This window comes from Sceloporus occidentalis, unplaced genomic scaffold (assembly GCF_023333645.1).
Source record: "Sceloporus occidentalis isolate IW3139 unplaced genomic scaffold, rSceOcc1.0.p SCAF_5, whole genome shotgun sequence".
Taxonomy (NCBI): Eukaryota; Metazoa; Chordata; class Lepidosauria; order Squamata; family Phrynosomatidae; genus Sceloporus; species Sceloporus occidentalis.
Genome location: NW_028316985.1, coordinates 38,127,290 through 38,241,334, shown reverse-complemented (window position 1 = coordinate 38,241,334; position 114,045 = coordinate 38,127,290). Strand labels below are relative to the sequence as shown.

At 40.9% G+C, this 114,045-nt stretch overlaps 5 protein-coding genes across 6 annotated transcripts; 1 reads left to right on the top strand and 4 right to left on the bottom strand.

The window, feature by feature from the left end:
• Positions 1-1,288: 1,288 nt before the first annotated feature.
• SMDT1 (single-pass membrane protein with aspartate rich tail 1) lies at positions 1,289-6,391 on the bottom strand. The gene is made up of 3 exons (XM_089523746.1): positions 6,156-6,391; positions 3,808-3,948; positions 1,289-1,573 (listed from the first exon to the last, which is right to left on the bottom strand). The coding sequence occupies exons 1-2, from the start codon at positions 6,303-6,305 to the stop codon at positions 3,811-3,813; spliced, it is 288 nt and encodes a 95-aa protein (XP_089379872.1). The 5' UTR covers positions 6,306-6,391; the 3' UTR covers positions 1,289-1,573; positions 3,808-3,810.
• An 8,153-nt stretch (positions 6,392-14,544) lies between these two features.
• On the bottom strand, positions 14,545-15,362 carry PHETA2 (PH domain containing endocytic trafficking adaptor 2). Its single transcript, XM_089526770.1, has one exon. The coding sequence runs from the start codon at positions 15,360-15,362 to the stop codon at positions 14,559-14,561; it is 804 nt and encodes a 267-aa protein (XP_089382896.1). The 3' UTR covers positions 14,545-14,558.
• Positions 15,363-21,457: 6,095 nt separating this feature from the next.
• NAGA (alpha-N-acetylgalactosaminidase) lies at positions 21,458-44,121 on the top strand. Its single transcript, XM_089523743.1, has 9 exons — positions 21,458-21,542; positions 25,614-25,790; positions 30,482-30,656; positions 32,205-32,382; positions 35,285-35,379; positions 37,129-37,290; positions 37,421-37,618; positions 38,520-38,663; positions 40,393-44,121. The coding sequence occupies exons 2-9, from the start codon at positions 25,636-25,638 to the stop codon at positions 40,573-40,575; spliced, it is 1,290 nt and encodes a 429-aa protein (XP_089379869.1). The 5' UTR covers positions 21,458-21,542; positions 25,614-25,635; the 3' UTR covers positions 40,576-44,121.
• A 3,236-nt stretch (positions 44,122-47,357) lies between these two features.
• Positions 47,358-63,550, bottom strand: WBP2NL (WBP2 N-terminal like). Its single transcript, XM_089523744.1, has 8 exons — positions 63,357-63,550; positions 57,744-57,852; positions 55,928-56,063; positions 54,741-54,833; positions 54,201-54,407; positions 53,314-53,457; positions 50,645-50,721; positions 47,358-48,990 (listed from the first exon to the last, which is right to left on the bottom strand). The coding sequence occupies exons 1-8, from the start codon at positions 63,413-63,415 to the stop codon at positions 48,943-48,945; spliced, it is 873 nt and encodes a 290-aa protein (XP_089379870.1). The 5' UTR covers positions 63,416-63,550; the 3' UTR covers positions 47,358-48,942.
• Positions 63,551-69,183: 5,633 nt separating this feature from the next.
• Positions 69,184-103,663, bottom strand: SEPTIN3 (septin 3). Of its 2 annotated transcripts, none has more exons than XM_089523740.1 (10): positions 102,751-103,663; positions 85,130-85,321; positions 84,733-84,861; positions 82,609-82,690; positions 81,288-81,425; positions 79,275-79,392; positions 79,058-79,153; positions 78,397-78,496; positions 76,257-76,308; positions 69,184-75,141 (listed from the first exon to the last, which is right to left on the bottom strand). In XM_089523740.1, the coding sequence occupies exons 1-10, from the start codon at positions 103,661-103,663 to the stop codon at positions 75,006-75,008; spliced, it is 1,956 nt and encodes a 651-aa protein (XP_089379866.1). In that variant the 3' UTR covers positions 69,184-75,005. The 2 variants fall into 2 exon arrangements, with proteins under 2 accessions (XP_089379866.1, XP_089379868.1); XM_089523742.1 differs by lacking the exon at positions 102,751-103,663 and adding an exon at positions 97,877-98,131.
• Between the last annotated feature and the right edge of the window lie 10,382 nt (positions 103,664-114,045).

Below are 114,045 nucleotides of genomic sequence, written 5' to 3'. Positions count from 1 at the left end.
CAATAGATTTGTTCTCTTATTGGAAACTAGTGTAGACCTTGTTCACATACACCTTCCCTTGTCTGGAAAGCTAAATCATGTTGCAAACATCACAGTTACAGATCATGATAAATGGTCCTATATTGTGTATATTACTTGCATGCCACTTTCTGAAGCAAAAGAGTTGCTGCCCCCCCTCCTTGAACAATGTTCAGATGTCCCAAATCTTATCGTACAGAAGCTAATACTGAAGAAGGAGGCTGGGTGGGAGTACTCTAAAATTCTCGTATGTGGTTACATATTAAATGTATATGCTTGAACCTACCTGTATACTTAAGAATTTTACAAGCAGGTTCAAGCATGTACATTTAATATGTAACCACATACGAGAATTTTAGGGTACCACCCAGGCTTCTTTGGCAAGCATCCTATGAGTCAAATCCACAGACTGATAAATGCACGTCTGGAAACTGTATATCCATATTTCTAATAGCAGAGCCATTTGGTTACATCTTATTCTTTTAGCAGGGATTCTAGGTCAACCACTGCCTTTACAGCTATTTGAGAGGCATAGGAGACAGATAAGTACAGTAAAACACATTTCTAGGTAAGTGATACATCATGAAAACTGATATACAATAAGCAGCTAGTTAGCAAAGCAGTTTCCTTTGTGGAAACATTAAATATAACTTCTTCAAAACCTAAAAGTGTGTTATGTCTTCACTTCTGTAGTTTCCAAACAAACAAATCCTCTATCCCACTACATCTTAACTTTAGTTGTTGCTATGGTGTACTTTCACGTTGTTTCCAACTTACAGCAACTTATGGCAGCTCTAAGGTGAACTTATCAGGGAGACTTTCCTGGCAAGATTTGTTCAGAAGGTGGTATCTGCTTTGACTTGTTAGCAAAGAACAAATCCAGTAAGTATAATGCATGAAATTCAAAAGAGGGCTGATTGGATGATTGAAGGAGGGGAAGATGTTAGCTTTTCTTTAAGCTGAAAACTACAGAATTTTTCTGTAAATAGAATTTCCAGTGTCTTAAAGGTGTATAAATTCAGTGTCCTTTTACTATGATTTTCCCTCAGCAGAATATCCAACAGTAGTAATATTGACACAAGTTTGCATTAGAGTATTGCTTCTTCACTAGGAAAGAACAGGTCAGATGCTTGGCTTAAATGGTGAAGTACCAAGACTAGCATCACAATCTTAAACCACCCCCTCACTCACCCACTTGTATTGTGTCCCTGTTTCCAGGTAGGTGTGGATAGGACTGCAGTCTAAAACAGTTAAAGGAGACATGAAAATATTGGTATATAATTTATTTGCAATCTAAACCATTTTCCATACTCTAAAACAGACCCTCACACAGTTGCAGAAGATGTATGATGCAGCATATAATGGTTGCTTAATCAACAAACAAACATATATGCATACCCACGTATCTAGGTCATCCTCATTTAGACATGCAGAGAACATTCACTAGTATGGTGGACATCCAGCAGCTCTAAAACACCTTCTTTACAAACTAGAGGGGGTCTTGTAAGAATATTTCGTCTCTTGTGTTTCTCTCTTGCAATCGAACACTGCAACACTGTAAGAAAAAACACGAAAAAGTTATTCCACACAAAGAAGTCTTCTTTTATTCAGTTCTGAGTATTAGTTTTTCACTCTATAGGTCAAGAAACAAATCACAAAATAAGTTTTGTGTTGTACTATGTGCTGCTTTCTATCTCAGAAATTGATCAGAAAACAAGTTAACTGTGGCTTTGGTAAGTGTATCGTATTTTCATTGGTTTGCTACAGAAACAATTGCCAAGTCATTGTACAAGTCTTATTATTAATATTATATTTCAATTGTCTTATATATATTTATATTTATTTGTACCCCTCTTTTCCCAGAACTGGGACTCAGAGCAGCTTTACAATAAAAAGCAATACAATTAAAACATAGAAAAGTGGTACATTAAAACAGAATTAAATTGTTACAATATTAAAATAGATTACCAAAAGAATAATAATACAGTTAAAAAGAAAAAAATTAAAACACTTAAAATGATACAACACCTTAGCTGGTCCTTTAAGAACATTCTGTTTTAAAAAGCCTGCCTGCATATGAAGGTTTGAACCTGCCGGCAGAAGGCCAATAAGGAGGGGCCATTCTGGTCTTTGTGGGCAGGGAGTTCCAAAGTCTGGGGGCAGTCACTGAGAAGGCCCTCTCTCACGTCCCCACCAGCCGTGCTTGTGATGGTGGTGGGACAGCGTGAAGGGCTTCTCCAGAGGATCTCAGGGCTCGGACCGGTTCATACAGGGAGATACAGTCTGCCAGATATTGTGGACTTGAGCCATATAGGGCTTTATAGGTCATAACCAGCACTTTGAATTGTTCCTGGAAACAAACTGGCAGCCAATGGAGCTGTTTCAACAGGGTGTTGTGTGATCTCTATAACTTGCTCCAGTTAACAGCCTGACTGCAGCTCTTTGGACCAGCTGAAGTTTCCGAACACTCTTCAAAGGCAGCCCCACGTAGAGTCTGTTACAGTAGTCCAAATGGGATGTAACCAAGGCACCAAGGCCAGATCTGACATCTCAAGGAACAAATGCAGTTGGTACACAAGTTTTAAACGTGCAAAAACACTTCTGGTCACTGCAGAAACCTGGGCTTACAGGTTCAAAGCTGAGCCCAAGAGTACCCCAAAACTGCAAATCTGTGTCTTCAGGAGTATAACCCTATCTAACACAGGCTGGATCCCTATCTGCCTTCCAACTGACCAGGAGCACCTCTGTCTTGTCTGGATTAAGTTTCAACTTGTTTGCCCTCATCCAGTCCATTACTGATGACAAACATGGGTTTAGGACCAGGACAAGTCTTGTATCACAGTGTACACTGTCCATGCAGCTGGAATTTTATATTACACATAAGAGAAGACTAAAAATGTATTAAAATATCTGAAATAACTCTTTGTAGATGCTTATTTTATTCCTCATAAAGAACCAGATATAGAAGACAGTGCAGAAATTAGGAAACTGAAGATAACCAGTAAGATGAAGATAACCAGTAAGGCAGGGATTGCAAACTGTATGCATGCAATGATCATAGAAGTGGTAGGAAGAAATATGAGAGAGGAAGGTAACTTCTTTTGAATCTGCAGCATCTGATGTTCTTTAGAACAGAAATGAACAAAAAATAGACCAGGATGGACTGGTAGATCTCTGGTTGATTTGGAGTAAACTGGTAAAAAACAGTAAAGAGTTAAAAACCTTCATCAATTATCGTATCTACAGCAACAACAAAATGCCTCCTTCCTTCCCCCAAATTCGGTTGCCAGAAAATAAATGCATGTGATCTGAAGCATTCCTAGCATATGTTCACTAGCCTGAGCCTCAGGTGCGTTTTGCACCTAGCCTTGGCTGATGAGTGTTAGGATTCCAGTTTTATGCTTTAAGTAGAACCCACATGCATTAAATCTCCCTGTCTGCCTGTTTCTGCTTTATATAGTGTGAGAATAATGCAACCCCCTCCCCATTTGTTAGGACTGCACCTGCAAGCATTCCTCAACTGTGTTTCCTAAGGATGCTAGGCATTGCAATCCAACAATATCTGGAAGGCTGCATGACTCCCAGATATATCATGTTCAACGACAGGAGAATCTGAAATCTTTAGCTATTGCTAAGAATAGATAGGATTGGGAACATTTCCAAATACAGTAACACGTAGTTTTTTAAAATCATGGCAATTCTACTATGCTGCACAATATTTTCTGCAACACATATCAAAGAGGAAAAATGTTTTTTTTATAAAATTGGGATTTTGATTTACAGTCATACCTATTAATCGTCATCGTCATCATCCTCTGGCACAAAGATATCATGTTCTTCAAGCAAAGCTGCAAAGTTTTTGCTGATCTGTGTCCCAACATAGAGGAAGGGGATTACAACTGCGAACACACGAAGAAGACCAAAGGGCATCTATGGAGATTGAGACACAGTTAATTCCATTCAAAATGCATGTCCTGAAGAAAGACAGCTATCAGCAAATATCTACTGTTACCAGAATATCTAAATCTAAATATGAGGTTTAAAGAAACACTATCATTATCCTACAAAGACTTGTTCCTGTATTCCTATTATACTGTAAAACTTGGCAAAATTCAGAAGATGCACATTTAATCCCCTACATCAAAATATTTAAATAGGAAAGCAATGGAATGATTTACCATATTGAAGAAAACACCAAAAAAAAAAATGGTTCCCAGTGAGGAGGGCAAGTGTCAAGCAACCAGTGTAATGGTTTTAACTGAATATTGTTTTTGCTCTGTGCCTTCAAATCACTTCCAACTTATGGTGACCCTAAGGGCAAGCCTATCAAAGGATTTTCTTTGTTCAGAGGGGGGATTTCCCAGTGTCTCCCTCTGAAGCAGAGAGAGAGAGTGATTTGCCTGAGGTTAGCCAGTGAGTTTCCATGCTGGAGTGGTATTTAAACCCTGTTCCACAGAGTCCTAGTCCAACACTCAAAAGTTAGCTGTTTAACTAAATAGACTACAGCACAAAGCTTCAACACAGCCAGCATGGTGGTGTGGCTTGAACATGGACTACAGCCCTGAAGTTTTGTTGTTAATTGCCTTTAAGAGCTGTTCAACAGTGGGACACACTCCCTCAGAGAGTGGTGGAGTCTCCTTCTTTGGAGGCCTTTACTGGCTGGATGGCCATCTGTAGGGAGTGCTTTGTGAGTTCCTGCATGGCAGCAGGTTAGACTGGATGGCAGTTGTGGTCTCTTCCAACTCTATGATTCTATGAGTCAACTCATGTTGGCACTGTAGATAAGATATTTCCAAGCTCTCCTGTCTGCCATTGCTCTGCTTGGGTCCTGCAGACTTCCCTGATTGAGTCTAGCCACGTGGTGCACCATCTTCCTCTTTTTCTACTACCTGCTACCTTTCTTAACATTACTATCTTTTCCAGTGATTCATACTTTCTCATGATGTGGCCAAAGTACAACAGCCTCAGTTTAATCATCTTGGCTTCCAGGGAGGGTTCAGGCTCAGTCTGCTGAAGGACCCATTTGTTTATCATTTTGGCTGTCCATGGTATCCTCAGCACTCTTCTCCAGCACCACGTCTCAAATGAGTTTTCTTCTTGCCCGCTTCTTCTCCCCTGGCAATGGGGAATACAACGGCTTGGGCTATTCTAACTTTACTTTAGTAGAGACCAGAAGTTAACTCCCTGCTCATCATCCATGGAAACTCGACGGGTGATGGTGGGTGAATCACACTCTCAGCACCAGAAAACCTTGAGATAGGTTCGCTTTAGGGTTGCGATTTCTGAGTGGAAAAGTAAAAAAATGATGGCTTTTTCTTCCTCTTTCCCCAATGATGGACACTGTTTTTAATTCTCACTTGTGTTAAGAGGAGAGAGAAAAGAGAGAAGGTACACTGCTGCCTCAAATTGGATTCTTCCTTAAGAGACACTCCAATGGCTATTAGACATAAGTACATGACTACATACTGACCATTTTTATTCCCATTTCATAACTAGCATGGTGTAGTGGTTTGAGTTCTGGACTACGACCAGAACGAGCAGCTGTCACAAACACAAAGGAGGGCAAGGCATTGTGAAAATGTAGGGCATTCCAGGAAAATGTAGGACATTACAAAACAAAAGCTGAAAACACTCATATAACTGTAAATTCATACTCCTTTGTCCTATGCTTAAAATGGAGGACGTTTGAAATTTCCTCCTGGACAGAAGACTGAAATGGAGGGCAGGTCCTGGAAAAGGAGGGCCAAGTCTGTAAAAAACAACAACACACACACAGTTTGAGACCACTTTAACTTGCCCTGGCTCAGTGCTAGGGAATTCTGGGAACTAGCTTTGTGAGGCATTACAGCCTTGTTGTATCAGAGCTCTGGTGCCACGATAAACTACAACTCCCATGATTCCATAGCGCTGAACCAGGACAGTTAAAGGGGACTCAAACTGCATTACTGTACTTCTGCAGTGAGGATGCAGCCTTCCTCAGAGGCATAGAACGTTGCCACCTCGCCTCTCATTGGCTGGCCTAACCAGCCAATCAGCACGCGGCCCGGCAGCTCGTCCTGCTTCCCGATTGGCTGGCTCTTCCTTTCCCCTCCCCGCTTCTCCTTTTCGCCACCGATGGCTTCCCTTGAAGCACTCACTTTGACAGGTTTAGGCAAGATGGCGCCGGTCCGAGTGACGGTTATGCTTCGTGAGGGTCCAACCGTCGCTGAGGGGGCCTTCTGGCTCCCAAGGGCCCCCGCCGTGGCCGCCAGCCAAGACCCAGCCGTTCCCCACAAGCGCCCAGCCATCCTGTTCAAAAGCGGTCCTCCTCCCCTCAGTGCCGGATACTATAGCGACGCAGCCGGCCTGTCGCCACGAAAGGCGGGACTTTGTGAAATCTCGCGAGACTTTGCTGAAGCATTGCCAATATGAGCTGGGCAGGGAACTGTGGCGGAACCATAGAGCTAGGAAAGTGCAAAGATATATATTTCAAAGACATAGGCTGCTGCCACTACATCATCATCATCACCATTATCATCATCATTTCTATCTCGCTTTCCCCACAAGACTGGGACCCAAAATGGCTAACAGTCTAAAAAACACAGTACAGTGGTCCCCTCCCCCACATTCTCTGGATTTAGGGGTGAAGGAGCCCTGTGAATGTGGGAATAAACAGTAAACACAACAGTACAAAATAAGACCCCTTCATATCCCTCCCTTCATATAACAAAGAAACTGGTAGCCTGAGCTTTCCTACTAGGCCTAAGTCTACAAAAGCTCATGCTCCCAGATTCTTTTTTTCAGTTAGTCTCAAAGCTGCTCCAATATTCCTTTATGGAGTGGCTGTTTCATGGCTCCCAATGGAAAATTAGCTTTAAGTTTCCCAGGGCCCAGGGGAGTAAACAAGATAGAATTTAGTGTCGTAATCCAAGACTTAAACATAACGGGATTTAATGGAAACCAAATAAAAGAGTTCCTAATTTTTTAACCTGAGCTTTATTTGTTGTTATTATTATTATAGTTTATTTCTATAGCACTGTAAATGTACACAGCGCTTTATATACAAATAATCAAATCAATAAAAATATAAAACCTGCCAATGGTGTACAATCTACAAAATACACATAAACAATAGGTAGTAATATAAAATAGAATTAGTTAAAAAAAAAGCAGGCAACAATTAAAACATCAACATCCATTATCTAATCAAATATCAGATAAATATTCACACAGTGCCTGGGAACGCTTCCTTGAACAGGGTGGTCTTCAACTCAGATTTAAAAGTCATCAATGAAGGGATGATGACCTGTGTTCATGGGGGAAGATGGTTCCAGGAGTGAGGAGTGTAATTGCTTTTTCAATTTTTAAAAAAAAATGCCATGTCAAATTCCAGTTCAGACACAACACAATATCTGCAGAGTGGAGATGGTCGGGGCAGGAGGCGACAACAGCCCTGCGCTGTAGTTTGCTCAGAATACCACAAGTTTGGGAAGATGAAAGAAGCAGCCACCTTCATGCCTCTGCCCAACATCTCTTCTCCCTAAATGTGAAAGAATGTCAAAACTTTAAAAAGGTAAAGGTAGTCCCTTAACATGAACGTTTAGTCGTAACCGACTGTAGGGGACAGAACTCATCTCTGTTACTAAACTGAAGAGCCAGCGTTGTCCGAAGACCGCTCTGGTGGTCATGTGGCCAGCATGACTGTACCAAATGCTGTTACCTTCCCACTGAAGTGGTACCTACTTATCTACTTGCATTTGCTTGCTTTCAAACTTCTAGGTTGGCAAAAGCTGGGGCTAGTGACGGGAGCTCACCCACCATGCAGTACTCAGGCCTCGAACTGTCAGCCTTCCGATCTTCCAATAGTTAGAATTAGCATCTTAACCACATTACTATTTTGGATCACAAAAATATGCAGTATTTTCCCCTGGCATACCACTATTTTGCTGTTGTCAGTTAATCTGCTGCCTTCAGTTGCATCTACAGTGTAGAAATGATGCAGTTTGACACCGCTTCAAGTGCTGTGGCTCCATCCTATGGAATCCTCCATTTAGTTTCACATGGTCTTCAGCTTTCTCTGCCAAAAGAATGGTGGTGCCTCACAAAACTACAAATCCCAGGGTTCTGTAGGATGGAGCCTTGGCAATTAAAGTGGTGTCAAGCTGCATTAGATGCACTTTTCAAGAATGCTGTTCCCATTGTGAGGCTTAAAGACAGAAGATGCCACCAGTCCAGTCAGCTGTTTGTAGATGGAATGGGAGGGGGGGCATATTAATCTTACTTTTAGGAAGCAAAACACTCCCCAATAGTGTTGCCAGACTGAAAACAGGAGCTGGGACCTGTATGTTTAACAGTTGTGTAGAACAGGGAATTGCAGCAGGAGTTGTTACCCAGTTATGTGACAAGCAACATCTGCTGAAATCTCCTCTTTTACACAACTATTGAAGGCATGGGGGTCTTTCCAGTTTTCAATCTGGCAACCCTATGACCCTCCAGAGTCTGAGAACAGGCATGCACAAGCTCTGGGCCTCTGGTAATTGCTAACCTCTGTTACGAAGGAATATAGGAAAATGTCTTACATGAAACCAGTGTCACCCGCAACCCTACACCATGACCCCATTAATTCCTCTCTTGCCTAAAACAGACTGTATGTAGAAATGTCCTCATGCCTCTAGAAAACAGTGAGGACACCTTAAGACATTTTTCAAGCATGCTTGCAAGTTGAGCTCATCTCAACCCTGCTGTACACTGATGGGCAACTTTATTGTTATTTGCCATGAAATTGACTTCAATTAATGGCAATCCTCTGAATGAGAGATCATCATGAGCTGCTCAGGTCTTACAAACTCAGGGCTGTGACTTCTTCAGTTGAGCCAATTCATCTGTAATGTGGTCTTCCTCTTTCTCTACTGCATTTTTACTGTTTTCAACATTATTGACTTTTCCACTGAGTTATGTCATCTCATGGTAAATCCAACTGAGATCATTTTTAAAAGGGATTATACAAATTCATGGCAGACAATAAGATGATGCAGCAGTCACTTTTTAAGTGCAAACCTTTATCATAACAACCACTCTGGCAGTGGAGAATCCAAAAATGCATGCAGCTGTTGATCATGTCAATAAGCCTGTTCTAGCAGTTTCCCTCTGCATCAGGAAGAAGCCTTTTGCAAAGCCAATGGGTTTTAATTCTCCAAGTCTCAAGGCTGTGACTTCCCAAAACACTTTGCGTAACAGTAGCGTTAGTTCAAAAGAGTATATTGAGCCCTTGGTATCTCATGGGATTTGGTTCTAGGACCCCTATGGATTACAAAGTACGCAGATGTTCAAATCCCATTAAAATACAATGGCATAGTAAAATGGTGTCCCATTATATAAAATGGCAAAATCAAACTCATACTTCCCCCTTAGGAGCCCTGATGGTGCAGTGGTTAAATGCCACTACTGTAGCCACAAGGTTGTGAGTTCAGTCCCAGGGCTCCCAAGTTGACTCAGCCTTGCATCCTTCCATAGGTCGCTAAAATGAGTACCCAGTTTTTGGGGGGCAGTTAGCTTACACATTGTAAACCACTTAGAGAATACTTAATTCAGTATGAAGTGGTATAGAAATGTAAATGTTATTGCTATTAGGTTATTGTGAGAATTGCAACTAAACTCACATATAGCAGAGAAGGTGTGTGTGTGTGTGTGTGTGTGTGTGAGAGAGAGAGAGAGAGAGAGAGAGAGAGAGAGAGAGAGAGAGAATGCACACACCAAATGATGTCATAATTCCTGATAATCAAAGCTCCTAAACACACTGCAGAAATAATCCAGTTTGAGACTGCTTTAACTGTCCTGGTTCAGTGCTACAGAATCCTGGGAATTGTAGTTTATTGTAGCACAACAGCTCTCTGACAGAGAAGGCTAAATGTCTCACAAAACTACAAATGCATCTAAGGAAGTAGGCTTATGCTGTCAACTTCTTTCTTTCAGTTAAGTCTCAAAGGTGCTACAAAATCTCTGTACATACAAAACTACAGTTCTCAGAATTCCAGGGAAGTTAAAGTGGACTCAAACTGGATTGTTTCTGCAGTGTTTTGGATCAGGTCCCAAGTATTCTGACTATAATCCTTTGCTCAGTGACATTACTGGACTTAACATGTCACTGAATACTGATCACTGGGGTACAAAAACAGGAGAGAATTATTACCCCTCATGTCCTGCTTTTGAACTTTCCAGGGCTATGTTCCTGGCTACTCTAAGAAAACAGAACACTGGACTTGATAGGACTCTGAATCTTCTTATGTTGGAAGGAAGGCCACAGATTTCCATGCAGCACACCTTGAAATAAGCATAAAACCAAACTTGTACATAAACATAGTTTATTAAATGTTGTATTTGAACTACAGGTAACTATAAAACAATATTATAATTCTTATTTTAGGTACAAAACGCATGTCATGCAAACATCTTTTAAAATAATAAAAAGGGCATGCAATATACATGTGCTACAGAGTGTAAAGCACCACACAGACACTAGGTTTATTGTATCTTATTGTTTTACAAATATGTAAGATAACAAGGGCATTATTCAGAAAAGCTGGAGAAAGCCTTATTTAGAAATGTTGGAGAGTGGAAATGGTGTCTGTGGAAATAGATGCACTTATACTGTAGTGCCCTCTGTGTTCACATCATCAGCCATTCTCAAAAATGCTGACAGTGCTGCTTTTTTTTTTCTCATGTCAGCTTGATTTCATCTGAGTAAAAACAATCATTCTTTCTCTCTGCTAAGACAACCATTCTACTAGAATGTGATAAAATAACTGTTCCAGATAGAGAAAAGAACCATAACTGCTTTTATTGAAATAGGAATAAAATAATAATTTATATTGCCCATACACTAAGAATAGGACAGCTTGCTATTCCTCTTGTTAGCTTCATCTGACCCCATGGTGGAGTATTAAACAACCAGGTGACTACATGACTAGATTCATTTCAGATTGTGATCTAAAGACTCACCAGTGTTCATCCTGCTTTGTTTTGGAGGCCTCCTGATGAGACTGAGGTTTAACAAACTGGAAATCAACAAACCTGTTTTCCCTTGATTTCCAAAATTCAGTGAAAATGTTCAAGCATACCAGGCTCTTAGAATATTATGCTGTCTAGATTTTAGACAATAGGTGGTGGTGGTGGTGGTGGGGTTATGCTACATGGCATTTTTTAAAAAAGGAAATAGCACTGGATAAAATTTCCAAGAGAATTCCCTTTCTGAAGAGGTCACCAAGTGCAAAAAGGTTTCTGGGTGTTCCCAAACAAAGGGCTGCTAAGGTTATTGGTGGACCATTGGAGTTTATCATACAGGAGGAATTTCTCTTAATTTCGAATGAAAAGAAAGTGGGGACAGAACATATTCATGTGAAGTCGCTAGTTCAGCAAATTTACGTGAATTTGAATTGCATTCGAACTGACTTCCCATTGCCCGAAAATTGCTTGCCATTGCCTGAAATTGTGTGTGATCACCTCTTACGCAATAACGTGAAACCCCATGATTGCATTCGGACTGACTTCTTATTACCCAAAATTGCGTGTGGTAGTCTATCACGCAATAATGTTAAACCCCATGATTGCGTTCAGATTGCCATTGGATTATACTTCCAGTTTCCCTTGTGTGATAACATCCATTATTATGAAAATATAGAAGTAGTCATCGTTTTAAAACCTGTACAATTTCAAAAGGGGGAGAATGCACTTTTTTATGGAAAAGGTGTTTAATTTGCAGTGGAGATGGACATACTATCCATTAAGGCCCTTTATTATTGCCTTTTGCTTTGGTCAGTTTGTATAAAAATAATACAGGCTACAAACGAACTAAGCAGAGCAGTGAAAGACAGGGAGTCTTGGAGATGTCTCATCCACAGCAGTGCCATGGGTCAACATCAACTCAAGGGTGCTTAACATCAACAACAACAAACAAACAAATATATCCCTGTGCCATAAACCTTGGGGTTAGGAAATTACAGTGAACGCAACACAGTTTGATATAAGTTTAGTTTTCTGCACAGCTAGCACCAAAGTCATGCAAAGTACAATATAGCAGGGGTGGAGGTTGGATAATGAATATTCATTTTTCAAGCATACCGGTACATCCAATCTGCATTTTCTCAGGTTTCCTGTAACACCATAAAATCTCTTTTAATGTTTCTATTCCTGATAGAGAGAACTACTGATTACTGAACAGTGGAAAGCAGTCCAACTGCCCTGATAAAATCACTGAGATTAGAAGATGGAACTATTAATCATAAAACAAAACCTGCTTCTCTCCATCCCTGGTGTTTTTCTTACACAGAGAATTTGTGGGAGATACACTGTATATGCCTATGGGTTCTTCAAAGTCTTCAGGAGCATATAGTCAAACTTGAGTTGGCTTGCTTTAGTCTGGACATGTCTCAAATTGACCTGTTCCACTTCTGGGTTTGGGCTTCATCTGAATTTGAAGCACACCCCTTGTAACTAATAATTTTGTTGGCTCAATAATAAGCTATATTTTCAGGTTAGAAATATGCAAAACCTTTAAACAGAAAACTGTACCCAAAAGATCAAGAAAATAACAGCATACAGCATGATATTGTGTATATTTGGGGGGAGTGGGGTGGAAGAATGATAAAGTAATCACCTCTTGCAGAGATAATTTGGTGTAATTTTAGGACTTACAACCAGAAACAAACTAGTAGTTGAATATACCACAGTTAAGAAATTTAAAATTCTCTTTGGTGTATTTGTGTGTGCGCGTATGTGTGTGTGTGTGCGCTTTCAAGTTGCCTGTTGATTTATGGTGATCCCAAGAATTTCATAGATCCTTCCTTAGTCCCTTCCTTTCATAATTCCTTTCTTGGTCAAGGGTTACTCAGAAATGGTTTGCCAGTTCCTTCCTCTGAAATATAGCTACACCTGGTATCTGTTGGCAGTCTCCCATCCATGTACTGCTTAGCTTCCAAGATCCAACAGGATCTGGTGTTCACTGTTCCCTAATTTGTTTTTTCTCATCTATCTTGTTGTCAGCCACATTGCATATTTTCAGCCTTCTAACAATCACTTCTTCTTTCCTGACAAAAAAGGAGTGGGTAAGGGAGGTTTGGCAGCCAGTGTGGTATAGAGATTTAAGTGTTGTACTAAGACTTCAGGAGACCAGGGTTTGAATCTCTGCTCAGCCATGAAAACTGTCTGGGTGACATTTGGCACGTCTCATTCTCTCAGCCTCAGAGGAAGGCAATGACAAACATGCTTTGAATAAACCTTGCTACAAAAACCATGTGATAAGGTTGCCATAAACTGGAGTTGACTTGAAGGCACATAACAAAATGGAAATTAGCAGTAACTTGAGTTTTCAGCTGTGAATTTTTAAGACCATTCTGAAATGTAGTTCTGAAGCATACTGTCCCTTAACCAATGCAGTTATGGAGAAACTGTAGAGAAAACAGAATCCTTATCAAAAGGAACAAATATAGCCTTAGACCTAAGGATGGCTGCATTGATGGCGATGCTAGGGAATAGAGTGACTAAATGGAGAATGGGGGGAATCATGTGTGACCTTCCAGATGTTACTTACTTTATTTATTTATTTATTTATTAATTACAGTATTTATACCCCGCTGGCTAGGGCTACTGGGAGTTACAGTCATCAACATCTAAAGAGCAACATGATTTCCACCCCTAAATCAAAGTGTTACACATCTTTACAACTTTGCAGTGTGAGAGTAACTCTAATTGCTTGCTTCAACTATGACCCAGATCATTTTGGTTCTCTTGCAGTTAAATACTCAAATACGGACTCAAAATGTACATGAAAAAAAGCTTAAGAAATGATGTGAGCCAGAGACATACACAGGTTTTGGATCAGGGACATTAATTGCCATCTTATTTTGCAAGGGCTGCTTCAATGTCATGGCTGGAAAAAATTCTGGTTCAATTTTAATGTGGCTATGAAGTAACAAAATGGCTTTAGGCAAGCTACTGTTCTCTCACTTTATCTCGATCTGTGATAATGAAGCCAACCTACATTATCAGGCTGTTGTCAGTAATCATAATATAATATGCATGAACCACTTTGAATACTGGAAAGGTGCCATGTAGGCATTATAATTGTTCGAGTGAGAAAATGTTGCCATGCTGTCTAACTCTGAGCTTAGCTTTCTTAAGAATAAGTCTTAAAGCAACTGTAATATATAGTCAGATGAAATGCCACTAATGATATTGTAGGGCACAAGAAGAGAATAGCAATACATGCTTTTTTTCATATATTAAGAAGTATCAATGTCTGAAAATATAAGATAGCAAACACATCTTCTGCTTAAGTTATGGATTAGGTCTTAGGAATGTTGTGGCCATTTCTAGATTCCCTGGAAATACTACACTGTGGCCATGACTGGTCCACAATATACTTGTAACTGCAATTAAATATTCCAGAGATGAATATGAATTCTTTGACAACTCATAAGGACAGCAAGAATTCTGAGGAAACCAGCTTGATGCCCATTTTTTTAAAAAAAAAATCAAAAAACCCACCTCAAAAATATATTGTTTTCTCAGCACTTTTCTCCCCTCTTTTGACTTTCCAGCCATTCCCTTCTCACCTCTGCAATCTCCTGGCCATACCAATCATGCAGCTTTGAGAAACAAGCTGTCTCTGGAGACACAGGACTTTCCTGCCCAGGAGAAGCAAGGCCAGGAGTGAAGCCTCCACCCACATTACCGCTAGCGAGTCTTCGACGAGGAGGTAAGGGTGGAGGTTTCAAATATCCCCCTTCGTGGTCCAAAGAAACAACTCCTGTAAAAGTGCAGCCACTATCCCATGTGGAAGACCCATTCTCTAAGATGACTGGGTGCTCCTGGACTGGTACCATGGCAGGATTGGAGAGATGTCTCTTCCGGACAGAGGTAGACTTTTTTAGTAATTTGTGGTGGGTAACTAAGCTCTTTCGGGCCTCCTCCAGTTGTTTCTCTAGTTCCTTAACCACGAGCCTCATGTAATCAAAGCTGGCTCGTGAAAGTGCCTTCACCCAAGCCTCCATAGCAATTTGGCAGTCAGCAACCAACACATAGGCCTTGCCCCCGGTGCCATCAAAGCGGATGGCAAAGGCAAACTCCTCTGCAGCCTCACACAGCTCCACAGTGCAGCCCTCGAGCACAATGAGACCCAGTGGCTCACGGCTCTCCCGCTCTTCCAAATAGAATAGCAGATTGCCCTTGAGGATGAACCAGCGACGCTGGTAGGAGGTAGTGTGGTGGTGGTGATGGTGGCGCTCCACACGCTTGCACAGAAAGCCAGTGTGATCTGCTGGAGAATCACAGGTGGCATAATGTGCCACGCTACGCTCATTCAGTTTCATTGTTCCAGTCCTGCCTTGCAGAGTGTAGAGAGACGAAATTGATGAACCTGTTCTCTGGAAGGAACTGCTAATCCAGCCGGTACTGGAACTGCTGCCAGAGGTTTAGAACAGGACTGAGGATCTGTTTTAGGATGGCATGTTAGTTCTCCTTAACATCAACCTTCCACAGCCCACATAGGAGACTGGATTTCCATTCATATAGCAGCTTGAGGAATTTTACTTCTTTCTTCTTCATTAAGCTCCTTAAGTATCACTGACATCAACACAGGCTGACAGATAAATGTTTTCACCATGCTTATTTCCATACTTGCCAGAGAGAACAGGCTATACAGATGAAGACTTTCACACCTGGAAGCATCTGACAATGGCTCTCATCTGAACATTTTCCCACTCCATGAAACGCTGTGATCTTCTTACTTAGTCCTATTCATGACAAAAACAGAGTCCAACTGAGCACAGCCTTCACAGATGTAAAAACTTTGTGCTGATACTAATTGTGTAGGTAAGAAAGAGAGTATAACAGTGATGTTGATGCTTTGGTTATTTGGCTACTTCCCAGTCTCAAGGGTTTACATGACTTCATTTCTCATTGCTCTTGATGTCTGTTTGTGCAAAGATGTGTCAGATTCAAGCTGAAACAGATAATTGACATTTTCATTATAAAAGGTATACCCCAGAGAGGGAGAACAGGACAGAACCCATAAACCCACTGTATGCCTTCAAGATTTCCTGCCCATAATACAAGAGGAAGTAATGTTTGTACCTTACAGATATTGTTGGATTGCAATTCCCATCGACCCTCTGGGTTGGCTATGCTATCTAGGACTGATAGGAGTTGCAGCTAACAAAGTCTGGAGGGTTGCAGGTTGCACATTCATTTTGAGGGCAGAGAGTTGCTCTCAGCGAAGAAAGGTATGAGTTTATGCAGCCACTAGAGCATGAGATGGAATTGTACAGCCCTCCAGATGTTGTTGGACTGCAATGCTCAGTAGCCTTAACCAGTTCAGTGAGTGGATGGGCATGCTGCAGTTTAACATCATCTAGAGAACCACACAATTCCCCTCCATGCATTAGAGCAACATACCACTGATTTTCTTCAGATTACCACCTTTGTTAATATTTATATGAGTTTCTCAAGAACATCTACACACACTCACAGATGCATATTATTAGCAGCCAAAGAAGGATGGGGAAAATGGTTGAAGGAAGACCTGTGCAACTCAGTGGGACTTTATATGCCTTGCATGGAGAATGTCCCAGTTCAGTCCCCAGGGCCTTTAGGTAGAGCAAATGTGGCATAATGGTTTGCATGTGGGACTCTGGAGACCAGGATTCGATTTCTGGCTCACCCATGAAACCCACTGGGTGATCTTGGGCAAGTCACATTTTCTCAGCTTCAGGGGAAGGCCATGGCAACCCTCCTCTGAATAAATCTTGCCAAGAAAACTCCACCATAGCATCGCCTTAGGGTTGTCACAAGTTGGAAATGACTTGAAGGCAAACAACAATTACAAAGGAAATAATACCTTGGATAGCTGCTCAGCTCAATAGACAATACTGTACTATTAACTGACTCAGAATAAATCCCTCACCCAAGGAGAAGAAAAATAGTCTCTCCAACTAAGCCAAAAATAGATGAGTTTTAGGCACACTCAGAACAGGAGGCACCTCTTTAGCACCCAGAAACCGAAGGGGAAACAACACTTGGGAAATTGTCTTGTATACGCAGATCTAGGCTGCATCCACACTGGAGAAATAATGTGGTTTGGCGCTGCTTTAACTGCCATGGGTCAAGGCTATGGAATTCTGGAAATTGCAGTTTGTTGTGGTACCTCTGCCACAACAAACTACAATTTCCAGAATTCCATAGCCTTGACCCATGGCAGATAAAGCAGTGCCAAACCACATAATTTCTCCAGTGTGGATAGACTCTCAGATGTACATCATTGGGTTCCTAAACTAGTTTCCTAGAGCCAAACATGAGCCTTTCAAAGCCCCTGAGCTCCTGAGATTAGATTGTCTGCATACCTTTCTTCAGGGTGGAAGATGGTTTGGAATCCAGGGATTTGAAAAATCAATGAAAGCCATTTTTAAATGCAGTGCTGGGGGAGAGTCTTACCTTGCTGAAAATCTTGGAAAGCTAACTTCTTCTATTCCATCAAATTGTTCCATCCAGTTAGCTGTTCCTGTTTTTCTTGGTAGTACTTTCTCTCCTCCTCCCTTCCTCTCTTGAACTCTGCCTATAATTGGTGTGGATTTTTATATTGCAAAACCCGGAACCCAGGATCATCGCTGGAGCAGCAGATGTGGGACCCTCCAAGGGTAGCTCTTCAACAATCCAGGTTTTCCAGCAACCTCACATCAGAGATCAGAGATTTCTCCTCTCTTCCTTCCTCCTTCCCTCTTTTCTCCAGAGTCCAGAGGTCCTGAAAGCCACGTATAGAAAAATGTGATTTGCAGGCAAGGAAGCGTTGTTCATCATTGGTGTCCTTGATGAGGCATCTTTGAAATTGTACTGTTTGGACTATAACTCCCAGGATACCCCACCCTATAACTCTTATAGAATCCCCCCAAAAGTAACTTCTTCAAGCTGTTTCTTGGTTGTTCCACTGTGGTACTGTTTAACACTGGGTTACATCTGAGTCTCCCCCATTATTTACTATCAAGATTTCTTGACTCAAAAAAGTATCTTTAGTTTGATCTGGGATGCTTTCATTTGTAACTGATGTTTGAACCTCTTTGTCCCCCCAGATTTTAGATCAGAGGACTGTCTGCATTTGAATTCCTGGCAAAAGAGATAAAGTTGCACAAAATCGCCAGGAAGCAGAACAATCTTGCAACTGAGGCTGCATCTGCACTGCAGGAAGAATCCAGTTTGATACCACTTATTATTATTATTATTATTATTATTATTATTATTATTATTATTATTAACCTTTATACTTTTTTGACTGCCATGGGTTCTTGCTATGGAATTCTGGGATTGTAGTTTGTTGGTTCTGTCCTCTGCCAACCTCTGCATTCATAGCAAGCCCTGTTCTTCCTGGAGAGCTGAAAGGGCATTAGGAGACATTGCTGATGTTGGGTTGCCAAAGCTCTGCTGTGCATAAATATAAATAAAGAAAATGCTGATTTAACACTTTGACTTATTACTTTCACCCACGGTCACGAGAGGGCACTACGATGCCACATGTACAACTGGGCGGAAGAGATTAAATCAGGAACCAAACAGTACCAGTTTCCACAAATATGTTTAACAACGGCAGTGAAAGAAAACACTCTAGTAAGGCAAGGCAATGACAAACCTCCTCTGAACAAATCTTGCCAAGAAAACCCCAGAATAGGCTCCTATTAGGGTCACCATAAGTCACAGCTTGAAGGCACACAACAACAAGAATAAAAACGTTCTATTTTTTTTAATTATTAGAATTCAAACCCTCCTCAAATGACAAGTCTATATAAACAAACAAGATGGCTCAGAGGAATTAAATAAGGAACAAAATATGAACTTGGTACTAGCCATTACCTGTCCATACAATAAGATGTGATTATTAAAGCTTTCTTTCCCATACATCTTATGATTATTACATCTCCTTGTTTTGAATACTGGTTGTGGAGTTTCTAATAATGTCTCCATCAAGTATTTGAGTGTGTAACATATTTCCAGATTGCTTGTTGGTATTCTGGTGGTCATCTCATGTATGTTTCTGCATTTACAAAATCAATAAATGAATGCAGTTTCTCAATAAAGAAGTTTTGATGTGAAGTCGAAGGCTTTCGTGGCCAGCATCCATAGTTTTTTGTGGGTTTTTTGGGCTATGTTGCCATGTTCTAGAAGAATTTATTCCTGATGTTTCCACACCCATGGAAGGGGCTTGCCAGATATCAGACTTAAGAGTGCTGTGTTTCCACATGAAATAGAGCTGGACCTACATTCCACCAGGGCATTACCGCATGAATCACACAGGACCGAGGTTAGGAAAACATGGGCACAGGAGCTAGCTGAGTTCGCTCTAAATACAGATCCTGACCCTGTAAAGCTACTGAATAATGGTGGCCCCAACCTAGTTAGAACAAAGTCCAAGCAAAAAAGCTGCCCAGGAAAAATGGTTGCATTTTAAACAACCATTTGGGACACCTGAATTAAATCTCATCCAACTGACTAAATGAGCTCAATGGACCAGAGTGTAATATCTGATTTCTAACATGGAACACAGCAGGATGGAAAAATAGAGTTGCCAGCAGAGATTTGACCAATTTTTTGTCAAAATCTCATATAATAGCTCTCCAAGAAACATGGCTTACTTCTGATGAGCAGGAAAATTTACCTGGATTCAAATCAGAGCAGCAAGAAAAGACAAAAGTAAAGGAAGGGCCTCTGGGGGCTTAAGCATACTTGTGAATGAGTCTTTGGGTTGGCAGAGTGAGGAATTAATTCTGAAATCAGCCCCATGCTATTTACTGGTGGTAAAATTCCAATACAAATTTATGAATATAATTTGTTTGAATGCTTACCTGTCACCAACCACTTCGCCTTTTTTCTCTAGTGATATATGGGACGCGTTGGAAAAATTAATTTTAGAATTAAATTTAAAACACCCCAAGGCCATTAAACTGGGGGATTTTAACGCTAGAGTGGGATCTTCTTTCCAGGAATTTGTACGTAAGGGGGTTGTCCCAGCTTTTTACTTCCATAATGAATCAACGTGGCACTCTTGTGATCAAATAAGGAACCAAGCAGGATCCTGGTTTATTTCATTAGTGTACAACTGTAATCTCCAGATACTGGGGGCAGTACCAATAGCTCTGTTTATCCATTTATGTTCCACTCGAGAGTCTCTAGTAGCGTTTTGGATTATATATGTCTCTCATCTGGAAACATAGGTTTATTTTCAGACATTTCTCTAAAGTGACATTGCCAGTTTTCCAAGAAGAGTCAAAACTAAGACCACAGCCTCTTCTTAGCAAAATCCCAGCATGGCATTGCAGGACAGCATACCAAAAACATTGGCGTGGGGCAGGGAAAGGCCTTTGAGGTACTTCCCTAACCATATAACTCCCTGCCAAACATTCATGCCACATGGTTTCATCAAATGTGCCTCTGCTTCCATTTCCGCAACCCTGAACTTCAAAGTGCGGCTCCTTCTTTTTCTCCAGTTGCTCCTAAAATTGTTTAAATGACTTGAAGGTGCACAACATACACACACTGTGAGAACAGGGAAGCATGAAACCAGTCGCTGGTGGTTGAAGGTGGAGCAACAGAGAGGAATCATACACTACACCAAAATACACAACTGTGCAAAAGAGGGGAAAGGATGGCTGGCATTTGTCACATTTAAATAAATCCTGCTGCAGTGGCAACAGGGAAAGCAGTCCCTTTTGGTCACTGATGGCAGATATGCCTTATCTTCAAAAGGCTAGTTTGGGCACAAACCAAAACCCTGCTGCCATTTGAGTGGTGAAGCATCCAGTGGGTTGGAAATCTGTTACAGGTGGTCAAGGGAGTTTAGAGGATCATGAAAAGAGGTCATAATTCCCACCCCCCTATATTAACATGCCCACAAAAATGTCCACTCTGTGGGGAAACATCCCTTTTAAAGGAAAGCACCAGTTTGGCATCTCCAGTGAGGGAGTTGTAAAGCCTGGGAGCAGCCACCAAGAAGGCCCTCCTCTGTGCTCCTGCCAGATATATCTGTGAGGGGGTGGGAAAGAGACAAGGGCCTCCCCATAAGATCCCAAAACACAGACAGGGTCATATAGATCCAAAACACACTGCAGAAATAATCCAGTATGAAACCACTTTAACTGCCCTGACTCAGTGCAAGGGAAACCTGGGAACTGTAGTCTATTGTGGCACCAGAGCTCTCTGACAGGTGCCACAACAATCTACCATTCCCAGAATTCCATAGCCTTGAGCCATGGCTACTAAAGCGGTGTCAAACCGGACGATTCCTCTGCAGTGTGGATGGGAGGCACCTCGCCGCCAGTCCCAAGGAGGGGCCGTTCCTGGTTTTGCTTCTTGTGCAATCAGCTGATCTTCCAAAGAGCCCAAAGAGTCAGATGATCCGAGGCAGGAAGACACGTGGTTAGTTTCCAAATCTGCAAGAAGACAGAAGGCTCTTTGCAGCTGCAGGTTGTGTCTGGTCGCCCTTAGTTTCGGTCTGCTGGATTTTTCCCACGGTAAGCCTTTCCTTGCCTAAAGAAGAAAACCAACCCAAGGAAACTCATCATGAGGTCTTCATAGCAGGCAGGGCATTTGAAAGCACATCTATGCACACCAGCACTTGGGAAGTAGACCTTAGTCTAGGGGAACTCATGCTGCCAACTTCTTTCTTTCAGTGAGTTTCAAAGGTGCTGCAAGATCTCTCTACATACTGATTCTACAGACTAACACAGCTATATCTTTGAATTCCAGCACTAGCAGGGGGTTCTTCTTCGTGCTTTCCTGAATCTTCCCCAAACTGTTTTTTCTCCTCCTGGGCCAAAACATACTGCAGAAATAATCCAGTTTGAGACTGCTTTCACTGCCCTGGCTCAATGCTAGGGATCCTAGGGCTTGTAGTTTTTTGTGGCACCTGAGAAGGCTCAGTCTCTCACAAAACTACAGTCCCTAGGATTCCCACCATGGAGCCAGGGCAGTGAAAGTGGTCTCAAACTGGATTATTTCTGGAGTGTGTTTTGGACCCATGTGTCATCAAGGTTTCCAGAACGTGAGAAGGAACAGGAGTATTAACTACATACTGTCATGCTAGAAGTAGAAACCTTGGAGAAAGGTGGGATAGAAATCCTTGAAAGAAAGAAAGAAAAAATAAAAAGGCAGGTGGTTCATTGTTGTTGTTTTTTAATGTAATCTACAGGATCTCGCCAAGCCCCGCAACTGGAGTTAACATTTCATGCTACCAGACTTAACAGTCTGGAAAATGCAAAGGGAACTTGTAGCACCTTGGAGACTAACTGAAAGGGGGGAAAAATCTACACAACAGTGAAACCTTTAATGGCCAGCCAAAATGCACAAAATACACGTTGTAAGCTTTTGAAGCTGAAGCTTCAAAAGCTTACAACATATATTTTATGCATTTTGGTTGGCCATTAAAGGTATCACTGTTTTGTGGATTTGGGATGTTATTGTACTTTGCTACATGGCCAACATGGCTACCCCTGGATATGTTTTCTGAAAGAAAGAAGTTGGGAGCATGAGCTTTTGTAGGTTTGAGCCTGCTTCCTCTGATACAAGTCCATCTGCATTTGAGGAAGTAGGCTCATCTATGAAAGCTCATGCTACCACCTTCCTTCTTTTAGTAGTCTCAAAGGGACTACAATATCCCTTGGTATACTAATCTCTTGAAGTGATAGCAGTGTGCACAGTTATTTCATCACCCTCTTCACCCACCCAGAATAATAGCTGGTACTTAGATATAGGCAGACCCAGTTTGGCACTTAGCTCTCTGTTATGTTGGTTTGATTGGCAGGCTTTGGGAAAATCATATGAAATCAGGAGGATTGGACTGATCTTTATTTCACAGGATCCAATTCTTACTTTCTCCCTGCTTGGTGAGTGCAGCAATTGCTTTGCTTTAGTCAAGGAATAAAAAAAAAACCACATGCAACCAAAGACTTGATTTGCTTGCAAGTGGATTTTATACTTGGGGTGTTGCTGGGACCTTTGAAATGCCCGCTATCTCCCTCAGCGACTGAGAACAAGACACTGAGCAAAACAACTTTCAGAACATTTCCTACCTGTGTTCTTGTGTGCCTGCAGGTTGTTTGCAATGTATGGCAATCCTAAGGCCCATTCCAAGTTTCTGCTTTTTGCAGCTACTGGCTAGTGTGATCTACTCTATGGGGTCATTGGAGTTGGGAGGTGGGAATTTCTTAAACTCCATACCCAGACTCTGCACCTTTTCTGCCAACTTATGCCCCTTCCCACAGCCTTACAAAAGCTAGCTAAGATGTTGCCTTTCCCCTTTTGTAATTCAAGTATTCTAAAAATATTCTATTCTAAAAATTATGATCCCAAATGAGTAATATTTCCAAGGACTGCATGTGAGAATCCACTGGTCCAGGTCCACTGCAAAGGAAATAAGTGCATGGACCCAGTCTCCTGTAAAAGCTCCAGAAGCAGTGGTCCAAAACACACTGCAGAAATAATCCAATTTGAGGCTGCTTTAACTGCCCTGGCTCAGTGCTAGGGAATTCTGGGAACTGGAGTTTTGTGAGACATTTAGCCTTCTCTGTCCAAGAGCAACAACAAACTACAATTCCCAGGATTCCCCAGCACTGAACCAGGGCAGTTAAAGTGATCTCAAACTGGATTATTTCTGCAGTGTGTTTTGGACCAGCAACAGATGACGGAGAAGGAACTTATGGAGCCACAAGTTAAAATCCCTTCAGGCTGCAGTTCTGTACCTACATACTTGGGTATAAACTCAGTTGAACTTCATTGGATTTACTTTTGCCCAGACATGTTTAGAATTATGCTGCCATCAGACTTGTAAAATGTTATCTTCCCAGTGCATATGATGATGGGCAGGTCTGGTACTGCATGGGGGAACAATTGCATTCTATCATTCCATGCTTAACACCAGTACTCACATACACAAAGCTATCTAGTTATCCTTGAAATCAAGGCTGTTTACCAGTGTAACCCACACCCTTGTGCTGTGCTTTCAAGTTTTACATTAGGTGTAGATCTCCAGATGTTTGTGAACTAAAATTCCCATACAGCTATTATTTCTGTTGGTTAGGGATGATGGTGCAATCCAACAATATCTAGAGGACTTTGTGTCTCCCACCTCTGCTTTAGGACAACCACTGTTATTTCAATAATAGCACATACTGTAGTAAGGCTTTGTTGTTAATTTGCCATGAAGTTGGCTCTGATTTCTGGGGACCCTAGAAATGAGAGATCTCCAAGAACCTCAGACCTGCAAACTCAGGGTTATGGCTTCCTGGATTGATTCCATCTACCTATAGTACAATCTTCCTCTTTTTTTACTGCTTTCCACTTCACAAAGTCCTGTTGTGTTTTCCAATGAGTCATGTCATCTCATGATGAGTCCAGAGTTCAAAATTCTTAATTTAGTCATCTTGGCTTTTAATTCAGGCTCACTTTGCTCTTAGATCCATTCATTTGTCTTGTTGATGGTCCATGGTATCCATTGGACTCTCCTCCATAGTAAGGTGATCTCATACATTTGATAACTTATAAACAATACATTGCAAAACTACAGAGATAAAGTAGGGAGGTGGTGGGGCTTAAAGATAATATTTAGTAGTGCGGAAGAATGTTATATTGATGGGACCTGATGGATGGCCCTTTGTCAAGGCTGGACAAACTGTGGTCCTGGATAGCAAGCAGCCAGCAAGATTGTTTTTTGGCTCCCGACCCTCCTGACTGCTTTTTTGGAGGGGAATTACACAGGGAATTGCCTCTAAAAGAAAACTCCCAGAGTAATTCACCTCTTAAATAAGCCACAGGAAAGCCTATGCTGTTTAACATTTCTAAAAACCTGTTTGAAAACCAGAAGTGGATTTTGGTCCAAAACACACTGCAGAAATAATGCATTTTGAGACCACTTTAATTGCTCTGGCACAATGCTAGGGAATCCTGGAAACTGTAGTTTTGTGAGGCATTTAGCATTCTCTGTCAGAGAGCTCTGGTGCCACAATGACCTACAATTCCAAGGATTCCCTGGTACTGAGCCAGGGCAATTAAAGTGGTCTCAAACTGGATTATTTCTGCAGTGTTGTTTGGACCTTTGACTATTTGGTTTTGTTTTGTTTGTTTGTTTTATTTTGGGGCATTTTGGGAAACCTGCATAGAGCTGGAGGTCCCAAAGTTGAAAAACTGTCCTCTCTACCACAGGAATTTCCTACCCCTGCTCTTTGTGATGGAATGGGTGAGTTTAGTGGAGTCATTTGTGTTGTGCTGCAAGTTTGGAATGGGTTGAAGAGAACAATAGATATTACTATACAGGAAGGAAAATCCACAAATAATGTGTAAGAACTGAAAACAATGGTAAAATTCAGACAAGCCATCATGGCTTGCTAAGCCTTTCACTTATTTAAGATGGTGACTTCTTTTGAAGCTGGTAATTCCATTTTCCTGGGGAGTGACATGCACAGACAAGATGCTCATGTTTATCTTGGCATTTTGCATTCATTTGAATACAGCCTTTGAAGTATAGAATGAGGATGGTCACAGGATGCACCCTTTTTTCTAATGAAAAGTAGTTTTTCTCTCCTCTGCAGTGTTGAACCGCCAGTCCTGGTCATGAAGCTCATGGGCTCTGTCTTCCTTCTGGCCCTTGCCCCATTGACACTGGCTCTAGAAAATGGACTCATGAGAACACCTCCAATGGGATGGCTTGCATGGGAGCGGTTTCGTTGTAATACAGATTGTAAATCAGATCCCCATAACTGCATTAGGTAAGTGGATCACCCATGGAAAAGGTGCAGCATAAACACGTGGCAGGAGCAAGAGAGTTGCAAAAAAGTAGCTGATTTCCTGTGCTACTCACCTAAGATAGGATTTGCTTTACTTAACAAATGTCCAGCTTCACCTTTCTCCAACAGTTGTATCCTATCATATGCTGTTAGTCTACCTGTGGTGCATAGTAGATAATGAATACAGCCATTAACTGTTTCGTACTTCTAAGCTTCATGGTTGTTGTTGCTGTTTGCCTTGAAATCATTTCCAATTTATGGCAATCTTAAGATGAACCTATTACAGGGTTTTCTTGGAAAGTTTCTTCAGATGTGCTTTGCCATTGCCATCCTCTGAGGCTGAGAGAGTATGACTTGCCCAGGGTCACCCAGTGTTAGGGATGCCATATCCTGGCGGCCCCCGGGACAATCCCGCTTTTGGAGGAACTGGGCCCGCCCCCTAAATCCCAGGTTTGGGCCCAGCTCATGCGGCCATTGCCGCGGCTGCTAATGCGGCTGGCGCTGGCCGGCCACTCACCCACCTCCTCCGCCTTGGCCGCGCCGCCCTCCTCCTCCTCCTCCTTCTTCTGCGCAGCTGCTGCGCTGCCCGTGGCACTTGCCCAGGCAGCGGCCGGCAGCAGCGCGTGCTCGCCCCTCTTGCTCACCCATGCACGGGGCTTAAACAGGAGCGCGCATCACCAAAGCTGTCTGGCCAATGGCAGAAGAGCGGGGGTTGGCCTGTTTTCAGCCCCAGTCTGCCATTGGCCAGTGAGCTTTGGAGGAGGAGGAGGAGGAGGCAAAGGAGGAGGAGGACCAAGGCCTCTGGCCAGGGAAAGGGGAAAGCGCCATTTCCTGGCGTGAAATTCAAGCGATGAGGAGGAGGAGGAGGAAGAAGAAGTAAGAGGAAGAAGAGGAGGAGGAGGAGGTGGATGCCCATTTCCAAATGTTTATTTCCCCCAAAGTGTCTTTTTTGTGTATTTTTGGTGCTTTTAATGCTAACAGGTCTGCCTTGTTTTAAAAATGATAGTGATGAAGACGGAATGGAGCCGAGTGGTTTGGCCAGAAAGGGAAGTACATTTCTTCCATCTGTCTAGGAATAATGCCAAAATGTCCTCCATTTTGATCATGCCTAAGAAACATGCATTTATATTAACATTTTTAAAAAAATCATCAAATTTTTTCGCGTGTCCTCCATTTTTTTTAAAAATGTGTCCTACTATTTGTCCCAGTTTGGACAGCTTATGGCAACCCTACCCAGTGTAGATTTGAACTCTGTTTTCCATAGTCCAGTGCTCAAACCACCATTGCAAACTTAATACTTGTAAAATATTGGGTAAAAGTGTGAAAAGACATGATTAAGCATGGAATAGATACCTCTTTGGACAATAACTCTCAGAATCCCCTAATCAAAATGAGGTATGCATCCATCTGATTCTGAAAATATAACCATCATTAGTGACTACTACTTATTATTACTATTATTATTATTATTATTATTATTAACCTTTATTTATAAAGCGCTGTAAATTTACACAGCGCTGTACATACAATCTTTTTAATTGGACAGTTCCCTGCCCTCAGGCTTACAATCTAAAAAAACTAAAAGACTACTGCTAATTGATACCTTCCCTCCTCTGTTGTTTACTTTCATACTAAGCTGGTGACTATCATCACATCGCATGAGCTGGTGACCATAACCATATCACATAAAAACAAATTCTATAGTTCATGCTTAGCTTGAAGCACATTCTATAGTTCATGCTTTTTACATTCCCATAGTTGAAAAAGTAGTTTCTTTTCTCTGTCTGTAATCTCATACTAGTGAGCTTCATTACATAATCTGTAGTTATAGTATTATGGGGGGAGATATCTCTATTTCTGCCCTCTCTGTGCATGCTTTATTATATAACCCGCAACCTTATTCCCTCTTACTTTCTGTGTGTGTGTGTGTGTGTGTATTCAACTATGTTGAAAAATTTATGCCCCAAATTTGACCTTCCTTCCTAACTGCTTTCTTCTTTGTCCAGGTCTCACATCCGTACATGGTAACAGGGAATAAAATCACTTGTACGATTCTAACTTTTGTGCTCAGTTGTATATCTTTGCATTTTAGAATCTTTTCATTCATAGCCACTCTCCTAATTCTTAATCTTCTTCTGATTCTTGGGGGCAGTCCCCATTTTGATCCTAGGTAAGGGAACCATAAATCAATCCTGGGTTGATTTATATATGGATCAAAACAGTAATACATCTTAGAAAGGTCCTGATAGAAGCACACCCGAGGGGCCCTGGCAGTGATATGCTGAGGCACAAGGAGAGAGAGTGTGTGTGTGTTTGTGAAAGAGGTGATTCCCTTCACCTTCTCTCCTCAATCCTCCTCCTTTCTCTCTGGATCTCTTTGCCCACCAAACACCCCATTTAACTCTACTTCATTTCCCTTTATGATCCAGTGTTAAATGTTAAGATATTCTTTCCTCCTCCTCCTCCTCCCTCTCCAGATGTCTTTGTCCGCTGAACACCCCATTTAACTCCACTGCCTTCCTTTCATGATTCAACGTTTTACCCTTGACTTATGCACAGGTCATATCAAAATCTATGATTTTGTCCCTAAAAATTTCCTTCAACATATGCATGAGGTTGACTTATACATTATACAGTATATGGTACTCCCCCCCCCCCCAAACCATCTATCCTTAAAAGACTGTAACCAGTTATTCCACCCACTCACTCTCATTATTTTGGCTGCTGTTTTCTGAAAACTATGGTCAGTATTCCATATGTGACCCGTTCATAGATTTGTATAAAATTATTATATTGACTGTTTTGCTTTTGATTCCTTTCCTAAATTCTCACTGTGGAATTTTCTGCACTCTGAATTTTCTGCATACCAGATAGACATTAAAGTGGTGTCAAACTGCTTTATTTCTGTAGTGTGGATACATTCCAAATTTCTGTTTCATGTTCTTTTACTGATCTATAAGAGTTTTCCTCTAAGTCGCATGACTGTTCTTTTTGCTCCAAGTCTATAGTGTGGGACTGAACTTTATCAAATGTTTTTTGGAAGGTTAAGTGCACTGTGCCTTGACAGATCACCTTTATCCACATATTTGTTTCTGGAGGTAAGGGTTGTCTGTATTAATTCTGTGAGCCACACACAAGATCAGATCATGTGTAATTTTTTTTAAAAAATATTGTAATCCATTGTCCATTTTTACAATAAACATGTTGGCATCTTAGTCACACAGTGCCAACTATTTTAAGAGATAAGTATATTCATGCTGAGTTGCAGTGCTGTGTATTAGGGGGACTGTGGTTTAGTTGCTAGGCAAAGACTCTGGAGACCAGGGTTGAAATTCCTGCTCTGCCATGGAAACCCGTTGGGTGACCTTGGGCAAGTCACACATTCTCAGCCTCAAAGGAAAGCAATGGTTAATCTCCTCTAAATAAATCTTGCTAAGAAAACCACACAGTGGTATGCCTTAAGGTCACCATAACAACTTAAAGGCACGCATCAACAGCAAATTACTTGATTCTAATTTTGTCACCTGCAAATTTATACATTCTGTTCTCCAGTTATCTGATTGTTTTGAATTTGAAATGTAAAATAATATTACCTCTATTTTAAAATGTATTTTTTAAAACTAATGCTTAAAAAGTAAAATAAACCATAGTTGCAGATTCAAGATGGACCAGCAAAACAGTTCAGGATCTTGTAAGGGTTGCTCTCCTTATAATGAAAAGGTTTATTTTGTGGGTGTTCAGCCCATTTTATTATTTTTGTTGAACACATCTTACAAGGTAACTGCTAAATACTTTTGCTGTATAAAAGGAAAAGGGAAAGGAAGAGAAATCAGTAGTGTTCAATAGGAAACAACAGAGGAACAGAACTCAGAAGCAGGGAGTTTTTCAATTTACATCAGAAGGGATCTCTAAGGAAGGAGACTTGACGTTTGACTAAAAAATGGAGGGATCTTGACAGAGCTTGGAAACAATATTTTTGGATTACATGTTCCAGAATCCTGAAAGCTGTAATCCAAAAAAAGGAATATTTTGAAGCTCTGGATCTTTACTGTGAGGAACATCATGAATGATTGAGCTGTATAATGTGGTTTGCAAGCCACATGTGGTTTGAGAGAGTTGTAGTGGTTTGATTGTTGGACTAGGATACTGGGAGACCAGAACTTGCGTTCCTGCTTGGCCATAGAAATCCACTGTGTGACCTGGGGCAAGTCACACTTTCTCAGCTTCAGAAGGAAGCAAAAGCAAACTCCCTCTGAACAAATCTTGCCAAGAAAACCGTGTGGTAGTTTCATCTTAGGTTCACCTTAGGGACGCCATAACTCGAAAATGATTTGAACGTACATAACAATGATACTGTGGTGTATTAATAAGTACTATATAAATCTTCTATTTTAATTCTGCTTCCTTCCATTGGTGCATGAAGTAATGCCATAGTAGCACTAAAGGGCTTTAGTATGGAGATAACTGAATGCCAGAGGCCTTTAAGTTTGCCATCTCTTTGAGCGAAAGAATACTGCATGCTTGGCATTGCAAAACACAGCAGTTCAGTCTATGGGACAGCTATGTTGGGGGTGCTGTGTCTTCCCCAGAGGCACCAATAGCATCGAGTCACTGGAGTATTTGTTTTAACCTTTTTTTTCTATTGTTTGCTTTTTTTTTTGTGTGTGAGACAGTGAGAAGCTCTTCATGGATATGGCAGATCGCTTGGCAACAGATGGCTGGAGGGAGCTGGGCTATGTATATGTGAATATAGATGACTGCTGGACAGCAAAGGAGCGGGATGCCACAGGTCACCTTGTTCCAGATCCTGAGAGGTTCCCAAGTGGAATCAAAGCCTTGGCAGATTATGTGAGTGGGCCCTCCTGCTAGAGAAATGAAATGTGATTTTTTTAAAAACCAAGCATCCCTGTCTATAACTGTGGGAGTGCATCGATATGAAACAGTTATGGCAATCTGATACTACTTTAACTATTGTGGCTGCATCTTAGGGAATCCTAGGATTTGTGTCTTGGTGAGATACTTTTCTGCTAGTGAGGGCTAGTGCTATAGTTCATGAAAGTGGACTAAAGCTCTGCAGAAAAAAAGGGTATCTCACAAATCTCACAGTTTCATAGGATGGAGCCATGACAGTTAAAGTGATATCTAACTGCTCTAACTTTAGTTTTTTGTGGGTTTTTGGGCTATCTGGCCATGTTCTAGAAGTGTTTATTCCTGACGTTTCGCCAGCATCTGTGGCTGGCATCTAACTTTGCAGAATGGATATACTGTCAGAGGACATAGTAATCAAACGGAGATAACAGAGGGAAGGGGAGACCTTAAGGATTGTTCTGAGAAAAGTATGGGTGTTTTAAGATGGAATTGTTTGGTCTAAAACTTTGGTATCAAAAACCTACATACATCACTGGTATAAAATAAGCTTTATTGGTGGCAAATGGTGCAGCAGGTGGTCTAAAGCAGAGGAAAGCATTCCAGTCCTTAGCTAATCTGCTCCAGTATCCCCTCTCAGCAAGCAGTAGAACTGGAGAACTACACAATGGAAATATACTATTTCCAATTCCCATTCCTATTCCCAGTTCCTGACAGGAAGAACTGTTCAATAGTGGAACACACTCCCTTGGAGTGTGGTAGAGGTTTTTTCTTTGAAGATTTTTAAACAGAGGCTGTCAGGATTGCTTTGATTGTTTCTTCTTATATGGCAGGGGGCTTGACTGGGTGGCCCTTTGGTCGAGATAACTGGAAGATAGATCACCCAGGTATTTAGAACAGAACTAAACAGAAGGAGTCAAACTGTGAAGGCGTGACATCTATCCTAACAGTTATGAAAACTATTAAGGGAAAGTTGCTGACAAGAAGATTTCTTCCCTCATTTGTTCCCAGTCCAAGTTATATACAGACCTGCTCAGGTCTTGCAAACTCAGGATCATGGCTTCCTTGACTGAATCCATCCAAGTACAATTTGTTCTTCCGCTTTTCCTACTGCTTCCCATTTTACCAAGCATTATTGTCTTTTCCAGTGAGTATGAGAGCCTAAGTGATCCTAAAACCCATCTGTCTTATGTTAGTGGCCACATTCACCACAATGGGCAAGCCATGATAAAGGTGCTGTAGAAACAATGAGCCAAGATATTTCTTGAAGCAGGAAGAGAGAAATATGGTGTGTTTATGTGGAGTAGTTTAGATGAATTTCAGATGAACTTGGAAGTGCCACTTCTTCTACTACAGCTCCTACATTCCTCCAGTTTGTACAGCCATGTTGATGGGAAAATTCTTGGAGTTGTGGTTCAGATACCATGTAAAGCCAAGTATGGCAACTGTTGTGATGAGCACATTGCCTCCTTCAGCATTTATTTATGCGAGTTTTCTCTCAGTCTTGCAAGCCATGACTTCTCTCGGCAGGTGCACGCACGTGGGCTGAAGCTTGGTATTTATGCTGACATAGGCAGCTACACCTGTGCAGGGTATCCTGGCACGACATTGGACCGGATTGAACAAGATGCTTTAACATTTGCACAATGGGGAGTGGACATGCTGAAATTTGATGGCTGCTACTCATCTGGAGCTATGCAGGCCAAAGGTAAGAGTTGGGGTGTCCTCTTTCCTTACATTTAACTCGATTTCTCAGTGCTTTAGCTTTTGTGGGTTGTTTGTTTGTTTGTTTGTTTGTTTGTTTGTTTTGAATGAAAATTCACAGAATCTTCCAGTCTGTATGGCCAAGCCATTCTGAATGAGAGATTCTGGGAGTCATTATCTAAAAAGGTAATTTTTCCATGCTCTGTTCTAAACTCACCTCAGTGGATGATCTAGATTATAGCGAATTAACAATTTTAAAATCTATTTTAATCAGGGTTAGATTTTTTTTTGTAATATGTTCTTTAAAGGTAGAATTCAAAGATATAATTGTGATGCCTGTAGAATCAGTAGGTAGAGAGCAATTGTAGCACCTTTGAGACCAACTGAAATAAAGAGGTTGGCAGCATGAGTTTTCATAGAGTTCAGTCTACTTCCTCAGATGCATTTAAATGCATCTGAGGAAGTATACTGAAGTCTATGAAAGCTCATGTTGCCAACTTCATGTTCTTTAAAGTTTTTTTTAAACAGTGGCTTCAGAATGACATTTGAATTTTAATGCAAACATTAAAGTTTTAGATCTATAATCTTTTAAAATTTGTTGAGAAATAAAAGTAGTTCTCTGTATAACAAATTGTCATCTTTTGTGGCATGTAGCAAGGGGGAAGTGTCTAATTTCTGAGTTGAAGCATTAATTATGGCTATTATGAGTTCCTTTCCAACTTAGTTACCCTCCCCAGATATAGAGATACTTGTCCCCTCATCTGCCTATTCTTCCCCACCTATCTTTCTGCCTATTTTTTTGTTTAATGTCTTTAATATTTGTAATGTTTTTATACTATTACTGTTTGATTCTGTTTTAGTACTGGGAATGGGGAGTAGGTCTAGGGTTTGATTTTTATTTTTTTAAACTCTGTTGTAACATGATGTATTTTACTGTTGTAACCCGTCCGGATTCTTCATGATTGGGCGGGCTAGAAATAAATCTTTATTATTATTATATTATTATTATGAAAGGGAGTTGAGTCAAAGGCACACTTTAAAAAAATACGTAGGAATGTCTTTGTGTGTTTCTATGTGTCCTTTCTTGAATGTATTCATTTCCCCTCAAAATTCAAACAGCATCAGCAAAATAGCTTTTGATGAAGATATGATAGGAAGTTGTAATATGCTTACCTTAGATATGGTTCTGATAAGACAGGGAGGCTGGATTTTTGAGGGTGTGGACAGGATTTCCCCATTGCTTTCCATAGACAGAGGTAGTCCCATATAGTGTAGGAGCCTTTGCAAGCCAAAATACAACCCTCCAGAGACCAGATTCAGTCCACAGAACGGAGGTCTCTACCTTCACTTCTATGAGAAGGGCATCACTGAGCATGGTGTTGTCAGGGATGATGGGAGTTGTGGCTCTTCACCTCTGGCCTGGAACTCACCACCTGGTTGTGCACCACGCTGACCAGTTTTGGCCAGTTGTTATATCTTTGCAAGAGTTGCAGAGAACAGGCTGAAGACCCTGACAAACTCTCCAAGTCTTCTCGCTCTTGCTTCCACAGAAGTCTTCACCCTTCTTCACCAGGGTCTTGCTGGTTCTTGTAGCTTCACCCAAGACACCAGACAACTCAGTAGTCTTATATAAAAGATCTACTTTATTCTACTATATATACAGCTCCAAACTATCCAACACAACAATACTCCTACTATCCACAACTACTACCCACAAAATACATTAGGATTCATAGTTATTAATATAGTCCTTGGATCATACCACCCACTCTTGTCAGTTTCCACCCAGTGGGCGTGTACAACCACTCTCATTGGTTCTCTTGTTACTATCCAGAATTAGTGATTTCATCATCTCAGCCTTGACCACTTAACAATTCTCAGGTGTGCCCAATTATCCACTTTACATTTCTTGTCCTTGGCTTTCAGGACTTGTTAATTGCTTTACCTTTTACACCTGTGTAGTTGCTACTTGCTTCTGCTGAGTCACCCTGACTCTCACATACATGTTTTATTTCAATCACTGTATGTCCCATGTTGCTTTTTCCTTAACAGGTGTCACCTGGGGTGGGTCCCAGAAGAGGCTGCCAGGGAGGGTGGTGGACTACCCTGCCACCCTCCTCTAACTGCCTTGTATGTCAGTCACACTCCTGGCTTATTGCCCATTCCCCTTACCAGACCACTGTGGCCTGCGTAGGGCCTATTTGGGGTCTGACGTGGCTACTTCTCCAGCAGCAGCTGCTGTTGTAGGTGGGTTGCCCTGTGGCCTCCAGAGGCCCCATTCAGGGTCTGGTGCAGCTGCTAAGCAAGCAACCAAGGGAAGCTTCACCCTTTCTTGCTCATCCAGTAGCCATGCCAGTCCACTGGGTGTCCCACCTCATCAGGTGTACCCCAGGGAATCATCTGGTGCAGTCTGGACCCCCATCTCCACCCCTCTGGTAGTGTCTCTGGTTGTTAATGAGCTGTGTGACACTGAATATAATTATTTACATTGGTGCCACCTTTCTAGAGTGTACATAGTCTTGTCATAGCAGCCTTTCTGAAATAACAACAGCTGGGATCTGAAAATTGTAATTCTAAAAGTTTCCATAAACTGTCATTGCATTGGAGTGAAAAATATCCAATCTAGCACAAAAAAGGAGTTTGCTTTATGATGAAATATAAATGTGTGTATGTTTGCGTGTCTGCTTTTGCACACCCAAATTAAATGTACAGTATTTTGTGTTTCTCAAGGGGGAGGTTCCAGTGACTGGAATAGATGGAGGCTTGGGGGTAGGGAAGTGCCCACTGAAGTTTTTTATTACCAAGGAAAACTTTTGTTCTCAACTTGTATCTCTATATAATACATTTTCATATTCATCAAACAAATTCCTTTGACAATCCTTTTGTTGTGATATTGTTCTTTAAAGGTTATCCTAAAATGTCCAAGGCTCTGAATGCAACAGGCCGTCCTATTGCCTATTCCTGTAGTTGGCCAGCCTATCAAGGGGGACTTCCACCTCAGGTGAGTCATCTCTGTCAATGCTTTGGACTAGTTCCTTTTAATGCCCTTGAAGTGTCTTCAGAATTCTGAATTCAAATTCCCAACCCTAACCCCAGTTTGGGTATTGTAAGTAGAAATCAGCAGTGCTAGCAAGCAGGCAAATGCATTTTAAGCTGGCAAGTGCAGAGTTTGGTAATTTTACTTTTTTGGACTACAGGTTAGTGAGGTTGCTCTTTCCTTTTCTCTCTACATCCATAGGACCTTTCTCCATTGTCTCCTTTTATCCAGGCTCATTCACTTTCTCTATCTTTTATCTTATTGGTCTCTTCCCTTCCCCTCAACCTCCTGCTATGCCTGCTGTTCCTTTTACTCATCTCTCTCTCTCTCTCTCATGTCTAAGTGGCCACTAGGGAAGGGACAGATAGTTCTTGCTGTCATTGTTGTCCAAACTGATCAACTGCAGAGGAATTTTGAAGTCAGGCAAGGACCTGCAAGAAATTAGGCAAAGTGCAGGTTGCCTCTTAGTGCCACTGGGTCAATCTCTTTATAATCCTGCTTTTAACATTTGTTTTCAGGCACCATTTTAGAGTACAATGTTATCAGGTATGATAATTTCCCCAACTCCAGTGCAATATATATGCCTTGTGAAATCCTCCTTTATCTCAATATTCAGCATGGTTAGAGCTAACTGTTTTCATTTCTGTATTTCTCATGATGATGATGATGATGATGATAGGATTTATTTATATGCCGCCCAATCACTGGGAATCCGGGCGGCTTACAACAGAGGGGATAATAGACGGTTCCCTGCCCTCAGGCTTACAATCTAAAAAGACACCACACAAAAGGAGAAGGGAATGGTGGTGGTGGGGGGGGGGATCAGGTCCAGCATTCTTCTCTCCCTCTGAGGCCTGGACCAAGGCAGATGGACTGGAGGGAGGGCTCTTAAACGATTGACAGCTAATGTGATGTAAAGAGATTCGTGAGATTCAGAATCTGCTCCTCACTTGGCTATTAAAATTTACTAGGTGACCTTGGTCCTGTCAATCTCTCAGGTGGGCCTTCCTCACAAAACTGTTGTGGAATAAAATGAAGAGGAGGAGGACCTTGAGCAAACTGGAGGGAAGTGGGTTATAAATATAGCAGATAAATAAACATGATAAAACACCCCTGTCTTCCATTCTCTCTAGTTGGATTACCAGACAATTTGGCCTAAATCCAAATGCTAGTCCCAACTAGAATAGACCCACTGATTCAATGAGGTATGTACAGTATACGAGTTGCTCTGTCATTCAGCAGTTGACTCAGTGTAACTACTTTCTTTGGTGCTAGCAACTGGATTTAGACATTTGTAGCTATTTCTTTATTCTCTCGATGGTGTTTATATGTCCTAGACTTTTTAGGGTGGTTCTCAGCCCTTTCCCCTGCTTATCTTGATCTTTCCAGACTGTTAATTGTTGTTGTTCCCCATCTCAATCCATTGGGAGAGGCAGGTAAGAAATTATCATCGTTGTCATCATTCCTGCTTTCATTGTCTATGCCAGCATAGTTATGGCAGCACAGTTCATCAATAGACTTTTGGCATTTATTTATTTATATCTCACCTTTCTCCTGGTATAGGGACTCGAGTTGATCCAATACTGGTTCAATCAGTGTTACTTAGAACGTTCTTTTGAGGATTCCCCCCAACCCAACACCTTTGTCTCCATATTTCTAAGGTGTAAAGCCAGCTCGTTTTTCTGTAATTATTGCATTTTGTTTCTTTTTCAGGTGAACTACACTCTCCTGGCAAACATATGTAATCTCTGGCGAAATTATGGCGACATACAAGACTCTTGGGACAGCGTCCTCTCCATTGTGGAATGGTTCTCAGTCAATCAGGATGTCCTTCAGCCAGTAGCTGGACCTGGTCATTGGAATGATCCGGACATGGTAATGTAGAGTGAGCCAAGAGCAAGAGACCGTCTTGAGGACTCTAAAGCTAGAAAGGAGCAGTGAGATGATTGTTGGCAGGAAGTCATCTGCAATCAGGATTTTCACCCTTTACTCTTTTGTCCTGCAGCTCATCATTGGAAACTTTGGCCTGAGCTGCGAACAGTCACGGTCCCAGATGGCTTTATGGACCATAATGGCTGCTCCCCTGTTCATGTCCACTGACCTCCGTGTCATCTCTGATAGTGCCAAGGAGATTCTGCAGAACAAACTGATGATCAAGATTAACCAAGACCCCCTGGGTATTCAAGGACGCAAAATTCTTCAGGTATGGAAAGTCAAGGACTCGATTTTTTGGCCAGATTAGGAGTGAGGAGATATACCAGCGGCAAATATAAATTTTTGCCTTATGACAGGCCATGCCAGCTCTAAAGCAGCTGGATGTTGAAGCCAGAAATCATTTCTGTTTGTGACTTCCCAATTTCTTAGTACAATTTTGGGTTTTCAGTAGTGGGATGGTGGGATAGAGTTAATCCGCCACTTCTGGTGGCCTCAAGGTTTTGCCATCTGGGGGAGTTTTTAATCAATTAAAAAATCTGAAGGGGAGCTTTAGAACTGTTGGGAGGTGAAGAATGGTTGGGGAAGGTACAAATGGGAGGTTGGAGCTATATGTAGCCCAGGGACTACAATTTCCTTATCCATTAAGTGACATAAAAATATATCATAATTGCCCTTAGAGCTGGGATATCACACTCCTGTGTTTCAGTCAGAGCTTGGGAAAGGTGTGTGATTGTTTTGTTTGATTTTGGCATTACAATCCTGTCCATGCTGGTTGTGGAATTCTGAGACTCAGTCTTAAAAAAGTTTCTTTTCCAACTATTGCTTCTGACGCTCTTATCTAAAAAGCTCAGTAATCTGAGCCAAATCTTGAGTATTGGTTTTTTAAATTTAAAGTAATATCTTTCCTTTTCTCCAAGGAACATACAGTATGTGGTTCTTCCCTCCTTTCCATTTCCCACAATACCCTATGGAGTTGGTTAGCCTGAGAGTGTGTGACTGGCCCAAGATCATCCAATAAGATTTATGGATGAATGGAGGTTTGAACCTGTGTCTCTAAACCTAGTCCAACAGCATCTGATCACTACACCTCACTGGCTCTCCAGTATACTATACAAGGTCCACATGGAGTTACCATTAGTGCCACCTGCTTTTCCTGCCTGATTTTGTAGGAGAAATCCCGCATAGAGGTGTTCCTGCGACCATTATCACACTCAGCCAGTGCTCTGGTTTTCTTCAGCCGAAGGACAGACATGCCATATCGCTACACCACTTCCCTCGCTCGGCTCAATTTTACACAGGATTTTGTGTATGAGGTAAGCAAGAACCATCAATAACTCACCACAGTTTCTCTGCTTGGACAGCAAGGAATAATCTGTAGACTAACAATTAAGGCCTTTGAAAGCTTGAGTAAAATCTTCAGGAAACCCATTTTCATGTGTTATGTATGGCATCAGTTACATCTTCACTTACTGCTGGGTGATTTTATTCTGAGCCTTCTGATCAATAGGCCCCACCATTTATCTTTCACCTACCTATCTTGGTTTATGTGGAGTAATTTAAATTTCTTAACGCTTCAGCCTTTGCTAAGGAAACAAAAATATTGAATATCAAAAATGTCAAAGCCAAGCCTATTAGGGCCTAGCTTTAAATTAGCAGAGTAGCAGAAATGTGCTCTTGTCTAACTATGCTTTCTTAAGAACCGACACTGACTCCAAAAAAACAAACACATAGTTTGTAGTTTAAAAACAAAAGTTTACTAATGGCTTTAATTTATATTTACATAGAAGATATATCCTAATCTAGCTAGTGAATAGTTCAGATAAAAAAAAGTTTATCTCACCATCTTTCAGAAGAAAGTTGAGAGAGCAGAAAAATGGAAACACAACAGCTCACTTGAAATCTTTTAGAGAGAATGTCTGTTAGTCCCAAACAAGAAGTGACCAAAGTCACATGGTTAGTTTGAATGAGAGAGGAGAGTTTGCCTGCAGGAAATCCCTATCTAAGGAGGGGGAAAGAGAATGCAAAAATCTTCCATCAGTTTATGCATAACTGATACAACTGAGCAGCATGAAACATAAAGGGCTGTTCAAGATGCTCAGCACAGTCCGTTCCACTGCTGTACTATGCAGCTTACTACTTAGAGTGTGATATGTTTTTTTTATGTTGCTGTTGCAAATACTTGCCGGGGGGGGGGGCATTTATGGTTGAAAATTCCCAGTTTGTATGGTCTTGTTTACTCAGTGTATTTCCATATAAAGCAGCTTTCTCTTTGTTGCATTTAAAACAGCTGCCTTAATCATCATGATGTATTTGCACTGGTGACAGAATTCCAGACAGCAGGTTGGAGCAAAGTCCAGCTATATGTTGCTATATGTTTGGGGAGGAACATGCAATGGTTCAATCCTAAAATTTAGATGCAGTTAGGGAACAGGCTTTTTCATACCCAGGCAAAGCTTGGAAATAACAACTTTCATGTGACATACTTACCTATAGCAAGTTACTGTTCTGGTAACAAAAATGGTATAAATAGTTGCATTTGAAAGTAGCATAATGATTAGGAATTGATTGATTGATTTCATTTTTATGCCACCTTTCTCCCAGAAAGGGACCCATGTTACTTTATTTGTATAAGTAGTAATGTGTTCTACTTACTTTTCAAGCTACTTGTAAAGGGCATCTCTAGACATTCTCAATATTTTTAGACAGGAATTGTCCAACTTTTATGCCATTCTGTTACCAGTTCTAACCCCTACCATAACTAAAAGCAGCTGGAAAGCAACAAGCACCATGGCACGTAAGACAAATTGTTTTACAAACATTGCAATGACTGAGGACAAGAAAATCACTGTTTGGACACTATACTATAATAATTAACATGAATAAATTGCTTTCCAAAGGTAGCTTCTTAAGCTTTGCTTGTGGGGTGCATTATAGTGAAATAGCTTCTTGTCAATGATATATCCAGAATGGATGCATCTAGGGGAATTTATTTATCCATTTATAAATTGGGGTAACTGTTTCCTTTTTCCCCTTTTTCCCCAGGCCCAGGATGTGTACACTAGTCAAATCATCAGTGGCCTGAGGGCTGCTGACAACTTCACCATTGTGGTTAATCCCTCTGGAGTAGTCATGTGGTATCTCTACCCAACAATGCATTTAGACCAGCCTTTCAGCTTTATGAAACAGCAGCCTGAAGACAAGAAAGTCCATCCCTTTACCCTGTGATCTTAAAAGACCAAACCACCAGGAGGCAGTGTTCCCCCTTGATTTCTCTGTTCGTGCCTGAAACTTGGTGGAAAAGAGAGAAGTGGTGATTTTACACAGTTAGTGTGAAGTCTGAGATGATGCATCACACCTACCTCCTAGAGCTGCAGGGAAATTCTATTGAATGATTGCATGGATTCATTGGGAAGCAAACATTGCTAAGATTGTGGTCCTATACTCACCCAGGAATAAGTCCCATTGGACTTAGAGGATTGCAATCTTAAAAAGGACCAAAGGCTATGAAAGCATTCATTATATTAAGATATGGTATCACAGCTCATCTTTAAAATGGCTTTAAAAATTAAAGGAGAAATATAGGATATTTCTATAAATTGGATAGGTGAGCAAAGTGACCTTTCCTATCTTTCTGGACTGCAATTTCAAGTGTTTCTCACCAGCTGGTTATGGCTAATTAGGGTTGGAAGTCTGACAACCTCTGTAGGGCCACAGTTAGCCCACCTCTGTCATAGGTTACTAAACAATAAGTAGCCCTGGAGTTTCAGTGTTTAATCTGGAAGCATCATCCTTCATCTAAGTTCCAGTTCACTCTCTTGTTCTCCTTTATCTGTGCACACTGTGTTTTCTGTATAGTAGCATTCATAGCCATCAAATCGATATTAATTTCATTAGCTAATGAGAGAGAGGAGGGGGAAAGGACAGTATAGTAACAACAGCATGCTCTACCTGGACCAGGGATTAAATAGCCCACAATGGGAAACAATAATTTTGAATATGTAATTGTTGGATCTTTTCTCCTAAGAATGTAGTACTTGGTAATGTGGGAGGAATCACAAGATTAAAATGCAAATTGAAAATCTAGTAGATCAAGGACATGCCCTGACAATACTAATTTGCCTCCTGTAAAGAAACATGTCGACAGGGCCAGAGTTTGGAAAAGTTATTCTTTTTGACTTTGGCCATGCTGGTTGGGGGATGTTGGGAACTCTGATCCAGAGAAGTAACTTTTCCAAATTGGAAGTAAAACTCTTTCTGTATTCTCTGCTTCAGCCTTTCTAAAACTACCATTTTGTTGAGTGTAATTTTGGCTTTCAGGAATATATGTCTTTCTGCTTCAAATCAAGGGTCTATTCAGTTCAGCATTCTGTTGGAGCAGTTCAGAGCTTGATGCCTACTGTTTTGTTCCTCCATGGCATCTGGTATTCAGATACTACACACCCTGAAATGTAAATGGCAGTCAGTATTGAGGTTGCAGAATTGCACAATAGAAAAGCTTGCACTGTAGACCCTCAGTATCCACAGATTCAAGCATCCACGGCTCGAAAACATTCAAAAATATATATAAATTCCATAAAGCAAACCTTGATTTTGCCATTTTATATATGGGACATCATTTTACTATCCATTGTATTTAATGGAATAGTGTAACAAGTATAACCTTGTAGGTTTATAGCACATCCATCAGGTACCCATGTTTCTTGGAGAAGGATGATATCATGTGATTGTAAGAATTTTAAGAAGTCCTCATCCTGTGTCTTATTAGACCATCCTGCTATGTTCCAAGACATGATTTTAATTGGGTCTACAACAGGTCAAGGTTTGTCTATGAGAGATGGGGTAGATTGAGTATGTCCATCAGCTATTCTGGTGGTGTCCGTTCCTTTAAAAGTTCCCAATACTCTGCATATTATAGTTATTAGCGTTAATATTTATCGCTGAGAAATTGTGTGTGTCAGCTCCATTGCCGGACATAAAACCATGAGTAGGGGGCCTATCTAATTCTATCATTTGCTCAACTGGGTCACGGCGCTATACAAAAGGATTCACAAAAATTCTGGGATATTATTGCACCAGCAACCAGAACAATAGACCATTTTTTAGAAGCAGTAATTCAAAGTAATGTATTTAATGGGACTTGAACATCCACAGATTTTGTTAACTATGGGGGGACCTGGAATCAAATCCCAGCAGATGCCAATGGCCCACTATATATATACACGAGTATTAAATATTTCCACCAACTAACTGTACACAAAGGCTTTTCCACAGGTGGGAAGAGACCATATTTTAGTCCTTCTGATCCTACTGCCATTGGAAGCAAGTGTTATGGTAGAGGAGGAGCTCCTGGAGAGCTTCTCCCAGACCCCAACACTCTTTTTGGGGAGGGGGGACATTTGGTTGTTGCATGGTTGGAAGAGACTTCTGATCCGCCCAGTTACCTTAAAAGTGAGTTGTGATAGCATGAATCAAGCTTATAACATCTTAATTCATGAACAAGATGCTAGATGTAGTTTTCAATAACTACTTTTGTTTTGTTAATCACCGTCAGCACCTTTATTGGTGGAAAGATGGGGTATAAATTAGAAGAGCGAGGGACTGCAGCTTCCTGCTGACATACAAAACAGAAAAATCCATGTGTAGTGCAGGCACTTATTACAATCCCCAGAACCATAGCCTCAAAGAGCATCGAAAATGCAAATAGCTGTATTGAGCCATGACAGCAAACCAGTTCTAGCACTTTGCCTTTTCACCTGGACTAAGTCTTTTGTAAAGCTTGTAGATCTTAACTGTCCATTCAAAATCAAGTCATCCAAAATACTTTAGATTAGACCATAGATAGCTCACAATATACTGTCCCTGAGAAATGAATTCCTACCCACCCTCCACACCTACAGTGAGGCATACAGCTAAACTGTAGAGGAACAGGGAAATCTGAGACTTGTGGCAGATGATGTTACTGTCTCAACTAATTAAATTATTAAAGTCCTTTGACCCTGAATGCACCGGCTTCACTAAATTGGCTGTCATTATTGCACATTTTAATCTATGCAACACCTCCCTGATCATGCTTCTAAAAAAAATGACATCAACCAGGGTCATTGACATTTTATTCCCATTAGGCCCTATGTTTTAATTTATAAATCACATGTCAGGAGGTGCAAGCATGGCTTTATCAGGTGCTCTGGTTGCCATTAAGCTTCTGAGCCCAATTCAGAGTGATGATTGACATAGCCTAAACTCATATATTGCTATGGCAATGGTTGGAATAATGCAGTCCTCCAAATTTTATTGGACAGCAGCTCCCAGTAATCCTAGCCAGCATAGCCAATGATGAGGAACACTGGGAGTTCCAGTCCAACATCTGGGGGGCCAGGACCCCTGCTCTATAGCAAATCTGTCTTCCTACATCAAATCACCTTCCTTTTGTTTCTATTTCTTTTAATATCAACAGCTGTCATTGAATGCCATTACACTATTAAGCTTCGGGTTATGGAATGACCTTGCTCTGCAATTGTTCTTCCTTTGCTTTCAATCTGAAATGGGCGTAAGACCTCTTTTTGCTTGTGCTGTAGGAACTCTCTGGAGGGACTTTTCTAACTGGCTGATACATTTTCAATTTAATTTGGTTTTTTTACCATTCTGATTTTATATGATTGTAAACCACAGGGTACTGTATGTCACTTTATATCCTGAATTGTTGGCCTGTGTTCAAATATTTTGTGTTTTTGAATCACATTTTGAATAAAAGATATTGTTTTAGAACTGTAATGATTGGGTTAAATAATTGATTCAGAGATGAACTCAATAGTCCAGTACTTAATTGCAGAACTGAGAGAGCCTGAAGGTCATTTAGGGACTAAACAGACCGGCACTAAACGCTGGCATTGGGCTGAAGTGGGGGCATGGCAACCACATGCCGGCCGTCCCAATTCCTTCCTGATGCTGGCATCATGCTGCACATCCAACCACATGGTGGGCGGCGTCATGCCATTTCTTTGGCGCAATGTTTAGACATGCTGCGCCAAAGAATCGGTGTAGGCATTTTTCTGGTTCTTTTTAGAGCAGCAAACTGCTGGATCAGGGCCACGGCATGTGGCTGCTGCTGCCCCAGTCTGGGACTGAAAGGGGTGTCTGGACGCTGCTCTATCGGTGTGGTCTGTTTTGCCCCTTAGTGACTAGTGGCCATGCTGGCTAGCAAGTTCTGGAGAAAAGTGTCAACATAGCCCACAACTTTATAGGACAGCTTTGATCTGCCTCTTAAACTGCAACGTCAGCCACAAATTTAATTATTTCCATCCATATGTACAATGTGTCTGGATTGCAACAATTCACACAGGATATGCTGTTGGAAGCATAAGAGTCCCCTTTGTCCCAGTACTCTTTTGTTGTAGTACCATTTTTCTTATAGGTTCGTTCATTTATTTCCCCCACCAGTTATTCTTGAGGATGGATAATTTAAACAAAACACCACAATAAATATGCATACCCTAAAAACTCCTAAGGAATATGTCTAGGAAAAGAAGCATCTGTCAGTGAAATGTGAATACTAAGAAGTAGCAGTGTTTGCAGTAGTGGGAAGTTTTAATACTAGAGGAGCAGCAACAACACAGTAGTATAATTCAGAAATATTTTATGAGTTTAGTGAAGCCAGTAATAAGAACCTAGGAAGGCCAGTGGCTTTGGCCCACGGTTCTAGAATGGGCGTTGCCTCCATTTATGAATCAAGTAGCCTGGGGTAGTGATTGTGAAGCCAGTAAAAAATACACAGACACTTAGAATCTAGGAAGGCAGGTGGCCTTGACCCATGATTTTAGAATGTGTGCTATCTGCCTCCATTTATGAATCAAGTAGCCTGGGGTAGTGATCATGCAAACTTTGAGTTATTTTACTTTTAAGCACAGAATAACCAGTTATTTAAAACAGCATTTTTACCCATCACTTTGCTTAAAGCAACTGGGCATAAAATGCCCATCAAGGCAGGGAATGGAAAATGAGATTCAATTTAAACAGTTATTTGTCCAACATCTGAAATAGAGTCAGACATCAAAAAGACAGCAGCTAGGGTCACAGTTCATTAAACCATTTGCAGCAATCTGCAGCAGGGCCTTGTGAATGTGTATGGTAACATAAGTTTGGGGTCCAACTGTACCTGCCCCTTTCACCCTGAGCAATGTACCTGTGGTCCTAGAGTGAAAGCACACCTTCCTTAGCCCCTGCCAAGCTGATTGCTTGGGAACTCACCCAGCAGTAAACCCCATTCCAAGCCCCATGACTTGAAAGAGAAGAATCCAGTACAATCTCAAAGACTGCCATCCCTCCAAAGCCCATGGCTAAATGGAAAGAAAGACCACCACTTTTCACCGAAATGGTGCCATATTTGGTGCTTATAATTTCCTACAATCCATAGTTCTCACCTCCGTCCTGCTGATCAGCTCTTTAACAAATCACATTACCCACTCCAATCAGCCCATGGTTTCTTACAAATAACAATACATGATAGACAAAACAAGCACTGCTATCAAAGGAACTCAGGTGTGGGACCAAACTTCCTACATGGTCCTTACAAAAGCCATCTTAATCTGTACTGTCCACTAAGAAGCATGGGTGGGCTGAGCAAAGGTCAAAGAGGAAAAAGCTTGGTGTGTACAGTATGCACAACCAGTTCTTTGTAACTCCATTATTACACATCACATTAATACTTCATGCAGATGTAACATAATTAAGCTTAGCAACCTTCTTTTGGTTCAGTGCACTCTTAACATCTCCTTTGTCTGCTGAAAAATTATCCATGTTCCAAATAATGTGGTAAATGCATCATGATGTACCACGATAAGATCCCAAAACTGTATGTGTCGCCAATAGTACTGCAAATGAACTTGCATGGGTCACAATTTGGGAAGGTACTGGTACTTGATGAATCAGGATTTCTTACTGCTGATTTTTCATTTGCAATTCATTTTTGTATACAGTATTAGATATTTCTCTAGACAAGCAAGGGTATAAAAGGTGTTGCTTTCTAGATGGACTCCCATAATGCATAGCTAATTGTTAAGCATGATGGGAACTGCAATCTAGCAATGTCACAGGTTTGCTACCCTGATTCAAACCCACCTTTCTACTTCCTTCCAGTATGTCTTAAAGTTCCTTCTAACCTGCTATTAGTGAATGACAGAAGTACACCCTATACTTGTAATTATCCTGATAATTGTAATTATCACACACACACCCAAAAATTATAGCATTTTAAAGGGAGGATTGTTATTGCAGTCAAGCTTCTGAAGCTTCTTGTTCCAACTTTTAACATTTCTATTTTCTTTATTTGAGCACTGGACTATGACTCTGGAGGCCAAGGTTCGATTCCCAACTGGGCCATGAAAACCCACTTCTCAAATTGTGACCTTGGACAAGGCCTCAGGGGAAGAAACCAGTCAAAGCTTACATACATGCCCTAGCTCTTCCAGTTTGAACAGAGCCCAAAGTAGTTACTCCCTGATTCACTCTCCACTCTTTATTCAGGATCAGAGACCCTGTATCTGTCCAGATGTCGACAACTCTGCTCCTCCTTCACTACTGACTGGTATGTGTCCACCAATATCTGGAAAGCCACAGGGTTCCTCACTCCTGCTTTAAGCATTCTTGCTGTAGCTCATTTCAGGAAACCCAATACCTTAATTTCATGTGTACATTTCTATGTGTGTGCATGCATGCACCCCTTCAGGGTTTTCTTAGCCAAAGAAAACTCAAAAGTGGTTTTGCCCGTTCCTTTCTCTGAAATATAGCCTACAGTACTTAAGATGCCCAGAACTTCTCTTCTTCAGATGTTTCTTGCTTCATTGGGGGGGAAATGGTATGTATAATATTTGCTTTGTGTATTAGTCCTGGAATGAGGTAACTGCAGAGATCTCAGGTTAGCTTTCCATATGATTTCTATTGTTAGGAATGACATCCTTCCTCCCATCCACCTCCTCAATTCACCAAGTTGCCAATACACCACTACAAATACAAAGATTTCAATAACTCTGTATTAAAGTGCAATTCAAAAATATTACAAACACATCTAAATACTTAAATTATGGAAAGTTATTAAGCTTCTTGGATTTGGTTTAGAAAGATATATTAGAAAAGCTTTTGCTATACTGAGTAATATGCTCTGTTACTAGAGGGAAAATAGAAAAAAATCTGTGAACATATATTAGTGTATGGCTTGTGCTTTTTCTCATTTAATAGAGCCAAAGCACCATGTAATAGAGCTAAAGGGATGTAACATCTCATTGCCAAATTAGTAACAGCTTAAGTAAGACAACAGTTAATGCAGGAACATAATTGCCTCTTTGGCCTTCTTTGCTCAAGTTTAATCCATCTCCAACATTGTTCAGCATCAAAAATCTTATCCCAACATGATTACAAGCAACTCTTGCCCCAACATTATTCCTTATGTAGTACTTTCTAATTAAGTTAGGGCCTAGCTCAACATATACAGAGGCCTGACAAGTTCAAATTCAAAGCCAACTTAAGACTTTCCCAAATTACTTTCTACAATCATTTCATCTTCTATAACAGAAAATGTACTTTTATGTATCAAACATACTTCTGTCTTATCACACCAGGTACCAAGGAATTCTGGTCATAGATGGGGCCTGTTCCCAAGAGGCAAAATATTCTGCATGAGTTTTGTTTTCAGATCACTCTAATGTCTGTTTCTTGCTCTTGTTTCTGTACTCAAATTTTACAGCTTGTACTTAGCTGTATTTGTATCTTTGGTTCCAATTCAGATAAATGGATTCTTTCCTCATTTTCCATCTAAAGCATGAATAGGCTGGACATGTAATTGAAATCTGTTGCTGTATGACAGCAGCCTAACAGTCAAAACAAGAGAAACAGAGAACCTACGTCATACCATTTCACATATGTGATATCCATCTTTCCACCTAGTACCCTTTTGCAAGGGATAAGTTATTTAAGTTGCAAAAAGTATAGAGAAGAATTTTGCTGCAGAGATATATGTGGTTTTATAACCTATAAGCTGGAGTTGCAGTGACAGTTATTTTAAAAGACAGATACTATTTAACCTTTTGGTCCCCTTGGAGAGTCCCATCCTAACTGATACTTTTTCAGGGAAGAGATACAAGCATCTACATATTTACCAAATTCCCTCTTATGCATTAAACTGCATGTGAGAATTGTAACATGTCAGAGTGATGCTACAAGGCATGCAGAGATGCATGAAAACATGTAATACTCCCCTCAAATCCAAGTATCTTTATCACATTATGGAAGCAGTCTGTTTCCTATGTATTTGAAGTGACTTCATTTGCATTATGGATAATTCACCACTCCCTTCAAAGTGAGGCTAAAACAGTCATGGCAGCCTTATCCTGGCCTCAAGAGAGAAAGCAAGCAGTCAAGAAAACTTCACTGTCACTGCTTTTTTGTACTGCCATACTATAACTTTAAGAACAGCAGGTTTCTAATGTCACCCAATATGGGGTGTGTTACTGACACAGGATGACCTAGGGACAGAACCAGGAGGAGGCAGCAACTGCAAAGTCTTCAAGGCCAAGAAACTTGAGAGGGTGACTACTGGGCTCATTAGTTGTTCTTCTTCTCCTCAGGTGGTGCATAAGGAGGTGGCTGATCCTAAAATAAACAGACACTGTATTCACATCACATTGAATATTTTACACAGAAAATCTAAGTTTTGCTTGTTTTCACAACTTCTGTCTGCTTTTAAGGATGTATCACAGCTGCCAAAATGGAAGATTCTATTAGATCAAGACATTTGTGATATTCAGCCTCCCAAGCTGGACAGCTACAAAGTATCATGTCTTTTTTCATGCAGTGCATGAGACGTCAGCATTATGTTTAAAGAATACACTATTCTTACCATACTACTCAACACTGTGTTTATACTGTTTCATACATCTGCACACACTTAGGGTGGAAAGGTAAGCTAGAAGACATGGCTGCCAAGTGACCCATTCTAAAAACAACAGCAACAAAAACAAACAGGAGGAGGGATGCACTCTAAATTGTCCAAGCAGTAGTATTCAAGGAGTTTTGTTGTTGTTTTTAATTGCTCCCAGATGTATCTTTAGCACTACTGCTAGTATTAGAGCATACTACCAAAAATATCAGTTGCACTTACTGACCTGTAAAAAGATGCATTTTATAATTTAACCAGCTACATTTATGTTGTTGTTATTATTATTTTGATTATTATTATCATTTTGTTTTCTTATATCCTGACTTTCTCCCAATATATGAACTCAAGTCGGCGAACAGCAGATTTAAAACAATACAATTTAAAAGCAGTATAACATTAAAATATATAAATATAAAAATTTAAAAAACAATTATCTATTAAAGTTAAAACAGTTATGAGCTAAAATTGAAATGTTACAATACAAACCTTAAAACTATAAATAGCACAATATTCCCAGACCTTATCAATTTGCAAAGGCCTGCCCACACAAGAACAAATTTATCTGCCGCCAGAAGGATAGCAGGGATGGAGCTATCCTGGCCTTCCTCGGGAGGGAGGGGGGAGTTCCAAAGCTTGGGAGCAGCCACTGGGAAGGCCCTCTCCTCTTGTTCCCACCAAACACTTCTGAAAGGGTGGTGGTAGAGAGAGAAGGGCCTCTCCGAATGATCTCAATACTCTGGTGGGCTCGTACAGGGAGATAAAGTCCTTCAAATAGGTTTGACACAAGCTATATAGGGCTTTATAGGTCAAAACTAGCACTTTGAATTGTGCTTGGAAACGAACTGGCTGCCAATGGAGCTGTTGCAAGAAGGGAGTTGTATGCTCCCTGTAGCCAGCTCCAGTTAACAGCCTGGCTGCAGCTCTTTGGACCAAATCAAGTTTCTGAGCACTTTTCAAAAGCAGACCCACATAGAGCGCATTACAGTAATCCAGACAGGATGTAATCAAGGCATGTACCACCATGGCCAGATTTTACTTTTCCAGGAATGGGAGCAGTTGGCGCACGAGTTTTAGCTGTGCAAAAGCACTCCTGGTCACTGCCAAAACCTGAGCTTCAAAGCTCAGCGCTGAATCCAGTAGTACACCCAAATATGAACCTGAGTTTTCAGGGGAAGCGTAACCCCATCTAACACAGGCTGAACCCCTATTCCCAGATCTGTCTTTCAACTGACCAGGAGCATCTCTGCCTTGTCTGGATTAAGCTTCAATTTGTTTCCCCAGAATGCCAAAGAAACAAGAATTCCAGCTTGACCCATTCCCTTGCTGCCCTCCCTCCACAAGAAGACCAGCTCCAAAGAGATTCCTTACCATTGGCATGTAGACATTGTGAGGATTGGCTGGATTATAATATGCACTGGAAGTTGCATCTGATGCTTTGTTTCCACCTACAGCATAACAGTAGAATGAATCAGGGTGTTTGATTTGTAATGTATAGAATACATAGACTGGTATCTTGTTGATGTATGCATGTGTAAGTTCCCCTAGGGAAGTGGGGTTGCACAGGTGCTGCCATTATGTATGCACTCCACAGAGACGGCCCTTACTAAGACCTCAAATGATCTTTTGCGGGCCAAGGCGAATGGCCTTTATTCTATCCTTGTCCTACTCGATCTGTCTGCGGCCTTCGACACCGTGGACCACTGTCTCCTAATAGATGTACTCTCTGACCTTGGTTTCTCGGGCCTTGTTCTCGACTGGTTCACATCTTACTTGTCAGATCGATCTCGGGTGGTCAGACCTCGTCTTCTGTCCCCTTATCTGTTGGAGTTCCTCAGGGCTCTGTTTTGGGTCCCCTTCTGTTCTCTTTATACACACTCTCCCTTGGCAAACTTATCAGTTCTTTTGGTTTCTCCTACCATCTTTACGCCGATGATACCCAGCTGTACCTTTCCACCCCTAATCTTTCACCAGAGCTAGAGCAGCAAGTGTCATCCTGTTTAACAGCTGTCTCCCACTGGATGCACCATCGGCATCTGAAGCTCAATATGTCCAAGACTGAGCTTCTTGTTTTCCCTCCTAAGCCCACCCTTCACTATTCCTTTTCTATTTCCGTCAATAACATCTCGATCCAGCCGGTCCAGGAAGCCCGCAGTCTCGGTTTCATCTTTGACTCCTCTTTGTCATTTATCCCACAGATCCAGACTACAGCCAAAGTCTGTAGATTTTTTCTCTATAATATCGCCAAAATCCATCCATATCTCTCAGCTTCTACCGCAAAGACACTGGTCCATGCCCTAGTGGTCTCACAATTAGACTACTGTAACCTCCTCCTGGCAGGGCTTCCTCTCTCTCACCTCCACCCATTAATTTCTGTTCAGCATTCAGCTGCACGCATTATTTCACTCGCTCGCCGTTATGATCATGTCTCCCCTCTGTTGTCTTCCCTTCACTGGCTCCCTCTTTCTTTCCGCATCAGGTACAAACTTTTGCTACTCACCTTTAAAGCCCTGCATGGGCTGGCCCCTCTTTATTTAACTGATCTTCTCTCTCCCTATATCCCTACTCGCACTCTCTGCTCTGGTAGCCAAAATCTCCTCTCTCAACCCAGGATCTTCTCTGCCCCGTCCCGGATCCGTCCCTTCTCTCTAGCTGCCCCTCATTCCTGGAACCTTCTTCCTCTGCATGCACGGCTCATCACTTCCCTAACCAGCTTTAAGGCTGAGCTGAAAACCATATTGTTTAGGGAAGCGTTCTCAGGGAATTTGTGATTGTCATCTGGCTGTCTGACAATATTTGATGTGATGTGATTGTTTTATATTTGATGTTTTTAATCTGGTTTTTTTTCCCCTTTCTATGTGGTAATTTTATCTATTCCTCTTTTAATTGTTATTATCTTAGAATGTACGCCTTGGGCAGGCTTTTATTTACTCCTAATTTTATCGACTTTGTACAGCGCTGTGTATAATTACAGCGCTATAGAAATAAAGTTTAATAATAATAATAATAATAATAATAATAATAAATATACCGTCAGATGTGCTTTCACCTGTGCAACACTGCCATTTAATACACAGGTTGCATAGCACATAGCTATACAACCCCAGTATAAAATCTCAACTATAATTTATATCCACAATTATCCCTGTTCTGCCATCATTTTTGGATAAGAGTAAAGAGCAGATTCTGCATTCTTGAAAAGAAACACAGTGCATGGCTAAGCACTGAGCAGCAATTTGTTTTTTTACATGCGCTGAACCATGCTGAATTTGGAGAGGCAGGAAACTGAAAAAAACAATCCTATTATGACCACAGCCTTAGATCAAGAAACATGATTACAGAGAGGATGGCATGCACATATCCAAATGGCAATCAACATTTTCCCCAGGATTAAGTAACCATATTGGGTTTTAGCCAAACTAGTGAATAATTTTGAGATCCAAAGCTCTACATACAGCTTTATTGTTCATGGATATTAGAACTGGACAACTTCTATTCATTGGGATAATAACAGGATAATAATCACATTTAACTTATCCAGAGAAGTTCCATAAAATATATTCTTTTGCCTCTGTGGACTATATTTAATGTTTTAAATTGTTAGCAGACACAATGGGATTTCATTTTAAGGTAAGTATGCTTCAAGCAGAAGATGTGACAGATCAAAAGAGAGATGCTCAGACTCACAACAGCTGAAAATCCATCTCTTAAAAAAAAACAACCACTGAAAACTTAGAAACTGATGCCTTTAAAGGGAGTGGTCATGTTCCAAGGGCTATTTCCTACTCCTTCACGGGCTACACCACCACCACTGTTATCAGAACAGGAAGAGACATAACCAGAAGCCCCCTCTGAGTGATTCAGGAGATTTTCTGCTGCTTTCGTAGTAGGACCCCCTGAAACACTACTAGAAAATTAAATTAAACTCATCATAGTATTTTTTTTCAGCCCCCAAAAAAGTGGTTTAAGTGATGGGGAATCTGTGGAGGTCTCAGTGGGCCACAATGTTTCCATGCTAGATGATAGCTATCTTGTAGTACCTGGCATTCCTGGTTCTGTCCAGCTTCTAGGAGCTGAAGGTCCTGCATCAGGTGGTGCTGAAGGTCCTGCCACAGAAGGACCAGGGTATGGGGGAGGAGGTGCCATATACATGGAGTTCATTCCAGGAGGCGGTGGATACATGCCTGAGAAGAAGAAATGAACTCCCATTATATGTCCAGCCACACACTACATAAGCATTCAACTAGTAACAGGTCAGCAGGGCAGAGCTTGTCTACATTATACTGTGTTCCCAGAATCAACCAGGGAGCCTTCCCAGATCACATACTCACATGCAAGCTGTAGAGTATATGCTGGTTCTACCATTGTTCCCATTGGCTGCATAGACAACAGAATCAGCTGAGGCCATCTATACTATGTTTTCTTTCTCTTCTCTCCTCTATATTTAGTTTTGTTGTTTCAGAAAGTCATGCAATTTGTATTAGTACAAGGGAGGAGAATGTTGTTGTTGCTTTTCACTAATTGTACATTTTGTTCTGCTGTTTTTATAAAAACTGAATAAAGAATAATTTTTAAAAAAAATAAAAAAAAAATAAACTCTGCAGAGAACTGGGGAGCTAATGTGCTCAAACAAGATATCAAAACATGCAAAGCCATGGGGACAGAGCCATAGTTCTGTCTTGTCCAGAGAAGCTATCCTTCTCCACATTTAATATATTCTAGGTAATCTTAGTTTAGCAGGATTGTTTCTATAATGGCAATAATAATTGCTGTTCACAATTTCAATATGTGGGCCAATTGTGTAAATGATTTTAGTTACATGGTAAGGTCACTCATTTTGTCTAATTCAGTAATATGTATTACAGACATGTACAATATAAATATGATATAAGAAACACTGTTTAATAAAGGCTGCTAATTCCTTCACCTTGAGGAGGTGCATAAGGATATCCCATAGGCTGGGGAGCGGGTCCATATCCATTCATTTGTGCAGGCATATAATATGGTCCCGGAGCTGGTGGAGCATAGCCTCCTGGTGCAGGTGCATATCCTCCTGGAAAGGGGCAAGGGGCATAGCCCCCAGGAACAGGTGTATAGCCGTAGCCAAAGCTCTGAGCAGGTACTCCCCTGGAAGCTGAAAGTAATACATTTTTAAAAGCAAGATTCAGGACAAGAAACCTTCAAACTTCTAGGTTTAATAAATTAAACATAGACTGGATTTAAACAAAACTATGTCCTTGTCTATCATGTTGATGATGTTTATTACAATTTTATTTATTTATTTTATCTACAGCAGGGATGGGGTGGAAGGAGACAGCATCTATAATTGCAATTAATGTTTAATATTGCTAAACAACCTCTTGGAATTACAGCTTTTGATTGGTGGTATCTGAATAGGAATTCAGATCTAGAATATTTTGCATGAGCATGGTTAGAGGTAAGTAAAGGAGCAAGAAAGAAATCTTACCATCACTAGCAAGCCTAAACATCAGCTGTCCAAATTCTATGGCACCTCCACTGAAGAAGCTCATCTTAAAAGAGGCCTGCCCTTCCCAGCCACCTAAGAAAAAAGTCATGTTCACATTTTAATGATGGTGGCTTCAAAGAAGACTGTGAAGAACATTGAGAGGGTTAACTTGACCAATATGCTTCTTGGCAAGTATTCTGATTTAATTTCAGCAAACAAAAGTTTAAAACATGAGAACAAGAAGTGTTTTAGTAAGCTAGCCAAAGACTATAGAACAGCCTCTCTATACCATCAAGTACTTCTCTCACAGACTCAAGACTTGGGATTACACTGTTCTTTCTTACAGCCACCAAAAGTGGTTCATGGAGGAGCTTCCTTTTATTCAAAGTAGCATCTAAAAACATCAACATGCAAGAAGCTGCATTTCTTCTAATTAGACTGAAACAAAGTAGCTTGACTCAATCCAACCGAATGCTTTCTACTGATTTATGAATTTAATTAGGGTCTGGAATTTAACCAGAATGGGAATAAAGATCTTCATCACCATTCTTATTCCCAGGAGGCAGGGAGTGAGCTGGGAAAAAAAAATCTGAAACCTATGTTTCAATATTAATACACAATTTGCTTTCTCTTACCAAATCAAACACAAGAAGAATAAAACTAAAATAAAGTGGTGGTTGTTTACACTAGAGTAGATCTGCTGAACCATTTGCAAGGCTAGGATATTTTCATAATGCTGTAAGAGAATTTAATCTCTCATGCGGTAGGGAAAGGTGTAGCAGAAATGTAACTTGATCAGAAAGAGTCTACTGCTAGTATTTTTATTAATTTTTTATGTATGCTATAAGGCTACACATAAAGATCTGTTACATATTATATTATTCCAAAATTAAAAAGATAAAGGGGCGAGAAAAAGAAAAGCACATTGTTATTCATAAATTTCAATAAAACCCAAACCAAATGTCTTTAAAGAATGGTATACAGAAGCAGTTTGCAAATGGACTTATATTTAGACATTTTGCCTACTACCAGTATGTGACAACTATTTAATTATGCCACCACTTCACAGGAGCACAGAGAATGCTGCTTCACTGCAGTGGAAAAGCAAAAGTGAATCTTTCCAGTAGAGCCTGCACATGACATGGATGCAAGAAATTAATTTGTCCCTACAAGTGGTTAATACACACCTCCTGGTTCAGCTTGTATCACTCCTTTGATGTAATTGGCAGAAAATACTGGTTGTTCAATGGAGCACCCTTTTAACAGGTAGAAAGGCATTGAGAAAGACATCATTGGGTCCCTGCCCTTGGAAACAAAAATAACCTGCAAGATATTATTATTATTATTATTATTATTATTATTATTATTATTATTAACCTTTATTTATAAAGTGCTGGAAATTTACACAGCGCTGTACATACAATCTTTTTAATTGGACGGTTCCCTGCCCTAAGGCTTACAATCTAAAAAGACACGACACAAAAGGAGAAGGGGAAGGGGATGAGGGCCAACAGTTCTCAAACTTAACCACACTTTTGCTCTTCAATAGGAAGTGAATAGCAGTATACAAAAACATATAAAATTATATATTAAACAATCCACTGCAAATCATTCACATCTCAAAGTTAGGCTAAAACTATTGACCATAAGTTAAAGACCTAAATCAAGGATCGTATTAACTTTCCTGCAAAAAAAACTGACAAAAAGTCTCTACCCTTTTCCTATTTGTCTATAATATGACTGTTCAGAAAAACCTGCTTAGAAAAGTAAAGTCAACACGAGGACATCCCACCAGGCCTTCTTCCTGGTGTGTTCCTAGTAGTCATAGTTTCCATGTCTTAGCCTGAATAGGAGACCCCAATAAAAAGAGAAGGGAAGATTAAAGAGAAAAGGTATAGCAAATCAAACCTTCAGAGGACTGTATGCAGTTGTACCTCTGGCAGCTTCAACTGCCTTTGTCATTTTCCCCTTGTTATCACTATGCCCACAGCCTTTCACATCTTGCCAATGCAGCTGTTTTGCCTACAATGATACAGTTATGCCAGCAGAGGAACCCAACAGGATTCTATTCAGTGGCAGATTAAAGTAGCATCTTAAATCCACAACTCTTTTTTATAGAACAAAAATTAAAATTAATATTTTTATATGAGGTCTGTGGCCCCATCTTTGTTTTTAAACACTTTTTAAAAACAAGATGCTGCTATGTGTCTCTTGGGATAATGTTCCAGAGAAATGAGCCACAACAGAAAAGACCTTGTTTCTAATGCTTGCAGTTTGGAGGATCTTCACAGCAGGCCTTGAGCAAGGCCTCAAAAGACAATTGTAAGGCTGAGAAAGGTTCAAACTGGAGGAGGCAGACCTTCAAATAATCTGGTTCCAAGCTAGAGCTTTAAAGGACAGGAATACCAGAACTTTAAACTAAGCCGGGGGGGGGGGGGGGGAATGATAGGCCGCTGATGCAGCTGCTACATGTATTTAGTGTCATGTATTTCAAACATCCTGTCCCCATACAAGCTTATATTTATCAACCTTTAAAAGCAGTCCCACAGAGCTTGCATTATACAGGGCGCATGTAAAGGAAGCAAGATCCATTTTCTTTAGGAATCTTCAAAATGCTGACATCACCAAAGAGGACAGAACCATTCCTGCAAATGTTATATTCTTTGGGGTTTTCAGTTTCAGAAAGACCATCAATGCAGTTCCCAAGGGGTCTAATAACCAACTCATTGAAGAATATGACAGTTGACAACCCATCCCTTTGTTTTGCTGAGGAAATTATAATGGAAACTACCCAATAACCATTTTAGGTCTGTCAGCATCCTTTTCAACATCATAAGTCATCAATGGAAAAAAGTTGAAAGTTCAATCATAATAAATCTAAGAAGCCATGAAGAGAAAGTATTGTCAGGCAACCATAATTGAGATTGGTGTGCATATCTGACTTGTGTACTTAGGCATTCAACATGTACTTGAAAATGCAAGTGGTCCTTCCCCAAGACTTACCCTGTAAGGAGTGAGGAACACCATTCCTTTCTTGGTGCCTTTGAAGATCTCTGGTTTACTAGTCACATCAGAAAAGGTCAGCTCCACATCTTTACAATGCTTGAGAATACTTCACAGAAAGAGGGGGAAATTGTATATTAACATTTGCTTCACAAAAGGGGATTCTGGGAGTTGTAGTTAAAACACTAACTCTTCCAAGCTCTAATTTTAGCCAAAGAATAAGCTTCACAATGGGCAAAGCTACTGGCAAACCAGATATTACTACAAAAAAGATAACACAATTCAGCAGATACATAAGTCTTTCGACACCAGAATTAAAACAATTCAGTAGATACATACACAAGTCTTTGAACACCAGGATGGACACAATTCAGTAGACACACAAGTCTTTAAATACCAGGATGGAGTGTAGTTCTACTAGACAAGCCTAAAACGAACATCATATCAATCTTTTCTTCTCCTTATATTAGTATACATCTCATCAAAATCCCTTGGGTAGTGGCTTGGAACTTAAAATATTCCAGAGGTATTATTCTATCATTATGTCTTCCTGTCTAAAATAAAAGTCTGCATCATTGTCAACAAAACTGTTTGGAAAATAGCTCTTGTGATTCAGAACATAATCTTCTGCTACAGTCCGTGTTGTTGTGTGTCTTCAAGTAGTTTCTGACTTATGGCAACCTAAAAGCAAACTTATTGCAGAGTTTCCTTGGCAAAGTTTGTTCACAGGAGGTTTGCTCTAACCTTCCTCCAAGGATGAGAGAGTGTGATTTGCCCAAGGGCATCTAGTGGTTTCATGGCTGAATGGGAACTTGAATTCTGGTCTCCAGATTCATAGTACCCAAACCACTACATCACACACAAACCACTATACCACATTGGCTCTCCTGGAATATTTATCAAGGCCACCTGTGTTAAGCATCTAGGCAAAAAACTTATTGTGATAAATATACTCCTCATAGATAAAGGAGAAAGTTCTTGAGTGTAGGTGTGTTTGGCAGTGGAATAGACTGCTTTGGAAGGGAGTGGACTCTTTTTTCTTTGTAGGACTTTAAACAGAGACTGAATTACCATTTATTGGGATTACTTTAGTTGACTATTCCTGGAGGCAGGGAGTTGGGAGTAGATAGCCCTTGCAATCCCTTCCAACTCTATTATTCTTTGAAAATCTTTCCCCCTCTGCTATGATTCCAGTTCTGTGCACACCTACTAGGGACGAAGCTTTGTAAACACACTAAACATGCACAGGAGCAGATGATAAAGGAACATGGCTATCTATCTTACCTACCCTGCAAAACGGGCACAGCTGCCAGTCTCATTCTCCTAGCTGACAAGGCAGACCTTCATGTAGCACTCCTTATGCCTGCTGCTCATTTTGAATCCTACCAAGTACAACACCTTTTTTATAACCTTATTAAGGATACAGACATTGATATATTTATTTATTTTATTTATGTCCTGTCTTCCCCCCCCCCCTCAATATAGATCTTCAGTTAAAAGAAAAATATTGCTAAAATGATAAACATAAAAAATAGAGCACACCCCTTTAAATGACTATATGAATAGTCTCTGCAGCATGTGCCTTTTTATCTTCCAGAATAATGTATCAGTATTTTCTTATGGCCAAAATGGTTCATGATCAATTTTTAACATTTTCTTTCTTCAAGAAGTTTTGAACATCCTAATCTGAATATCCATGGACTCCTTCTCAATCAGGAACATGAACAGTAATGTATTACTGCTCAGAAACATATTATGAAAGAGCAATGCAATGCCTTCCAATCGGCTGACCAAGCAGAAATCATGTGACTCTGCTTTAACTCTTTGTTTGTTTTGCTCCTGGGTTTGTATCAACACACAACAAATAAGTGAGGTATCTAAAACAACAAGATCCCATTTTCCCAACATGATGTGTGTGTTTTGCTCTTTACTGTTAGTGTTATGGCTGACAGTGTTATTTCTATTTTTTATTTTTTGTTATAAGCCATCTATGTATCAAAGCACAAGTGAGGTAATGCTGGTAAAGTGGACATATACATTAATTACATTGAAATGATTAAGCACACTATAACTATGGTTTAGAAGTTTTCATCATAAAAGTGAACTCATTTCTGTTGGTGTAAAGAGAGCTAGGCAGTCCTCTTTACACCAACGAAAACAAGGCCACTTTTATGATCTTTACAATACTGTAGTTACATCCTATTTGGATTACTGTAATGTCCTCCATTTAGGGCTGCCATTGACAAGTACAGTTGGCCCTCCATGTCTATGGCTTTGACTTTTGTGGATTTGATTATTTGAAGTTTTGATTAATATGTTCTCTCTAGGCACCTCTAGGTCTTCTAGAGACTCTGCTGGAAACTGACCATAGAGTTGTACTGGAAGACTTAGAAGTTCCTGGAGAAAACACTTCTCTGGGCATTTGTAGGTCCTCCAGCATGATTCTATGATCAACCTTTGGCAGATGTTTACCATAGAGTTGCATTGGAGGACCTGGAGATTCCTAGAGAGGTCTTCTCAGGTAAAAAGAATAGTTTTAATTTGTGTTTTTTCCATATTCACAGGGGTTGTTTACCCCTAATGCCAGCGAACGCGGAGGGGCCACTGTATTTGGAAACTTCTGTTAGCCCAAAGAGCTGCAGGCAGTTTATTAACCTAGGCTGCATCTCGACTACAATTCCCAGAATTCCATAGCATTCAGTCATGGTGTCAGAACAGATTATTTCTGTAACCCTAGTTTGGCTATAGGAAGCACACAAAAACAGCTTCTCCATTCAAAGCCTGACTCCTCAAGGGCAAAAAACCCTTTCATGTGCTGTGTTGTTCTATTCACCATATCTGCTATTGTTCTTTTTAATGGGTTTAACTGTTTTTAATTTTACTGATAGTTTGGATAGGTTCACAAGGATAGGTTTTTTTTAATGGTGTTTATCATTTGAGCAGCGGTGTGATAAAAAACAATACTGAACCACTTGGAGAACCACATTTATATGAATCATTTTCAGAACATGCTATATTTACAACACTTCCTAACCGTTTGAGACAAAAAATGAGAGGCATGGATTTGATAGAGCTCTCCACAGCCTCATACAGTGAATACCTCAAATTTTAACATCAGTAGATGGGTATGTTTTAGATTATGTTTTGAAACTTTGGTATGTTTTTAATCTTAATTTTATATTGTTTTAACTGGTTATTTTTATTGTTTTTTTTAAACAAATGTTTTTAAAGTGTTTTTATCTTTTGAGCCACCCTGGGTCGCTTTTTGGGATAAAGGAGGCATAAAAATGAAACAAATACATAAATAAATCTTGCACAGTGTGTCCTGTTCATACATCAAAAAGAAGACAACTGGTACATTTTTTTTAAATATCAACAAAATGAATACAGTGGGCCTTTGGTATCTGCTGGGATTTGGTTCCAGGAACCCCTGGGAATACCAAAATCCATGGATCTTCAAGTACATTAAATATTATATAGAGAGATCTTGTAGCACCTTTGAGACTAACTGAAAGAAGTTGGCAGGATCAGCTTTTGTAGACTTTAGTCTACTTCTCCAGATGCTTTTGGCCAAAGCATATGAGGAAGTGGACTTTTGGCTACGAAAGCTCATGCTGCCGACTTCTTTCTATCAGTTAGTCTCAAAGGTGATACAAGATCTCCCTGCATAGATTCTACAGACTAACGCGGCCATATCATTAAATATTATGGATAGTAAAATGCATTTCTTATATAAAATAGCAAAAACAAGGTTTGTTTGGGGGGAATTTATATATTTTTAAATATTTTCAAGCCGTGGATGGTTGAATTCATGGATAAAGAATTTGTGGGTGTGGAGACCTAATTGTACTAGTTCCTTACTGTTTCCAGTCAGACTACGGTAGTCTTAGGCATACATCTGGTAAACCAAGGGATGCATTTTTTGGCCTGCCAGAAAAAATATTCAAGTCCTTTACCCCAGCCTTCACCCTCATCCTCCTCCCCTCCTGCTCCTCACAGCCTGCAGGGAAGGAGCGATTAGGATCTCACTTTGCAAGAAGTCACAGGGGGAAAAACCCTTTTGCATTGCTAATTGAACTTAGATTTTATTTCCTGGACTACCCAGATGGCCAGAAAGAGGAGGCAGTCTGCTTGCAGGAACGTCCTTCCAATAGCACCTGAACTGAGAACAGCCACATCTTGACAAAATGCAGACTTCAGACTATTATTGTCGCATTCAGAGAGAGAGAGGTATATGGGACTATGTAAGTCTGAAGCCTGCATTTTGTCAAGATATGACTTTATAGAGAGAGAGAGACTAGATATATGGGATTATATTAGCCCCAAACCTGCATTTTGTCAAGATGTGGCTGCATCTAGAGACTGGACTGTATTAGTCCCAAAACTGCATTTTGTCAAGATGTGTGGCTGTATATAGAGAGACTCTCTCTATATATGGGATTATATTAGTTCCATGACTGCATTTTGTCAAGATGTGGCTGTATAAATAGAGACTATATATGGGATTATATTAGACCCAAGCCTTCATTTTGTCAAGATATGGCTGCATCTATAGACTATATATATATATATGGGACTATTTTAGTCTGAAGCCTGCATTTTGTCAAAATGTAGCTGTATATAGAGACTACATGACTATAAGTGTGTGTGTGTGTGTGTGTGTGTGTATATATATATATGGAATTATATTAGTATCAAGCCTGCATTTTGTCAAGATATGGCTCTATATATAGAGACTCTCTCTCTCTCTCTCTCTCTATATATATATATATATATATATGGGACGATTTCAGTCCCAAGCTGCATTTTGTCAAGATGTGACTATATATATAGAGGCTTTGTGTTTGTGTGTGTGTGTATATATCTCTATCTATATCTCTATATATATGGGAGGATATCAGTCCTAATCCTGCATTTTGTCAAGAAGTGGCTGTGTGTGTGTATATATTGCCTTGTTTGATTCTTAACACCTTTCCCTGATGAAGAAGCCAGTGGATCTTCGGAATGCCTGCTGCAACATGCATGTTGGTTCCCCCCACGAAGACCCCACTGTTTTGTGGCTTTGGGGTGTGTTACTCTACAAGGGAAAAAGCGTGTCACGACGACCGCAGTGTGTTCAGCAAGGGCAGCCGTCCTTTACATCCATTACAAGCAGCATTTGTACTTGGAGACTCTGGAGAAACCAGAGTCCCCGGCTCAGTCGCCAAACCCACGGAGTGTGGCCTTGGGCAAGGCGTCAGTCACACTCTCTCAGCCTCAGAGGAGGGCCTTGGCCAAGGCAAGCCCTGCCTGAACAAACCTCCGCGCGTCACAATGGCAAAGGCCAAAGGGAGGCGGCAGCGCAAAATGGAGGACCTTCCAGAAAAGAATAAAGCAGATACTGATATGAATACTAATGATTGCTTGGGCAGTCTCAAAATGGAGGGTGTTTTGGCCTCTTCTTGGAAGGAAGGTTGAAATGGAGGACGTGTCCTGGAAAAGGAGGACGGCCGGTCGCCCTCCTTTTCCAGGACACGTCCTCCGTTTCAACCATCTCAATCCAAAAGGAGGTCCCAAACACCCTCCATTTTGAGGCTGCCCAAGAAGGCCTCCCATTCCCCCGCAGCCTGTTACCTCTCCCCGTTGGGCGGGATAACCCCGCCGCCTTCGGAGTGGTTCCTGTTCACCGCCATCTTCCCGGCCAATGGCACCCACCGGGGCGGGCCTTCTCTTTTGTTCCCTGGCCAAATATGGCGCCCCACCTCCTCCCCCTCCGTGGCTCCTCCGCCGCCCTGGCTCTCTGGGCCGGACTAGGCCTAGGCCTAGGAGGAGAAAGAAAGGCGGGCCCGAGGAGGAGGAGGAGGAGGAGGAGGAGGAGCGCCCTCCTCTCAGGCGGCGGTTGCCTGGCGTTGTTAGGCCCCTAACACACCACTCAGCATTATGGATAGAGAGAGGGCCAAGCCACACTGCGGGAATAATCCAGTTTTAGACCGCTTTAACTGCCCTGGCTCAGTGCTAGGGAATTCTGGGAACTGTAGTTCTGTGGGACATTTAGCCGCCTCTGTCAGAGAGCTCTGGTGCCACAATGAACTACAGTTCCCAGGATTCCCTAGCACTGAGCCAGGGCAGTTAAAGCAGTCTCAAAACTGGATTATTTCTGCAGTGTGTTTTGGACCATGGCAACCCTATCATACAGCAGAACCGGAACAGAGCATTAGAAGATTGGGGGTCTTGGAGATGTCTCATCCTCAGAGATGCCATGAATCAGGCTTTTCTCAAGGGCAGCTATACTATAGAAATAATATAGTTTGACACCACTTTAACTACCATGGCTCCATCCTAAGGAATCCTGGGATTTGTAGTTTTGTGTGTCACCAACATGCTTTGACAGAGAAGGCTGAAGATCTTTCAAAACTACAAATCTCAGCATTCCCTAGGATGGTGCTACAGGACTTAAAATGGTGTGAAGTTGTATTACTTCTATAGTGTAGACGCACCCTTATTTTTAACTTCAAGAATAATTTTAATGCCTATTTTCTATATCATGAGACCCTACATAAATTGATTCATTTTAAGATTTGGTGCTGGAGGAGAGTTCTGCAGATACTGTCGGCTGCTAATGAAACAAATGAATGGGACATGAGGAAATTCATACCTGAACTGTCATTAGAAGCCAAAAATGGCTAAATTGAGGGTATCATAGTTTGGACATATCATGTGAGACAAGACTCATTAGAAAAGACAATAATATTGGAAGGGTAGTAGAAAAAGAGGGGAGTCATTGTGGCGTAATGGTTTACATGTTGGAGTACAATTCTGGAGAGCAGGGTTCAATTCCCAGCTTTGCCATGAAACCCACTGGGTGACCTTGGGCAAGCCACATGCTCTCAGCCTCAGGGAAGGAAATGACAAGCCTCCCCGAACAAATCTTGCCCAAAAAACTCCATGATAGGTTCACCTTAGGGTTACCATAAGTCGGAAACAAGGCATACAACACTCACACAGTAGAAAAAGAGATAAACTGCATTGCAGGTGGATTGACTCAGACAAGGATGCAATGAACCTGAGTTTGCAAAACCTGAGCAGGGCTAGGCCTAAGACTCAGAAGTTTCTCATTTACAGTCAAATCTTATTTGAATGCCATTAACAACAAGTACATTTTACTGCCTTCCTACAGGAAGCCATAAATGGCTGGAAAAAAGTGGTGTGAAGGCTTCTTACTGCTCATAAAGCTTTTAAATTTCTCATGTCATCTGCCAAATGGTGGATCAGATCAAATGATCAATATTTCATCCAATATTCTGTACCCATGTTGGTCAACTAGATACCCCTGGAAAGTTGAATAAAGAGGCTAATGTTCTTTTTCTAGTGATGTTTCTAAGTGACTAGTGTTCAGGGGTAGGCTTGGGCAGCCAAATGAAGGTCACAAACAGGTGAATTGCAGTTGCATCATCCAACAAATGTACCATAACAACTGGTATTCAGAAGCAGACTGCCTCTGATACTGAAGCTAACATGTAAACATAACAGCCAGGTTTATCTTCCTTGAAATTATCTTAATCCCCTTTTAAAGCTGGCCAGTTTGATGGTCATCGCTACATAATTTGTCAAATTATGACAAATGTGAAAGAATAATGAAAGAATGTGTGAAAGAATAATTCTTTTTTGCTTGTCCTGTATTTCCCACCATGTGGCTTTGTTCAGTGACCCTAGGTTCTAGTATGAGGGAGAAAAACTTTGTTCACACAGTTCATATGTTTATACACCTCTTTGTGCCTTCTTCCATTCCCTTTTAAGACTGGCATGACAGGTTATCTGTATGGTGCTCTAGTCAGCAATTGCGATGTTGCATTTTGCACTAGCTGCAGTTTCCGAATCTTCTTCAAAGGCAGCCTCAAGTAGAGCACATTAAAGTTGTCTACCCTGAAGGTTACCAGCGCATGGACTACTGTGGCTAGGTTCTCTCATTGCAGGAAAGACTGTAGCTGGCACATCAGTCGAAGCTAGTGTGTTAGTAAGACTGGATTTTTATAAATTTTGGAGTGTGTGAGGAGTTGCTACATGACTTCAAGCTGACCTTCCAGGTGGGTCTGCCATTATTGGTAGGGGAGGAGACCAGGTAGGCAACCTGGACCCCATGACATGATCCTCACAGGACCCCTGAAAATAACACTTTGGAAATTCCCCAAAGGAAGGTTTGAGAGTTGCTAATGGGAGAGCCATCACCTCCAAGCTTGGGACAATAAAGATTATGGTCTCACGTTTGATGGGCCATTGATCAAAACAATGACCCACCCATCTGTCTGGGTCTCTTACCCCCCCCCCCCCGCCCCATTGTTTCAGACCCAACTGGAATGACAAGGCCATCCTACACAATGCCCGGGCAATCAAACACCTTTGTCTAGGCTCTGGCCAAACCATTAAGCATATCTTCAGAGTCTAGATTTTGCCTATAAGAACCCCTGGATTTGCCCCATCAGTGTGCTGCTTTCAGAATACAGCTTGGCTTCATGCCACACTGAACTGTGATTTTTGCTCCGGCTTGGCCTACCTCCCCCATTCTGTTGGCCCGTGTTTTGTTTCCCCACTCTATCCCCCCTTCCTCTGCATTGGATTCCCGGAGAAGACTACTGGAGTATCACCCTAGTGAGGCCTCCAATTTTTCCTCCTTTATTTCCATTGAATCTTGAGAGTGTGTGTGTATGTGTTTATAGCTGAGTGTATGTCTTTCCCCTCTTAATAAAAATTAGACCTTAATTGAAGAAGCCTGTCTTAAGGGATTAATGTCCAAAGGAGGGTGATTAAAATGGTGAGAGGTCTGGAAACCATGTCCTATGAGGAATGATTTAGGGAGCTGGGGATGTTTAGCCTGGAGAAGAGAAGGTTAAGAGGTGACATATGATAGCCATGTTTAAATATTTGAAGGGATGTCATACTGAGGAGGGAGCAAGCTTGTTTTCTGCTGCTCCAGAGACTAGGACCCGGAGCAATGGATGCAAGCTCCAGGAAAAGAGATTCCACTTCAACATTAGGAGGAACTTCCTGACAGTAAGGGCTGTCTGACAGTGGAACACACTCCCTCGGAGTGTGGTGGAGTCTCCCTCCTTGGAGGTCTTTAAGCAGAGGCTGGATGGCCATCTGTCGGGGATGCTTTTACTGAGAGTTCCTGCATGGCAGGGGGTTGGACTGGATGGCCCTTACGGTCTCTTCCAACTCTATGATTCTATTATTCTAAATTTGGGAATAGGTCTCGAGAAGTTCATGGGATGTCCCTCTCAGTAATTTGAGCTAATTAAAAATTTCCCTAAGTAGAAACATCCTAACAAGTGCCAAGCACTTTGTACCACAGAGTCCAATGGGGCATCAAATGACAAGGAAAGGTCTAGGAGCACTCCCAAGCTATGTGCCTGCTCCTCCAATGGGAGTGCAACCCCATCTAGGACAAGCTTTTTACCCAGTTCCCAGACCTGAGAACATGTGTCTTATTAGGATTTCAGTTTACTGAACTATATTTTGTGTGTGGAAGAAATATATGTACAAGCAAATAAGCCATTTGTTCAAATAACTTCATTTTAATCAGACAACAGAACACAGAAAGGTAAGTCTAGCAACATTTACATCACTTCAATGTTTTGTTTTGTTTTGTCATTCTTCTCAATAAGGGCTGGAGAGATAACAAGAGGGCTTCATCCTACTTTCATGGGCTAGAGGCACTAAGATGATCTAGACTTTGTTCATGCTTTTGTTTTGTTTCTCTGCCAGAAAACAGAAACTTACTGATCAGTTTTCCATGGACTTGCTTCCAAAAGAATCTAGATTACTAAAACGCTCAAGGTACATCTCAATAGCCACAATGGGATTGTGGGATTTGCAGAGACCACAGTATGTTCTATTGGTATCTTCTTTCCCTGTGCCTGTTTCTCTTTTATGACCTAATGTTATAATGCAGATCCATGTGAAACATCAAAGAACAAAAACATAAAAGGGGGAAGCCAATATATTGCTATGGGATATTTCCTTTCTTAACACATTTATTACAACAATCCTACCAGTAGCGAGCTTCGTGCTATCGAAGTACTTTAGGTGTCCTAAGTAGTACTTGGATTTTGAATGAAGGAAAAAACAATTTCATAATAATATTAGCTGCTGGCTGCTGCCAAATAACATGAACACCTGATACTCCCGCAGTTTGATCCAAAAAGATAAAGGTCTACACTGACATAGAATGCATACAGATCTTTGATTTTCCCACTGTAGCCAGCATTTATTCCATTATACAAACAGATTGATTAGTAAGTAGATGAGACAGTCTCTTAAGGTAAATGAATCTGCTCCATTCAGCATGAAGAAGGAATTTTAAACCTGATCTGTTACTGGAAATAAAATGAAAAAATAAACATGAGTATGTTACCTCTTTACAGTGGAAACAGGCAGAAATGGTTCAACATTAAAACTTCTTCCAGTTTGATATACACAGACCAGATTTCCTTCATTTCTGAAATCTATTGGTCCCAAGGTAAAACATAGCCCTATAGTTGCTAGAGTTTACATTAGCAAGAAAATAAAATCTCTTTTCATGCCTGGCCGGTTGTACACCACCCCTTCGCTGGACAATAGCATCACTGCCTTGTATATTTTGCTCTGTTTATTATTAGTAAATGTCATTACAAAATGAATTGGATTGATTATGATTTTTAGCACAGCATACTTGAAACAGGGAGGAAAAAAAAAACTTTAAATGCCTAGGCATTAAAAGCCTTTGTACCATTGGAAAAATTCAACTTCTTGCAGTATGACCATAGGCAAGGCACAAGTTACAGCTGCGAAGTGAAGTCCCAGCCTTGCGAGAAGGGTGGGATTAATAATAATAATAATAATAATAATAATAATAATAATAATAATTTTAGTTTACTCCATGTGATCAGCTGTCAGAACATGGCAGTTTCCTCAATAATGCAAAGTGTTCCAAAAATGCTCAGTGGTGTCTTGGAAAAAAATTGCTAACCCATATGTCAAGTCTGGATTTGCGAGCCTTGTAGTATGGTGACACTACAAATGAGACATCACACAAGCTTTTTTGGAACATTTACACAGGTGTAAATGGAACATTGGAAATTCTTCTAATCCTTCACTTTATGCTTTCAAAATAATCCTTGTAAACTCTATAAGTTTATCGCACTGGCCCTGAAATGGACCCAGTGCGTTCTAAAACGTGCATGTGCACGGGCGTGCACGGAACGGGATGGGGCCAAGAACCCTATTTTATCGCACGCTGGAATGCCGCCTTTGCCGCCGGGCGTTCCAGTTGTGTCCCCGTTCCTTTCCAGAGGGCGCCATTTCTGAGAACTGTTCTAAAGCGTTCTCAGAAATGGCGCCCTCTGGAACGGAATGGGGACGGAACTGGAACGCCCGGCAGCAAAGGCGGTGTTCCAGCGTGCGATAAAATGGGGGTCTTGGCCCCATCCCGTTCTGTGCGCGTCCACGCACATGCACGTTTTAGAACACACTGGGCCCATTTCAGGGCCAGTGTGATAAACCTTTAGGCAAAATTTGGTAACATACTAGAAACGTAAAGAACCCTCAGGAGATATTTCACCAGTTGTTTAGCCCCTTTCTCCTTCATCAAACAGTAAATTAGTGTAACAGTAAACAGTGTAACAGGGCAAGAGCCAGTTTCCCCCCTAGATCTGGTTGAATGTCTAATGTCCAATCCACTTCAGGCTCAGAAATGAAATGGTGGTCAGAGGTTCACTTACACTTTCATATGTCAATTTGAGAGGGCTTTTGAGGGCCCTGGATCCCAATTAAAACAGCCCTTCCTAGAATCTTCCAGGACTGGAAAAGTTTTATGATTTAAAAAATTGCTGGGAGGGAATGTTCTAATTAGCTTACTTGATTCCCCCCCAACTCATAGATTAATTATTGCATAGTTTTGTTATACTCTATTTAGTTTTGGCTTTTAGTCTAGTTTAGTTAGTACAAAGGTTTTAATTTTACCCTCTAAGTCCCTTCTCCTTTTGTCATTTTTTAGATTGCAAGGCTACAGAAAGGAGTCTGTTCATTTTATTTATTTCTAGTGCAGAGTATATTTTAGGCACTTCCATAGATAATGATATATTATCATGTTCTAGTTTCACTCAATTTAAAAAAAAATTACCCATGGAAAACCCTACAAAATTCAATTTGAACTCAACTTTAAGCAATATTTATGTGCTCTCCACATGGCAGCTGTACTGTGTGCACTAGTCCAAACAGTGGATCATATTTTGGAAGGACATTCAGCTATGAAATGGTCTTGATATTCTTAACTGTCTGTTAGATGTGGAGAGGGAAATCATAAGCATAGACCAAAACTGCAGTTCTTAGAAAAGTCTAAAACCTTTGCCTAGAAAGGTGTTCTACCAAAAAAAGCTTTAATGAGTTAAATTAATCCATAAGTACAATAGACAATTGTCAGAGGTTGAGATGACCACAGGCAGCATTGACATCTGATTACTAACAAAAGAGAAGGGTGGATCCACTGAATTTTTTATGAAACCAAATGAATTTTTCTAGTTTTTGGAGAAATGGTCTGCTTAAAGGTGAAGAACAGCTGATATACATCAACTCTAGCATCATTCTGGAGGCTTTCCTCAAATATTAAGCAAGACAGTGCTGATGCAGGTTGAAGGACAGTACAGTATAACTTCTCCACTCCATTTCCTCCCCTCTGACTCCAACCAAACAGCCAACCAAGAGCAGATACAGAAGCAGCAATTCTAGAGATGTCCTGCTTTGTCTAATGGTGCTGATGTATATGAGAAGGCCAACATGATACTGAAGCAGCCTCCACAAAAGCACGCTGCAGTCAAGAATATCTGATAACTTCTTTTAATTTACATCAGTTCTGAGTTTCTGACTATCATTCCAATACCCAAGCTGGATATCAATGTACTTGCTTTTACTTAGAACATCTTAAGCTGCAATTCTATACACACTTTGGAATAAGCCTCAGTGAACTCAGTGGAATTCACCTCTGAGTAAATATGTAAAGAACTGCACTCTTTATACATTTTTTTAAAAAAAAAACTTGCAATGCTTCTAACTACTATGGTACAGTGATAATTCTTATCGTAAAGAAGTCTTTGAAAAGACTATAGTAACAACATGTATTTCCTGCAGCTCTTGCAATCATAGATTACTTGTATGGCTTTACAAGTCTTCAGATATGTTATGCAATTAGATCTCACTCTTGAAATTCTATGGAAAGTTAGAAATCATATTGCATTCACAAAAATCCACTTGGACAGGCTATGATCAGCAAGCTCATTTTATTTATGGTATAAATGATGCTTGGTTCAGCACATTCCTAACTTGCTGATCTCACTGGCCTTTCAGTGGCGAAGCTAGATAGGTAAAGAAATAAGGTACTCTAAATAGAATAAATTAAAAAAATTAAAACCTCTCTCAGTGATCTGTCTTCCTTAAAGTAGATCATCATAACAGAAAGACCTTTTGTCCAAAGATTTTACTGATGTGACAATGTCATGATACACCGATATAAGCTACTTTTGATGTCTGCCTGAACAATAATGTTCTGGGACTTTTGACTCATCAAGTAGCATGCCCTTATTCTGTATCCCCACTGAGTCTGAGTTTGAAACAGCAATAGTTGTCAGAGTAGATTTCTGTTGAATATTGTCTGATAGCAAACAGTTTAGTCAATATGGAAACAAATGTGGAAGTGGCATAGGTACTATGGGTCTTCCAGATGGAGTGTTTATTGCACCATCATCCTAACCCATTAATATAATTTTACAGAAGGTTCAGACATAATTATTTTCTATTTGTAACAGGTATACAAATATTTCTTCCATCTTTTTTACTTTCCAGACAAAAAAAAGGAAAACATCAAATAGTTGCACAGTGTATTTTGATTGGTAATACTACGAGCTGTCCATCTGGAAACATCTGTATACCTAACACAAGGAACATGTTTTGCTAGACTGCAACTCCATTGCCCCATGCCACACAGCTAACAGTGAGAGATGATGGGAGTTATAGACTGTCAACATCTAGAAGTTAACATTTTTCTCATCATTGCTGTACATATTTTTTAAAGCTATGGAGGACAGTTATCTATAGATCTGAAGTCACTGCATGAATTAGTTACATCACTTAAATATAGAATAACAAGCTAATTGGAAATGCATTGGCATGGCTTCTGCAAAGTTAGCTCTGGTATCTAACCTTTCAGAGTTACATGACAGCATTAATAAACAAGTGGTGAGAGTTGATCTGGTAACAAGAAGCTTGAACATACTTAGCATAGGATAAGAGGAGGATCACTGTTATGATTTGGTCACTAGTTAAAGAATAGAAAGCAGAGAAGAGGAGCAAATGGTCATTTCTCATGATGGAAGGATGGAAGCAGTGGGGTTTGCCATGGGCCAGTATTGGGACTGATGCCTTTTAATTTGTTCATAATGGCAGGTGAGCAGTAAGGTGGCCATGTTTGCTGGTGACACCAATTTATTTAAGGTGAACTGATCCTGTATTTTCAGATGTAGCTACAATGATAGCTAATCTGCCAATGCCACACATCCCTGCCCAAATGTAGCTCTTAAGCAAGGGAAAACCCCAACTGAAGGGTTTTGAAGGTGCTGCAGATCAGGGTGCTGGGATACATTGCTCTCCTGGTTGCAAGTTACCTGGAGATACGCAGCTGGAGAGACTTCTTGGGGTTCTACTGCAGCTGCTTGTCTCATAATGCTCCACAGCCAGGAAAGCACCACAGTTGTCATTTCTCAGCACCGTGATCTGCAGCGTCTCATAAAGCCTTCAATTGAGGTACTGCCTGGCTTAAGAGGTGGGTTTTAGAGGTCATATTTAGTCATTGACAACCATAAACATAAGTACCAAAGGTTACAAGATTATAAGTCTGTTTTATTGTCTCATTAATACTGGTAAAGATGGTAACTTGTAATGGAGGCAGGGTGGACTGTAAAGTGCTCCAACTGGATTTCTCTGAATTGGGGGAATGAGCATCAAAGTAACAAAATAAATTTCAAAGTGAATGATGCAAACTGGATTTTTAAAAATTCCAATTTCACATATACACAGATTGATGGGAATGACACTGGGCTGTGGGGGATAACTAGATGACAATATGGACCCAGTGTACAAGTGAGCAAAAAAGGAGGTAAATTTCACAATGGAAATAATTAGAAATTATTTCCAAACTGCCAGTGCTATGCATCCCTATATAAATCTTTTTACACTCATCTCAGTGACTTTCCCTGCTGTCACCACCTTCCTCCCGTTGCACTCTCCCTGCACCTCACCTCACCTCGCCCATTAGCCATTAGCCACTTTTCAGAGAGCATGTAGGCTTTGGCTTAAGGTGAGGTATAGCAGAAAGAGAAGAAGGATTGGGAGGCATAGGGCAGGATACAAGACATGGGGGAGGGAAGGAGGCATAGCGGCATGAAGTAAAGCAAGGAAGAGAGAAGAAAGAAGCAGGAGAGGTAGTAACAGGAGGGAGGCATGATGTGGTTGAGACCCTTTCGGAAGTGCCAAGCAACCTAATTTGGTGTTCTGCTGTCTTAGGCAGCTTTCTCAGTTTGCCTAATGAATGGACCAGTATGGAAAGGGATCTTGCAGCACCTTTGAGATGAACTGAAAGAAAGAAGATGGAAGCATGAACCTTCATAGACTTGAGCCTGCTTCCTCAGATGTATGTTTGAATTCTTCCATAATGAATGAAACAGCTGTTGATATAAGGTTTATGAATGAGGAAGGTTGGTGCTTTTTTTTTTAAAGGAGGGGCAATACTGTTCATTAGTATTAACACTCTAGAAAGTATATGAAATACCAAAGGCAGGGTGTAATAGGGACAGTTAGGGACCTGCCCAAGACAGTAAAGTCTTCAGAAGACCATTTCTGCTTTCTAAGCCTTCCCCAGATGCCCACACATCTTCAAACTTTTCCTCCAAAGCCATGAAAACTAGGCACTTGCTCTTGCTTTTTTCCAAAAAATAAAAGGTCAGGATCAGGATTCTCTGATACACAAAAGATATCAGAAGATATATTCTGTCACTGGCAGTATGCCCACAACTCGATGAGTAAGCCACCTGAGCAAGGCCTATCATGAGTAAAGTCAGAATAAGAATGCCATATTGTGTCCTAAGTAGCCTCTTCATGCTGTTGGACCTCTCCCTGTATAATAGGTGGGGGGGGGGGATCTTTGGGAGTTAATATTCCCAGCCTATGATGTTTTCTGCTTAGCAGAAAGCTATCCCCTCATAGTCAGTAAGTCAGAGAGAGAAAAGGCACAATTGGAACATGTCATACTTCTCATGTTTCTACCTGCTGCAACAATCCAAAGAGGATTGTTACAGTAATGTGTCTTTATATAAAGCATTCTTAGCGCAGCTCTAACAGTGGCAGAACCAAGAGATCTGACAATGTAATGGTGATTTAAAGGTGATCTTTGTACCTAACAAAAAATATTTGCACCACAATCTGAAAGGTTTCTTTTCACAAAATGCTCTTTTTTTTAGCACACCAAGAAAACTATTACTTCCAAATCAAATATCAACTCTTTTTCTCTCTCTCTACAGCTTTGTCTCCAATCAGTCTTTTCATGAAAACAAAGTGACCAACATCTCATCTTTCCACATTGGCACATTACTTCTAATTAAACACATTTTACCCAGAAACGAATCCCTCTCATTGATTTCATTGGCACTTACTACCACACAACAGTGCTTAAGATGCCAGTCTAAATCTATGTTTCCTGCTTCTATGTTGAGAAGTGAATCTATGACACAAACCACCTATCACAGTGCAAAGCAACCCAATCTCTTCCAGACCAGTGACACTTGCATCCAAAGTATGGCTTTCTGTTTCCTCCATAGTGCTTACAACACCCCTCACTGATCTCATTTTTTCCTCCTCTGGGGGCATTTCACATGACCCCAGATATTTTACCACTTCCAGAATACCCAAACATTTTCCACAATCAGGATGCACAACTGAATACTGGAATACAATGGAAGACTAGAGTCTGCTGTGCAAAATACAAAATTTGAATAATAATAATAATAATAATAATAATAATAATAATAGAAGTAGAACAAGATGGGGACATTTGGAGAAAGTTGAGGGTCATGTCCCACGTTCTTCCCCCTTCTGTATACACAAAGGATATTCCACATGCTTCTAAAAGAGGCCTGAATTCAAATCAAGGGATGGGGGAATAGTGGATATGATTCCAAGACAGCAGACAACAGGATGGGTCATTCACAGGTTACTTTCATGGTTTTCTTCTGTCTCTACGGTCACTGGGGGGAGTCCTCCATTGTCATTCAGTCGTTTGGCCCTGTATGTCTCATAGTGGATGTTGTGTGTTACTTCTTTTAAATCCTGAAGGTGGGTCCTGAGGAACAGCAGAAAAAGAAGACCACACAAGCAAAAAAGTGAAAGAGTGTACATCTACTGTAACATGCAGGCACAGGAGCACCTGTGTAGCTGTTTAAACAATTTTTTTAAGGGAAGGCATTTACCATTTCATGCAATATTACTGGTACTCTTTTATCAGTTTGAAGGTTGTACATGTCCTATTTTTAGATCCCAATGGCCAAGGTCATTTTATTCCTCCACAAAATTAGCATTGACTTAACCTCTGAGAATTATGTTAGTTCGGCACCATCATCAAATCTTCCAGTAATGAATTCTATGCACTCAGTTTTGTGCCACTCTCTTGAATCCTCTGCCAATCTATTTCTTTGAGTGACCCTGAATACTAACATAAGAAAGGGGTGGGGGGGGGGGAATCTTATATTACCACTTCCTACATACCACATGTAATTTTTTTTATCATATTCCTCCTCCTTGGGGTTATCTTCCTTCTAATTTCCTTTAAAATCCTGAATAGTACACTTTTCCTTCTAACCCAGGGGATGGGGCACGGGACTGTGGCACCTGATATTTTTACACTAGAACTCTCATAATCCTTCACTGCTGGCTAAGCTAACTAGGGCTGACAGAAGTTGTCCTCCCCTGTTCAAATGCCTCGAACATTTTAGCTGCCCTTTTCTATCTCTAGGATGTCCTTATCAAGAATGCATCTTTTTAAGATGCCGGAACTATAAACGGCATTCCAATTGGAGTTTCTGTTTCTTTGCTAATTATCCAGAGTACTCTTTCCATTGTCAGTGGGTTGATGTTTAACTGAGCTATTGAGCTATTTATAACAATTTCAAGGTCTCTTTACTGCTTAGTCACTACCAATTCAAATTCATCAGCATATATAGGAAGATTTTTTGTGCTAGTCATTTTGTCTATTTCCATTTTGTCAATTTTCATTTTGTTTCCCTTAGAATTTGTTTTAAATGAGTCTGAAGTTTATTAGACCCATAGAGTGATGATGAGCCATGATGAATGGTATCAGTGCTCCAGTATGAACAGAAATAACTTTCTTCCAGTTTAGATCTTAACAACAATTTATTTTCAGTTCAGTAGACACCACTTTTTAACAGTGAATCAACTCACCTAATGACAAAGTCTCGGAGCAGAGCAAATTCACAGTGGCTGAGATTTTCCACTGTAAATCAAGGAAAACACATAAATTATGCCTTAAAAAGAATAATAGAACTGGGTGGAAACCAGCAAGGTCATGTCCTGCCTAAAGCAGCATTAATAAAAGTAAAGCGCTTGGTTTTGGTTCCCCCCTCCCCCCATTTATCTCCATAATGTCTGAGATAGTGAATCCTGGTTCAACATTTCTCTATAATCAGTAACATCAGTGGGGCTGATGTCATTTCAGTGTGGTAACTTCTGTTATTAAGCCCAGGCTTGGAGCCACCAGGTCAATGCTCCCTCAGGAGTACATTGGGCTGCTGTGGAAGAGAAAGACTCTAGCCTACTTGCCATTGATGGTTGGTGGAGTGGGGCACCCAAAGGAATTGTCCTAGGACAAGGTGGGTTCTGGTCTACCAACCCTGTTAACAAGTCCCAAAGGGCTCCAGGCACCATCAGATGACAGGAGAGCCCTCCAGAAGTTTATTGTGGTGTGTCAACAGCATCCTTGCCAGTTCTGCACAGATGGACTGTGTCCTTCTCAGGTCCTTTAGTCTCTGGGAGTCCTGGCCTACCCATGGAGAGACACAGCAGTCCACACCAGAAGGCAGCCTCTTCCACCCAGCACATGGGTGTCAATTTCGGAGAGGGGTAACATCCCCCCCTTGAGGTGTCACCCAGTGCAGTCTGCACCAACCAGTGACTCCTCTGTTTGTAATTTGATTGAGTTAACATCCAATGAAAAAAATGCAGAACCAGGCAAGCAAAACATGCACTCTCACACAGGGGGCTGAGAGGAGATCCCTAGAAAATTGGCAGAGGTACCTTGCATGAGGAGGCCTTGTTTGCAGAACCTCAGGTTTTGGGGTTGCTATGGAGGGAAATTAAGGAGCTTATCACTCAACATTTTAAACCAGCTCCATCCTCCACGGCTGCAGTCAGGACGTGGGATGCAGGCAGGGATTATTGCACACTAAATCACCACCAAACTGCCAGCCACCATCAGTCCAGGTCCCAGCCGGGTCCCAGCTGTGCTCCGCCAGCACTTTTTAGAAGCCGGAAAGCTTTCTGACTTCTAAAAAGTGCTGGCAGAGGGCAGCTGGGGCCCAGGCTGATGGCGGCCAGAGATTCGGTGGTGATTTACTCACTGGTCAGTAATGGATTAAATGGGTCTATTCTAGTTAGGACTAGCCAATAGAATTCAAGTCTAAATGTGATCTTGTGTCAACTGTATAGAGCAATACTGTTGCTTGGTATGTTTATAAATAATGAATCGGACCCAAGTGAATTTGAGACATTTCTCCCTTCCTCAGCTCTTTATGCCCCACTCCACAGAGCTGAGATGCATCCCCAGTCTCACTGGACAGGAGTTGCAGTGAGTGAAAGGGAGAGGAGGAGATAGACAATTTATTTTCATGAATTTCCTCGAATTTAAGTATCAAAGATCCAATATCCATCTTCCCACAGCATTATATTGTGAAGTTTAGGATCCCCAGATACCTGGCTATCGTACATCTTACCTATACACATGTCAGCTATCTTATACATAGGTATCTAGTTCTTCTCCGTGTTTATAATTGTGTAATTTTCCATACAGATTTTTTTTTATTTTTGCTATCTACACTACTCTCTAATTAGTTAGAAAAATTGCACACATTTGGTCTAGCACTGAAAGTATCCCTAGTCCAGTGGTTCTCAACCTTCCTATTGCCGTGACCCTTTAAGACAGTTCCTCATGTTGTGGTGACCCCCAACCATAAAATTATTTTTATTGCTACATGCAAATATGTGTTTTCTGATGGTCTTAGGCGACCCCCATGAAAGGGTCGTTCGACCCCCAAAAGGTTCCCGACCCACAGATTGGGAACCACTGCCCTAGTCAATATATCCTCGATAACTTGAGTAGCCATACCCACTGTTCATTTATCCAAACCATTAATGGTTAATGGATTGCATTTAAACAAAAAAGAAGAGATGCCTGATAATTCCAGGGATGGCAATGGTTAGAAATGGAATGATTTTAATACCTATTGATTTTGCCATTTATGCATCTGCAACTTAATAATATCCCAAAATAGGTCATATAGACAGAATAGAATCATTATCTATTTACCTTCAATGACTCCCCAAGGTGTCTTCCTGCCCAGGACCCTTTTCCCATTCACTTGATACTCCTTGTCACTCCCTACAACTGCGAATGGCATACTTTCCTGCTAAGAATACATAGTGAAATTAATTTGTGTAGCTCATAAGGAGGACAGTAGTTGTGTTAATTGTCTTCCCTATCTTTGTCTGTAATTGCTTCAGTCTCTGTCACTACATCTCATTCCTTCAACATGTTCCTTTATAGACAAACAGATAAATATTTATTACGGTCAAAGATCAGCATATAATCCTAAACAATCCCCAGTAAGTGTGTTAACAATTGGAACACTAGTGGTTTGTACATCATTAGTTTCTTATAATTTTGTCCATTCGGTTGCTACCTATAGGAACTTTCTTGGACCCAACAGTATATTTGCATAACAGAATTCACAATAGGATTGTCAAAAATTAATACTGAACAAGTTGAAATGCTAGCACTAACTTGATAATGTTAGCTACATTATCTCAGCACAAAGTCACCAGCTTAATTTGGCCCTAGCCAAATGAAGTTGATATGGGCCGCAAAATACGCACTTACATTGGGGTAAGTCAGTGGGATATATCTGTGAGTAAACACACATAGAGTTGTGCTAATAAACAACAGGTGATCATAGTTATAAGCATCTTACTCTGATTTTGTCATTCTCTGTCTTATCTTCAAGGTCCTCATCAAACTCTTTCTGGGGATAAAACTCAATTCCATTGACTTCTAATTCCTTGCGGACCTGAATAGAGAAACATTTCAAAATGAAAAGCTACACAAGCAGAGTATTTTTGGCACAGCTCTGAAAAAATGCATGCATTTATGGATTTTACTGGATGGTTCTTTCTTAAGGAGATACATACCCTCTGTTTGAACTCTGTCTTTTCCTCCAGGGTCATGGTATCTGCTTTGGCAATTACTGGGATGATGTTTACAACTTTGCTCAGATGTTTCATGAATTCCATGTCTATAGGTCGCAAGCTACAGCCCAAGGAAGAAGATGATTAGAACAGCATCACAGTCTTAAATGCAGGAGAGCATAACTTCTTATTAGTCCCACACAGAGACATCCAAATTAAAATCCTCTATATAGCTTCTAGGTCAGACAACTTCTCTGTGGTTCCAGACCTCTCTTTTGTTGTGGCTTTAAATAAATATTATACAGAGAGAGGGCAGTGAAGAAAGAGTGAGAAAACAAAGAGACTGAAAAGCCCAAAGTACAAGGTAAAAGAAAAAGAAATGGGAAAGGGGGGGGGGCATTCCAGTGTATGTGGTTGTGTGAAGGCTACACAGATATCTATTTTGCTAAGTAAGCACTTGGAAACTCTTGACTGGTAGGAGATTCCCAATGAGTGTGTAGTTGCAAGAAAGTAGCATAGTCTTAACAAAGCTTGGAAAGTTACATTTTAAAAGTAATTCATTCCCATTACTCATAGTGTTTTGAAAATAATACGTAGTCATTACTCACTGCAACACTGTCAAAGCAAATTTTTACATTGCCCATTGCATTGGTTGTTACTTTTCATTATTTGGCCCCCACCCTTTAGGATTGATAGAAGAATAGCATAAAACAGAGGTGGACAACTGCTGAGAGTTACTGAAACACACTGACCTTCCAGGGATCCTTGGAAGGCCCACAACCATGCCACCCTGCATCCTGAATTTGTTTATTTTATTTTAGACTTTTGTTCATAAAAAGGTTGCACTATAGCCCCTACAGGCAATGGGGTACAATTCTGTGGTGTTTTTAGACCTCCCCAATCTGTTTTAAGGCCAGAAGAGCCAAATTTGGAGGAAGAAAATTGGAGTACTCAAGAAGCCTCGGGAAGCCTCAGAAATAACCCTGGGGCTGCATGTAATCCATGTCCCAAAATGTTCTTAGGAATTAAATTTAAAAAGAACTAAATTTAAAAAGTAACTAGAAACCATTGCACCACTAGAATATTTCATTCTGACTTGTTATGTTATTTTTTAAGATGTACTTTTACTACACTCTCATTCTGAAGAAAAGAGTCATTATAATTAATTACGGCCCGATATAAATGGGCATGAAGCGCCGTGCTTGTGCCAATTTTAGGGTTAGGGACCGCACGGCAACCCTAACCCTAACATGACATGGTGCCATAACAATGGCGGCGCCCTGTGTACATGGGCACCGCCATTGTTAAGTAAGCGCTGTGCAGTGTCCACACACTGCTGCATGGTGCTTACATAATGAGTGTGTCAGTGGTGCACTTGTTACATTGGCCCTGCAGCACAAAAAGAACCAGTTTTTTCCAGGTTCTTTTTCCTCTAGAGGGAAGCCACATGGTTTGGCAGTTGCAGCTTCCCTCTGGAGGAAATTAGGCCGGCGGCAGGTAGGCCGCCCCTTTTGGGCGGTCTGTCCCTCCCCTCGCCAACATTATCTGTAACTTGATTATTCCAGGCACTGGACCTTGATAATCAATAATGTACATCAGCAAATAAAGATTCCCCATTGTTGCAAGGAATGCTCATGCTGGAGTTAACCAACCTGCAAAGCAAGCTGCCCTGGAAAGCTTATGTTAATAATAGCAGTAGGCAAATTTAGACAATTAGGAACATAAATGTTTCTCTGGAAGTCCTTATTCAGCATTGGTCTTAGCAGTATGACATTATCAGGCTTCCATCAAGGCATATAATTGCTTTGCTTTGGCATAAAAGTGAGAGAAGATCCTCAATTATTACATGCTATGTGCCACCATGTGTTACACTTGTGATGACCTTGGTCTGCTGGTTGGTTTATTGCAATGTTTATGCACACAACTGCTAACAGGCTTTTGGGCATGGACACACTGGTGCTAGATCTACCCCCACCAATTTATGGACATACACAAGAAATGGTGAGTGATACATACGAGTGACCTGTAGGTGAGATAAAGTAGAGGCAACAGTGAACTCTTGTGTCTGGGATTCGTTTCTTTCTTGCAATATTCACCTCTTCCTTCAGGAATTTCTCATATTGCTCATTGATATATTTCTCTATGGGTTCCCAGCTAAGAAAGTCAGGGAAGAAAAGAAGAAAGAAACGTATAACATGCTTAGAATTTTATTATATTATAAGCCTCACAAATAGTCTCTGTCTTATGTACATCAGTTTGTTTGCACTTACAGTCCTAGATCCTACATAACAATGATGTAAGGAAACCAGGGCTTGCAAGCTTGAAGCATCAGCCCCTTTTCTGACTTAGGGAGACAATAAGGTCATCTGCCACACTCTTCAGGCTTTCCTGTTCCCTCTGAGTTTAACTGTAGCTGTTTAACTGTAATGGATTTTCCCTGCAACAGTATAGTGTGTGACAGAGATGTTTAGATGAGAATATCCCTGTTCTAATCCAAAATATTTTGCATTTTTCTTGATCTTTAATGACCAATTAAAACACATTAACTTTACCAAAAAACTGTTCCTGCTAAAGATGAAAAGTGCTAGAACAAGTATGCAGCTGTCTGCATTTCAGGAGTTCCCTTGGCTCTGGCAATTGTTAGGAGAAGCACCTGCTATGCAAAATTTGCTTCATCCTTGGCAAGACAGGAGGGACAGGCCTTTCTGACAATTCTGAGGACAGAATGGGATATAGAATGGCTGTCTGTTTATTTAAAACATAGTTTTGTTAGACCTGAAAACAGGGGAATGTGATCAATTTTTGGTAGGTTGTTGATGCCTGCAACCCTTCTCCCCAGACACCAGTGCTAATAGTCTTAATCCCTGAGAGGGATTCTTTAGTGTAAATTGAAGATTCTTCAGCATAAATTTATTTCAAACATATATGAGCTTCCTGCTCTTCCCCACTTTGTCATCACAGTGGCCCACACTGTGACCCCACTAGTGGGCCCTGATTGTATATCCACAATTCTTTGTTTTATATAGCCATTTCACATTTATATATGATCAAAAAGTCTATTTTTACTGCTCATTATTTATTTTTCTACATTGAACTTTCTTAGCTGGCCTTTAACCTATATATAGAGTATAGCTTCAACCTTGTAGTGTGGAGTAACTGGAATTTTGGGGCATGCACTGCCCTTCACTATCCATCTACCACCACTACACACAGACTGAGGGAAGATTGTCTCAAAACAAGGAAATTTTGTCTGAAGCCTTTCTCCCTCTGCTTACTTACTTGAGTTCTTCAGGAAAAATAGAGGTTGGGAATGAGAATGTAGGGGCAAAACACTCACCAGTTTTCATTGTTGATCTGGTCACCAAATCCAGGGGTATCAATAACTGTTAACTTCATTTTGACACCACCTTCTTCAATAACTGAGAGAGAAATGTTGCTGTTATTAATCTTTGAAATTAACATTTCTGCAGTAATTGTGACAGTTGTGTGTATGTGTGTATGTGCCTTAAAGTTGCCAAATGGAAACAGATTGATGTCCTCAGCCATCTGGGTGAAGAGAGCTTGATTCCAACCAAATTAGGCACAAAATTGTACATACGTAAGCAATAATCACTTGGTTGATTTCCAGATTACAGTCTAGAATTAACAGCAAAATTTTGGCCTCAGCATGTTGTATTTCATGAGTATATGGAAGGGGGTAGTGTATATGCTTTTTTGGTGTACAGGTTGAGTTGCTCTTATACAAAATACTTGGGACCAGATGTGTTTAGAATTTTGGAGTTTTTCATATTTTGGAATATTTTCATATACATAATGAGATATCTCGGAAATAGGACCCAAGTCTAAACATGAAATTAATTTATGTTTCATATACACTTTATACACATAGCCTGAAAGTAATTTTATATGCAATATTTTAAAATAATTTTTGTACATAAAATAAAGTTTGTGTACACTGAACCATCAGAAAGCAAAGCGGTACTCAGCCACCCATGTGGACAATTTTGGAACATTTTGGATTTCAGAATTCTGGATCAGGGAGACTCAACCTGTATTACAATGGCACCATTATGGTTTGTGTGTAGAGCCCTGGCAATTTTACATACAAGAAAATAATAAAACATCATTAGCTCTACGGAGTCAAAATAACTGTTCACCAAAATAAGGCACAATGTAACTACACACAACACTTTGTGACTATTAACATTAAGGACAGAGAACAGAAAATAGAAGAGACAGTAATTAAATTAACCTCTGTGCTTGTAAGCATTCCTGTGATCAAGGTCTGTACATGTATGCTACAGACACAGGACGTTATCAGACAAGGGAAATTGGAAGTATAATCCAATGGCAATCCAAACGCAATCATGGAGTTTAACGTTATTGCGTGATAGACTACCACACGCAATTTCGGGCAATGGGAAGCCAGCCCGAATGCAATCATGGGGTTTCACGTTATTGTGTGATAGACTACCACACGCAATTTCGGGCAATGGCAAGCTATTTTCAGGCAAGGAGAAGTCAGTTTGAACACAATTCTCTGCCCCATCTCAGATTCGTCCCTTTTCACTTGCTGCCCCTCACTCCTGGAACCTTCTTCCCCCACGAGCAAGGGTCATAATTTCTTTAACCAGCTTCAAAACGGAGTTGAAGACCATCCTGTTCAGAGAAGCATTCCCAGGCATTGTGTGATTATCATTTGCTATTTGATGTTCTTTTTTGTTGCCTGTTTTATCGAACCATTTCCTGTATTGCTATGTATTTTATATGTATTATCCTATTATTCTTAGATTATATGCCATAGGCAGGTTGACTCTTATCTATTTATTGTTTGTATGTACAGCGCTGTGCAAATCTACAGCGCTATATAAATAATAATAATAATAATAATAATAATAATAATAATAATAATTCGAATTAACATAAATTCACTGAACTAGCGAATTCACGTGAATGCGTTCTGGCCCCATTTTCTTTTCATTCGAAATTAAGATAAATTCCTCCCATGTGATAAATTCCGAGGACTGCAGAAAGCTTGGACATCAACAGAGGGAGCCAGCGATATGGCCCCACTGCACAATCCATGCATGCAGCCCTCTTTGAAGAGTGGCTTTTCTTACACAAGAGTGGGCAACATATAGTTCTTCACATGTTGTTGGACTGCAACGATGATGGATAATGCCAGTGGTTATATCCTCAGCCTCTGGAAAGTGAGAAGCACTCGGGGCCAAGCAGCACAGAATGCTGAAAGAAACCAAGATCTGCAGTTTTCTTTCAATGGCTTCCTCCTGCTTTCTTGCTATGACAGTTATGTCATCTTGATTTCAGGGTCCTTCACAGACAATGAAGAAAATGGCTCACAAGCCTGCCATAACATGCCATAGTTTATCTCTACACTGCTTGAAGGACAAGAAGGAAACAAAACTGATGTCCTTCAAGAACCCACTGCCCTGGTTCTTACCATGCCCAATTGCCTTGATTTCCACTGTCTTGGGAATCTTTTCCTCACGGTTCCAGCCTGAAGATTTGCGACTGACTTGGGATTTGAATAAGGTGTTCACAAGTGTTGATTTTCCCAGCCCACTTTGTCCTGGAAAAATAAATGGACAAAAGTTGCCACAGCCCTTTCAGCTTTTCAGTAGAACTATTTTTAGCCTTGTTGCTGGAAGACGAGAAGGTGTTGGGTCAAAACAGAATATAAATTAATCTCGATGATTGCTTTCTGCCTTCCTGATTTAGCATATTTGATGACCAACAGGACTGCAAATTCCTGTAGTCCAAAATAACTGTAGTTCAAAATTAGTAATTTTTGCAAGCTCTGATCTCATCACAGACCCCTTATGCCCAGCCTTTCTTACCTACAACCATAATGTTGAAGTCAAATCCAGTTTTCATGGTCTTCTTGCGCATTTGCTCTATGATGGTGTCGATCCCAATGTAGCCCAGAAGGTTAGAATTAATACCAACAGGTTTCATTGGCACCACTGGCTTTGGCCTGGGCTCTGGCACCAGCTCAGACATGGCTGCTTCAGGTTTGGTATCTGCTGGACCTGTAAACAGAAAGGAAATAAACAACTAATTCCATACAAACTAGAACTACACAACCACTGAACTGCATGCTGAAATCCTAATTCTGTTACTCTTGACATTGAAAAGAGTGCATCTGAGCAAGAGAGCTAAGAAAGCTCCTTCTGCTTTAAAGTCCTCTGTTGGACTACAAATCTCTGAATCCCCCAGCCACTGGTTGGGGGGATTCCTGGAACTGTAGTGGTGAGAGGGTCTAGCCCTGAATAGACATGTTTTTATAGGAGTTTATTGAGGGAAATGAATGTTTTGGATTTAACACACAAATAAATATATGTTCATATATAGATATGTATATTTAAGTGTGGGTATATATGAAGTGAGTAGAAATAAACTCGAGAGTTTAGACTTTAGACAGGCCCTATAATAGAAAAGACAAAAATGGTTTTTGAAATACACAACACACACACACATTCTCTATAGGGCGTGTTTGTATTTCAGGCCCCAGATTTTTTAAAAAATGGTTACCTTTTAAATTCTTAACAACCCTTACAAAAGATCTTTTACATAATGTGCCAAAAATACAGACCCAATGTTGTTGTTTTTAGTTTAAGATACTAAACTTGTAACAATTTTGGGTGTACAAGCATCAAAAGCAACGCACATTCCTTTCAGCTAACATACAAGTGCAACAAGATAAAAAAGAGGTGGGAAGTGTTAATTGTAATGAATTTCACTTTTTCTAAAAGGTAAACTAAAGTTCAAGAGATTTTCTCTTCTGCACATTCTTAATATTAGTAAACACACCCATGAATGTATAATGACTAATTTACATGAACATTCATTGTATGTTGTATATGAAGTAGGTGTGGAAAAATACACATGTGAAAGGAGTTTCTAGAAGTTTATACATTATTCAATGAAAATTCAGATAAAATATTGTAACAGAAAATGGCTTATAAATGTTGTGTAAAGCCTGAAGACAGGTGTGCCTGCTACCTGAGACACCCGTTCTTGCAAGATTGTAATTAATAAATTGGAAATTTCTGCTTCACTTACTTTATCCTGATTAATTTGATTTGGTACATTGGTACTTAGAAATCTATATCTCACATTTATCACATGGGATGAATCCTGTGCAGAAACTAAATTTAAACTGAAAACAACCCACATTTGCAAGTTGTTTTTCAGATGACATTTGGGGTTAACCCGAAGAGAAAGTTGAAAAAACCCCACATTTGTGGGATGTTTTTCTAAAGACATTTGTGTGAAAGAGAAATAATATAAAAATAGCCTAAATGCAAAGTTGTCAAAACCAGCTACTTTTTACTTTCACTAAATTCCAAAAACACAAAGAAGCTTTCCATTTGGATTATTTTTGCATTATTTCTCTGTCACGCCAATGCTTCTGACAAACAACACCTGGATTTTAAAATCCCATTTCTTCACAGGATTTTACCAGTTCGCACTCCATGTGATAAACTCCATACACATGACATCAGCAAAGCATTAGAAATTGAGCTTGATATAACTGACATTGCTAGTTCAGGACAGTCCCAGGTCCTGAGATTTCCAAACCAGAATTTGAGACTTAGGGAAAGCCCCTGGCGGTGTCATAAAGTATAAGTATTAAGTCTCACGTACAGTGGCTCAAAGCTTGTCATTCAAGCACACACAGAGAGAGAGAGAGAGTGAAACAGAGAGCATATTTTCCCATGTGGAAAGACAGAAATCTTAGTTAAAGTGGCTGTTCCTAGATCTAGGTGAAATGAGGGAAATATTCCTTCTCACTTACTCAGGGAGACTGGATAAGAAACATTTAATCTAGCTTGCTTGTAGCCAGAAAGTGGATGCGGGGCAGAAGTCCTGTGAGTCCTGATACCACAACAATTGGAATGCAAGAAGGAAGCTAACTAAGGAGTTTATTGAACTGCTAAAAACATGAATTACTGCTGCCATTTTCAATTCAAATTTAGGATACATCTGGATATTATTGCACTTATTTTGCTGCCAATGCCACCGGCCGAGTGCATCCCATTTAACTTCCAGCTAGAATCCAAGCTCAGCTGGCCAATTTGCAAAGCCAGGACCTTCACTGTTTTGAAAAGAGGCCGGCTGAGCTTGGATTCTAGCTGGAAGTTAGCCAGGCTGCACTTGACCGGCGGCATCAGCAGCAAAATGAGTGCAATAATATCCGGATGTATCCCAGATTTGAATTGGAAACGGCAATGGTAAGTCGCGTTTTTTAACAATGTGATAAACTCCTAAGTAAATATATAGAACCCTGGGGAGTCTTTGTCAGTTGCAGCAACAAATCCATGAAGCCTTCCAAATCACAGCTAGCTGCTGCTCTACCAGCTGAGCTAAAGATTTGCACACAAGCATTTCCTCTTTCCTGAAGCTGAGCCCACCAAACCAAGAATTTGGATCCTCATTTTCTATCTGGTCCATGAAACTAGATACTCAGAGCTGGGTCCTGAGATCTGGCAACCCTATCTGTAATTTGGAAACTAGCTGGCCCACTGTGAAATTCAGGATTAAATGTGGCCCATAAATACACTCTTCTCAGTTTATTGCAGTAACAATTACACAAAGATAAAATCATCATGTTAAAGGGGGATTTGTATGATAGGTAGGGTAACATCCTCTTGGAAGCATTAAGACCTATAGTTGGAGACAGCTCCCACTTCTCCATCCAGATAGTTGCTTGTGTAATCAAACTGTTACTATTACAAAGTTTCAGCTAATATTCAGCTGAAGTCTACCCTGCTTAAGTCCATTAGTACTCATACTGACTTATTTTCAGCTCTCAACATGACACACAACATATAGCAGAGAACAACAAGCTGACAACATAAACTCCTCCAAATATAAAAAGATAGTCTTTACACAATCCTATCCCTAGTCAAAAACAAGTAGCTCAAACAGAAAGATTTCAACTACCCATAGCAATTAATGGAAAGTTGCAATACCATTGCATTTCTGTTTACACAATTGGACAAAACTAATACAGTACTTTCTTTGGACAGATAGCGTGGATCTAAAGATCAGGCATTTCCCCTTAGCCTAGTTCATAGTCCAGCTGTCTTATATTTCTTTCTCCCAGAAGACAAGGGATTCATTCTGCTAGCGTTTTCTGCAGTTGTTTTTAAAAAAAAATCCTTTCAATACTTTTTCAAAGAGCTGAAAGAAACCAACATCTTTTGAGCTTAATGAAAGTAAAGTACTTGTGGCCCTTCTACCACAGAGACAGCTGCACTCCTTAAGAAACTTGTCCTACCCATTCATGGAACATCCAGTACCAATAGCAATGCCCAAATACTTTAAACAGTTTCTCAGCCTCTATATAGTGGCTTCCTGTATTCATTTATTCAGTGCCAAGTTCTTATAGTGAGTGCTGTGAAGAAGCCCTTTAAAACAACTCAGGATACTGTAGGGCTCAGAACTTGGAAATATTATCTTTTTAGACTACCACCAGAATCTCAAGTTGTAGTCTAAAAACATTAGTTTCCCAAAGCTTGGCATAGCTGAAGAAAGCTGGGCCAAAGGTAATAAAATGTATTTCAACAGGGAGATCTGTAAGGTACTGCACTTAGAAAAAAATGAAATGCATAGATATAGGATGGGGGACACCTGCTTAACACGACTACATGTGAAACGGATCTAGGAGTCCTAGTAGACCACAAGCTGAAGAGGTGTCAATAGTGTGATGTGGCAGCTAAAAAGGTCAATGTGATTCTAGGCTGCATCAATAGAAGTATAGTGTATAGATCAAGGGAAGTAATAGTGCCACTCTATTCTGTTTTGGTCAAGCCTTATCTTGAATACTGCCTCCATTTCTGGGCATCACAATTCAAAAAGGATGTTGACAAGGTGGAGCATGTCCAGAGGAGGACAGCCAAAATGGTGAAGGGTCTGGAAACCATGCCTTATGACGAGAGACTTAGGAGCACAGCATCACACTTTTACAGCCAGAATGGGACCGCATTAACTGCATGCCATGGTCCTGCGAAGGGCATGATAGCTCCAGCGCCGTGGCTTTACGGTGCTTCTTCAGTTGAGGAGCACTGTGACACTATGCGCTATATGGAGTGGCGCACAACATCACACTGCCCTGTGGACACTCCGCCCCGACTCCATCCCCAAGCCTGCCTTTAAGGCCGGTCTGCACAGGGCTTTAGGGAGCTGGGTTTGTTCAGAGAAGGTTAAAAGAAACTGCACTGAGAACATAATACAATTATCACTTTTATCTCACTAAGGAAAACTATCTGCCAAGGACAGAAATGCATGGGAATAGTTACTGATACATTTGGGTGTATGTGTTGGTCATGAGAAGAGAGAATTTAAATGCAGAAACCGCTGTATGCTATCAGGCACAATTAGGGTTACTTTCACCCATTTGGATTTGTCCATCTTTCAGATTAACTGATTTATTTTAGCAAGAGCTTTTGTGGATTCCAGTCTACTTCCTCAAATGCACTGATGGGATGTGAAGGCTAAAAGGAGCTCTCCTCAGCTAGAAACCTGCTGTTGACATTTCACAATGAGTCTGTGATTTCTGTGTTGACAGAGCATCTCCTGAAGGTTATGTTGTCTTTTAAAAAAACCTCTCTCGAAGCTGCTCCCACCCAACCCCAAAATGCTCCAGTTTCCTGACAAAGCATGAAGAGCACATGCAGTTCTCTGACAACTTTTATTCCCCTCTCCCCACTTTTAATCATGACAGGAGAAATACCCAACACAGTTCCATCCTGCAAACCACACGAATCTACTTAAAATAGCCCTGGCATCATGTGCTCGCCATATGCATGAATATCATATTTTAATTTAATTTAATTCTGAACCACCCAGTGCTTAGTAATGTGGGATTACAAAACAAAAATAGTCCTCTGGCCATGCTAGCTGGTCAATTCTGGGACCTGTCATTAAAAAAAGTAACTTTCCCAAGTTCCTGGGGGGTGAAAGCAGAGTGTCACAAAATCTCTCAGATACACACTATTTTAAACTGGTTAGTTACCATTTCTGGGCTTGTCCTGGTCAGTTCAGTTTTGGCCCATTTCTGTTTCCTTCATTATGCCATTTTCCCACACCTAATACAGCTATTTCTTCACAACCTTTGGCATACTTTGAGAAACCAAGCAACCTTTGCCACTTGAATTGTCCTTATTCTGAACAGGCAGCAAGAATTCCTGTCTGCTCTATTTCTGCCAAGGTTTTTTCTTTGATCCAAGGAAAGCCTGGCAAAGGATCTGCCTCTCCTATGAAGTTTTCCTCTTTGTTAAACGCCTTCTTTATCCTCTGGGACTCTAGTACTGTAGTTTCTGTTTGGAATATATTTGACTTGGGCCAGCAACTAGTGGCCATGGAGCCAAATCTGACCCTAAGATATATGTATGTTGGTCCCTTAATTGTCTGCTCAGAAGCAATTCCCATAGCACTATTGTTTCATATAAGATGTCCCAGATCTTTGTTTTTGCTTGCTTGCTTATTTATCTATTTTTTTTTTAAAAAAAATAGAACTTCATCCTTAAGGTACCAAGTCTGTGTACAAATATGGTTAAAATGATAAAAAAATGATTTCATATGTAATTAATATAACGATCATGAGAGCCAGTATGTTGTAATGGTGTAAATGTAGGATAAGAACTCTGGAGATCAGGGTTCAATTTGCTGCTTCACCGTGGAAAACTTCTAGGTAACCTTGGGTGAGTCACACACTCTTGGCTCCAGAAAAGCCTGTGATAGGTTCACCTTAGGGTCTTCATAAGTCAGAAATGACTTGAAGGCAGACAACAACACATGATAAAATGTAATTAAAGCATTACCTAACATCAAAAGATGTCATCAGAACAAATAAAAGCAACAAGTGCAGTAAAACGGACCAAATCAGCCACTTAAAATGTACTACAATTTGTTAAAATAAATAAATAATTGAACTCATTTCAGAACATTTGCAGAGTTGGTGCCAACAACACCTCAGGTGAGGGGATTCTATAACTGGAGAACCACAGCTGAAATAGCTCTCTCACACACTTTATAACACATGATGACCTCTAGGTAGATGGAGAATATGTTGTGATTCTCTTTCCTCACTTTCAGGATCATCTGGTGATAGATGCTCTATATGTTGTGATTCTCTTTCCTCACTTTCAGGATCATCTGGTGATAGATGCTCTTGTAAAGTTTTGTTTCCAAGCTGTTTACAGCTTCACACATACACACTGGCAACCAGGAACCAGGCAACTCCTTCAAAATTGGTACAATATTGTTCCACCTGATTATGTTGGTTACAATCCTAGCAGATACACAGCATCTGCATTAGCTGTGGTTTCAAGGTAGTCTTCAAGGGTCTGTGCTGAACTTTCACAATGGTTCAGACCATGATTTTGTGTGACACTGATTACCTTCAAAAAAGAAATTGCAGGATGGGTTGCCAAATTCAGTATCAGTATCTTATTCCTTCTCCAGTGACTGATGGATTCCATTTCAGTGGAGAGGCGTATCTGCTCTGGGTTGTACTCAGAAGTTTAAATGACCTGTCCAAGGTACTGAACTCTGCATGAAGTAGGAGAATTCTTGCTCTCTCTCATATGCAAGAATGTAGATTTGTTCAGTGCAGCCCTCACTTTCCAGTCAACTATCTGGGAGCTGGCAGCAAACATAGACACAATTCTTGAACTTAAAGCAAAAACATGGTGGATGATGGGGTCTTCTGGAGAGGTCATGTTTTTCTCTGCTCTGCTGTTGTTGCTCTAAAAGGGATGGCTTACTGTGCAAAAGACAGCTCCAGATATTCCTTCCTTCCTTCTTTAGCAGCAATAAACAGCAGCAACAGCAGTAGGAGAGGACCTCAGAGGATCTGGAACCCAGGTTTTGCTACTCAGGATGTACTATGTACTTCAACAGCTCCCGAAGGAAAACAATATGTCAGTTTTTAAAAATAAATAAATAAATCAGAACTGGAAGTGGATGGAAGTCTAATTCTGGATTTCTTTTTCTTTTTGTTTTGGCGATTGGATGACCCCCTACCCTGTTCTGCTGCAGAACCACTGCTCCTGGAGGACCCCAATGTGGGGAAGAGGCATTTTTGTGCAACTATGTTTTCAATGGTATTCCAGGGGGAGGGACAGAAGCTGCAAAAACAACTTGCCTAACCCTGACCTATATCCATAGTGGCAGTGTGAGGGGGGAGAGAGGATTGGCATTTACTACAGATGCCTTCTTCACATCTCATTTTGTGTACATGAATTTGTGTTCATTTTTGTTAGTTTGTCTGTCGCCTAAGCTGGTGTTTTTCTTTCCTTTTTCATTTACATCCTATAGCTATTTTAAAAAAAATACTAGAGGATTGTAGAAGGAGGATTCCAAAAATATAATCTGGCAAGATTGGTTTTGCTGAAGGTTTTATGAGGGACATGTTCTGTTTTGCCAGAATTTCAGTGGTAAAATGGAGGGGGGGGGGGGGGGGGGAGAGTACCATTAAATAGGTCAAGGCAGCCTGCTTCAAGTGTCAGTTGGGGGGGCAGGTAGAAGTACTGTTAAGGACAGCAAATTGTCATTTCTATATTTGTATATACATTATTTTTATACTTTTATATTATATTTATAACTTTACACACATACTTTACTTTTATATTGTTGCCATCTTTGGGACACTGTTTAGATTTTCTGCCTTAGGTGACAACATATCTTGGGTTGCATTATGAAACATTTTGCATCCAGAAGATGATTTCCCTCTAAGTGCTAAGTTAGGTAATAATAACATTTAGCTGATTGTGAGAGTTATATTACTCTGTTCTTTGCTGCTGTGTGGTTGTGTCTCTTCAAGCCATTTCTGACTTACTGGAACCCTAGGACAAATCTCCCACCATGGCACTACCTTTCTGCAGTGGTGAGATTGCATGCTCCTGTGAGGCAAGAGGCTATGCTGCTGGTAGAATTTCCCATGTCAGATAGGCTTTTGCTGAGGAGTCAAAGTAAATGCGCCAAACAGCTACTGGGCAGCAGCAGTAGTGAGGGGCAAGACTGGAGGAGGATCACTTAGAGAAAACAGGAATAGGGCATTTTCAGTCTGATAACTTACAGTGTTTTATTTAGGAAATGGAAATCTACATAGATATGGGATGGCATTAATAGAGAAGAGAAACATAGCAAAAGCAGTCAAGGGATATAACTCAAACTCAATATACATTCAAATCCAATCCATTGCTCAATGTACATTCCAGTTCTCAAGAAAGGTCACACCAAGAATTGCAGTAACCATTAGACCATTATACTGATCTCACATGCAAGGAAAATGATGCTCAAAATTCTGCAGCAAAGACTTTCACCATATATGGAGCAATAAATGTCAAATGTCCAAGCTGGGTTCAGAAGAGGAAGAGGCATGAGGAGTCATATTTTAAATATATGTTGGATAATAAATTGCATTGAGGAATTTCAGAAGAAAATCAGCTTATGTGTTACAGATCATAGCAAAACATTTAATTGTGTAGTTCTCAACCTTTGGTCCTTGAAATATTTTGTACTTCACTGTCTAGAATTCCTGACTACTGGCCAAACTAGCTAGGCCTTTTGGAAGCTGTACGCCAAAACTCTCCAAATGTGGATAAACAGAATGATTTCCAATAGGCAAGGGAGCCAGGCAAGGTTGCATTTTATCACCCGTTTGTTTAATGTATGCCAAATGCATTACACATAGGGCTGGATTACATTCTGAGAAAGAGGTGTGAAACTGGTGAAAGGAATATCAATAGTTTAAGATATGCAGATGGCACCAAACTTTTAGCAGAAAATAACAAAGACTTGGAACAACTGCTGAAGAAGTCAAGGAAGAAAGTGCAAAGGCAATTATAGAGCTGAATATTAAGAAGACAAAAATACAGTTGGCCCTTCTCTTATGCGGGGGATCTGTTCCCCACTGCGTAAGGGAAAAAACACATAAAGTCAAGCCCCATTAGAACTAATGGGACTTGTTTCTGTGGTGCGCGCCCAGTGCACCATGGGATGCAGAAAATGTCTTTCCAGTGCGGTTTCCAACATACGCTGGACATAGGCACGGCCACATATGATGCAGGCACACTTTAATGACCACAAATGATTTACATAACTTTAAAGTAGACAATGAAGATATTGAGATAGTAAAAAAATTCCTATACCTTGGCTCAGTCATAAATAAAAATGGAGATTGCAGTCAAGAAATCAGAAGAATAATAGTATTTGGAAGGGCAGCTATGAAAGAACTAGACAAGAGCCTAAAATTTAATGAATATATTATTCAATGCCAAGGTCAGGATCGTCCATGTCACTGTATTCTCAGTTGCTATGTATGGTTGTGAAAGTTGGACAGAAGGCTGATAGGAAGAGAATCAACTCATCTGAGATATGGTGCCAGAGGAGAATTCTGCAGATAGAAGACTGGTAAAAGACAGTAGGAAAAGAGGAGAACTCTTTTACAGGTAGATAGACTCAGCAGAGAAAGCCAGAATCCTGAGTTTGCAAGACACAAGTGGAGCTGTTGAGGACAGAGTGACTTGGAGGTCTCTCACTCATAGGTTTACCATAAATCAAAGTCAACTGTCAACAGCAACAAAGGCAAATGTATCACAGGGTTTTATTGGCAAGATTTGTTTAGAGGGGGTTTGCCATTGCCTTTCTGTGAGGTTGAGAGAAGGTGACTGTGCCCAAGGTCACCCAGTGGATTCAAACCCTGGTCTCCAAGAGTCCTAGTCCAACACTCAAACCATTATGCTGGCTGTTCTTTGCTGTATTACTTTGGGACCTGATGAAAATCCATAAATTCTGGTTCTTTCTACATCTATCTCTCCATCTGTCTTATATATGGAAGGCTATTTTTCTCCTCTTTTTCTACCTCCCTTCCTACTGCTTCATGGCATCTCCTCAAGTTCAGTTCCTTGGTTTCTTCTACAGCATTGAAGTATAAATAACATATGCAAGCTGCAGAATTCCCTTCCTTGTCCCTGTCTGAGTAACACTAATTGTCCTAATAATAATCCAGCTCTCTTCCAATACACCTCCAGTTTCACTAAAAATGCTGCCTGTTATTTAGGGATCCTATTTCCCTTGAAGCCTTTGGAAGTGCCCACACATCACATCTAGCATGCACAAAAGGTGCACACTGAATGTACACTTCTGGAAGTCAAGCTCCTGTTATTGAAATAGTTTCCATGTGGGTTTCCAATTGTCACTTTTCTGACAACTCTGGTTTCTCTTCATATCGTATAAATCTTTCGCCTTTTACTTTTCTTAAATGATCAGTTTTCTCCTTTATGGAAGCACAGAAGCATAAGATGCAGGTGTTATTTTCCCCAGTGCTTTCAGATAAATGGCTCCTATGACTACCCTGCCAATCAAAAGGCTTTGTGCAACTATGCCCTTTTTCACTTCTTAAGGGATTTTTATAATAATAATAATAATAATAATAAGGGGGGGAAACAAAGATGGAAGAAATACTGGGGAAAACACAGGAGAGCTATAAATGGAAGGCAATATTATTTAGAAACTCTTCTCCACACTCTCTCTCTGTTCATAGAAATAGGCAGGCAATAAGAGCCTCATCTCACACACCAGCCCCAAAACTGTAAAACTAGGGCTTTTCATTACTATATAATGCAAAAAGCATGTAGATCTTTAGAACAATACCACTCTTAAGTAGGTCACAATCTCATAGGCTGGACTCAAATCCTGCCCCTTGGTTTTGTACACCATATGACTAGAGGCAAAACATGCACACGTCAAAATTCATTGAACCCGAACCTTCATGTCTTCAACCCCATTTTAAAATAATTCATACATCAGCCTTGGAACACATAAAAAGATTTTCAAAAAAGGGTGTGCTCTTGAGCATGTGAATAATCCCAAGCAGTGTTCACTAATCTGCACAATGATACTTGACTTCTAGAAGGAATAGAACCCAAACCCTTTAAAAATAAAAAAATGAGTAGAAGCCTAAACACGGCATCTCAGAAATACAGGACTAATTTATGTGTGGCTTATAGCCTTAACTTTACCCTGTCCAAACTTTTTGAAGCTGGTGCTGTGGCAGGCCACCATTACCTAAATTTGGATCATCACCATGGAGAACAAAATACAGACAGAACAGAGCTATCCACCACCATCACCCCCAAACACACACACCTAGTTATTGTACTATTCTCTTCCCTATCATATTTTCCACTCAGGACTATGTTGCAATCTAAGAAAAGAGCTGGAAGTCTGTAGTAAGGGGTAACATGCTTTACATGCAAAAGGGCCCAAGTTCAGTCCCCAACACTGCCAGGCAGGAAAGGCAAATATCCCTTTCTGAGAGCCATTATTCACAGTCAGTGAAGACAATAGATGGGCCTTCGATCTGGCTCTCTTTATGAGCTTCTCATGCTTCTTGGTGATGGTTCATCAGAGCAGGAGGAGACCTTTGCATAGTCCAACCAGGATGGTGTAGCCTTTCTCTCCTCCCCCGCCCCCCATCACCATGATCACTGAAGCTGCTTGAAGACACATACACACAAAAGACTGGCTCTTCTTTGATCCTGGCCCTATCCCCTAGCAGTCTCACAACTCCCATTGTTAACACAGGCTGCATCTGCGCTGCAGAAGTAATCTGGCTTGATCCCACTTTAACTGCCATGGCTCCATGGTATGGAATTCTGGGAATGGTCGTTTATTGTGGCACCAGAGTGACCATTCCCAGAAGTCCATACCATGGAGCCATGGCACTTAAAGTGGAATCAAACCAGAGTAATTCTGCAGTGCAGAAGCAACCTCCCTCTCAACTGCACCCACCCACTCTTCTCTCCCTGTCTCCCCCTTAATATGGAGAAAGGATATTCCCCACCCAAGATCCTCACCTACTGAGGAGGTGCTTTCTCTTCCCCACCTTCACAAGCCACAGACTCCAGGGTCTTTCCACCTTCCACTGCTTTCCTCTACTTCTCCTTACCACCCCTGTGCCCCACAGCCTCCAGGGCTCCAAACCTGGCCCATCCACAGGGCCAGAAAGCAGAGCAGCTGCTCCCACGCCCCTGGGCCAGCTGGCCTCCAGGCTGTCCTCCATTCCTCCCTCCCTCCCTCTTCCACAAAAGCCTCTCTCTGGGTTGGACGCCTCTCCAGCCTCCCCCCTGACCAGCCAGATGGGGAAAGGATGGGGAGGAAGAGACGATTTCCCTTTCCCCCGGCTTTGCCCGGCTGCCAAGCTTGGCTTGGCCCTGGCTGGTCTCTCCTTCTTCCCAGGAAAGAGAATGAAAGGAGCCAAGACACACAGAGAGAGCCTGCAGCTGCTCAACATCCCTCCTTCTCCTTCTTCTGCATCCCTGCGCCTGGGCAGAGCATCCTCATGGACCACTACCTTGCTCCCAGCAACAGCATCCTCAAGGACCCCCGCCATGCCTAGCAGGGGCATCCTCATGGACCACCCCCAGCATCCTCATGGACCACCACCTTGCTTCCAGCAACAGCATCCCCCTCGACTCCCCCCCCCCCTTGTGCCTAGCCAGAGCAGCCTCATGAACCAACGCCTTGCACCTGGCCAGAGCATCCTCCTGTACCACCACCTCCCGACTTACCTTTGAACATGAATCCTTCTTTTGTCTCTGGCTGGGGGGGTTGTCTCCTTTCTTTTTTTTTCTGTTCCCCAAAGCTACCCCCCAGCCACCAGAGAAGATTTCAGAGTGGGTGGCACCTCGCTTTCTCTCAGTCTCTTTCTCTCTCCCCTCCCCTTGCTTTTCCCCTCTTCTTCTCTAAAGGAGGTTTCCAGCAGCTACTACCACCACCACCACATCACATGACCTGCCTAGTCCCCATCCCTGCAAAATCTCCCCACCACACACACACACACACACACACACACACAGCTGCCTCCCCCTTTTTTCCCTCAGGGATCTAGGGCGGCCCTATAGATCCAGGACCTGGGAGGCCTTGTCTGGATTGGTAAGGAGGAAAATGTGTTTTCCTGAAAAAAGGGAAGGGTGTGTGTGTGTGTGTGTGTGTTAAATGGACTAGAAAGATGGAGCCAGAGACATGTTTACCCCTACACACACACACACACATCTATTTTAATTTTTTTTTCCTCTTGCCTCTCTTCCTCCTCCTCCTCTTCCTTGTTCTTCAGCAGCTTCCCTATGGCATTGTCTGCTGAGCATCTCTGGAGAGAGCAGCTAGTTTCATGCAAAAGGACTGTTAACTCCTTCCTCCAGCCACAACGTTCAGGATTTGAACTCCCCCAATATTTTAGATATGTTTCCAGCCATACTGGGGTATCTAGGAAGCAGGCTTCTGACTTGGATAGCATTCTTCCTCTATTTGCATGTAATGTGTGTGTACTGTGTGCCGACGGATGGTGACCCTAACATGAGGTTTTCTTGGCAACATTTGCTCAGAGGAGGTTGGCCATTGTCTTCCCTGAGGCTGAGAGAGTGTGACTGGCCCAAGTTCACCCAGTGGGTTTCATGGCTGAGATGGGAATCAAACCCTGGTCTCCAGAGCCGTAGTCCAAACTGCAACACCATGCTGGTTCTCTCTACCGCTTCTATTATCCTGAGTCTTTGGAAACTGCAAGGAGATGTGCCCTGCTGCACAGAGATGTGGAATGTCTGCCAGCAATGATCTGTGTGTCAGGCCAAGTAAGGAGAAATCTGCCTTCCTGTCAGTGCACATAGTGCACCCCGATGTCTCTCCAATGCCCCTGTAGGCATCCACATCTGTGTGTGTCTCGGTGCATTTGTCATGGTGAGCATGAAAGCCTTAGAGCTGGGAGGTGTGTCTAGTCCACACCTCCAGCTCTCCACATCTCTAAGAGATTTGTGCTTGCTTTGGCAGATGGAGAGAGAAGCCCACCATGTGCAACGGGAAGCAATTTTCACAGGAGATAAAAAAGGGAACAGCTCATAGAGAGACTTAACCATGACAGTCCTTTACAAATGAATTTCATTGCATGCAACCAGGCTGGGGAGCCATAACCCATATAACTATGGAGTGAGATATATCAATATGAAAGCACACTTAGGCAGTCTTTCTTGCTTAGGATGACTGATGGATGTGCACAATATTTCTGCTCCCTTTGGGTGCAAAAGTGGGCATCACCTGAAGCAGGACTAAAGCAAGGATCCAGGAAGAATTACAGTGTGCTCTGTACTGGACATCAGCACAGCATTCCATAGTTTAAGATAGTATCACATATGATGAATCTATTATACTTCTAGCTTAACATTTGGATGACAACACTGAACAGGCACAGATGACATCTATATAATCATATATTTGAGAGAGGAGATGTATCTGAGCACTACAGTAAAGCCAATGGTCCAAAACACACTGCAGAAATAATCCAGTTTGAGACTGCTTTAACTCCCCATAGGAATTCAGGGAACTGTAGTTTTGTGAAACATTTTGCCTTCTCTGTCAGAGAGGTCTGGTGCCACAATAAACTACAATTCCCAGGATTCCCTAGCACTGAGCTAGGGCATCTAAAGTGGTCTCAAACTGGATTATTTCTGCAGTGTGTTTTGGACCCATGTCTTGTGTGCAAAAAGTGATGCATTTAATTCCTGTCACCTCCTCTAAAGAACCTTTCACATTGTGCAGTTTTAGCACTATGATTCTATTTTAACTGCCATGCCTGTTTATTGCAGACTCCTGGAGTCTGTAGCTTGGTGAGGCAATAAAGCTCTCTGGGAGAGAATTCTAAATTTGTTATTGTTGTGTGCCTTCAAGTCATTTCCAACTTATGGTGATCCTAACACAACCCTCTCATGGAGTTTTCCTGACAAATTTCTTCAGAGGGGGGTTGCAATTGCCATCCTCTGAGGTTGAGACAGTGTGACTTGTCCAAGGTTGTCCAGTGGATTTCATGGCTAAGCAAGGATTTGAATCTTGATCTCCACAGTCATAGTCCATTACTCAAACCACTACACCATGCTGGCTCAGTACCACTCAGTACCACTCCTTAAGCTGCTCATCCCAGGATTGCATAAGATGTTGCATTTCAGTGAAAGTGGAATCATTGTGCTAACATTGTGCAGAGTGACATGCCCTTAAGACCCCAGAGATCTGTTACAAGTCACTGAAGACAATTCTAAGCATGATACACCAACGGTCTATGCACTTAAAGTTGCATTTCCTTTGTTAATGGTCATGCTATGGGAACAAACACTAAGGGTTCTTCCTAATCGGCCTAGTAATAAAGAATTTTTAGAATTATAGGGCAAAAGTGTTATTTTGCTGATGCACTATAAATCTAAAAAAAATTAAAAAAAAGAAAGGAGAAGAAGAGCGAACATGTTTAATTCTGATATGTTTCAGAATTAAAAAGAAACCCACTTGAAAATGGGAATAAAATGTTGCAGTTGGCATCAGTAATGGCCACAAAATAGTCCAGGGCAACAGAAATGTCATTAGGGTATTTAAAAAAGAAAACACCAGAGAACTACAAGTACAGACTTTTGCCCCATCTAGAGGAGCTCTAGGAAAGTTCACCCAAATTGTTTAGCTGTACCTTTTGACACTTAACCCTGTGTAAGTTTTGATCCAAACAAAGACTATAGGGAGAATTTCCGGTTTGAACCAGGTTGTTTTCAATAGCCAGCAGTTACTTGTGCAGCCACAGTGATCAGATCACTGATCTTGCTTGATAGTAGAGTTTATGTTTTGAAAATATATGGCGTCAGATTCAGCCACTGGTGACATCTTCAGAGGAAATGATTTCAGATACTCTAAGACTTCAGTTAGACAAGGAGCCAGATGGAACTTGTGATAGTTTGCTTTGGTAGATAATGTTGAAATTTAAATGTTAACTGCAGTTATGAATATGCAACCTAGAATTATGCATTTGTGACTGATCTGTATTCTCAGTCCTTATGTATTCAATACAGGTGGCATTTTCCAACCTTGGGCTTGCCATGCACAGATTGGAGCATCCATGGATGGCCCTGCCCCATTCTCCCCAATGATGGCACATGGCCATGCCAGTGTGGGTGCATGCATGGCACACTGCCATTGAAAAGAATGGGACTTGAAGTCTCATTTTTTTGCCATCCATGGAGAACAGAAACCCTGAAAATATGAAGGGCCAACTGTAGTGTAGGGAATACGTAGGGATTATGAAAGTCCCTCAGTCTTGATTTACTGAATAGCAGGTGCTGCAAGCAACAGTGGTCTTTCCCCCTATTGTTCAGGATGCATTCTACTCCCACTCCTGCAAGTGATCTCCAGTGAGAGTGGGAACTATGGCAGACATCCTGTTTCTGACTGTTCTAGTGATTGCTTTCAGAAGAGTGGTGGAAGCATCAGTTAGCTGCAAGAGAACAGACCCCGGTTGCTTGCAGAAGATGGTGCCTGGTGAGACTGGATGGGAAGGGGGTGTCAAGCCAAAGGACACTACCTAGGCATGTAACTAAGGTAGTTATGTAGAATGACAACCATTAATTTTATTTTATTTCAGAACGTGCTTTGCTTTGCTATATCTGTGTCCTTGGATCCCACTGTGGGATATAAATCCTTGAAATAAATAAATAAAATCAAATTGTTTAGTCTGTAGCTGGCTAAGTAACTACTGAATTAGTAAATAACTACATTTTCCTCTCTTTTTTCTATCTCTTACCATACTGTTTTCAAACTCTGTCTGTTTTATTTTTACTTGTGTTTATTGTTATTATGGAATTTTGTTAAGCTATTTTTAATATCATTTAAATCTTTTAAAGAAACAATCAAGCTTGGCAACCTGGGAGGGGGTGGGGGCACTGACAGCTTCCAGAATCCTCTTTACAACTTGACTACTGGCCATGCTGGTTGAGAATGTTGGTCCTCAAAGTACCTGTTTCAAGCTCTGTTGTAGACTATCTCTGTCTGATTACTGGTTGCCTCCAGAGTAGCAAGGCTGGAAAACATCATTGCGCAGTGACTAGCAACTGGAGTAGATAGTGCTGGCCAAGATGTTGAACCAACAGCTGAGTCAGAATAAAAGAGCTGCATGTTTTCATATACATTCACTTATTTTCAACATTTCATCCAACCTCAAGAAAAATGATAGGGTTTGAAGTGAATGGCTCACACATGTGAACTAGCTTTGACCAGTTTAATATTTCAGTGCAGCCAATGGCCTGGGCTGATGGAACTGCTTTACATCACAATATTGCTTCATCAATATGAAATTCTGGTTTTCAGTGGCAACTGGTGGCCCTGATGCCAATGAGGTAGTGAATCCACTCCAACTTTAGTATAAAATCTAAAAGAGCTATCCAAGGTGCTGAACCCAATCCCCAAAATAGTTCCTTTAAAGTATGGTCTAAAACCCAAAGTATATTTATACAACCCCAACAAGGGAGCCACCAACTGCCATTGACAGGGTTAAGTTGTTGTGTCTCACTTTATTTTGTTTAAGACCGAACCTACCATTTCACATAGATATGCCAAAGCCTAGCCTGTCGCTCACTTTTTGACTTACCTTCAAACCCAGCTGTATTTGTCACAAGAGGAGGCATAGAATCGCCAGAGGAGAGGTTGGTCTCCACACTTTGTCCCTCAAGACTCTCCTGGGAGAAGAAAAGTAGCAGTTTTCTAGATCCAGCCAAACTTGGTGGTGCATCTGTATCTATTGGAACATCACATCTTCCATTAGAAGCAGTTTCCTTCTGATCAGTTTCCTTCTTTAGGGCTGAAATACTGGGACATTTTGGTATGATTTCAGGAGATGGCTGAGGAAATGATGATGGTGGATCAGTGGGGATGACATTTCTCTGGGGACCTAATATTTCTGTATCTGCAACATGATTTTCACCTTCATGGCAGCAGGCAGTGTGCATATCAGTAGAGCTCTCAGCTGCTGTTTGTGGCAAGGTTTGTAATCCAGATGGCGATGGAGGGCTTGGTAAACGCAACTCTCCTCCCCTCCCCATTGCTTCTTTTTTCAGGGGAACCTTCTTGAATTCTCTCTTTGCCATAGAGTGTAAGAGAAGTTGCCTGCTAGGTGGAGAGGGACTGCTACCCCTATGAAGAGTAAATGAGAGAGAACTTAGTTTCTGTGGTTCCAAACCATTGGCTGCTGTCCACTGATGGGGCTGTGATGTTGTGGGAGAAAGGCATGAGGTGAGGACTTCATGGCTACGGGGTGGTTTTGGGGGGCCAAGCCGGGAATTAAGTCTGGGAATTCCTCTGGCCTTTGCTAAGGAGGTCCGCCCGGAGTCCTGCATGAAAGAGTTGAGGCAACTTTCCTGTTTCAATTGGCTAAAGGCTGCCAATTCTCCAGATCCAACAGAGTGAGCTGAGCGGCCTGGGATGCGGCTGAGATTAGACGAGGCTCCTAGAGTTGGAATATGTCTCTGAATCCTGCGAGAGGAAGAACACTCCTTCTCCATCATGAACTTGCTATATCTGTTCTTCCTAAAGGTAAAAAAGAAAAGAAGAAAAAAGGTAAGGAAATATTAGTGCGAGGCAGTAATCATTCAGTGCAAAATAAAAAGAAGAAAATTGACATAGTTATGGTCTCCTGGCAGTTGCAGTGCATATTTCCCAAAGCATAGAAAGGTTACTGTTTGGACTACAGCTCACAGATTCCCCTGGTAATGTTGTCAGTGGTTTGGGGAAATTATAGTCCAAAATATAACTTTCTACATCTCTGCCATTTTTGTCATTTATTCATTTATGGCAGAATGCCATTCAGGTAGTCACCCACAGTTGCAATAAGATATTAGGACTAATAGCTTGGGAGGGCAGGATTTGGGGATTTTAACCCCTTTTCCTCCTCTGCTGATTCCTGACATAGATCAGTCCCTCTCCTCCTACTTCACCCCATCTGCTAAGGAAGAAAGACTTCTATTAGTGCAAATGGGACCCAAAGCATATCCCTACAACATTTCTTATGATGCAAATAGCAGTTGTAGAGGTTGGCAATGGTGGGGGGGGGGGGGCGCGCAAAGGTTAAAGCAGGGGTAGGCAACCTGATGCCTTCCAGATATTTTGGAACTCACTCTCATAAATCACAGTCAGAATGACCAAACTGAAGAATTATATTAACTGTAGTCCAAAATCTCTGGAGGTCTCCATGTTGTCTCTCCCCTTCAACATGGAGGTTGCAGTACCCTCATTTGGGATGTGCACTCCTCAAACATACAATTTATTTTCTTAAATCCATTTATACAGTTACTCATTGTGTTAACTATCTAGTAACATAAATGCTATCTGATCTAGTTTGGCTATAAGGGTCAGGCTGAGTATAATAGTAGAGCTTTATATTACAGAGATTATGAAGTATGTTTGGAGTGCCATGTGGTATAGTGGTTTGCACATAGGACTATGACTCTGGAGGCCAGGGTTCAAATTCCCACTCAACCATGGAAAGTCACCGGGTGAATTTGAGTAAATTATACTCTCTCCAGAGTATATCCCCTCCATGCTGTAGCTTTAGCCCTGACTGGAGGGCTTTGATTTTTTACCACAAGGTCATTTTATCAGACCCCCCAAATGCAGCATTTCTGCCTAACATGAAGTTTGTTCCTGAGATCATCATACACAAATGTTCTTAAAGAAAGCTTTGTCAACATTTTGTATAAATATTATTTATAGAACATCACAAGATGGTAAGGCATTAGGAGAGACATTTTGCTTTCCCTGCTGCAGGATACAAGACAAGGAACCCCTCTCAGCCTGTTTCCTTGCTCCAGTTTTTATATGAAATGTAGAGACTGAAACAATGATCATTTGAGAGAGTTAAAATGGTTTGAAAGGGGTAGTGCTGGTAGTTGTATAACCATCCCATGTTCATCTTGAGCAAACAGGTTTTTCTAGTGTTTCAAACACTTTCAGATCCTTAGCTTTTTGTGGTTTTTTTGGGATATGTGGTTGTGTTCTGGAAGAGTTTATTCCTGACGTTTCGCCAGCATCTGTGGCTAGCACTTCTGAAGATCCAAGCCACAGATGCTGGCAAAACATCAGGAATAAACTCTTCCAGTACACAGCCTCATAGCCTGAAAAACCCACAAAAAACTACGGCAGTCAGCCATGAAAGCCTTCAACTTCACTTTCAGATCCTGTATGATAGGGATAATATAGCAGAAATATATATACAACACACAGTAGATCTGTTTCAGTCTACTCTTCGATCTCTTAAAAACTTTTGTTTGTCTTCATTGTGACCCTTCTACTGATATTTCTTTCTTTTTAATTTCCTTCCTTCCTTCCTTCCACCAGAGGATTCTTATGTTGAAAGAGAGCATCTTACCTGGAGTGTAGGTATGAAGGAGCTGAATTGTCCACCATGAACAAACATCTGATGTCCCATAGACTAGGAATATTCCTGTTTTTTCAAAGAACAACTGGGCCTTCTCTTGACTCTTGCAGATCACAGCAAAAACCACTCAAAACTTTTGACTAAATCAGCAGTTACGAGGAGCTGCAGGTGTGTGATATCCAGACCTCCAGAATGTCATGACAGATGGATCCATCTCTCTTCATTGTTTTCTCTTTTCTTTCATGATCTTTTCTTTCATTACCCATTCTCTTTAACGATGGGCTGTTTTCCCATCCTTCTAAAGAGCTTAAGTGGGAGAGAAGGGAGAACTTGGAACTGAACACAGCTAGACACAGACTAGAAGGAGTGGGCAGGGGCACTGAATGGGAGCACTCATGGAGAACTCTAACTAGAAAATGAACAACAGGCCAGTGCGTCCTAAAGGTCTCATTGCATGAAACATTGTCAACAGCTATAACTGCTGTGAACATTTATTCCATAGATGAGAAATGCTGAACAAGTGAATCTCACGTGCATTTCAGGAACCTAACTGGGTGGATGAAGCAGGAGAGGTGAACTGTCATGTGTTGTCCTCCAGGTTTTAAAATCTAGCAACACTAAAGGCTTTTACGGAACAGGAAGGCAGGGTCATTGTGATGTAAATCCATCCTCATCGTGATTCCCTGTTTAGCAAATATCAGGTTTTGAGAGTTGGACATGGAGTGGGTGATTGGAATGCTGTTGCTGTACCATTGTAGGGTCTACCTTGGAGATACTAGCAGGACTGGGGTATTTGGGGAGAGGCTCATACATCTGCAGCTCAGTTAGCATGGCCCCAGCTGTTTGCATGGAACAGCCAGTCTTCCTAGACCAGGGAAGAAACAAATACCCTATGCCCACTGGAAACATGAATTGCCCATTCAAGACTCTGCCCTCTTGAATCCAGACTACTCATCTGCACACCTCCTTGTCAGTTTTGGTTCCCCAGGTTCTGACTGATACCCTGGCTCTCAATCTCTGGACAGCTCATCAACCACATGGCTTCTCAGTTCCTAAAGTGAAGTATGACAACCACCCATTCTGCTGCCTAAAAGCCCGAGTTTACTAAGGTAGTCTCTGGAGTAGCATTGGAACCCAGATTATTAGTACTTGCAGACATGAATGTTCACATCAAGGCTTGTGGATTAGTTGTGGCTCAAGAGTTTGCAGCAACCTTGGGGTTGCTCAGATAATATCTGCTCCCACACATCATGATGCACATATGTTGGACTTAAAAAGATATAAAGGAATTAATTACCATCTTTTATGGTAACTGGTGAAAAAATCATAGCATAAGCTTTGATGTCCTCTAATCCATTTCCTCAGATGTGTGGAGTGAAGCCTCTGGAGATAAGACATATACAAATTGGACAGAGGTTGGCATTGTTAGTGGCACATGCAGGCAAATGTGTTTTTAAAGGTTAGTATTCCTTTCCTAAGAGCCAGTATGGCATAGTGGTTTGAGTGCTGGACTAAATCTCAAGATCAGCGGTCAATTCCTGGCTTGACCATGAAACCCACTCGGTGACCTTGGGCAAGTCACATGCTTTCAGACTCAGGGGAAGGCAATGGCAAAGTTCCTCTGAACTTTCTGAACAAATCTTGCCTATCATGGTTTGTCTTAGCATCGTCATGTTGGAAATTACTTGAAGGCACACAACAACAACAATTTCCTTTCTCCTTCTGTAGCAACCAGCCTCTTCCCAGACATACTGTAGAACTGCTAAAGCCCTGCAGTCATGGCCACTCATGCCTAGAGGAAAATGAGGGGAGGAGAAATAACAGAAGTGTTTCACTGTGTCCCCATAACCAGATGCAAAGCATCATTTGCTGAGACCTTTGGAAAGTCCTGGTGGACCTCAGCAGAAGAAGCAATTGCTTCGCTTCTGGTTGCAGGGACATAGCCAGACACTGATTTCCCCCATCCTATTCACCTGCAGGCATGAATGGCTGTTGATGAGGGCTTCAGCAGCTCTGCATTAAATTCAAGGCTTGTAAACAGTTCAGTGTCATGTAGTTCTGCATATGAAACTACTACATTAGACTGAGCCATGCAGGATTACAGCCAAAGTTTGAAAAATAATGGAAATGCAAAACATGTTAGAGTGATGGTAAGTATCATGTATGTATGTATATGTATATGCGTGTGTGTATATATATATATATATATATATATATGTTTTATATATGTATACATATATGTACATACATATAGACATACATACACACACACAGATATACATGTATACACACACAGATATACATACACAGATATATATATACATGTATACATATATAAAGGTGTGTGTTTATATATATATGTGTGTGTGTGTGTGTGTGTGTATATGTATATGTGTGTATATATGTGTGTATTTGGATGCTACATGCATGTCTCCACATGCCACATGGATGTATATATGCATATTTATACGTGTGTGTGTGTGTGTGTGTGTGTGCGCGCGCGCATATGTATTTATGTATGTTTGCCCAATATGAAGCAATCATTCACATGAGGCTAGCATGCATGCAAAACAGGAAACAGGAAGTGGCCCCCTTCTTCACCCCGGAAGCGTAAAAGTTCTCGATGTGTTCAGAACCCCACTGAGCATGCGCAAGGGTGCCAATTCGAATTGTTGAATCCACATGGTGTGATCATTAATTTTGCACTCGCTCCGCTTTGCCTCAGGAATGACCACAATTTTGTTCTTCATGTGTGATAATTAATCAGGTGAATTGCCTTGGATTCGAATTGACTCTGCTTCCCCTTCCCTTCGGAATGGTTTTGGATTGGACTTCCAATTTTCACGCATGATAAGGTCCAAGGTGTCAGTGTATTATATTCCTTATAGCTTTTTGTGCTGAACAGAGAAACATGGTATCAAGTTCAATACTACATGCTGGACTTGATTTTTACAGATGGGTGGATGATCATCTAGTGGTGGCAGAAATTATGATGATTTCTGATACTGGAATATCTCTACATAGTGGAGTTTAGATTTGTAGTGGCTATATCCAAGTTTAAAAGACAGGAAATTATTATTTACATATATCCCTCCTTTCTTCCAATATATGGACACAAGGTGACAAGGGGGATGCTTTCCCTTATAGCTCAGTGGGCACTTTGCCATATTTAAGCATCATAGATCGAGATTTTTTTAAAAAAAATATCTACATCTATGATGCTTAAATATGACAAAGTGCCCACTGAGCTATAAGGGAAAGTATCCCCCTGTCACCTTGCGTCCCTATATTGGGACCTCTGTTGCTTTTGAGATATGCTTTTTAAGTGGATTTTAACAGTGCATTCAGAACCTATCATTTCATTTTTATGTCACCTTTCTCCCAAAAGGGACTCAGGGAGGCTCACAAGATAAAAACAATTAAAAAACAATTAAAAAGCAATTAAAATAAGCTAGTTAAAACAGTATAAAATTAAGATAACATATATCAGCAACAAGAGATCCTAGTTCCAAATAAAGATTCTACTGTAGCATCCCCAAAGGAGGAGTAAACCAGAAGGATCAGTGGATTGACTTAATATGATTGCTCTTGCCATTTTGAAATGCATCTGAGTATTTGTGCAGACAAGGCTTTGTAATTGTTCAGTGATTGATCCTTGGTCAACTGCTACTAGTTGAGAAGGACAAGCAAGGTCAACAAAGAAGGCAGGGCCACAGTTGCACCAAAACTGCAACAGTCGTAAATTCCTTCCACAGAAAATATCACTTCCAATATTTTCTGTTTCTCCTATCACTAGTTATGCCAGAGTTTGGAAGTAACAACTTACAAGTAACGGCTTATTTGTAATTAATCCCTTTTTCTAACTATAAAAGTAACTAACAGTCATGCTTTCAAAGGAGTGAAGTTATCCCTCCTCATGTAACAATTTTAATATACTATATACATTAATTGCATGACTGCTAGTTCCTTTTCTAGTTACAGGGATGTGAGCTCACTGGCGAAGGAGTATTGCATGGCTAAGCTAAGCCTCCTGTTACTGCTTTGTGCTCTTTTGGTTGTATTGTGGCAATGACCAGGCGAGGATGCGAGGAAAATATATATGCCACAGCTTTATAGACTGTAGCTTTTGGATTTTTAAAAATGTAACCCAAAAGTAATTATTTTAATTGCTTTCAAGAAAGTAAAAATTAGCATTTGAAATACTGTAATCATAATAGCAACTAAATTCTGGAGGAGGGCTTGGAACTATAACTACTTTCCAGAAATAAATTACCATGCTCTAAGTGATATAAAACAGCAGTCTCATAGGCTTGTTAAGAAGGATCGAATTAGGGGAATTTAATTAGCTCAAGTACGAGAGGCGTGTCCTAACAACGCATGCAGCGGATTGTGTCCCTATGTGTATACCAGAGGCCATCTAGTCCAACTCCAAGAAACAGAGACTCCAATGCCAATGAGTTGCAATTAAAATATAAACATTTATTAAAGCCACACAACAAAAGGGATCACACACGCACACACACATTCAATGCTAAAGCAAGGGAGGGGAAGAGTTTGGGGATAAAGGAGAAAGGATAGAGGCACCGTTGAAATAATGACCTTAGGAGTCTTCTCCAAGTGACGGATGTGAGGGATGTTGGAAGGTGGACACGGCCGCGGGGAACGGGGAAAGCAAGCGGCGACCGCGGTGGCTAGGAGCTAAGTTCTAGAGGGCTAAGCTAACAAGAGGCCCGAAAGAGACAGTGGGCTTTGGCTTGCCCAAGTGATTTCAGCGGGGCGCAGTGCCCAAGAGAGCTCAAGTCTGGAGCAGTTGCTCGACAGAGTTTCAGGTTTGGAACTTTGTAGCTCACAAGCCCCAAGGAGGGCAGAAATCTAGGTCCTATTTATACTGCGAAACATATCTGCAGGCTATGGCTACCTGTGGAACAAAGGTCTTAATGGCTGTCTATTGACTAAGACTAAAGCTAAACAATGGATACACAAAAAGGGTCTGCCACTTCTTTGGGAGAGGACCACTATCTAGATGGCTGAGTACTTAATGCCATCAATAGGTGAGGAAAACTTCTTTTGTCCTCATTCTTTCAGGTTGCTTGTGAAAACTGGTAGGGCAACTCCCAGAATTGGTTTCTGTAAGGTTTAAATCTACCTTTGCTATAGCCATGCCTTGCAAGGCTGCCTGGCTATGTGGTCAGCTCGCTTTTGGGATAATGGCAGCTGCCGATGGGGTCAGTCAGGGGTCATGATTTTTGATCGCTTGGCACCCAAAATTTATATAAATCCAAACTCGGTAACAGGCTCTTTTAAAAATTTTAATTCTATAGTCTGAAGCTCTTTGTTTTGGTTTATGACTTGGAAGTGCTTTGTCTTGGAAGAGTTTTGATACTTACTTGATACTCTTAAATCATGAGATCCTATGACTTATTCAAAGTCATACATGGAAAGATTCATATCTATTCAATCATCATGCCCACTTCCATCTTCATCCAGTGTTTGTTTACAGGGCATAAAAGCAGGAGGGGGGTGGAACAATGTGTTCTTTGTGGAAGCTTCAGGAGGCTTGCAATCCTAACATTACTTCCATTCCAGGCCTTTGACCCTACTGCATTCTTGCCACCCTAACCCTGTCATCCCCAGACAAGTCTGCATTAAATGATGTAAATCAGAGTGGAGGACATGTACCACACTAGATGTTGTTGGACTACAGTTTCCATCACAACTACTCAGCATCTCTATAGTGAGAAATGATGGGGTTTATAGTCCTACAACTGAAATGTCCCTTGTTCTCCATCCCTGTATAGATCCGTAAGTTTATCATAGGTGTAGAATTCAAAGATAGAGCCCTGTTAGTCTGTAGAAACAGTATGAAGAGAGATCTTGTAGCACCTTTGAGACTAACTGAAAGAAAGAAGTTGGCAGCATGAGCTTTCATAGACTAGTCTACTTTCTCAGATGCCTTTGGTTTATCATAGGTGATGTTCCAAAATTATGCTATTTATAATATGTGTGCATTGTTCAAGATGCTAAATCCAATACGATATTAAGATAACAATACTGGTATATACTTATTACCAAAATATCATTCAACATCAAGGATGGAAGTGTCAAGACAGGAGCAGAATATAACAAGTGTTTTTTTCAAAAACACTGTCCAAAGATTCCATGTCCCTTTATGTCTAACAGTGTGATGTAAATTCCCTTTTTTTCTACAAAAATTATTGTCACTTTAATAACCTGGCAGCAAACCCTAAAACACACTTTTTGAACTACTCACAAGTATAATTTTTTGTACAGAAGAAAATGGCACATTTTCACATTCAGATATAATAATTTTGTATATTTTCATGGCTACCTAACACTTACACTTTGTAAACTGCTTAGGGCAGTGATGGCGAACCTATGGCACGTGTGCCAGGGGTGGCACTCAGAGCCCTCTCTGTGGGCACTTGTGCCGTCACCCCAGCACAGAGTTTGTTACAAGAAAGCCAGAGGGACATGACACTTTGCAATAAATAAGTGGGTTTTGGTTTGCAGTTTGGGCACTCGGCCTCAAAAAGGTTCACCATCACTGGCTTAGGGAGTGCTTAAGTGCACTGATAAGCAGTATAGAAATGTATTTGCTATTGCTATTCTATAATACTCCATTTTTCAGATTTTTCAATTCTCATTAGGAAAAGAATCAATCTGCTGTTTCAGCTTCAACCTGGACAAACTCAGTTGGATCCTTTCTTCACTGTAACAGCTTCAGCCTCCAGACAATGGGATCTCATGGAGCATCTTCCAATAATGAAGGGGTTCCCAGCTTGGAGTGCCCACACACTCAAGGGATGTGAGATGGAATTTCAGGGGGTGCAACAAAGAGTGGTTTATGCCCTTCAATCACAAGTCATCACTCAACCATCTCTCAGTGTGTCTTGAAAGATGGTAGTAGGTGACGGTGTGGCACAGATTGAATAGTAGTATCATTGTTCATGTAATCAAAACCAGAGAATTTTACAATTTACAAAAGTTTTCAGTTTTTTCTGAATAAATTAGAATCTAAGGTCCTATACAGACCGGCAGAAAGTGCCGGACTGTGGGCGGAGTCAGGGCGCAGTGTCCTGACAATGGATGCCCTAACTCCATCCCATGGCACCATGATGGTGTGTGCTGGTCCAGACAGTGCCCACCATCATGATGCACCTTCAGCACTGCACCCACACTGAAGGGGCATCATAAAGCAATGCCACCCCTTTTTGCGCCCTCCAGAGGCTGGATCAGGGTCCCAGTGTGAAGTTGCCACAGCCCTGATCCAGCCAGGAAAGGGGCAGCCTTCTGCTGCCCCTTAGGGGCAATCTGTACAACCCTTAGTAGCTCAATTTAGAATGGCATTTTGGGCACTGAGTTAGAAGCATATTTTTTTAAAATTCAGTTTCTTCACCCACAGCATTATATGTGGTTCAATTTGTAGTTTAAAAAATAGAAATTAAACTTCTTCAGCTTCAAATGTGATACTAGTTTTGTAGGGGGTGTGATTATTAACCAAATATTTCCTAGAGGCGTAGGGCATAGAATAGGTTGGGACCACTGCAATAAAGAATAAAGAACTGCAGTCGATGCAGAAATATGGAAACCCTTGAATATGCCCAGATGAATTTAGATAAATGCAAAAACCAGAACTAGATAGGCCTAACACAGTGGGAAATGTAAGGGGCAATCTCAATTTCAAAGAAGGTTTTGCCAACTGCATTCCAATCGCAGGGAGGAGACAAAACAAAAAGGTATGGCCAAAAATACCAGCATATATTAGCTTACAGTTCTTACTACCAGTCACTAAAAGTTAAGAGAGGCATATTATTATTATTATTATTATTATTATTATTATTATTATTATTATTATAGTTTATTTATACAGTGCTGTAAGATTTAAACTTTTATAATTTTTAGGGGGAAGAGGGCTGTGCAAATGCTAGGAAACCTCTGATCAATGTCATCAGAGAGGACAGCCCAGAGGGTTAGACTCTGAATGCCAGGAGGACCAGATTCAGGCTTAGATCCAGAAGTTTTGAATCCCTGTCCTACATAGAACACCTGCAAATCACCAAAATCACCCTGAATGTGTGCTTTGTTCTAAGTAAGAAGCAGTACCACAAGAGAATACCACAACTCAACATTCTGAAAAGCAAGGCAGATATTTACTAGTTCTTCAAGGCCACTTATTTCATATCACCAATGGCCTTTGTGCGGTTCTTGACATAGGAATTTATAGTCTCTTGAATATTTACAGTAAATATGTGTCTCACCTGGACCAAAATTAACCAACCCATCTTTTTTTATGGCATTGCAGAATATGTAATTGATTGCTAATGTTGCCAGCCCACCAAGTTGATTTATACAGCAGTTAAATGTTTCAAAAAATTTCATACCCCAATAGTCCATTGTCATGGGGAAAGTCCATAGAAGGCCAAACAACATGGTACACTGCACACAGTTATTGTCATGAAATGGTAGCCATGGTTCCTAATCTGGAACGTGTTT

What these genes read in the sequence shown, in the direction of transcription:
- SMDT1 (XM_089523746.1), bottom strand. Translation starts at nt 6,305, where the DNA reads ATGGCTGGGCGCTTGTGGGGAACGGCTGGGTCTTGGCTGGCGGCCACG. An exon ending in TCTTGCCTAAACCTGTCAAA is followed by an intron (nt 3,949 to 6,155) that starts GTGAGTGCTTCA and finishes CAATCTCCATAG; the next exon opens with ATGCCCTTTGGTCTTCTTCG.
- PHETA2 (XM_089526770.1), bottom strand. Translation starts at nt 15,362, where the DNA reads ATGAAACTGAATGAGCGTAGCGTGGCACATTATGCCACCTGTGATTCT.
- NAGA (XM_089523743.1), top strand. Translation starts at nt 25,636, where the DNA reads ATGAAGCTCATGGGCTCTGTCTTCCTTCTGGCCCTTGCCCCATTGACA. An exon ending in ATTGGAATGATCCGGACATG is followed by an intron (nt 37,291 to 37,420) that starts GTAATGTAGAGT and finishes TTTGTCCTGCAG; the next exon opens with CTCATCATTGGAAACTTTGG. An exon ending in AAGGACGCAAAATTCTTCAG is followed by an intron (nt 37,619 to 38,519) that starts GTATGGAAAGTC and finishes CTGATTTTGTAG; the next exon opens with GAGAAATCCCGCATAGAGGT.
- WBP2NL (XM_089523744.1), bottom strand. Translation starts at nt 63,415, where the DNA reads ATGGCGGTGAACAGGAACCACTCCGAAGGCGGCGGGGTTATCCCGCCC. An exon ending in ATCCCGCCCAACGGGGAGAG is followed by an intron (nt 57,853 to 63,356) that starts GTAACAGGCTGC and finishes CTTTCTGTGAAG; the next exon opens with TATTCTCAAGCATTGTAAAG. An exon ending in GACAGAACCAGGAATGCCAG is followed by an intron (nt 50,722 to 53,313) that starts GTACTACAAGAT and finishes GTTATGCTGTAG; the next exon opens with GTGGAAACAAAGCATCAGAT.
- SEPTIN3 (XM_089523740.1), bottom strand. Translation starts at nt 103,663, where the DNA reads ATGATGGAGAAGGAGTGTTCTTCCTCTCGCAGGATTCAGAGACATATT. An exon ending in AATCAAGGCAATTGGGCATG is followed by an intron (nt 82,691 to 84,732) that starts GTAAGAACCAGG and finishes TTTCTCTCTCAG; the next exon opens with TTATTGAAGAAGGTGGTGTC. An exon ending in ATCTCACCTACAGGTCACTC is followed by an intron (nt 79,393 to 81,287) that starts GTATGTATCACT and finishes CTTGGGCTGTAG; the next exon opens with CTTGCGACCTATAGACATGG.